Raw genomic sequence first — 120572 nt, 5'->3', positions numbered from 1 at the left:
ATGTTTAACGGAAGATAAAAAAATGCTAGCAATAACAATGGGCGCTTTCAAAATTATGCAAAGTTTATGTTCGTCGTGATAGTTAAGCTTGTGTCAAACCGTTCTGCAATATGATGACGTCATTAACAAGTAACATTTATCAGCCTACTCGTTTGGGTCAACGCGTGTCCACGCTTAAATCGGATGTAAATACAAAAAAAAATCGCACATAGTAAAACGGAATTCATTATTATTTGGGGGGGGGGGGGGAACCTAAAGCCACACCGTTGTAATGCAACATATAAACTACATAAAAAAGTTGGTTTGAAGGGCAGATTGGTGATATAGTACGTTTATCTTAATAAACTTGAAAAATTTCTTAACTTTTTGCCTACATGTATCTTGTTAAAAGTTCGAGAAGTGATGAATACTGTACAATGACCATATTGCAAAGGCGGTATAGATTCTACTTAATTGGGAAACAGGAAATAAAGTGCCCACTATGATACCCTTTTGCCTCAAACAACCACCGAAGCGTTCATGAAACTAAGAGTTCCTTTTCGACTGATATAACCTAATAATGAAATGTTTAATTGTTTAGTTTCCTATCCTCATAGTAGTTCTTTGGAACCGGAATACGTAAAAACAGTTTGTCAAACAATAGTGTCAAAACTAAATAATATTTTCCATATATACCTCGTGAAATAAACGAAAACAACTCTAACTCTACTCAAAAATGTGCGCACATTGTTAAAAGCATTTTCAAATGTGCGCATATTCTGAAAAAAGTGCGCACATTTTTAAAGGCATTGTAACACATTGTGCAAAACAACGCCACGATCCCTGTGTTGTGCGTGAGGTTCGCATGGCTGTGGTCGTTAGTTTGAACCTCACCGCAGGCTAGGCAACTTTTGATTGGCGTTAAGGTTGTACCTGTTAAATCAACCCAAAAGTGTTGTAATGACTTAAGTCAAAATCATGACTTGAGTCACAGTTTTTAATTGACTTGACTTAAGTCTTATGGGCAAAATTACTTGACTTATGGGTTGAAATGATGTGTTTTTAGTTATTTGTGAAATTGGGTTATTTATAATGACTTAACGTTAAGGACTTGACTTTAAATTGACGTGCTCTAATTATGACTTGGAGGCAAAACCATTGTTCGTTTCGATTTGAACTCATTGTAATATGAAAACAACAAGTGCACGTTCTGCATGTTCCCAACCAAAATACACTTCTGCTTGGTTCCTCGGACATCAGACATATAATGTCCCGACCAAGCCAGTCACAACAGAACTAATTTTTTTGTTTAAGGTTGATCAAAGACCATGTGAAGACCGATTTTATATCGATTGTTTCGTGTAAGGATCAAACTGTCTCGCATTAAACTTGCGAATATGACATCAATACAATCACCCAGCTTCTTGTAATGACGCTAACACAACTATGAAGTGTAGGTGAGGATTTTTTTTATTATTGCATTTTCCCAACGTAACGTTACGTACTCTTTTAATCCACGTCTTTTCGGAAAGTAAGATGCGGCGCAAAGAGAAAAAAGAACACCAATTGCACAATTGTTCTTCCGGCAAAATTTTATTGAAGGGCCAACGTTTCGTCCAGCTATCCGGCAAATCTTCTTCATATATATATATACATATATATTTTATTATTTGCCTGGTATATGTTTTCGCCTTTAGTTGCAATTATATTGACCTGAAGAAGATTTCCCGAATAGTTGGTCGAAACGTCGGCACTTTACTAAAATTTTGCCGGAAGAACAATTTTACAATTGAAACAATGCCTAGCAGATACCAGCAACAGCATATTCAAAGAACATTAAGGAATGAAAACCGTTTTTCACGCATACAGTGTTTTAACACGTTGGTAAAATAACTCGTTTTCTGTTAGTCGAATATGTTTACGTGCGTTTTCTGTTTTTCGCCGATTTTTCTCAAAGCTTTACTCCAAGAAAACTTCAAGAAATCTTACTTAAGAAGATATTAGGTAAAAAAACAACTACACAAAATAATAGACAACGAGTACGTCTGAGACGAGATATAATATTCAACAACTGAAATAGTTTCATATTTGTAGATGAGCAGTGCAACAAATAAGGACGCCTTTTTGTCCCTTTATTACAGTGATTCTCAACCTTAATGGCTAACGGCACCGCTCAAATATAATAAATAGATTTTCGGTACCCCAACTGGAATTTTCGTTGAGTATTTCACTGATATGCCGCTATAAATAGAGAAAATGGAGAAAAATTGAAAATGTCATTTGATATAATGATCTATAATCGTACACAAATCATTGTATTAAGAAGCTTACCAATTGAGCAAAAATGATTCTTAAAAATTTAAAAAAAAGTCTATCGGCAGCCTTGAGCATTAGAAACAGCACACCGGTTGAGAACCACTGCATTATAAGGTCGAAAGCAGAAAGATTAGACAAAAACAGTTGACGTCATATGACGTAGCGGAAACTAGTGATGAGGTCACCGATACGCGTTGAAGCTGGCACCGCGCATTCCAGCCGGGTTGGGTACGGTGGCCGGGCGAAATCGTATGTTAACCCCAGGGGCAGCTCGGGGGGTATGATTGGTTCGGGGGCCAGCCCCGGCCGTGAAGTATCGGGCGTACTGGGTTCCGTGGAATGACGTGGATGAGGTGGGGGGCTTGGTGGGGCGACTCGAGGCTCCATGGTGCATGGGGCGGAACGAGGGCCCGGAAGTGCTGGCGCCGTAGGCCGTGGTCGAGGGGACGGTGAAGGTGTAGGGGTTGTGGGGCCTGGGGGGCATTTGGACCCGCGGGGGAACTTGGTAGGCGCGCGGTAGGTTGTTGAACCTGGAATAAATAGATTTTACTTGTTGGTGAACTGAATATGTGAGAAGAGAAATCACCTTGACCCTTGTAAGATAAATGTCGACCTTACTTCCTGATCAGTAACAGTTCAAAACACTCTAGCAAAGCTCGCAATTTAGGTCAGACACAAGTAATAGACCTAAGTTTTTGTTTTATGTTTCTTTAAATGTATCTCTTATAATGTTGCATTTGTTTGTTTAGATATAGTGACGATGCTTTTGTTGACGAAATATATAAATATATATTTTAAGATCTGTCAATTGCGTCTGAACTGAATTGCTGGCTTTGCTAGAGTATTCTGCTTTCAATTTAGTCGGGTGAAGAATAAAATGCGTGAGAGTTAAAATCAATGCCGCGCTGAATAATTTAGCAAAGCTCAAATTAACAGCAAAGCACATTTGTTTCACTTTCAATATACACTTTCAACAACTTTGTGTCGTAATCCAAGTCAGTCAGTTTGTAGCATGCTAAGAGATAGAAAAGTTTGAGAACATTCGCTTTTAATTTGAAATAATTTGTTTGCAAGGGTAAGGATGTATCTTGTTTATAAATATTTAGTTGTCATTTGCCTTGTACAGCATGTTCGCCGCAGCAAAGGTCATGGATCTATCATAAAATGGTAAGGCGATAAAACAGCAGATTTCTTATAACTTTCTATCGTTTCAAAGTCAACCAAACTCACAGAATCTCTGCAATTTTATAACTCTAGTTTGAATAGACCTGTGACTTACCCTTGTGGGTTATAGCTTGTCGATGAAATAGGGACAGGCGGTGCCTTCTTGCTCAGACAGAAGTTCATTTCTTCCAACTTTTGAACGATAAACCTGAAACATAACGGGTTTAAAATAGAGTTAGCTCCACCAGGTAACATATCAATAGAAAGAAATCGCTCTTCTGGTGTAAACGAAGTATAAACCGACGTTTCGGCAGCAGATACCAGCTGACCTCATTTAATTATCAACCCTGATGAGGTCAGCTGGTATCTGCTGCCGAAACGTTGGTTTCGTTTACACCAGAAGAGCGATTTCTACATATTGATAACGCGTTTAAGTTGGTGGGCGTCAAAGTAAGCAACACATATTGTTGTGCGTCAATGATTGTCATATTTTATATAAGATTCGATTATATTGGTAATCTGCATGGAAGTTAGGTTAAAATAGATTAACAAAAACTCTTTGGTATAGCAGTTGATTTTCAAACATTTATAATGTTCTCAACTGGGAATGCCCAATACTTTTATTTTGATACCGGTACCCGATATGTTGGACAAAAAAACATTGGGATTAGATCCGATTCCAAATTACCTCAATCATCATAATTTGCTTAGACAAGTAAAATGGAGAAAATTTAAAGGTATTTTTTAAAGTTAATATGTAATAATTTTGTTTAGTGTTATTAGTTTAGTAACCTTAAGTTGCTAAACGATATTTTTTCTTTCATTTGTGTTTTCAAGATAAAAATCGTTAAAGACAACAAAACAAATTGAAGTGACGTCATGGACCAAACACGCGCAAAGTTTCCAAGTTGTTGTGGCATCTGTGTAAATCAATCGATGTTAAAAAAAACTTCCCCGTAACTAATGCAGTATTCCAAAAGGTATTTTACCAAGCAAATTAAGGCAGCAAATTTGGGACAAGATTATTTGAAATTTACTCTAGACTGTAGAGTATAAAGCAGTGATTTTTAAACTGTATAGTCTAAAGCAGTGTTTATCAAACCGAAACATGGTTAAGTGTGCTGCAAAAACTTTGGAAAATGAGGCATTCGTATTACAAATAGGCATACACAGCAGTATTTCATACTTCAATGCGCAACTATCCATTACAAAATATAAATTTTGTCGTTGTCGTGGTAAAGGGCGTATATAAAGTTACTATATTGCCGCTCTGTTATTTGTCTGCCACGAAATAAAAAAAGTTTTTTTTTGGTGTGCTGCAAGCTAGAAAAAGTTTGATAACCACTGCTCAAGAGGATTTAGGCAATCAGCCAAATGTGTTGATTGTCAGGCTAGCAGCACTACGACTAAGACCTGGACCTTTTGGCCCACCGTCGATGCCTAATTGCTATGTTGTACTAATGATTATCGTGTCGAGCGGTGGAATATTTAGAAGTGGCTATGCACGCATTTTAACGGTGAAGCTATTTTGGATAATTCGCATGTCCGGTCAGTACTTTTGACTTGTAAGGTGATGTTTTTTTGCATGCCGCGCAATCACATCAACTCCGCCTAGTTTCAGAGATCTTATTTCTAGTCGATTTCGCGTTAAACTGTTTGAGTGTTTGTGTTTTGCAACAACGAAAAATTAATTTTGTTTGGCTGTTTTTGAAAATGGTATTTATTTTTTTATTAATCGGAGGCTGCAATATCTAGCCTCTCTAGTCGCTACAGAACGTATTTGTACTAAACAGGGGCCAATTTCTTAGTAAATTAAAAGAACAGTAATTGCGTTTAAAAATATTCATTCTCGATAAAGCAAGTAACATGGCCATTTCGTGATAGGTTGAAGGGTTTGCAAACATTTGTTTCCACGATATATGTATTTATTTGCAATTTTTGTACAACAACGAATTAAATAATGTAAATAGAAAAATAAAGTTTGTCATTACCATTTTATAGATAAAATATACCACAGTCGAAACTAATATCTAAAGAGAAAATCTCTATTTGGAGGATTTGAGTATATCGTTATGTTAAGTATTTCGCGAAACAGCAGGTCTCTTGTTGTATGCTATATGACATACGACCTTATGATTTTAAGACTAAAATCCGGCCAAGGTTTTCAGACAGTTATTTTCTCCGCGCACACCTCTATTAAAAAGCGACGTCGTCAAGCGGGATACAAGCAACAATTTAAAGAACATTAAAGTCCAACCGTTCACTTACTTGCGTGTTGCTAAAAGCTGCTGCTTCAGTAGACAGCGCTGCATCTGCACTCGACTGGCGGCGTCGCATACGTCATCGTACGTCATCCTGACGTCACACGCTTTCAGCTTGAGCATTGTGAGGTGGAACGGTTCGTCCTGTTGAAAAGCAAAAAATTGAAGTCAATTTTTTCGTAGAGAAAAGGAAACCTGTGTGGTTGTTTGAACATGACTGATATTTTTTTTTAGTTGAATTGCTGCTCATAATCGAACTAGTGACCAATTTTAATCGTTTAACGTTTAACTTTTATGACAAGGACTTGAAATTGACTTGCTCTAAATATGACTTGACTGGGACTTGACATTTCATTTATTCAAAATGACTTGACTGAGACTCAAGTCATTTCAAAATGACTTGTCACAATACTGCTCAGTGCCATTTCACGTATCTTGTTTACCGTACTGTAGTTGGTAGCGAGTGTGGCTAAAGTTGTGAAAGTATGCTTTTTTGTGTTCGGCGATTTTCTTTTGTGTGCAAAACGAGTCTCGCTCGACCCATACAGACCAAGGTATTTGACCAGTTATTACTACTAATAAGTCTCTCTCGTGATGCTAAAAGGCTTTTCATTATCTTTTTACTTGGATATATTTCCTAAATATGATTGTCAAAGAAATCGCGGTGTTGCAAACTCACTGGTATCCACCCTAAAGAATAATACTTACGAACTGACAAACTTCACAGCAACTGCAAAGTTGCAACTGCAGAATTTATTATAGTTAACGGTCATACTGAAAAAGTTTTTAAACATTAGTCCTTAGCGAATGTTTTTAAACATTATCTGTCATCATTATTGGTCTTTATTTATGCTTTATTATTCGGTAATATAGCGTTTTGTGATGTCTCTTGTGAGACAAAGTACCTAATATGCAGTACTACCTGCTATCAGCAAATCGCTCGCATTAGTTAGAAAGTTTTTACATTAGAAAGAATCGTGACTGCGCTAATGTTCTACTAGAAACATGGGTCAACTGACCCTTAACTTTTTATAGGGCCGCGAAATATCAAAATAATTGCAAATGTTCTACCAGGCAAAATGTCTAGAATAGTTTGGGAACCGCTGTTCTAACAAGAACGACTTCTGAAGGACTAGATCACCGTTGTAAATTCAATAAGGTATAAACGTTTCAGAAATAATTATAAAGTTGTAATGTTTCAAACTAGCAGCATTTTTGTACAGCCAATTAAGTTTTAAAAGGCAAACTGGTACAATTAATAAAAATGATGTTGCTACCAGACATAGCATATACTGAAAAAATGGTTCTTCTGGTCTTTATTTATTTGTCTGTCCAACGTTTCGGCTTATTATTCAGAAAGCTTTTTTCTAAGAAAGCAAAAAAAGGCTTTCTGACTAAAGTTTGCCGAAACGTTGGACAAACAAATAACTACCAGAAGAACTTATTTCCATTATTCGATTAATGAAGAAAAGCGGATTATTTTCATGTGTTTTTTGGTGTTTTGCAATACTAGAACCCTACCAGCGTAGCAGCATTTAACCTTACCTTGCATTTGTCCATCATTTCTGTATTCTTTCGCAGTTCCTCCTCGGCCAGAGCTATGAGATTGCGAAGGTCGCCGTGACTGCACAAAAAACAAACATGATTGTAAAATGCGTAGCCGGAAACAGAAATGTTGAACAGGCCACGACATAAAAGCGTATGTCAAACACGAGGACGTACAAATATCGAACAGGTTTGTGCCCAACACCAACGCAATTCAATTGAAAAAACGTCGTAATAAAAAACAATTGGTAAAACGATGCGCGCTTCGTGTTAAAAGAGCTCATTAAAAAAAGGTGTTCTGCTGAGCCGATTTGGGCAGTTTTACGTTTAATAATTTAGGCATTTTGCCCACTGATTGGTGTACGGCTTTTGCGTAAAATTTCGGTCTCATGCGCACGTGGATTTAAAATTGGATTAAATTAGCGTAAAAAAGGTTTAAGTGAGTGTGCCACATCACCAATGCAGTTGGGACACAAATTAAATCTACGGCGCATTTTGTTTCATGCGTTCCCGACAATAAAATCTTATCTTAATCTGCATAAACAACAACAAAAAATCTGTCTCCGTTTGAAAACAACAAATAAAAACTTTATCGCGTGGTAAAAAGTCGACCTCGAGTGTATTTTTTAATGCATAGTTGCAAAACAGTTAAAGCACTAAAATATCACCTCAAAAAACTGAAAAATCACTGAAATAGAACCAGACATTTAGCGAAAATTAACCGACTATCAGTTGAGTTAAACGTCAAATGCCCAGTTTGAAAATTAATAATTAAAAACTAAACATCAGTCCATTAGCAACTGCTCCTGATTTTAGCATGGAAAAAACATATTTTTAGATCCACACAGTCCGTTTTGTTAACTAACTTACGTTGCTAGATTTCTATGGATAAAAAAAAACAGTTTCAAAAATAAAAATGTTAAAAAACTTATTTAAGTAAAAAAACTTATCATAACCAGAACCACCACAACTTAGCTCAACATGAAAAAGAAGAACCAACTAGAGAACACAGAAAAACTCATTTTCACCTGAATTTGAAGAAGTGGTTGTGGGCGGTGATCGCTAGGTGTCGCTCGCGGTCAAACTCGTCCCAGGCGAGTCGCTGTTCCGCTTCACTGAGTTCCTCTTCGACCACGTGATCGAGCAGCGAGTCATGCTCGTGATAGCTCACGATCGCTTCACAGGTGCGCGGTTGCTGTCACGAAATGAAAAATTAGACTTTTATGAAAGTTTAATTGTTGGCCGATGCGAGTTTCGGTAGTTTTAAAAAATCATTCTTAAGTCGTCTAGGTCAGCGGTTCTCAGCTCACTGGTGGGCCATAAGAACATTTAAGGTGGGCCACAGACCAATTTAAATTTGGAATAGAAAAGGAATGCAAATTTATTGTTAAGCCTAAAGTATCACAATAATGCACGGTTGAATAAATAATCTGTTTTGAAATATGTTCTGCTGTGTTTTGTTCTAAACCTATTTTACATTTTCTTCTTTCATAAAAATTTATTGGGCCACAGATTTTTTTTGCAACGTAAATGGGCCACGAAAGAAAAAAGGTTGAGAACCACTGGTTTAGGGTGCGCGGTTGATGCTACGTTGCAAAATCGCAATTTTATAAAAAAAATATTAGGATTAATTTTGGTCGGTTTAAGTAATTCGAGTCCTCCTTTAATTTATTATTCTAAGTTTAGAAAAATATTAAAAACGCCTAATTTGATCCATAAAGCAAACTTCCTACGTTTTATTTAAATCGTTTTATCTGCAACGAAACCATCATTAGAAGTGCGTTTCCCTATTTTCCAAACAAGGAAATAAGAACTAAAAGCTAAAAAATTGTCATTCGAAAATCTGCAACACATAATATCTTGTACCTTTGTGATTTTTCAATTAACAAAGACCTAAGAATGGTACAACATAGCAAGATGGGGCGTGCTTTATAAAAGTCCAGAAACACAAGCAGCTAACGATGGCGTATAAGACGAGATAACTTGGGTTAAAAGTATTAGTTTAGATTAGACCAGCGGTTCTCAACCAGTGGGCCGTGGCTCACTGGTGGGCCATAAGAACATTTGAAATGGGCCACAGACCAATTTAAAAAAGCTGGATTTAGTTCAATTTGTGTCACTATATGTAATTTTACAGGAATCATGGCTTGGGGAGAAATTAAAAAGTAATGTGAATTTATTGTTCAGTCGCAAGTATCTCACTTATTAATTCACGGTTGAATAAATAATCTGTTTTGAAATATGTTCTGCTGCTGTGTTTTGTTTTAAACCTATATATATTTTTTTTTCTTTATAAAACTATTGGGCCACAGATTTTTGTTTGCAACGTAAATGGGTCACAAAAGAAAAAAGGTTCGAGAACCACTGATCTTGACGAATAAAAAGATAGGACTCTTATAAGGCAAAAACTACGAAAGTGACCTAAAAATATCTTGAAAAGTACAGTAGTCCACCAAACAGCTGCATCGGTATACTTTTCAAATTTCGAGAAAAAAACCATAGGGGGGAATACAAGATATTGGCTAACGAGGGTCTACATAGCAGCCTTAACATCCAATATTTAAAAATTACCAAAATAAATTTTGGCCAACCTGCAAGATGTTGCCTAGTAAACTAAAAATCCTTTAAAAACTTAAAAAACACCAAAAATAAAAAATAAAAAAGGCCAAACTATATAATTATTCGACCTGCAAGATGTTATAAACCAAAAAAATCTATACGTTTCTACAATGAAAAAAATTAAAATACGCCAAACTACAAAAAAAAAACTAGGTAGTTCGTCCAGCTGCAAAATTTTGGCGAGTAAACCCAAAAATCTATACGCTACCATATAACAAAAACGAATAAAAAACGCCAAACTACAAAAAAAACAAAAAAAACGCAGAAACCATATAAAAAGCCGACCTGCAAGATTTTGGCGAGCAGGGCATCCTTGGGCGGCCGATTGGAGAGCAGCTTCTCGGCCGAGTGCTTGTCGAGTTTGTCGGGTTTGAACTCGTACAACTCACTGATGTCTTGTGCTGTGAAGTGGCGCTCGACCTGCTGCTCGTCGATCACCCGGAACGCCAGCGACTGCTTCACCACCTGCGTGACGTCATGGAGTGAGTGTGACGTCATTTGGCAAGTGACGTGGCACACACTGATAAGCTTTGCCCTCAGCAGTGTTGCCACAAAATTTTAATAGAACTTTTCGAAGAAATTCTGTGGTTTTTTGATAAAACCTATAATTTGATCGCACGACGTTTTTTTAGTAAAATAAAAAAAAAGTTTACATGCCACACATTTAAAACAAACAATAATTATTTCCTAATGGCACTTTTAAAACAAAGAACTTAAGCTGGACTTGATAAACATTAAAAGACTATTTCAAAGTCTTGAAAAAAACATAGGGTTTTTTAACGATTTTTTAATGTAACTCAAAGACTTTGCGGCAACCCTACTTCATACTTGCACATTGCAAATTAAAAAAATTCAGCCCATTGCATGTTATAAAACAGTAATTTGATCACATATAATGACCCGAGGACAAGGCACGTGAGTCTATTTGTATGAATAAAACAATCTTGAAAGTTTTAAAGTTTGGTATACAATTAGCTCAAAAAAAAAACGTAAAGCGACAAAAAAACGTAAAGCGACATACTGTATACCAGAACACGTGGTATTTCGCAAGGGTAACTAAATCGAACACTTGAACGCTAAATAATTCTAAGAAAAAACAACAAATAACAACGGCTGTTGTTAAAAAACTTGTAACGCGTTAACAACGCCAGTAGTTAATTTACAATAGGCCAAAGTTTATTTAAAATGCAACCTATATCTTGTTCAGCGAACTAACGTTCGTAATCTCTACTATCTAATACCAGAAAACAACAGATTCTTAGCAGTGTTGTACACTAGCCTTTTTTAAATTGGGTAAACAATTGAATTTAAGTATAATTGAATTACAATAAAGCACCTTAAAGTCATTTGCGTAACTGACTTAAGTCCAAGTCAAGTGAAGGACTATTGAAAACTCAGGCGCCCCTAGTACAACCAAAACAAAAAAACACATATTGGGGGTCCTAAAAAGAGAAGGAAAAAACACCAGTCGTCTACCTGTCGGTCGTATATCTTCTCTTCCATGGTTCCTTGCGCAATGAAGCGGTATACGAAGCAGGGCTTGTTCTGGCCGAAGCGGTAAATGCGGAAGATGGACTGCATGTCGTGGGTCGGGTTCCAGCAAGCGTCGAACACGATAGCCCTGGAAAACCGGTCGAAAAGAAAGTTTACGTATCTTGGTAATGTAATGAGATCAGATTTTGCGACATCTGATGTTTGCTGTAAAGCTGATCCTCATTTTTTGCGAAAACTTCATTTACACAATCTGTTATTTTATCACTAGGATAAATTTCCCCAAAGTTATATCCAAGTTACATGCGATGCCTAATTCATTAACTGTTCGGAAATATTCGTGTGTTTGTTTTCCGTCTGGTAATCCAAAATATATTTAATACCTATTGCAAGGAAGTTTGTCGGAATCTGCGTTGTTTATTTCCAGTAATAACTGTTTATTACTCTTATTTTAAGTAAAGGGGCGTTTCAATCACGGTTTTACGTATTAAGTTAACTTCAGTTGTGAAATTACTGTTTTCTGAAAAATAAACTTCAGTAGAAAACACTTCTTGGATTCGCTAAACATGAATGATAATTATGCTTTGTCAATTCGCTATCGCACGGCACAAGTATTACCCTTGAATCGTATTAGCACAGATTGTAGGTTGATATCAAGTATTGGCTTATTTTTATCACAAGAATATGGATTTGCTATAATTCTTTGTTAATTTAATTCGTTTCTTATCTATAGGTATCTGCGTCGGTTATGGTTTTGGGTGCTCAGCCAAATACCGCATTTCACATTTTAACCCGAAGTTTAATTCCATTCCACCTATTTGAGTAGTTGTGCAGTTTTCGCACAAAAAGCGAACAAAAACATGTAAAAATACCGCATTCCACATTTTAATCCGAAGTTTAATTCCATTCCACCTATTTGAGTAGTTGTGCAGTTTTCGCACAAAAAACCGAACAAAAACATGTAAAAATACCGCATTTCACATTTTAATCCAAAAACAGTAGCGATTATTATTTTTACCTGTTGGCTCCCACCAGGTTGACGCCGATGCCACCGGCCTTGGTCGAAACCAGGAAAAGGCGCCCTCTAGCGTCGCGCTTATTGTTGAAGGTGTCTATGAGTCGCTTCCGGTTGGTGGCGCTCGTGCTGCCGTCGATTCTGAAGTAATCGCTGTTTTTGTACCTAAACGTGATACTTGATATAAAACCGAATATTCTGGAAGAGCGTGTTAGGTCATTGGTCCTTAATTTTTTGATTGTCGTCATTCTTCCAACGACCCTTAAAAATTAAGCCTGTGGTTTTCAAACTTATTTTTCCTTACCACTTTGAAAAAATATGCTAGAACAGGGTGGTCCAACTTCTTTTCATCGAGGGCAAGAAACAAGGTTTTTTTATCTTGCGGGCCAATGTTTTTAAATTGCGATTCTTAGGCTTATTGCTGGCAACTTATACATAGTCTATGGCATATATACTAACTTTATGGAATGTATACCTTTGTTCATTTACGGTAGTTATGAAATAATTTCAACACCAAAAATTAAAAAAAAAAGCTAAAGTGATATTGCCAGATTGAACCAAAGCTGACTATCAGTTCGCGGGCCAAAAAAGCTAAACTCGCAGGCCATCTTTGGCCCGCGGGCCTGCAGTTGGACCACGCCGTGCTAGAATTTCAAAGCGCGCGATGTTAAAAATTTCATTAATTTTTCTTTCTCTATTGGTGTATTAAAATCGCTCTAATTCATTGAATTACAAAACGAGAGTTATCTAGTTGTCCAAGTCTGCCCTGACGAGCTTTGCCTTATCAGGATTGCCACAAAATTTTGCAATAGTTTTCCTACAGTAACCATTAAATATTTTTCCTACAGTAACCGTCAATATTTTTCCTACAGTAACCATCAATTTTTTTCCTACAGTAACCCTTAAATATTTTTCCTACAGTAACAATTAAATATGTTTCCTACAGCAAACCATGAAATCGCACAACAGAAGGCAATTTAATCCAGTAAAAACAAGGCAATCTATGTGCGTGCCAACAACGCGCAAGATGTATCGCTAATACTAAGACTTTAAAAATGTAACATTGTGTTTTACTTAATTTATATATCTGACTGCCCCAGCACCTCACTGTCTCGTCCAGAAGTAAACAGAATTGAAAATGTGATTGCTAAATCGTAGGTGATAATTGCAGATTCGTAAGAATGAGTTTAAATAAATGCACAATGTCGATAACTGGAAGCATTTGGTTACCGCAGTTAAGTTTGGATACATAGCAGAAGCATCGTGCGACGCCATTGGAAAATTGAAATAACACACCAGGGCGTCGCCACGCGTAGTTGTAAAACTTCTGAATTAACCCTTAAAATTATAACCCTTTTATAAATTACAATTTTATGTACTGCAATCAATTGAATACAACTCTAGAATGGCCCAAATATCTGTATTTAAATTAACTTTAAACAAAAAAGAAGATTTCCTTTGATTAAAACCATTAAAACAATTGATTTAAATTTAAAAATAATGCAAACCGCAATTGGTCGAAATTAAAAGGCCTAATTTTGTATGGGATGGTAATTTCAAGATTAGTAAATGACTGGGCTACGAGGCTACATGAAGGACTCAGTAGCTGACTTATGCACATAAAGCCATATTAGTGATACGTGCATACTTGTGTGTCACGGCGAAAATAACCTTATCGAATCAGTAGGATAACTCCAGTGTGTTCCTAGGGACACAAATCGCGTAGTAGTCTTATTTTTCGACATTTATCGAAGTCTCACCACCGCCAGTAGGCGCCCTCGAGTCGCGGCTCTTTGTTTGCCTCGCGCTGCTTTGTGACGTCATGGAGGACTTCCTCGATGAGATCGAGGGCCAGGATGGATTGGGAGAAGAGGACGACCTTGTCCTTGACCTGAGCGGCCTGGTTCAAGATCTCCATGAGGAGGACAATCTAAGAAAACGGGCAAGGATAAGTTTGTTGGACTTTTACCACATTTAATTGCTCGAAATCGGCATAGGGCCTTATTTTGCCTTGGCCTGCGTTTAAGCAAAACTTAACGGTTGGCCATGGTTTTTTCTTGACTAAATTAGCACAAGTGAATCAATTTATTATCCTCAAGAGACGCGTAAATTTTACTGATATGAAGTTAAGTTTGTCATAATCGTTGTTTGTCGCATTTAATAATAGCCTTCTTCATTTGCCGTTATCATTGGTCAATATGACGTTAGAAAGCTTATTTAAAAATGCAGACAAGTTGTAAATAGTGTAGCTTACTGATGAAGCCCTATTCCCAAAACTGGAGCCTACTTTAAAACTTAATTTACACAGAAAGACGATATAAGTACACCGTACATTAGCTCCATCAACCAATTTTTTTCGCTCATAAACAGTTAAAGGACAAAAAGCAGCAAATCCTTAAAACTTCTAGGTAAACCATTCTAGGTAAACCAAGGCCAATAAAAATTATGCAAATAAAAGCCTGGGGTCGCAACCCTCAAGGAAAACATGCAGTTTACACAAAGTATAACGTGTGTGTTTTTTTTTTTGATTTAATATATAATACAACAGCCAAATGAGTTCCAAATTACTTTAACAAAATGCGCGCAGAAACCACAGGAAATGTTTTGCTCATCACTGCCACACCTGTGATGTCACGGAAAAGGGTTGACAGACTAAGCAAGCCCTAACATCGAAAATAAACCAAAGGTTTAATGTTTTGGAACTTTGACAAACGTCTGCATGGGTAAAGTCCGCAGTATGCTCACCTTACTGCCGTGCTCAATGGCGTGAAAGAGTTTGTCTTGTGTCGGCATGACGCTCTCGAACCACGATTCAGGCGGAGATCCTTCGACGAAAAAGAAAAAGATGGGATAAAAAAGCTACAAACAATCGAGTGCGCGTTACAAGTACATCACAATACAATGCACGCGTCACCATACATTGCACTATAGCATGTGTGCAAGTCTGTAAAGTAGTGAGAGATGTTGTTCTCCTTTCACGGCCGCCAGCTCAGCTCGTAGGCGCGCTGTTGCAGAGATTATTAACTTGATCGCGACTTGCGCTCTCTGCTTGATCTTCGGGCTACGGTTTTCAGGTGCTCAGCCCACAAGCACCGCGCGTAGAGTGATCAGCCGGGAGTTGAGCCCCGGATCTGAGGATTGCTGGTCAGTGGCGCTAACCACTTCGCCAACGCACCCACCACAAACGACACAAGGGTATGTTTCGAACAGATACAGCCCATAAAATGTTAAGAGCAGTGGTCCGTAAAACTTGTCAGCTGGCAAAAATTCCCGGGGGCACTTTCGTCAATACAAAAATATCCAAAAGAATATTCAAATGCAATCCTACTTACACGGCAAGGTAATAGGTAAAATACCATGGAATTTCATTCTATATGTCAAAAAAAACACATTCTAGTCTCAAATGCTTTTGGTTTTTTAAAAAAAATACATCAATTTTTCTCTCAAACTTATAAAAGAGTCTCAAGTAGATTATATTACTTAATAACAACTAACTTATTATCTAAAGACTCTAAATAGCGCTTACCGTCTTTCGTAGCGGGTTTTAGCAGCGAAGTCGCCAATCGTATAAGGTCGGACTTCTCGCTAACTCCACGCAGATCGCCTCCTTTCTCAGTCACCACACGCTTCAGCTCCTTTACGAAAGTTTTTGAGTAAAGTTTTATTTAGGGATATACTTAAAGCTGTTACCAAACAGAGTCTGCCGACCCATTTTAACTCACTCATGCGACCTACGTCCGACCCTCGAGGGGCAATTTGAATTACGTTGGAACAAGACCCGCGCAATTGTTAGGGCTCGACAAAAATGAAAAAGGGACGATATACGACGTTACTCTCTATTAGACCTGGGCAAACTACGTCCCGTGGGCAAAATCCGGCCCAACAAGCAACTTAATCTGGCCCGCGGCCTACTTTCTTTTAAACGTTTAGTAAAAATATGCCTTTTCGTTTTTTTATTAATTTTAGACTATTTTATTTAGTAAATTACACTTTGTAAGACACCCTCATCTATTCCTATACTCTTACCAGCTTATGAAAACAGAAATATATACAGTTTCCTTTGCAAACAAAAACACACTTAATATTATTTGATCCGGCCCGCCAATACATTTTCTGATTCTCATGCAGCTCCCTGTCAAAAATAATTGCCCACCCTTGCTCTATATCCTGAGCATTAATCCACATCAGTGGTTCTTAACCTTCTTTCTTTCGTTGCCCATTTTCGTTGCACAAAAATCAGGACACACAAGAGTAAAAAGTAAAACCCGCCGGTCAGCAGTCTGTCTCCCTTTTAAATGAGAACTTCACGAACCTTGACCGACATCTTTGCCACAGTTTCTTCGGTGGTTTCTTTTTCCTCCTGCTCATCTTGCTCTTCCCCTTCCTCATCCTCCTCCTCCTCTTCGTCGTCTTCATGCTGATCGTCGATGAAGTTCCGGATGCTTTCCTTGTATTCCTGAAAGTTGGAACCGAAGCGCTGTTAACTACCACTTGAGGGCTTTTATTCACTGGTCATGCGTGTAAGCATTCTATGGGGCCTTGCAATAGCACAGGGGTGGACAACATACGGCCCGCGGGTTACAATTAACAGTCTTACATCTATGTGGCCCGCTGCCACAACCCCACATGACTTGCTTACTACGACAGATAATAGTGATTATTAGTTATTCTTTGTTCTTTGTTTTCTTTGTGTTTTTAGATTCTTTGTTTTGGGTTAAATTTAAGTTTTCGAATTTAAATATTTTTCCATGAATTTTGCCAAGAAACGTAAAGTTCACAAGGAGTATCGCGAATTAAAAAAGGATTGGGTGTCTAAGTTTTTTTTTCACTCAAGTCGGTAAGAAAGCAGTATGATTGGTATAAAATAAAGTGTTGCCGTATTTAAAGAGTACTACATTTGCCGCTATTAAGAGACAAAACATGCAAGATGGCAGTACAATTGATACATCGATCAGGAATCCGGCCCGTCTACTGGAGAAGTTGCCCGCCCCTGCATTAGAGGTTAGTTACTTTGCGTGCTGTGGTGCAAATATCATATTGGTCTTAAGCTGTATAGGGGCCAACATTTGATTAGTGTTAGATAGTGGTGTTACTTTTCATAAAGGCAGGTAGCGATATAAACGCTAGCATAAACTGTAGATCGCTCACGCTTAAGCCCAACTATAAAACATTTAGAATTTAAATTGACATTGTGCTATGTTTAAGCATAAAAGCTGGTGATTTAATGATCGACAAAAAAATAAGAAATAGGCTACGGAAAACCAAGGCAATACTTGGAAAATCAAGAAATACAAGGAAATAGAAATCCGCGCAGCAGATACAAAAAAAGTGGCCACTCTCTTCTCACAGCTTATACCTGAAATAAAAAGTTATTATTTCCAAGTTAACCTTGTTTATTTCACTTGATTAAAAAGTTTTTTGAAATTTCCTTGGAATTTTAGACGAACCCTATTTAACTTTTTCAAAGTAAGTTGATTTATGATAGTCTCACAAGTATATGTAACTATTTAAATATATTAACAAAGACAGGCGGCAAATTAGGTTATAATGCTTTGAAGTCAACCTTTTTGTCCCGGCGTTGTTTAGAGAGTTGTAGCACCCTTGGATGGCATACAACTGACAAGAGGTTGTTGAAGTTAAGGAAGAGACATTCCTGCTTGTTGGCCGTGCACTTTTCCAGGTAGGTCTCGTACAGGCGAACCTGGGAACATAATGTGGCGTTGCAAATCGATTTTCACCATATTTTTTTGTGCGTTCATATATTAACTTCGTTTTTCGTTTTCGATGCGTGAGTAAAAATTGAGTGGCGCGTGCCTTTATACATACAAACCGAAATCCTTTTTAGATGAAAATTAACGAAAACTTTTGACGAAATAGCAAACTGTTGTATTTATACTCACCCGAAAAATAGACCAAATTAAAAACAAAACTTGTCTGGGAACCCGACGAGATCCATAAAGAATTTCACAGTGACAAATGGAGGAAACAAGTAACGATAGATAGACCACCCAATCGAAACATGAAGTCAATTATGCCATACATTTTCAAGAAATAAATTCAAGGCATTCAAAGATTTTTCAAAAAAAATTAAAAATGTTAAAGAGGTAAAATTATTTACAATTTGAAACCAAAACAGTGTAAATGTCTAGCTCAACACAGTACTGAATAGTTTGAAAGTTTGATTTACTAACGGTCTTTTTAAACGCATACTTACATAAAATAAATCGAAAGATTGTTCAAATATTTTTTGAAAATCATAGGGTTTAAAAAAAAGGTTCTATACGCAAAAGAATTTAAAGTTAATCAAATACTTTGAAAGATTTTGAAAACATCGTGGTAACGAAAGACTTTTTTAATAAGCAATTGAATTTAAAGTCAATTACACACTTTTAAAGATTTAAACAGTTCGCGGTAACCAAAGACTTTTTTAAAAAGCAATTAAATTCAAAGTCAATCAAAGACTTCTAATAATTTAAAGAATTTAGGAAAACCAAGGACTTTTTTAAAAAGCAATTAAATTCAAAGTTTATTAAAGCCTTTTAAAGAATTCGTGGTAACCCAATACTTTTTTAATAAGCAATTAAATTTAAAATCAATCAAATAATTTTAAAGATTCAAAGAATTCGTGCTAACACAAGATTTTTTTACACGCAAACCAATCAAGGTAATCAAAGACTTGATTTAAAGACTTGGTTGTTGCTATGTTATAGTAGATAAGGCTAACAGATTTTCTTTCATTAAATTCGTATCTCCATGTAATATAGCAAAACACCGGCGGCGTTTACCTGCAGGTTAGAGACGGATCATAAAAAGAAATCAACAGCTTTCAAAGACTTTTCAAAAATAATTCATAATTTTCAGATACCTAAAATTAAATATAATTTGAAAATAAAACTGTGTAAATGCGAGAGTCAACATAAAACACTGAAAATGTTAAAAGGATGACTTACTAACGCAGTTCGTAAACACATAACTTGAGCTCCACATAAAACAAAACTGTTCAAACAGTTTTAGAAAAACATCGGGTTTTCAAACACTTTTTAATACGCAAATCAATCAACGATTTTTAAAGATTATAATACTTCGTGGTAACCCTGTTACTCGAGAAGGCCAAAATGAACATGATTATTTCATATTTTGTTGGCGGGATTTACCTGCAGGGGAGAGAGGCGAACCAGCAGTACGTACTCGTACTTAGGCTGGAGATGCTCGCGTAGACAGGAGATGTCCTTGCGCTGGACGCAGGCCTTCAGCAGCTTGTGAAGAATGTGGGAGCGCTTCTTCATTAACTGGACGTCGCCCTTGGTCGAGTCGACGTGCTGGCCGTTGCGGATCGGGTTGGCAAAGCGGTTGGCGAACTCCTGGTATGAAAAACAAGTCATGTCTATATGCATTAGGGTTGTTTAAAAAAACACTTTTTGTCTAATTTCAGCGGGGACCCCCTGGAATTATTAGGTTGCGTCTAAAAACCCCACAAACCAAATCTGAGCACGTTTGGTTCAGTATTGACCGTGCTACGTCAATTTGAAAATTAAGATTTGGGCTAAAATTTTGAAAAAAATAAATTGTCCTCCCCCTAAAAAAATTTTTTTCGGTCATGGTACAAATGTCACATTTCAACAACATTTGTTAGGCTGTTATGTATAAAAAATGGCTTAAAATTTTAAAATAAAGTAGATGCAGCAAACATGACATCAAATTAATATAATAGTGCATTTAGTCTTCACACAATTATATCAATTACTAATCTAAAGTTCAAAATGTGCTAAAAAGCCATTTTTCGTACAAAACAGCCTAACAAATGTTGTTGAAATGTGACATTTGTACCATGACTACTCACTTTTTTACTGCAAAACAGGTTTATTTATGGCTATTCAATTGCAAAGCAATGCAAAAAAAGAAAAAAAAATTTTTTTTTTTGAACAACCCTAATATGCATATATATAATACAGGGTGTTCCAAATGAAACAGTACAGTAAACTCTTACAGAATAAGTAGGCTAAAGAAAAAACTCTCGCCGAAACATAATCTTTGTTGCAAATCACAGACATGTCTTACTCTTATAAATTGTGTAATAATTAGGTTGAATATCATACACATGCATCAAGTCCTTATGTTACAATAACCGTGAAAAGTGTGTAGCGTTAACTTCCTGACAAAAATTTGAGCGTTTCTGCATATTGTCAAACACATGTTCAAGTTCATCAAGTTGAATTGTTTGGATGACCACAGGGGAATTAAAGGTAGTAGCTAGCACAACAAATTTACTACTACATAAATAGTGTGTTCAGCCGCATTCATAAACAGAACAATTTAGGAGAACAATTAAAAAAAAAGGACAATCTAAGCTATTTCAAACTGTGTGCCATGAAGATACAAAAGAGGCCGCCAAACTTTCTCAAATTGCATTTTTAATTTCGCTAGAAAGTATGTTTGCGTCAGTTCTAACTTACCACGGCACTACCAAGAAGGCGTTTCTTGATGAAGCTGACCATGCAGTGGTATTCCATCAGGTTGTTCTGGAGGGGAGTCCCCGTGAGCACGATGCGCCGTCTAGTGTTCACGGTGTCCACGAGCGACGAGAGGTTGGTTTTGGCGTTCTACGACGAAAAAACGAAAATTCACACACAGTTAGATATATTTTTGTTGAGAAAACACTACTATCTTTGACACTGAGGCTTACTAGGCGATAAAACAGAGAATTTTTTTTTTTTAAATGGGATATAGCTTAATTGAAACTTTATAGAGAATTCAAAAAGTACGAGGACAAAAATACTTTCAAGGTCACAGACACTGAGGCTTACAAGTCGATGAAAGAAACAGAGAAGTCGTTAGGGGGTAGGTTGGATAATTGATTATTACGCTCTACAGCAAGTGTACACAACCTTTTGAATTTTTTTTTTGTTTTATCAGCAAAAGTTTAAAAGTTTTAGGTTATTTTACGTGCGCCACCTAACGGCAACAAAATGATTAGTTTTTTGAAACTGTTTAAAATATATTTTTTTCAAACATATGAAGTAATAAAGTGCCATTGTGACGCTTTTAAACATGGTTATTTTACTTTTTTGAGACAGTTTACAGTTATTACAATATAACTGTAATTTCAAGATATAAATAAACTCGTTTAAAAACCAGAGTAAAGCACAACATCAGACTTTACGTATCAAATCGCAACATATAAAACAAACACGATAAAAACACTTCGATGGACAAAAAACATACCTTGATTATGTGGCCTTCGTCACACACGATGACGTCAGGCGACATGAGGGTCTCCTTGAAGCAAGCCTTGTGTCTGGTCTTGGCCTTTGGATCGCAAATGGTGCGGAAGAGGCCGTAGCTAATCACCAAAACGCCGCCCAAGCGTTTCCACCGCTGTACGGAAACAACAAACAAGTATAGTAAAAGTGGATTGCCGTTGACGACTGTTAGTAAGGATTTAGATCGTTGTTACATAGGGTAACCAGGTGTCACTATATAAGGCAAATTGTAATATATTCTCGAAATACTCTGTTCGTTATTTTTTTTTAATTTTTGCAACTGGTCACCCTGCTACGACTAAAAGTAATATTTACAACACTTCTTGTTAAAGGATGTCTTGTCGACAGGATTCGGAATGTCCTCGTCCAAATGGAAACCTGTGGCGTTCACTAAATAAATATGTCTCGTCTCAACAAAATTGGATTATTAAGGTCAAGTCATAATTAACAATCAGCAAGTCACTGCCAAGTCTCAGTCAAACACATTGCCCAAGCAAGTTAAATAAATGCCAAACTTAAATATATTCTGAGCGGTATTACACCATGCAAATACCAATAGTAAGTTAGCATTTATTAAACTTAATAAGAAAGGTCATTTGCCCTGAATGACTCATCCAGACAAGTCATTTTGACTGAAATGAGTCAAGCGACTCGGGGGACCTTTGTAAAGGGTTGCTCATCTAGAACTTTAAGTTTCGAATATAGATTACCAAATTCAGAATATCGAGTCCTAGTATACTTTTAGTCAATTATTTAACTTCTGTTTTGTTTAGGGCAGGGATGTCCAACCTGCGGCCCGCCTGATATTTACGTGCGGCCCACCACTTATTGTCACTTTTAGTAGCTATTAAAAACAATTGTTTCGACTATCATCAAAACGTGTAGAACGCGCAGTATTTGATGTAGGCCTAATCTTACGTTTTTTCTGAGACTATAATCAAGTCTAATGTCACATTTCAACATCCATCGAACACTTTGTGCACACACCATTGCTAAGCAAGATGTGTGTTTTTCTAAATGTGTATTTTCCGGACCGTTTTAAGGAAATGTATTAGCCCAAAGATGAAAAAACTCAAATTTTCGCGCTTCGTCATGATAAAAATAATAAATAAGGTCGAGATTACTTGCATATTTGCGCATAAAAGTTACTCTCCAAGAGGGGATGTTTATAAGTTAAGTTGTTTTATGGCGTCACGATATGACGTCACAATATGATGTCACGATATGACGTAACTTGACGTCACCCCTTTAATTTGAGAGGTTTGGCGGCCCATCGAAATTTTTAAAGTGGCAATGCGGCCTACTCTGCTAAAAGGTTGCACATCCCTGGTTTAGGGGAAGGGATTAATCTTAATATACCCTACAGAGCATACGTTTACAGCACTAAATCACAAAACAATTCACACGAGTTTATCGTTAACAAAACACGAGTTTATCGTTAAACCAGCGCTTCTCAGCCGGTGCGCCGCGGCGCACTGGTGCGCCATGGAAGGTTGCCAGGTGCGCCGCGAGCAAAAGGAAAAAAATTGATAAATAAAACATATATATATTTTTTTACTTTCCTATTAAGCTTAGCTCATTGATTTCACCGTACGTATAAAGTAGAAAACATAATAAGAATTACAAAGTAGCAATATCTAAATAAAATATAATCTATGATATCATAGTAATAAGACCACCGACATAAACGCCAAATTTGCAGTAATAACCACGACAGATCTAAAATAGTCTAAATAAGACCTAAACATGTCGAAATAAGTCCAAAATTAATATGAATAAGACTTAAATGAACAAAATAACGCCTAAGACTGTAGGGAAAGGGTATAGGATGATTGGGGGCCACCTGTCTGGCATTGGCCGTTCGCTGTCGACATTTGGGCGCCGATATTTTGGCTACGGATTTTTTGCACCTGTTTTGGCTTATGGGTGATGTTAGCAATTTGGTTAGAGTTGAAAATATTAGGAGAGTTGGTGATAGTTATGGGTTGGATTTGGGATTAGACAAAAGGTTGTATAGGCCTTATTTGGGCCATTTAGGTTTGATTCCGGTTTCGTCATTTTTATGACTATTAGGTATTAGTCCTATTTACGCCTTATTCCTAACTGTCTTTTATTCCGAAGTTGATGTTGTTCCAATTTTGGTCTCAAAGCTGGAGTCCCTTTAAAGATTTGCAACTAAAAAGCCTATATAATGAAAAATTACAAGCAATTTAAAACAAATACCGGTACACATCAAAACTTTCGCACTCACTTCGCTCGGAAGGTACGCCGCCACGTTTTCATATGTCTCTAGGTGCGCCCCCAAGTAAAAAAGGTTGAGAAACAGTGGTGTAAACTGTAATACATGTCCAGGTTGTTGCCCGAAAAAACGCTGACGCCGCACTACATAGCTACATTTAAAGCACATACTCTATGAATGTGTCGCTACAGCGACAAGTCTTAATCCCAACCTGCCACTCGCGTAGTTACAATTAGGCGCAACCATCTGAGATAAACGAAAAAAATTATATCGGTTCCAAATACCCGAAATAAACGATAGAATTGGATACGAGTCTGATTTGGATTCGGTGTTCTACTTCGAACATTCCTACCTTTGCATCGATCATTCGTTGGTAGCCTGATATGTTGGCCAGGTTAAAGACGCGCAGCGAACGATGGCTCTTGGTCCAGCAGGAGAACTCGCGCACCCAGTTGGACACGGTTCCAAGGGGACAGAGCACTAGGGCGTTGCGGATCTTGGGAAGGTGCGGCGTGTTGATCACAGTGTGCAGGAAGGTTACAATCTGTACGGAAATAAAACACACAATTCAACTTTCCAGACTGATTGTTTCTAAATCCGGCCAAAATGTACGTGTTTATGCCAAAGTGACTTAAACCTTTCCAATTGCTTCACCTTTCGGACCCGAAGATTTATTTTGAACAAAACTCACTAGAAAATATATTCTTGACTATATCTATCCCCAATAAACAATAATTCTTTTCTACGCCTTCAATCGAAACCTGTGTCCGGATAACTAATTTAAACGAAGCTCAGTTGTGTATCACGTGTTCGCCTTAAATTCATTGTACTGCATTTTTTCCAAAGTTGGTATGGCTAAGAGATTTTTGGCACATTGTTGCATTTCAGGTTCACCAGGCCCTCCCTCCCCCCAAACTATACTTCCAACCAAGTTTAAATATGTTTCCACAATTTTTGTTTAGTGCTTTCGCGTAAAAGTGGTGCGTTTTAATTAGAGCGATTCAACCTACATTTTATATGTTCACTATGGCATTAAACTCTAAAAAGTCCAATTTATGTTAAAACAAACTCAAATGTCGTTATTTCGAGCAATATTCGACTATATTTTATGTGCCTTACGCATAAGGTATCCTTAAAAACTCCTGGACTCGCCCCTATTGGCGTAGCCGTAGTGGTTCTACTTAGTGGGCTTTTAAACAGCTCCTACAAGAGTATTTTTGGGGCCGCGGAAAAAAGGCTTGCTGAACACTTAGTTGAACAACCTTCACCTGTAGGGTTTTGCCGAGGCCCATGCAGTGCGCCAATATACATCCGTCCCCCTTGCCCTTGTTGGCTCGAGCCACGCTCTCGATAACGTTCATCCAGATGAACTTGACGCCTTCTACCTGGTGAGGCTTCAGCACGCGCACAAGCAGATTGTCGACCTGAAAAGTGTGCGAGAAATGGACGTTTATCTGGTACATACCTTGACAACCAGATTTATTAAGCTTTTTAAAATTAGATAAGAATTTAAATTAGAAAATTTCATTTTTTTCAAATTGGAATTATAATTCGATCATTTTTGTCATCTCAAATAAGGTTAGAATTAAAATTACCGAATTCTTGAAAAACAATTTAATTACATTTAATTATTTACAATTCAAAACGCAATTTATTCTCGTAATAATGCGAATGGTAAATATTTGTGTCCTAAATTTTATATGTTTAAGCAAAGCCTATGTTTTTAGACTGTAAAAAGCAATAACAAGCCGTTCCCATCAAAAAGTACTAATTGAAATTCTTTGTTTCGAATTAGAGACTAAAAATGCTGCTGGACAAAGTAGCATTTTTTAGTAAAATCCAAACTAAATTAAAATTAAAGCACACACGCACTTCAGAAATTAAATTAGATTTAGCCGCATTTCGAATTTGTACTTGTACTGTAACGTATGCAAGCGAAAATGTGTCAATTTCGTTCTTGAAGATTTTTTAACCAGCCTAAAAAGCTTTGAAACTTTCTTGGGCAGGTGGAAACACGTTTGAAAAACATAAACTTAAGTAAATGCTTAAGGAGCGACAAAACATACTTCTACAAGTGGATCTTTGGACAGAATCAATCGGGTGGTGACCATCTTTTTAACCGGAGAAGATTCGTCTTCAATTATGACAACCTGAAAAATACATAAATATTTTAGTATAAGACGTAATAAAAATCTGAAAGCCTATACAGAAGTAGGTATTATTTTAAACGTTTTGAAAACGTTTAAATTTCTACCTACATCTCTATGGGCTTTGATATTTTTATTACGCCTTACTCCAACCTCCGACCATTACGCTCATTTTAGTAAAAGCTTTTCCTAAACGTAATTCAGGGTAAGTAATAGATGAAAAAATTTAAACGGCGGAATATATTTCTGCAAAATTTTTTTACAAATTGTGGCTCGTAAAGACCAGGTTTAGTAGTCCACAAGTAGTCCACAGTCCTATACAGTGAGAAACGTTATTGCTTTAAAAAAAGTTAATTTATTTTTTTAGATGTAAAACTGTCGTCGATATTTAAAAGGCTAGCATACAAGCGGCCTACAAGGGAGATTAGCAGTACTCTGTAAACCTTATCAATGCATTATAAAAGGACAATTAAACAGTGAGATAGACAACTTGTTTTGCGATAAAAAAACAAAAAAATTCGTCAAATATTAACATCGCCACTATCAATAAAAAATGTTACCCTTTGTGCATTGTCGGTATTAGGTGTACAACGTTATTTTCAGGTTTGATTTTTTTTAACCAATCTAACAAAACCGACATTGTGCAAATTCTTCTTTAATTAAAAAAAACATTACATATGGGAAAAAAAGTAAATTGAAGTTTACTTAACTAATTAAAGTCACAAAATAAATAGACTCTAAAGTCTAAACCATTACTTAAATGTTGAGTTCACTTGTCAATTTACGCAATTCAATTTTGATAGTTTAACCTCGAAAGTCGGCCGCGATTTCACGCCCACTTATATTTATCAATTAAAAACGTGACGTCACCTCCTCCTCGACGTCATCATCCTCCTCCATCCTCCTTCTCCTCTCGCTCTCGATCCGCTCTGCGTCCTGCGTCTCCTGGCTCACCAGGTTGTCGTCGAGGATCTTGCGGATGTTGCGACGACCCGCTTTCTTCCCGTCTTCTGAGGAGGAAGTAAAAAATGGGGTTGGGATTTGCACTAGCCCGCTCGCAAATGCGAGTCGAAAGAGGTAGTTAAATGTATTGAAAGGCCATTTGTTTGGACCTAAATTCGCAGCCCGCGTGTCAGCATTTTTGCGAGTGTTTTTTGCCTGGACGAGTGCTGATTGTGAAACACTTGGCCGGCTTGTAAGTGCAAGTTTTAATTATTACCAACCCTAAAAAATAAGGTTTATAAGGCTTGTCCCTTCAGAATGTACTTTTTGCGTTATATAAACGATTAGGGATGTCCAAAATTATCTCATCGGGAGCCGATAACCGACAGCATTAGTACTTGTCCGATACTTGGTTGGTATTAGTGCCGATTCGATATGGACATTTCAGCCTTGATTTTTACCTTAAAGGTATTTTTTTTGTAAAAAAGATTAGCTTAAGAACTATGAATATATAACCCCCGCGAAATCGAAAAGATAGGTTAAATTATTGCACGAGGTCTGCAAATTTACGCCCAAACAAATTGTTTTTCAATTCCTACCTCATGGCGAGAAAAAAAAAGAGAAATTTGACTTCAATACTAACAAAAAGTAAGGTTTTTTAGGTTTTTTTTCCTCAGCCGAGGTCCGATGTACTTTTTGCGTGATATATACGATTAGGGATGTCCGGTAGCATTTCATCGGGAGCCGATAACCAGCAGTTTTATACTCGCTTGATACTTTCGTGTTATCAGTGCCGATTCGAAATCGGCATTTCGGCCTTGATTTGCCTTCAGTGATTTTTACCGCGAAGGTATTTTTTGTAAAAAAAGGTTAGTTTAAAACACGTGATAACTTACTTCGGTAATACTTGAGCAAGTTTGGGCCAACTAACATGGAAAACAGGGTTGGGATTTTGCTCGTTCGCTCACTAATGCAAGTGATGATTGACAACTCACCCTAATGGCATGTGCCTATAAGAGCAGGGGTGGGAAAAATTGAACTTATCAAAATTTTGTTAGTTAACATAATATATTTACTGAATATTTTTATGAATATCTCACACACCTACTCCCAGCAACGCAAATCATTTGGCCCGCGACCTGTTTCACAAACTGGGCACGAGGCATTCCTCATATTTTTTGACTATTACGTAAATGCAAATTTTTTGGCGCTTTAACATTTGTTCCTGCGTCGACTGTAACATTTAGTTAAACTCCTTTTTAACTGCGAAACGCCTTAGTTTTATCCCTGATTAAATGTCGTTACGGTTTTTATAATAAGGTGCATAAGTCCTCACAGTTAAAGTTAATGACCTTATTTGGTATATGATCGGCATTCAATTAAGACTTGGGCAAAAAGATTAAGTCGGGACACAACTAAAAAAAACTTCAAACAAAACTTCAACAATCTAAATAGAGCACAAGAGACGCGCATTACGAAACACATTCGTACAAGAACTTGGAATCGTTAACGTCAAGAAAAGCACTCCTAGGCAGTCGAGACCACTGGAAAACGAGTACTTGGTGGCAGTTTGTGTTGTGTTTAATCGCCCATTTTTGTATTGTCGTTTTTTTGAATTTATTATCATTACCCATCTATTGTGTACGTTCGATATTGCTTGATTCAATTTAAACGAGAATTTGCAAACGAACGAAATTTCTATTATGGTATTTTACGTAAAAATCAACAATATTATTATTAGATTGGAACCAGTTTTTTTCCTGACATTTCTGAACTTAGCGCTTTTGTACATTTCACAAATTTGAGAAAGCACATGCTGGACTCAATGGCTTTAAGCCTTCAGTTTAATGAATGTTAAAACACAAAGACTCACGTAATTTCGATTCGTCGTCGCTGTCTGATTCGCTGAACATGATGCGACGTCGTTTCTTGCTTTTGCTCGGGGTGGCGTCCTTAAAGGAAACAACAAAGTAAAACAAGCCGCCGAAACCAGTGCTGCTTAAACCGGGGTACTTGAGGAAGTTCTAATGGGTCCGACCAACATATTGTAAGTTCATCAACTAGTAGATATGTTCAAAGTAATATCCTTTCCTTTCAGGTGTTCATTATCCGATACCGTATATGCCCTCCTGCTGTCGGAGTCCCGCCTTCTAACTTATTCAAACGACAATCCAATTTTGGGTTGTTAGTTGTACAGATAACAACCCTCGATTTCACAACTGTTTCGACTCGGCCATAAGATCAAAATAATAACTCAACATCGGAAAATAAACGCAGTTAGAAATAAGACCAAAATAGTACTAATAACTTATAGTCGGAATAACTTTTAAATCGGACCTTAATGGTCAGAATCAGACCTATACAAAACTTTAACTAACCCCAAACCTCGCCCCAAAGTAAATCACTAACTGTCTAAAAATTTCAACCTTATTGTGGACCTATCAATTACAACGCAGAATTTATGAAGAATTTCAAACCTAGCACTGGACTTGAAGCAAATCCGGCAAAATTAGAACAAGAATTAGAACTCGTTTCCGCTGCTCTTAAGTCTTATTGTGTGTTCCCAACTTTTTGTTGCAAGAAAATGTCGGTAAGGCTTCGATAACTGTTTATGGTGAGTTTATGTAGACCAATCTTTCACAACACAGAATATATAAGGAATTTCGAACCTATCATTTTTGGACTTTTTTGGGGACTTTATTTTTTAGGACTTTTTTTTAGGAATTTTTTTAGATTTTAATTATTCGAACTTTAATTTTTTTAGAGTTTAATTATTCGAACTTTAATTTTTTTAGATTTTAATTATTTGAACTTTAATTTTTTTAGAGTTTAATTATTTGAAATTTAATTTTTTTAGAGTTTAATTATTCGAACTTTAATTTTTTTAGAGTTTAATTATTCGAACTTTAATTTTTCGGACTTGAATTTTTTGGGACTCTGATTTTTTTTTTTGACTTTAGGCAAATCCGGGAAAACTAGAAGACGAAATCAAAAACGTACGGCGAACTCGTTTCCGCTGCTCACTTCCGTCTTCACTTCCACTGGTTCGCGTTTCTTCTTGCCCTTGGACCAAAGCTGGTTGTCAAAAAAGGACGGAAGTTCTTCTTCTTCTTCCTCTTCATCCGAGATCACCATCCTCCTGGGTCGATCCTGCTTCACGGGAGACGAGGAGGAATCGCTCTCCAGGAGCTTAAAGTCGGAGTCGCGAACATCTTCACTGTCCTCATCGTGATCTTCGCCGTAGCGAGATCCGAGGATGCTGCTGTCGTCTGATGCTGGTTCCTCCTGTTGATCTTTCTCTTGCTGGTCATCCGCATCTTTTGTCTTTTTTGGATCAGGAGGAATCAAGCTTTCCGAGTCGGTAGTGTCCGGCTCACCGTTGGATTCGACATTCGAAGCTTCCCGTTTTACCTGAAAGAGCAAAAAATTTATCAACATTTCAATTTTTTAGCATTAAAAGTAATCGCTCAACTGATAACATTGTTTGTCATATTTTCTTTTATCTTGCTTTACAGTTAGTTGATCGTAAAATTCTGATTGTTTTGGAATGTTACCTAACGATGAAAGCACGTGGTAGACTTGACCCCGAAAGGTTAAAACATGTTGTAAGAACGAGTGCGTTGGTCTTTACATAGTAACGGTCCACAAACTGATTGGGCATAATAAGGCATAAAACAATTCAAATATGCAAGTAAGGAAATCGGTTGTCCGAGGACTGGGTCTGAATTTTACTGACATTTTAGTTATTCCCGGCCTACTTTTTGGCCAATGTGAAGAATGCTGCCACTACACGTTCACCGCTTATTTACTTTTTACTTCCTTTTAGTTAGTAAAAATAAATAAATAAACAAGTGTACGCAGAATGCGTTTTGCCGACAAGACTTCAACAACAACTTTGTAGGCAAACTACAAGACAACATCAAGAGTTATTTTAAGTCTTTCTTAAATACGTTGACCTGATGAAGCACAGTTGTGCGAAAGCTTGTCGAAATTCAATACAAATTGCCTTTATATAGTACCACATATTTATCCTTATTTAGACAAATGCGGCCATTTACAAAGATTTTAGTAAATTGGTATCGTTCAACTTACCTGAGCGGGCTGCTCTTTCTGGGAAAGGTATTTTTTCAGGCTCTCGTCATTGTTAATGTCGCTAAGAACAACACGGAGTCCTTTCGTGCCCAGTGATTTACTCGTAAGTGCCTGGAAGTCGTCTTCTGAGAGATGGTTGGTCTTAAGCGCTTCGTCCAAGCAAAGCTTTCGGCGTTTTTTCTGTGAAAAAAAGAAAGTTTAATAAACCTTACAAAAAATTGCTCTGTTTTGATATTCCACTATAAAAGTTAAGGTGTATTTCTCAAACACATTAATATTATCTAGTTTCTTTAAGCAGTTTATTCTGATAAAATATAAACATAGCAGCGGTGTGAGCAACAGATTGCGCAAAATCTACAACCGAGTTTAAATTTATCGGCTGGTTTAATCACACAGCCAGGGATTTATGCTGCTGTTTTTTTCACCTGAGCACTTCCCCGCTGGAAGGTTTTGCGTTTTGTTCCGCTTCTTGTCGGAGTCCTTCCTTTTTCGTCATCCGACACCGAGATTGGCACCTGCGGATCAAAACGAAAAAGGCGTAAAATCTGAGAATAAAACTTTTAAGTTATCTAAATTGTTCTTAGGTGTTTTTTTCTTATTTCCTATCTCTCATGTTTTCCTATCTCTCATGCGGTTTATTTTATGTCTTGGGATTGTAGATTTTGATCTTGGCTTGTCCTTCACTTTGTGTTAAAGGAGCTCTAGCCTTTGTGCTATAGCTTGTTAGAGCTTGTTAGTCTTTTATTTGCAGTTGGCCTGCAGTGCCTGTACGTTTATTATTATAATTATTTTTATATAAACTTGTTTTTATTTATTAGGATTACGATGTAACTATAACAGATAACGGCTTTGGTTTGTTTATGATTAAACTGGATTAACAAAAACAAAAACAAACCAGTTGTCAAGCCTCTGAAATGGTTTTCTTGTGTTTCCAAGTTGTTGTTTTTTTAAATTGACCTTGAGGTAATGTTAGACTGAACTAAAACCTAACCAAGTTCAACCCTTCTAATAAATTTGAAGCAACTCATTATGCTGGAATGTATCCCTTTAAAATAGGCCAAGTAGTGAAACGTTTAGTTAAGTTTAGTAATTAATTGATTTTAATAGGGAATCTTTGGCAAAATTTATTGGCAAAAGACGTAAACAACAGCATTAGCTGAGTAGACAAGGCGGCAGTTCTCTTTAAGTTTTCGTGACTCGGTAACACTAATCCACGCTTGAAAACACACGTTTTAAGCTATCAACAATGCAAGCACGATACATTTGGCAGTACACATTCCACTACCCCGTCCATCATTAAACACAGGTGAAATGGATTGCTGCCGATTTAAATACGGTTAGTGTTAACCTTTTAGTGCTTTACTTTATTAAACACTGCTCCTAGTGGCGCGCTTTGCCTCGAGCAGAAACGTGTCTCCTTCGTCGTTCATTTCAGGCTTACTTTGATACTGTTAACAGCTACTTGTGTTGCTGTGTAAGTTTAAGTTTGATATTTATTGTGTGTTGATTTTTAGGGTTGGCAACCTTTGTCTATTTGTATTCTATTTGAGCAAGGAACTAAGTTGTTGTAACCACCATTGTGTTTATTGACTGTTAACCGACAAAGACTTCAGTCGACATCGACATTTAGTTATCTTACGTTTAACAACGGGTGAGTGACAACTTTGGCCTTCCGAGTATCACAGTCCGACTGTGAGTTGGCCACTCCGGTTGTGTTGTTCTCCGAAGAATCGCTTGTCGGCTCCGTTTTCTTGCGGACTGTCGGCGCTTTTGCTAAAAAGAGAAATATATTGAAATAACGCTGTGGCTCAATGGGGCTCAATATAGATAGCAAGTCAGTCCATTAGTCGTTTTTACATGGAGCTTGTCTCTGATATGCGAAGAATATTCAAGAAACCAAACTCACAGGAAGAAACGCGTGTAAAATAATGGCAATGATTTTTTTAAATGTAAAATAAATCAATTTAAACCAGAACTATATTAAAAAAAATTCGAATAAGATATGTACATCTGCTTTCCTTAAAACCACTTGGTGAACGAGGTCTGATGTGGGAAATATTTTTTGGAACCGCGCCAAAAGCACAATGTGAAATCTCTATGTCACAAAGCCACGAATGATGCCTGTGTTTGTCTAATTACGCCAACTAAAGCTCACTTTAGAACAGTGCCTTCCATCCTGGGGTCGCGGTGTAGTATTTGAAAAAGTGAAAAATTTACAAGAAAAACAATATAAACTAAAAGTTTAGCAGTACAAGGAGAAAGGCAGCCGCCAATCTACAAATTACGTTTATGTGAAATTAGCTTGATTGAACCAGTTTATATTTTCAATCAAGGAATCAAGCTTAACTTCAGTCAAAAAGGTTTGTCTAATAAACATTGTAATGCGAAGAACGGAAGCTCAAATCACAACTTCAGCAAGCTAAGCAGTTAGTTGGGCATACTTCTTACTTCTTGGGTAAATCCAGCCAAATTGGAGGTAATTCAAATTGGTAAATATGTCACACAAATTTAAGATTTGTTTTTCAAGACTGAAAAGGAAGTCGAGAGGGCAAAGGTTGGGAATCACTGTTATAAACTTTATCTCTATGGTACTTTATTCCGCTACAGGACAATTTTCTGCCTTGAGATGAATTCATTCGGAACCTTTATTTTCCTAAAATTGCTAATAATTTAAATGAACACACAGAACCTTATTTTCAAAAAATAATACTTTAAATCAATTGAGCTGCGATGGTTAATTTGTCCAAATACAAAACGATGCCTGAAAAGTTACCTGCCGATTGTTGCAACACTTCATTGACGTCATCATCGCTTACGTCACTGTCAGAGTCCTGAAGCATGCCCTTCATGAGACAATCGTAAGCGACGTCATTGTCGTTTAGCTGTTTGGAGCGAGAACTGGCTTTATTCAATGCGGTTCCTGGCTTTTCAGGCGAGGCAGTCAAACCGCCGATCTTAATATAACGTTACAGTTAAGGTGGCGGCGTAACTAAGATTGTACTACGCACGCGGATAGCGGTTAACCAATTGACCGAGGGTTTGTCCGGATATAATTTTACCGTTAACTTAAATAAAGCAAAACTGGGAAAATATAACTAAAATAGTGCAAAACTGGGAAAATTGAAATTTTATCATATCACCATACAAAGCCTAACCCAAATCAATATATAATCACCAATGGGTGTATGCAGTGGCGTATCCAGGGGGGGGGGGTGGTGGTTCGGACCCCCCCCCCCACCTTTTTGTAAGTGATATTATCGTTTTTTGTTCGTTTTTGTCACGGTTTAACTCCCCGTCCGAAGCTGCGTGTTTTTTTAATGTGATTGGGTCACGCGTCTTAAGCTGATGCGAAACCAAAATCAAACGCAAAACGCCGTTTTTCGTTTCTTGTTCAGTCGACTGTAAACGCAGGATGTTTTTTCTCTTTCGCATTTCGTTATTCGTTCGGGTTGGCTGATCAGCGTGTGTGTTCGACAATCAACAACAATAAATCAAGCGGTCTCCGCCTTTTTCTCGCTGAAAACGTCGAGTTAGGCGGTGCGGATGTTTCTCGCGGTTTGCTGACTGCTGTCCGCGTTATCATCAGATGTCGGTGTAAGACAGAGGTCGGCAACGGATCGGTCGCCGCCTCTTTGACAAAATATACACGAGCCCATTTCAAATACTTTTTGGCCATTTAACTACGTAAGTGCAAAAAATTTTTCGCGCTTGGCGCGAATCATCTTTCTACTACCGGTTTGTTTACGTTTTAATTCTTTTGAACTAGCTCAGCGCTTCTTTACCTTTGCGCCCTGGAAGGCTGCCAAATGCGTCACGGACAAACAGAAAATGTATTCAAAAATATTGGACATATATTGTTTACCATTTTTTTTATTTTCTATTTTCGGCATGTCAAAAAAACTTGCAAGAAATTTAAACGAAATGCTGTTATACCAAATAAAAATCGCGCGTTTTGTTTTGGCCCGCGACTAGAAACCTTGGTGTAACACGTGCTTGTATTTTAGCTGACTTGGCACACAGCTCGGCGCAGATGTCGCGCTAATCGAATAACACCCGGGAAAAACGATCTTCGGTTAGTATTGCAGGTGGCGAAAGACGTGCTTGTAATTTAGCGTAGTCCCGTACATGGTTCTACCAAAATCAATCACACATATTCCACGGTCTAGTTTTCGTTTTTCTTCTGAAATTAACGATTGCACACTAAGCGGTTTGGCAGCTGGCGCCTGGCAGGAGTGTGGACGACGCACAGGTTCGCTTTTACTGGACGTTAATTCGATGTTTCTGATGATTTTTTTTATTACTTATGACGTCATTACAATCGCTATTTTATGACGTCATTAACGTCAGACGGAAAAACGGGGAATTCTCGAAGTTAAAAATTCGGGACCCCCCCTTTTGGGATTTCTGGATACGCCCCTGGGTGTATGTGTGCCCTAAGCGAGTCTGGCAAATATTCAGTTTCATTAAAAAACTTGGCGCTGGTCGCGTTGTTTATCTTAAACTATATTACTGTTGGGGGGTGATTTTCCAATCGTCTATTTACGTAAACCCCGTTTATCATTAAATACGGACAAACTGGAACGCTGTCGATTTATTACGTTTATGTCACACTACTTTAAATGGCTTTATGTTACACTACGCCTTATAGCACACTTTTCTACATTATTTTGGCGTCAGTCACACACGTCTGTTGGGGGGTGATTTCCAATCGTCTATTTACGTAAATTGCTAACGATCGATAGTCTAAAAATGGATTTTTGTTAATCGGTTACCCGGTTAGATTGAAGTACAAATACCCGGAAAACAAACCAACCCTAGGCGTAACACGTAAGCATGTGGTCGCAAACTTGTGCACAAATTATCAAACACATCGGGTGTCCTCGCGTACGATCGCCGAAATCAGTTATCTTCTAAATGCGCAAAGCAAGGACTATAGTTCTGTGTGAGGTTTTACTTATCTACGAGAAGCTTGATCAGCAGTCAGCACGGCAGCAATATGACCAAAATTAAAATAAAAATCAAGCAGTCATGCACTAACACTACACTTCAAAACGCCCGTGCAAAATCAGTATGGTCCAAAGGTAAAAAAAAACAATATTTTGACAGTTTAAGTTTTATTAGACACTAAAGGTACTACTTCTAAATAGCTTGTACTTATTTGTTATTTCTACGTTTTTAAGTTTATTCTGACAGATTTAGGGAGTTATTAATACAGGATTTGGTTCTAAATAAATATAATATATACTATATGTGGGATTTGTGCATGTCCCATAGTTATCAAGCAACAACATAATTTAAAACAATACCAGAGGCTTTAAATAAAATCCTCTAAAAACCGTCATTATAAAATCAAAGCAAATAAATAAGGACTTCAGTTAAAAACTTGAAGTTAGACTTTTTGGTTACGTAAAAAAAGCATTACACTGAAGTAAAAATTAAACAAAATCCATAATTAGTTCAAACTCACGGCAGGTTCGCTTGGAAGACGCTGATCGTCGTCATTTAAATCCGATTCGCTGGAAATTTCAACCTCCGGATCAGAGTAGTCCAAAGGGTTGGGCCGCGAAATTCTCTTCCGCTTTTTCGCCACGCTCCGAGGAGATTTTTGCGCCTCTTTGGCAATGCTTTTGTTCGTGGGTGTTTCGCCGCCGCTGGAACCGGAGTCGGAGCCTTGGGTCTTGGAGGACTTTCTGATACGGATCGGTTTGAAGAGAGCTGCATCTTCATCAGTACCACTGTCGCCTGGGCTTTCAAGCGTGCCATGCACTTGTAGCTCGCTTTGCTTATTTGGCTTTTTAGCCGAAGCTTGGGGTACGAACAATGGCTCTTCGTCTTTTACAGGAGTCTTGCTCAGAGAGGCAATAACGGCAGAACTAAAAATGGCAGCAGGACTGACGGAAGACGGTATCACTTCGGGATCTGTGTCCGAAGACACAGCGTCAGGTGCAACGCGGTCCGCTGTATCCCGACTCGATTTGGTCGGTGATTGTTGCTTCGATTTTCGTTCGGTCGGAGTCGTATTTGGCTCCTCTATCTTGCTTTTGCGACGCGACTCCTGGGATACGCTCGCGGAGGAGATTGATGGAGTTGAAGAGGAGGAGGAGGAGGAGGATAAACAGTGCGAGCGCTCTTTCTCCTGAGCAGGCTGAGTGCTGTCGTCAATAGCAACCTCGTCGTCTTCCGCTTTAATTGCTTCGCGAAGCACGTCGGGGGCAGAATCAGGGGCGTTTGGTTTGGGCTCGCTGGGTTCCAGGTCACTGTCGGTCGTCGAGATCTCGGCAGCTTCGGTCTTTGAGTCGAAAATGTCGCTCATGCTTTCCTCGCCTGCGGCGCCATTGACCTGGATCGATAAAAAGTTTTAACTCTTCAAGCGAAATTTTTTTTACAAACTGCTGCATTGTTCGGGTTGTTTTTGTTGGGAACACACAATAAGACATAAAAAGAAACAACATCTAAAGCAGAAAAATCTATAAAACCATAGTATTAAAACCAACGACATAATAAAGCCAAATACACAGGAATATCTACGACAAAATAACATCTAAACCTGTCAGAATACGTCCAAACATCATTATAAGGCCTAAATTGCCAAAATAACGCTCGTAACTGTAAGTAGAGAGGGTATTGGTCGACTGGGGGCTGTCGGTCTGGCATAGGCCATTATGATGTCGACGTTCGGACGCCATAGTGTGTCTTTGGGTTCAGGGGGTGGGGATACGAAAATATGTTCAAAGATGTTCCTAATGATATTCCATAACGTATACATAGGTGATCAGGAAGGAGCACAAAAGACTATGCTGTTACATAAAGCAAGATTTACTAATAACATTTTACTATACAAATATGTTACAATATACCATTTTTGTTGCGCCTTTGTCCGTTTCGGGATGTGGTCTTGCATCGTCGGAAGACTGTTTATGTAAGAAAGTTGTCGTTTAGTTACTTATTAATACATAAAGTAGAACTACAAAAGGCAGAGGGCAGAAGACGACTAGTTTATTTAATGCTGCACATAAATGTTTACACATTAGCAGCAGATAACGTTTTGATAGGTTATTTCTGGCAACCAATTTTTTGCTGTTTTTTTTTTCAATTAGGAAGATGAATGAAATTGAGAAGTTGAAAATAGTTGTTAGTTAGTGGTTGGGTATTCTATGTTTCTCAACAACACAAAAACAGTTTGGCAAAAACGAATGAATTCCATTGGAGACGAAAGGTCATGTACTCTAATGCTGATTTTTGTTTAATTTAAACATAAAGCTTTAGAGTCTAATCTACAGGACTATTTAGCTGTCAAATAAACCGAAGAATTACCTTTTGCGCCACTTTCCAGGACTTTCCCGCTGCAGAATCGTCGACTGAAGCCGATTGACGAAGGAGCCTAGTAGAAAAAAAATAGTCAAAAAAATTCTGCTGTACTGTTTAAAACAGTTCGCGGTAAAAAAGGGGGCGGACTGGTTTTGTTCTGCTGCTGATGGTTTAGATTTTATCTGGATCCGTTTAAATCTCTGAAATCACTTTTCAAGAAAATAATTATTGGTTTAAACTTTAAAGTACCGTCATGAAACTAGTCAAAAAAAAGTCAAAAAATTAACGCCTGTGAAAGATTGCTGTGTAAGATTGTTTCGGCTGCTGTAAGTTATACATTGCCTCATTACATCTTTTTACAACAATAAAAAAATACAATAAAAATTACTTTATTCAGCGCTAATTAACCCAAGCCAATCTGAAAATGCCATGAGAGAGAAATAGACCAAGATGTCATTTAACCGAGAAAATACGCTGAAATTTTTCTTCTACCGATACAAATATCGGTATCAGTAAATTTTTGCTAATGATTTACTAACAAAGTATGATATAGTTGTTTAATTTTTTTCCTTTTTTTGTTTAGCATCATGCCAAGTTAACAGGCAAAGCACGAGTTTTGTAAATATAGGCAAATAAAGTTAATTGGATTTTGTTTTAGGTTTGTAGAATAAAAGCATTACAAATTAGGAAAAATACAGATTGCTAACTCGACTTATCGACATTTTGTAACAGCACTGGGTTTGGTTCGCATTTATTATTTGTTTCAAACTTTATATAAGCTTGCCTTGGTTTCAATTATAAAAATTGTGTGTTTTCCATTTTAAATACGCTTGTTGTCATCAAAAAATTACGTCAAGGGAACAAGTGAAGCAATTTTAAAACTTACTCTCTTTCCCTGCGTTTCCGCAGAAGCTTTTTTCTGGTTGGACTCGAAAGAACAGTTTCGTCCGACAAGCCATCGGAATCTTTGGGGGTCGTAGAACTGTCTCGATCTAGTAAAAGTAAAACGAAGATAAATAAATACAATTTTTAACATATATATGACACATGTGTTATAAATTTTAGGTGTTACACAATTGTGTAATCAAATACTTTTAGTTTCACTGGACATTCTTACATATACGTCATACGTGACAACAACTGTGATTTTGAACTTCAGAAGTTGCCCACATGATCAACAATAACCGCTTGTAAGGTTTCATAACACATCTGAGCCTTCAAAGAACTAACACTTGCCTGTGGTGCGGTTCAAACTCACGACATCCGGTCATACCGGGCCGTCGCTCTGCCCACTGAACTGCAAAAAGCTAAGTACCATGGAACTGTAGACCCCATTCAATGTGGAGTTGCATTGGGATCAAGGTTTTTTTCTTGACTCGCTCCTCTCTAAGCCTGTATAGCTCAGTTAGAGGGACGTTCCCGGTAAGGCCGTCAGTCGTGAGTTCGAACCTCGGCTAGGCTAGTTGTTTTTCTAGCCTTTTCTTGCTTACACTACAATTCTGATAAAACTGCCTGATTTCGGCAGGCCTCTCCGTATGGGCATCTTGTGCACTATATTTGGGTGCCGTTATCGTTTGCCAGCACGACTCGAGAAGAGATTGGTCACACAAATCACATTTTGTATATTCATGTTTCAGTTACTGAAATACGGGCTGTTGTTCCCGTGTCGTTTGATATTGTATGTGCGAACAGGATGCAGCATACAATGATGCTATGGTTGTTTCTCGACTCGCTTCTTTCTAAGCCTGCGTAGCTCAGTTGGTAGAGTGACGGTCCCCATATTATCGGAGGTCGTGAGTTCGAACCTCAACCAGGTCAGTTGTTATTCTAGCCTGCCTTGCTTACGATCGAGAGATTTGGCTATTCTGCAATGGTTTCCGGTGTAATGATACATAGGCCGTATTCGTCGGTCAAAAAGCGACTTCAGAAGGGCTGTATAGATCACAGTTGATAAACATGTATTTTTGGGCATATTTCATTAAAATATACAAACAATTATGTTGATGCAGAGTTTGTCGTCTTGTATAACAATGAACTGTGCAACTGTCATTTATGCAGCTGCAAGGCTTTGTTGTGACAAAATGTTCATTATGACTCAACAACTGTTTCAATACACAGTAGAGTCGATGACTAAAGTCACTGATCATTATATAGTCAATATGCAAATTTTAGGTAAACAAAATAGTTCTACCCTTACTTGTTGGGCAATATTTTTAGATTCGCCATTATGTTTGGGGATACAACAAAGTCGAAACAAGAAAAAACTCCAGGAAAAAATATTGTTCGGGCAAACATTTATAAATTCTCTCTATATATAATAATAATTAAATACTACATAATCTTTTACAAATAATATTCTTCCTATATAGTTTTATCAAGTCAATAAAGGTGTTCATTTAAGGTGTAATTAATAGTAACCTATCTGAAGTTTGACCTAATATAAAATTCACTAAATGTAAATAGAAATCAGCAAAGTCTAAAACGCAGCTAATTTCATATAATTTTTATTTTGTTTGCAATGAGAATTCTTTTGAGTAGAATTAAGTTTTCAAGCTGATTTTCTGAATTTTATTTAAGGTAATAAATCAAGCAAATAAGGCCACGTTTTTCATGTAGAAATGTCGAAACACGAACTTGTTTCATTGCATAGAGTCTCCTCCAGTCTCCGAATGAAGGAATCCATCTGGCTCGCCGCATCCACGAGACATTTACTCTTCTTTTTCATCTCTTGAACGGTTTTCATGGCTGCAAATTTCGACCACAGGGTCTGCCGATATACGCGGTTATTTTTACTGAGCACATTATAAGCTTATTTAGTAGTAAAAACATAAATCTTTATGACTTTACACAGTAAGAATATTAAAGCCCGTACAGAAGTAGATATAATTTTGAAAGTTTTGATGAAATACCTACTTCTACTACTTCGTACGCCTACTTTACCGTTTACCGTATTTTTTACAGATCAACAAATTGAGTCCTGTAGGTTTGATAACAACAACTAATTTTTGCTGGGTGTTAACTGTTAATCAGCACTCGTCTGAACGAACTGCACTCGCATTTAGCGAGCGGGCGAGTGCAAAATCTCAACCCTGTTACAGGAAAAATAATAATACAGTAATGTTCACAGCATATTTACTTATAAATGAATTTGTCGACAACGCTTTGGGTTATTTATTTACCCAAACAATTACATAGACTCCATCTTTATTTGTACATTTTTCACAATTATTATATATCCTTCGTAAGAGTGAACATCGTACGCCCGAGGGTCTTACATTGTTGTTATTAACGCTGAACTGCGATTCCATTTCTGTTCCAAATTCTTGCACAGTGGTAAGCATTCGATCGAGCCTGCTCTTCCAAGCATACACCGGGGCAACACTACGATCTCCTGAAAAGTTAAAAAAAATGCATTAAAACTCTGGATCAGCACAATACTTCATAAAGGGAAATCTGCAGCAAAGCTTGAGTTTTATCAAAGGCGCTGGTAATGCAATGGCAAGTAAAACTATTTAGAAGGTAAAAGTGGGACACCAGATTTCGATTTTATTGGTTAGTATTTTCGATTTTTATTGGTTATGACAGAAAGACAAAGTAATTTTTCTCAGCAAATTAAAATCCGGTATTAGGAAAGTGGTTCCTAAATAAAAGAAATTTACATATAGGACCAGAAACGCAAGCCCTTGCAATGAAATAACTTAAAAGGAAAAAACGACTAAATAAAAACCAAGGTCAAATATAAACATAACTCAAATAACTAAACTTTAATAGGTTTGTTGACTTGCTTTATACTTTTCATTTATCCATTATCGGTTAGATTATAATAAAAATTATATAATAGACAAAAAATGTTAGAGACAAAAATGGCGTCTTTACATAAAACTGCTTCACGTACCATAATTGGTCGACGGGCCTCATTTTGGGAAGCACTTTATTACACTGTAATACTGTATTAAAGAATTTAAAATTACCTGAAGGAGTTGTAGGTTCTGATCGCCCGTTTTGTTTGGGTATCTTGTTCTCCAGGGAAGACTGGGTGTTGATTCTTAACGAGGAAGCGTCGGGCGAATGAAGAGGGTTTTCTGTTGCTTTTCTGGCTCCCACGTGAATCGTTAGCTTAGGTACGCGCTTGGGCGATTCTGAATAAACAATGATGGAAATGCTTTACAGCCGAAGAGTTTTACAAAAGTATTTAATACATATATACCAGATTTAAACGAAACACCCAAAGTTGTCTGTATGTTAAATAAGGTTTTAACAGTTATAGTACTATGTTGCATTTAACTTGGTATGATAATAATTGCTTGGACTACTTGCTTTGTCCCGTCGAGGTAAAGTTATTTGCGAAATCTACTGGAATTTTGCGGGGGTAAAGAGAGTGCAAATTGTAACGAAAATGTGTTGAATAAACACTTTCCCACAATTTGAGTAATGCCTAAAAAGCTACACAACTAAAAAGCGTTTATAACAGGACGCAATGTGCAGGAATTTCTGTCATTAGAAAAATGTCTAAAGGGTCAGAAAAGCCAGTGACTCATTTGTAGTACGTAATATCGTTCACTAAAAAAGAGCTCAATGCATAGGACGCAATGTGCAGTGTGAGTTCAATGTGCAGTGTGAACCAAATTTGAATCAATGTTTAAGCTGTGGCCTCTTAAACATTATTACGTATCATGTTAAACCATATCCGGAAAATTTTGCTGAAGTCGGTCGTTATAAGCTATTGCTATTGAGCTTAAAAAATATTGTTTTTTTTTAATATAGCAATAGAGCAATGTTGTGTATTGTGTCTCAAGTATTGACTAAATACTCGACTTTAGCGCTTGGCTAATCTCGTTAAGTCGTCAAACATACTTCTGCCGTTTTTCTGAGATAAAACTCTGCTTTTTTAATTCTTTGAAGTAAGCGGGTTGTAGGCTCAAGTGTAAAATTTTGTGCACTTGTGCAAGTGTAAAGAAAATAGGACAACACTGTTATTGGATAACAATGTTTTTTGTTTAAAACAGTTTTAGAAAAGAAGATTTCTACCTTTCTGTGAAACTGCAGATGTAGGAGAAGTGTGTTTCTGTGAAAATCTTGCAGCTTGAGAGTGAATTTTGGCCTTTGTCTCATGTGAACTGTCTTTTTCATCAGATTCTTCGTCCGAAATAGAAATCTTGACAAAACATAAAACATTTTCATATAAAAAACTGCTGCTATGTTTAACTGGCCGCTTTCAATTTATTATTAGTTACAGGTCGGACCATTGGTAGCTTTTTTGGCCTAATGTACCCCTTCTGCAAAAGTTGAAATAACCCATTATGTAAATTTACGATAGGGCTTGTACACATTTCTTGCTTGTTTGTTTGTTTTCTTTTGTGTGTGAATGAACAGGCAAAATAAACCTACAGTAAAAATAAAGTTCTACATAAAAATAAAGGCTAAATTGGTCAGAATAAGACATTATAATGCAGTGGTCAGAAAAATTTTTGTCGCATCCTAAAATACCTTTTCGGACCCATTAAAGGCCCACTACATAAAAAACAGGGGGATGGATCTAAGGCATTTGTTTGGGTTGGGGGTGCAATCTTTTAGAATGACATCATAAAGTTACGTCAAAATACAATTAATCTCAAAACCTGTGTTGACTCAAGTGAACTTATGCGCAAATATGTAGCTAAAATGCAGTACAATCTTGTAGCATGAAAAAATACACTTTTTCGTTTCAATTGGTAAAACTTTAATTAAAAAGGATAATTACCGCATGAGGCACATAAAAGAGATTCTATTATTGCCCGAAAAAAAAACGCATTTATAGTCTAATTTAACAGAAATTGGACTGTAGTTTACCAAATTTAACTTCATGGTCATATTGAAGTTGCTGTTTTGTTCGTAACCACAATGCAAGAATCCTATGAAATTCATATTCTTTGGTGTTTTCGTTCTTTAGAAATTCGGCAGACCTTGCTGTCAATAACCCATTATCATATTTAGAAACAACTGAATTAGACCATAGCAATCCTAATTATGTTTTAGCCAACTTTAACCACATGAATGCAAATACCTTATTTCATGTGAATCAAATTTTTTGTGCTAAGTTTAAATATGATATTATTTTAAAAAACTAAACAAAACACCAAGAGTAGCAAGGTTCTATTATAGTTTCCAATAGACATATAAGCAATGTCATGTCCTTTCCTAAAAGATAATTCAAAAACATTTTCTACGGTTTTCATCTTACTTATTTTACAACAAAAACAGTAAAAAACTTCTGTTGGAATGAGTTTAAGGTTAAGGCCCTTTTTTTTCTGGCCTTTATATATGTTTTAAACATATTATACAAAATACAAGACATCTGTCAAAATTGACGTTAAACCCTACCGTTTTTCCTGCAGTCTTAGATTTCTTGATCAGCAGTTGAAATATTTCTTTGCATTGCCTCACTTTGGCCACAATTGGAATAGGGTTGCAAACGAAACAAATAAAACTACTTGCGTTAAAGATTTCCCTTGAAGTATCAGGCTCACAATTTTGAGAAATGCAGGTCCTACATTAATAACAAAAGTTATAAGAATATAAGCTTACAATTGTAATGGATTATTGTAAAAAATACACTCAAGGTTTTAGAGTTTTTTTCAACAGTGGGACCAGCATTGTTAAAAAAAGAAATTTCCTGATGATGACTGAATTCGAAAAAAGGCACAAAACTACCACTAAATATTTCAGAAGTCGTGAAAGGCATATTAAAGCAAAGATTGCAAAAAGTTGTTTATACTGTGTACAACAAAATTCATAAGTTTTGTCGTCATCATCCACAAATTAAATTCCATTATTTTTTTAGTTACAAAGGAGGTAAAAAAGTTATAGAATCAAACAAAATAATTTAAAACCTAAATAATGAACATGAAGAAACATAGTAAAAGGTGAAAACAATCAAATTAAATCACTTATTTTACAAATTTACTAAGGTCAGTAAACATACTTGCAAAAGACATTGGGGCAGATATCGCAAATGAATAATGTTTCGCCACCGTCAGCGCACCATCTGCAATGTTCATCGATGCCATTTTCATCTTTTAGAAACTCACCAGATTTGTAAAAACTGTTGCATTCCTGCGAACAAAAGCAAAACTCTAGCAATCCTAATTTATTTTACTGTTTGACATTTTTTTCCGAATATGTATGCCAAAAAATAAGAAAAAAACACGAACACAACTACAAATAAACTTTGTTCTCAAGATTTGTTATTTTTAGTAGTTTTAGTCAATAAAAAGACAAAAACAACAACATCAAATTGATATCCTTTATTAAGCAATTGATATCCTTATTTCACAGAAAGTCTTTATAGTTATTGCTGGGGCATTTATTTTGTGACTTACTTCATAGATAAAGTTTTTTTCGGTAAAAAAAATAAAGCCACTAGTTATAAGTTATTACAACAAAAGAACACAGTATACTCATAGACAAAACATTGCATAAATTATAGTTCAGTGTACACATTTGTAGCAAAATAATACAGGAAGATAGTCTGTCAAAACAAACCTTAATACTTAACGGTAATAATATCAATATGTAACAAATAAAGATTTTAACAAAAACAAGGTATAATTATGCAATTCAAACAAATAGATGCTTGATAAGTTTGGTCAAAAACTACAACAGCTTACCGAGCAAACTAGAACCTTTAATGCTGGATGAATTTTATGACGACGTAAATTTGGATAATCCTTTCGCAAGCAAACTGTGCAAGCAACTCTTTCTCTCAGTAAATTCTTTGGACCCCTACAAATAAAACATAGATTAGAATAAACCACAATAGCAAAATGCTTTCAATAAATACTAGTAAATGTCATAATAAAAATATCAAAGCCCATACAGAAGTAGGTATCATTTTAGGTATTACGTTTTGAAACGTTCAAAATGCTACCTACTTCTGTATGGGCTTTGATGTTCTTATTACATCGTACTACAACCTCCAACCATTATGCTCCACTAGTAAATGTAATTTTTCGGTTGTAATTTGTAAGTAAATAAAGCTTCACAGAGCAATCAAAACATGAATTTGGTAGTTTTTCTCCTGCCAATTAATTTATGTTCTATCTAACATAAACCACAATTTCAGCATTAGTGCTTACTGTCGTTGGATGGATGGAGCTTTCATGGAATATCGTCCAAACTCTGGACCCCTGAATTCATCTCTTGGCAAAGCTTCAGGCAGCACAGTGACGACATGTTTGGTTTCAGACATTTTTAATGCACAAAACCATGATTGTGTAAAATGCTGAACTAGCAGAAAATGTCTGGGTTAATAACAATACTGTAATTTTTAGATGTAACAAACTTCGCCTGTTTACAAACCAGATAAAAGCATGCATAGTTCAAAAATTCATGAGATGAGGTCAAACTTGGGGCTTGGGAACTTTGGAAAGCACGGCACATATCTGCAAGTTATTTTTAGCGGGCCCCAGATTGGAAACTTTGGATTTTGCGCAGGGGAGGCGATTTTGCAGCTTAAAATTTGCACGGCTGTAATAACATATCCGCCCAAATTTGCGCGGCAGTAATAACGTTATTTGTAAAATTTGCACGGCTAAAAAAGAAAAAAAAGAGTACTATAACTGAAAACCGTTTGCGCGTTTGACCGATTTTTTGCGGCGGACCACATTTTATGTTGGTTTTACATGAAATACGCGACTATGACCGCGGCTGAGCGGTAGACTGAGCCTTACTTTCCAAGCTGGAGCGGACCTATATACCAAGCTGGAGCGGACCTATACTATATTGCACTCAAAATGACGTCAACAGAAACGTGTGTGCGTCCCTTAAAAACAATTATTGCAAACCTCATAATTTGGTGCTGCACACCCACGATAACGGTGTGAAGTGCCAAAAATGCAGACTGGCCTTGGATTTAGGGCTTGCACATGTTGAACAGTTTACCATTTCTATTGCTAGAGGATATTCCATTCAGTATGTATTTCATTGCACTTTTCGCTGGATCTTAGCCGTGCAGCGCCAAATGTTAAGGTGTTCAATCATGCATTTTAGCACACTGGAGGTTCCAAATCAATCCACATGCATCAAACCTTAAATTCACGATTTACATGTGCAACATACTATTTAAGTTATGCACACAAAATCGCTTACAACGAGCTTGTGCGCCTGTCACAAAATCCAGATTAAATAGACTAAATCTAAAATTTTCAAACTAAACTTTAATTTGCGTTAGATATTTTGCTCACACACTTTTTGCGAAACAACACAGAAATAATATTCAGCAGTTTTACTTGTGTTGGGCTTGGCTGGCTTTACAGTTAGCAAAATTAAGCATGTTCCTAATCTCAAGCAGCAACTGTGAAAAGTATGGCAGGTGCACACGCGAGTATTTTTCAACCTTTCAAAAGTGCAGCACGATAAAATCTGAACTGCACCCCAAATATGTAAAACGCTTGTGGTCTCGTCGAGATCTGCCATACTTCCAGACTGGTCAAGTAGTATTTCAGGAATTAGGATATAATGAGTAAGAAAATGACACAAACGAACAACTTGTACTTTTCTGGGCGAAGTAATAATTAGGGCGTTCGTTTAGAATCCTATCGCAGCGTTAAAGCAATTATACAATGTTTTGGTTAGGGTGTTATTTAGTGTTTGCATGGGTGAGGGTGGGTCAAGTATTATTATTTAACAATATTGCTTAACTCATCCGAACGCTAACCCGCACTCTAAACCCAAATATTTTAGTTGTGGTAGGATTATAGACCATCGCCGTAAGTGACAATGATTTTTTAAAATATTAAGAACAAATCCGTTTACACTGGAGATACAAATAGCTGACGTTTTTAGTATCTTAGCAAATGTAAACAAGAGTTTTCTTAATTTGCGGGAAAATGTAATAACTCACAGATTACGTATGAGTTCATGGAATACTTATATAGATAGATGTTAACGTTAAAATAACGTGGTGTGGCATAAATTTATGTGAAACGTTGGAATTTTAACAATTAAAGATTTTTCTATCTTTATAAGAATCTTTATAGTAGCCTCTTTATATACTATTGCGTGGCTTCAATCCTTATTATAGGTGTGTCATTGTGTGGCAATAATTCAAAGTTGTGTGCTTAAACATTTGCGCGATTATAAAAAATGTAATAGTGCCCCAGATTCTATTGACGTCGCAAGATCTAAAGAATACAACAAATACATTTAGGCGCAAAATTACTATCAACTTTACGTAATTGAATATTCCGTAACTTTATAAGATAATGCCGCGTCACACTATAAAAGAAAGGCCGATCCCAGCACCGACACAAAACCTTCAAGGCATCTCAAGAAAGATGGGAAACTACAATAACAGAAGAATGTTTCAACTTGGCGGAAATGTTTTCAACTTTATGTCATGTTTTTAATGTTTTGAATTATCGCGGTGCCCTGACGTGTTTCCAACGGATCTTGCTTCTGGCTTCCACAGACTGTTGCATCTCAAAAGAACGGAGAAGGCAAAGCTGTAGCAGAAAGTCTTTGCCGGTTTCACAACGGAACTCTGGTTGATATTGAAAGTGAGGAAATGTACGAGACGCTGTATACGTATATTAAGCGTGCGTGGAACTTGTATATAGACTACCCAAATGAAAATTTCGTGAAGGTTTGGTTGGCTTTAAGATACGAGGTGAGTGCTGGCTTGTACTTTAGTATCGACCAGTGTTGAAAACAAGTCCTTTTGTAATGACTTTAAAGTCTCAGTCAAGTCATTTCAAAAATAACTTAAGTCCAAGTCAAGTCTTTATATATAAAAAAAATAGCAAGTAATTATTACAGCAAGTCATCTCCAAGTCAAACCACTAATATATTATTAAAACTATAAACCATTAAAATAGGTGGACTTGTCCGATTTATAAGCAAAACTTAAAATAAAATATAACAAAAAACACATGTAGCAATCTAATCGTTTAGGTGCAAAACTTGCGATAAAAGGTTGCGATAAATGGTAAATGAAAACACTTATTTCAACCCAAGTCATTTGACTCAATGACTTAACTCCAAGTCAAGTTATTTGTCTAAAAGACTTAAGTCAAGTAAAGTCATTTTACCCAAATTACTTAAGTCAAGTCATTTGAAAACAGTGACTTAAATTCACTTAAGTCAAGTAATTGACTAGCCATTGACTTGAGTCAGTACAACGCTGGTATCGGCAATATATAAAATTATAATTTAATTAGAAGTAAATACATATCCGCAATGCATTTGCTTTTTATTTTTTTTAAAGCAAACCATAGTTTTAAATACCCTAAAATAAACTGAAATTGCAAGACACCATAGCCATCCAAAAACGAAATTCTACATTTTTTCCGCACAGAGTGGGGAGTTGCAAAGTTCAACTGGTGGAAGTGTTTACGCACGTTGGTATCCGGGTAGTCCATCAGGTTCGGGTCAAGCAGTGACTTGGTTCATTGCAACAAATCCATCAAGGGGGTCTAGTATTGGCATGCATACTTCTGATCTCAACTTTAAATGGGCGGCCCACTTTGTCGTAACAAAACATCAAACTAACACCGACGATCAATAAACATTTTGCTTTGTGAGACATGACATCACAAAAAATGTGACATGTATTAGCCACTTGCTCATCGCATGAAGTGCTTTGATCATTTTAAGTGTATGCGTTTTATATGGATTATAACAATGTAAATAAACGAATAATGACTTCTGAATATTGAGGTTATAGTAATACTAAACTTCAATCCGCCTAAACATGCTCAGAGCAGTTTAGGTTTAGAAACCGTGCGCATCTTACTGAAATTTGAGCGATGTTGCATACTACACAATCGCCAAATTACAAAGCTGTTTCCGTTTGCCCAGAAAGGTTTTAACCAGATTAATTTGGCTGAAATTGCATCTTGAAAAGGGTCAAGGCATGAGCCTGAAGTCACAGTGAAAACCTGTTAAAAAATACTTTCCAGTAGTGCCACATATTTTATCGTTCATTTATTTTAAAGTGTCAAAAATAGTAATTTATATAGGGTTGTACTTTTTATGTTATGTTTATGACGGAAAACAAAACACAAATATAAGTTATAAGTTCGCAAAACAGACTTTTACAAAGTTCCGTATAGCCAGTAGGACGCACTGCGGCTTCTCTCAAACCAGTCTAACACATAAATTAAGTGTTCATTCCATCCCCGGATCCAAATTCGGTGAGCAATAGGAAACTGGTTTACTTAACCGTATAACTACAAAAATGTAATCATAACCAAATAATTGCAGTATATTGTCAAGATTCAATGTCCAAACACCGATATAAATTGCAAAAATAGAAGAACACAATACGATATGCAATATCATAATTTGAACTTGAGATTATGGTTAACCCTTATGCACGATCTGAGAATTCGATATACGTTTCAATGCAATGTTTCAATTTATAGTAGGTTAAAAACTGAGTTGAATCCAACTTTTTACCGCAAAGGCAAAATTCGGCCTAATAACCTGAAAAATATTACTTCTAAACGTTTAAACTTCATCTATTGTTCAAGTATAGAATTAATGACGTCATTTTGTATCAGATCGAATCTGGGCACTTTTTGCCAGAAAAACGGGCATCGGAATAAAACGTCGAGTAGCGGACATCACCACTGAATACCGTTTTTTTCAATTTTGAAGTGCAGCGCCCTCAAGGGGATCAGTTGCTGCATCCAATTTAGTCACTGGAGGGCGCTCGCTTGACCGCGCTGAACTTAATCGGAACCATTGCTTTCTTGGCAGGGCCTTTGCTTCTTGTACAGTTTGGGGCAATGGTGCAGCTTTGGTTTCCGGTAGGAACGCGGTGCCGAGCGCGGTTAACAAAACCAATGACGCCACGACCAACGATGACGTCATACTATCGCCTTTCTCGCCGACGTAGATCACGAACGGCGACAGGAATCCTCCAACTTTTGACGCTGCCGCAGCGAAAAATAGCACGGTCTGTCTTATCCTGGTCGGAAAAATCTCCAAAATGTGAACGTATGCTACGGCGAAGGAAACAGTAGCAGTAAGCTTTCCAAGAAGGTTTAGGGTTATGAGACTTGCGACTTGACTCTCTGGCAAGAAACAAGTCAAGATGATGGAAAGTCCGAGCAGCGTTGTTGAGGTAATGTAAGTGCTTACCCTGCCGAGGAAGCGATCGCAAAGTAAGAACAGCAGGCATCCAGCAAGATCAACTATACCTGACAAAAGTAGATTGACGAATCTGTTTCCGCTGAGTTTATTTGTTCCCAAGGCAAGAACGTAGTAAGTCATTCCGATAATGAACCAAAGATAGACGCAAATTGCCAGTCTCAGTAGTAAAACACTTTCCTTTGTCAATTCAATAATAGTTTGAAGGGCGGATAAACATTCTTGCTCTTCAGTTTCTTTAAGCACTTTTACTTTTTCGACGGAAGTGCCATTTAGTTTAGCGATTTTTTGCAAAACTCTACGAGCTTCATCCGACTTGTCCGAAGCGAACAACCAACGTGGCGTTTCGTCAATTAACCAGTAGTAGGGAATATAAAGGAGGCCAAGCAAACCAGTGACTCGTAGAAACCAACGCCAATCAGGAAACAAATATGTGAGTGGTGACATCAGTATGTATCCCACTGAAAATCCAGATACAAGAGCAAAGTAAGCGCTTAAACGGTACCTTTTAGGTAACATTTCAGAGCCAATGGCTGACGCTACCCCGTAGTTCACCAATCCACCAAGCCCAGTCATCGAAAGAAGGATTGCGTAGGACCACACTTCTGGTGCAAAGCTTAATGCAGCTGTAGCAAAAAAAGCCCACGCTGTGAAAGCGAGGAACACAGGACGCCTTCCGAATCTATCAGCAAGGTATCCACTTGAAAGTGCCCCGATTACCATTCCGGCAAACAGCAGTGACGACAGCACCGGCTTTATCCACGCCCTGTCGCACACAAAATGGAATTCCGTGACGGCTGAAATCTCCTCTCCTTCGTAGTGGATGGCTTGACAGGGTGTTTTTGTGCGGTTTACTTGTGAAGCGTTCAGACTCGGATCAAATTGAAAACACTTACTTCTTGACAGCTGCCCAGCACTGTTTTTCTCCCAAGGTATGGTCATGTTTAAAATTAATTCCCGAAGTTCAACTGAGCTGAAATTTGCGTCGTCTTGTTGCTGAATTGTTGCCTGGTCTTGTACCTCGACATTGCACCAATGCACGGGAGTAAAGTGCAGAATCAAAACTTGAAATGCGACGAACGCGTTCGGAATGGACGAAAGAAAGAGCAGCAGCAAAAGGCGCTTCTCGTAGTAGCCGAGCTGTTTCGCCTCAGCCATCTTCTGTTAAATTTACCACATCTACTGTTCTATAAATTAGAAAACAAATTATGAAAACACTGTGCTAGCTTTTCATTACATCATAGACATAGACTGAGTAATCAGGTGGCACTGTTTAAAGACAAATTGCATTAAATTCTCGACAAGTTTTCGCACAACCGCACCTCATCAGGTCAAAGTAGAAAGTACTAAAGCTTGGCGAGAATACAATACAATTTGTCTTTATACATAGTGCCACCTGATTACCTCATTTAGAATTATTAGACAAACGGCCATTTACAAAAGATTATTACATCATAGTATCTTAGAGAATGGAAGGCTAAATTGTTCCTAACTTTGATATGACTAGTTTCTTGCATATGGCTATACACTCTGCAGCCCAGACTGAGGAAGTTCATTGAATCAATATCTGAACAGCATCGTGGGATTTTGTTCATCGCACGGTATGCTTTACTTCTCACTTAAAGAATGATTTGCCAAACACAAAGAAGTGATCATATTATAACGCAAACATTAATATTTACAACACACCCGATAATGGCTTAAATGTAAGCATCACGCTGTATAAAGCAAAACATTTGGATATTGTACAAATAAACCATACAACGCATACATCATGTATTTTACAATGAACTAAATCAGTTAAACGACTATCAATAGTTGATATATTAACTGTTCTCGACAGTTGGTATTCTGCAATAACTAACATTTATTTTTAAAATAACGCGAAACGATTTAGCACGCCTCGTAAATACTTTTAGTAAATGATTAAAAAAGTTTGTAAAATTCAGCCAAAAATTATTAACACAGGAAGAAATAAATGCGCACGGCTCACACAATAGTAATTCTGTTATATGCTTGTCAAGTCATTTGACTTTGGCAAAGCTAAAATGAATTATAACTTGCGTTAAGTTGGGGTTATCACTGTGATAAATTAAGTTGTAGTGCTACGATATTCCATACAAAACTTCTAATCTTATATCACTACTTTACAACTGTGTTAGGCGTTTTTATCAACTACAAATGTCCTAGTATAGTAGACATATGTTTGTGGGCTTGTCAGGAAAGTGCGTGTTATGGAAAACATGGACTAATTAAACATGTATAGCTGGCGTATAGATCAATCCACTGGAATTAGTTAGAAAAAGGTGATAGTAGCGACACTGGTGAATGTAAGGAAACGGATCTTACGACCAAATTATTCAAAGATCAAAATAGCAGCTAGCAGTTTAAACTCTCAAACCATCATGTACTGTACAATGTACACTAGGGTTGTTCAGATTTAACTTTTTTTGAAAATTTATGCTTCCTGCTTGATTTCCCATTATGTGTCACATAAAAATGAGTTTCGTAAGTTTTCAAAACAATTGGACAACATTTAGGGGCTCCGCAGACACCCCAAAGTTATCACACTCAAATTGCTAAAATCTGGGACTTCCCTTAACACGATACTGTACGTTTTTTCTTAAAAAACACAGAAACCTTGTCATTTTTATATTAAACAATGGCAAGAAAGCATCACTAATTTATTTTCCGGTTTTACGTAGCTTAAAATGTATTCTTAAAGCCCCCAAATTCCCACTTTACCCCATTTTTGGAGCTGTTATTTCACAAATGATTTGACTGGTCCTTAAGCAAAATAACAACTTTGGAAAACGTACATATAAACTAGGTTTTAAACGTGTTTTTATGTGATATACGTTGGTAAACAACGAAAACTGATTAAAAAATGTTTCGCGTAAACTGGTAATGTAAGTTTATAAAGTCATACTGAATACCAGAAGCCTGGGTTTTACTAGCCTATGATTAATGTGGCAACACTTAGGTCTACAATAGCACAGTAGATCCTCCGTTTTGTTTGTTGTGGCCGACTCAAGATAAACCGAAGTGACGGTTTAAACGCATCTGTTGAGAAACCCTGCTTTATACAGACAATTTCCGCGTGTGCGGAAGTGAATGACGCTCCACGGCATGGGTTGGCAATTATTATTTTTGAGAGTGGGCCGCCTGAGAAACAGAAAATGTCTTGGAGGGCCGTGTCAAATAAAGCTGATCTCAAATACACATAAACAAAGTGTGATACCTCTTAAAAAAATCTTTCAATATTCTTGTTTTGACAAGCTGATAAGAGCAGGAATAGATGAGGATGCCTTACAAGAGTAATGTATTCAACAAAATATTTTAAAATCAAGAAACAAAATGTTAGGGCTTGTTTTTGCCTAAAACACTTTTATTGAAAATGAGCCGCGGGCCGGATACGTTCGTTTTACGATTACCACCATGTTGCAGGTTACCCACAACCAGACTTGGACAACTAGATAATTCTAGTTTTCTAACTCATTGAATTAGAGCAAAATGCGGCTAATTTTAATCTAATTTGTAAATTACTTGAGTGCTCTAATTCTAATCTTAAAAGGCTGAAATAAATCTAGTTGTCCAAGTCTGCCTACAACCACCATGTTAGACTTCCAAACGCGATTACTTTAAAACGGTCGGTCTTTGTTTGTTACGTAAAGCTCAGACTAAAACTACAGCGATTAATCCTTGCCAGCCTTCGCGTAGCATTTAGAGACATCGCTCTACAGATTTTATTGTCACAGTGGACGCCGACAACGACGAACGTGCAAGGAGGAAATAAAATAGTTCTACGAGAAAACATGACGTCACGAAAAATGCACCATAAAAATACTTAAATATATGAAACGAAACGAAGAGACAGTAAACGCAACATCTATAAGTCTTCTAGTTATTTATTTAAACACATTTTACATTTTGTTTTGTCGTACCTTATTAGCTACTAGTTTTTAGTTAACGAATGTTCACAATTTTTGCTAACCGTTTTTAAAAGAAAAACTCATTGTATTGAACTTCACTGTAGCATCAAAATCTGATCATGAATGGTGATACTTTCTGTCGTGTGAAACCAATCGAAACATCGCGTGACGACGTAACCGACTTCGAGCGCACTTTCACTTGACAATAACGCAAAAAGTCGAACGTCATCAGTTGCCCAGCAACACGGCGTCTATTTGGTCTTGCGAGCTCATCGGCTTTTTCCTAAAGCAAAATTCGCAGTTTGGCAAATATATATCTAAATTCCAAACTTTGATACTACAATATAATGTTTAATTGGAAATATTGAATATAAATCGCCCGCGATGCCGAGGTACATTTAAAGCAGTGTTTCCCAATCTTTTTTACACTAATGCCCCCTTGGGCTAAATCTTATTTCATATCGCCCCCCTCATCTTGCTTTACAGTAAAGTATCATATTAATCGTTGTCTAACATCATATTGTCTGCACTTTTGTTTCGATAAGCTGTCCGTAATATTTTAGGTTGTCTAACATACATTCACTATAGGAATTTATGGATACATTAATTCACCAGGTTATGTCATTACGAGGAAATATTCAACTTTCGGCATCAATACTATCAGGGGTCGGCAACCTTTTTTTGTCACGGGCACCAATCAAACTCAGGAAGGTCTCTGTGGGCCGCACAAAATGTTAACTAAGAATTGTGTTATTGGAATGTTAGAACAACTGTGAATCAGGCGGACCTCGGATTTTTTTCATCCATACTACAAATGAAAAGTGTAATAAAGCTAGTTTGAGGAAACGCGATAACCTTAGTGTTTATAGATAGTGTTATTCAGTGTTTGTTAAGCTCTTTAAGTCCTGGCGCACCTGGCGAGCGAAGCGAGCGCAATATTTTTGGGGTATACCAACATTTCTTTTAAATTTCGTGCTAGTATTTATTACATTGCCGAAAAAAATCAAAAAATGTTAAAAAATATATGTCTAATACTTTTGAATACGTTTTCCTTTTATCCGCAACCATAAAAAAGCGCTAATCTATTCCAAAGACAGCATTAAAACGTAAACAAACTGGACGTATAAAGATCATTGGCGCGAAGCGCGAAAATTTTTGCCCGTACTAAGTTAAAATCGTCAAAAAGTATTTAAAATGGACTCGTATCAAGTTGTCAAAGAGGTGGCGGGCCGTAAGTTGGCGACCCCTGCTTTAAATATACAAATATTTTGTCGCGTATAAAACTGTGAAACGCAACAACCAACAACTTTACATAAGAAAGTCAATTATTACGTAACAATGGTACTACAAGTTCGCAGTACAAAAGTTGCCATTTAAGGTTAAAAGTTACCTACAGTCTTGTTTGTTACTATTGTTATGTGAACTTTTTATAAAATTTAGCCGCCTATAAGTACTTTTATGTAACGCCCCCTTATGTGCATTCAGCGCCCCCCAGATTAGAAACAGACCCAAAACGCCCCCTTGTAACTCGCCAACGCCCACAAGGGGGCGGTACCGACCACGTTGGGAACCTCTGATTTAAAGGAGTATTTGTAATTTACCATTTAATGTTTTTACTGTGTTAATTGCACATACCTAAACATTTTTTAATGATTCTTTTTTTTGCAGATTTGGACAGCTAGATGATTCTAGTTTACTAATTTAATTAGAGCAAAGAGAGCTCATTCTTATTCTAGTCTGAATTGTAAATTGCTTGTGTGCTCTTATTCTGGTTATAATCTAATCTAACAAACCTTTATAGTTTAATGCATTCCTGACATGGCTTTACAAACAGGCAAAATCACTGATAGATTAGGCAATTAGTAAAAATCCCCGAAGCGGTGCAATGTTGATTGCAACACTCCCAAGCTTATGCTGAACGCATATGCCACAACTTTTGAACTTGTCTGAAAAAAAAATGTTAAACCTACTTCCCCTTAATTGCATTTTATTTGTTCTTTACTTTCATTTTATGTATGACTGTTCTTATGCATGAGTGCTTTGTGCGGGCCTGATTTTGTAGATGTGGCAGCATGCTTTCCATTTATGTAGTTCAATTGGTGTTTTTCATAAGTTACCAGGTGTTAGTCTTTGTTGTATGTGCCTACTTAATACTTTGCCAGTGCTTATTATTGACCACATGTTATTAATTCATTCGAATTAAGGATGCTTCATGTTAATAATAAGTTACTTGTTAGTAAGTAATATAAAATTAAACTCTGTGCAACAAGTTGATGCTTTACATTATTGATGGCTTTATTAAGATAAATTTTCATAAAACAAAACAGCCGCTTACTTTTTGCCAAACTTGAACTTGGCCGAAGAGCTGCCCTTGCCTGTTTTCGGTCTCGGGGCTTCCCCGCTGCGTGCGCCCACGTTTGAGTAGTGAAGGTACTTTCCCGAAAGGTCCACCTCACCCTTGGTCGGGAAAGGAGGATTGGGGTTAGGCAGTATTGTAAATAAGTTATTTCGAAAAGTCCATGTCAATTTACTAATAAACAAAACGATAAACCAAATGAGTAAATTCGTCCGATTTGGAACAATAAGTTAACTAAAAAATAAGAAAAAAAGTCCCAGTTCCAGTCATTTAAAAATTAACTCAAATCCAAGTAAAATATTTTGCACAAATAACAAGTCAAGTCATTATGAGAGCAAGTCAACGCCAAGTCAAGTCACTGACATAAAAGTAAACTTTAAACTTTTCCAATTGGTAAACTCGTTCAATTATTATGAGCAATAGCTCAACTAAAAACAAAGTATACAAAAAATATTGTTTTACGTACAAAAATTGAGACGAATAACCTAATTTTATCAAAAAAATTCAAACTCAAATCATTTGACATCATGATTTGAGCTCAAGTCAAGTCATTTGTCCAAAATACAGAAGTCAAGTCAAGTCATGTCATTTTGGTCAAAGGAGTTCACTAAAGTCATGCTATTTGAGAACAGCGATCTAACTTCATTTAAATAAAGTCGTTAACTTAATTCATTACAAGTAATCAGTATTTTCATTTTATTTATAAAGAGTTACAGTAGTTAAAAAAACGTTGGGGTGCCACCCAGAAGTGGATAGCCTAGTCCTAGTTGGGTTGCCAAACTGTGTAAGTTGACGGGGTTATATTTAGCGTCCAATGTGTTTGACTGTTCAACCTTGCGTTACAGTCCATAGCTAAAATGGTTTAGCTATGGACTGTAACGGCTTTCTAAAAATACCGAAAGGTTATCAATCATTTTTATAAAAGGATAAATGTAAAAAATAGTTCTTCGTTAGATGGCACTATTCTGTTTAAATCAGGGTTTAAAAATATGTATGTCATGAAAAAATGTTTTAGGGTTGACGAGTAGGCCTACATTCAATGCACTTCAACGAATGCGTGCAGAAAAGCAGACAACTAAAGGCATTTTGTTTATCGCTATCAAACCTAGGGTGGTGATCCTTTAAGGGAAATTAAGAGTTCGCAGACTATAAAAACTTCTAAAAACCGTGGTTGTTAAACCAATAAACCATGTCGAAAAGCTATCATAAGCACTTTTTGGCATTTTATTGAGATCCATGTTAGACCGAAAAGTAGTCTACCCATGTCCGAAGCATTTCAATAAAAGTTGGGCCATCGAGAACCTAAGCCTGACAATAAAGCAGCCTACCTTGTCACCAGCATTTTTTTCGTTAGGTGGCGTCTGTTTTCGCATGTTGTTTCCGGTGTAGGCCACGCATTTCTGCAAAACAAAACATCAATTGAACAAATCGGCCAGCTGTATACAATTTCGAAAATAACTTACATGCTGTGCGTCAAATCTGCTTGCTTGTTCAGTAATTATTACTATTGGTAGTCGTCCTATAGCAGGGGTTCTTAAACTTTTTTTTACCGCGGACCCCTAAATTCTCTTTTAGCCTCGCGTGGACAACGGTAGGCAAAAAAAAATCAAAATGACGTCATAAATTGACGTCTTAGTACAAATTGGCTTCTTAATCTGCTGATTTCGTTTCACAAATGTGAACGTGGAATAGAGTCTAAACAAAGTCAGTGCAAAACTGTTTTATTTTTAATCAAACTGTTTTCTTTAAAAAATTGATTACTTTCTAAATATATTTACACTAATATTTCAATTTGGCCTTCATGGACCCCCTAAAACTAGTTCACGGACCCCCAAGGGGACCATGGACCCCAGTTTAGGAACACCTGTCCTATAGCCTACTAATGCGGTATCGGTGCCGATCCGAAACCAAATTAACGATGCAATTTTAGTCGAATTTACGGTCCAATGCAGCGATTCAAACTTAAAAGTTAATTTTTTTAAAGATTATAGACTGGAGGTAACTAGACGTCTTAACCCTAAAGCAACTTTTGGCCTAATACACATTACACAGGAAAAAGGGTATGAATGTTTCAATTTCACTTATTTACTTGTTGGAGCACAGAAATGGCGTCAATTTGTATCGAAGAGCAAAAAAAATAAATAAATAAAAAAAAAAAATTGTAACGGTAGAACAAAAAATTGAAGGCAAAAATCGCTCCCTACCAGTTGCCACTCGCCGATATCCTCGTTCCAGTGGGTGTGCTCCTGGATCATGTCGTAGAACTCGGTGGGGATGAAGTGCTCAATGATTAGGGTGAGTCGTCGAACCTCCGAGGACATCTGCCGGACTCCCTCCAGAAGAGCTTCGATCTCCCGCTGCTGCTCCTCCTGCATGTCCTTCAATTCCGACTTGTGCTCCATGTAGATCGTCCACACCTGGGGAAGACGAGGAAGATGAGGAGGAGCTTTGAGATCGCCACCCGGGAACGAAACGTAGCGATAAGTTAATTGTTGCTACCAGGCAGTGTTGTAGTGACTTAAGTCAATGACTTGACTTAAGTCTTTTGGGCAAATGACTTGACTTTATTTTGAAAATCCTTGTTTACAACACTGCTACCAGGCATAGTAATATTATTCAATCTGGTAATTGTTAATTCTAACTAACGTTTGGGCAACCTATGTAAGTCGCCTTCGTCACCCTAGGTTGTCGAAACGTTGGTTAAGAATTACAAATCCTTGAGGAGCTGTTTCTGATTAATGAAACGTAACGATGTTGTGTGACTTCTTTTTTCGCCAAAAATAATCTTAGTATGTTGGAGCATAATGGTTGGAGGTTTTAGGTAGACGCAGTAATAATATCAAAGCCCATACAGAAGTAGGTGTCATTTTGAACGTTTCGAATGTTCATTTTCAGCATCAAAATGATACCTAGTCCGTCCACACCTGAGGAGAAAAATGAAGAAGTGGAGTTTTGAGATCGGCACTCGGGAACGAAACGTGGAAATATATAAACTGTTGCTACCAGGTAAAATAATAATAATCAAAACAACCATTTAAATCGCATTCGTCAGGGTTCACGAGCTGTTTTGATTAATGAAACATAGCGATGTTGTGTTACTTATTATTTCGCAAAAAAAAAATTAGCATGTAGGAGCATAATGGTACATCGCGATATAGTGTTGTAAAAAAGTCATTCATAATGACACATAGCGATATATAAACTGTTGCTACCAGGCATAGTAATAATAATCCCAAACTGCTTCTCTGGTAATTATAATTCTTTACCAACGTTTCGGAAACCTATGCAAGTCGCCTTCGCCAAACCTCCTTTATATAAACTGTTGCATGCATTGTAATAATATTCAATAAAAGCTCCTCTGGTAGATGTTATTCTTAACCAACGTTTCGTTGAAATCTGACGAAGGCGATTTGAATAGGTTGCCGAAACGTTGGTTAAGAGTAACAAATCCTAGAGGAGCTGTTATTGATTAATGAAACATAGCGATGTTGTGTGGCTTATTATTTCGCAAAAATAACCTTAGTATGTTGGGCGTACAATGGCTACATTATAAGCGCCAATACAAAGTGCCTTTTTTATCAAAAAAGACTGCAAAGAACGCTTTAACGCGGTTTACCAAAAATTGAGCAAGTAAAAACCTTTTTAAGTTTCCTCGTTTTGACTTGCGCTTCTTCCGTGAGATCAGTGTACTTCTCTTCGATGTCCAGCCGCTCCGCCTGAATTGAACAAACTTAAATTACGAACATTGCTAATGCTAACAATGCAAAGTTTTCTGGCTACGTTCAAATAAGGTTTTCGTTTTGATACAAAATGTTGGCGCTGGTCTAGAACCTTACCACAGCGCACATTATTCAAGTTAGGGTGCTGGTTAGCGTTTGGGTTTGGGTGGGTCAAGTCTATTATTATTATTAAATGATAAATATAATAATACTTGACCCACCCTCACCCAAACACTAACCCGCACCCTAACCCAAATATTTTGCGTTGATTTAATACTTGTTAGAACGCTGTGGTAGGATTCTAGACCAGCGCAAAAATGTTTTTTAAGTTAGTCTGTCGTCACAATAATTCTGCTTTTGTGTTTTTGTTTATTCTGGTCATATCTAAATATAATGTTTATGGTCAAGGTAAACGCTTTGTTTTGTTATGGCCGCAAAAACTAAACGAAAACAAAAGCTATGAATGACAATTTGAGAAATTAAAACGTATTAAGTAGCGATATGTTTAACAAAATATCATCTATCGGCACCAGATCTAAGTAAGTATCGATTTCGGTTCAGAAATAATACCCAAAATACTTTGCCTCCACAGCAGTGGTTCTCAAACTTCTTTTAACCGCGTAGCACCTCGAGGTTCTATGATCTTGTTGCGTGCCACCAATTATCGAAAAACTCAACTTTACTCGAAATGTATATAGGATTATTAACAGGGGCGGATTAGCTAAGTAGTTGAGCCGGAAATTTCGAAAAAAATGCGGCCCACTAATCTCAAAAAAGTTTCCCCTTTTTAACTTGCAAGATACCGGTTGTCAAGTTTTGTGATTCTTTGTTGTTTTGCTATGATGTCATAAAAGAAATTTGCATAGATGTTCCGGAAAGATAATAGTTCCTATCGTTAAAGAAGCATAAAATATTTAACTATACAATAACTACGATGAATGTATTTATTACAATACAAAAAAATGATTGACCTTTTGGTAAAACTGTAATTTTAATTAAAAACATACTGCGTTCAGCGTACCACACAAAATGGCTTCGCGAACCACTAGGGGTACGCGTACCACAGGTTGAGAACCACTGCTCTACAGGGTAAAAACTAAAAAACAAACAACCCATCTTTGAAACTTAGTTAAACAGATTTTCGCACACTCACGATAAAACATTTGTGACAGAATACCAACTGAAGGCATGCGATGGCAATATTAATAAAACAAAATTGTTTAGCGCCTAAAAGAAATGACTAATATGTCCAAAGCACAGGCAAAAAACATATTTTTTTTACAAAAACAGTGTTATAAAGACGGGGTTTCAAAACATTGCCATACAAGTCTTACTTTTGTTACAAATGACTCGTAAAAAAACGTTTTTTAGTCTCAAACATTGTAATAGATGCCTATTTTAGTTACTAAACACCATCATAAAAAAAAAAATTTTGGTCTAAATAACTACTATCAATCCCGACTCTGTGTTAACAACCTTCTGAAGCTGCTTTGTGACCAACGATTACGGCTTACGTATCAATAGTACACCGAAAGTCATCGCGGTTCAGTTTTAGAATATTAAATTTTTTGGCGTGGATATGCAAACTTTTACTTCCGCACCTCTTTCTCTTCGATCTGCTTCCGGAGTTCAGCCTCCTTGCTCTTCCGCTCCTGCATCTCGATGTTGGATTCCTCAAGGAGCTTCTCCTGCTCTTCCGCCTTCTGGAGGAGGTCCACTCCTCCGACAATCACCTTCCGCTCCACCGCCTTCAGCCGCTCCTGGAGCTGGTCGTGCTCCGCTCTAAAGATGAAGAAAGAAAATACGTTTCCGTCAGTTCGGACAATAACTTTGACAGAAATGTGGTGGTTCTCGTCGCAACAGCTACCTGAACAACAACCAGCAAGAAGCTGTCCACCTTCCACTAAGGAAGAGGGTTCGGTGGCAACTTCTCGGCTCTGGAGAAGGAAAAAGTAGGGAATACCTAAGACAGGAGTTCCTAAACTGTTTTGAGCGGACCACTAAAGAATGCGTTTGCTTCCCATGGACTACAGTGTCGGCAAACCAATTTTAGAGATGACATTATAAAAAAGACTTCAGAAATCTGCTGTTTCCGGTCCAAAAACTATGAAAGTGAAATGAAGTCTTAACTATATTCAGTGTATAAACGTTTTATTTTTAATAATATTCTTTTCTTCACTTTTAATAAAAAATTGATTCAGACGCAAAAATTTGAGTCAGACGCACCGCTGTTACTGATAAGAAATTAAGGTCCGCACTTATCTTGCAAGGTTCAAGGTGATTTCTGTTATCAAATATTCAGTGCAATAACCTATACATTGCTTTTACCTTTGGAGCATAATGGTTGGAGGTTGTAGTAAGACGTAATAAGAATATCAAAGCCCATACATAAGTAGGTATCATTTTGAACGTTTCGAATAACTCTTTATTTATTTTCAACATAGAGAGAAGTCACAGATGGTAAGTGTATATATAATGCTAAGGCAGACGTCAGAAAGAAGGAATCGTGGAGAGATACACTATCTAAACCGGGTGTGATTGCTTTTACCGCACACAGTAATGCACGAGAAAAATTCAACCACCAAGAGCTGTGAACCAATTAAGGCGAAGTCGAACTCAATGTCGTAAGCCATTTTGCCATATGTTCTACATATTTTTTTACCCAGAAAAGTCGAGTTACTTTAGAAAATACGGAACTATAAACCAGCGGTTTCCAAACGTGTTTTTAAGAATATCACATAGCGGGCCCTTTTGCAAGTAAAATAATTATTAAAACAACTTAAAAAAAAACATAAAATAAACTACTTAACAGACTCCACTTTTCGAACTACCATATACTAAAAGCTAAAGAACAAAAGTCGCGCTTCACTCACTGAGCTTTCTTCAGTTCATCCTCCTTCTTCTCCAAATCTTGCTTGACCCTGTTCTTCTCCTCCTGCGCCATCTCTCTTCCTTCTTCCAGCTGCTTGCGCTCCTCTTCTATCTTCTTCTGGAGCTCGGCCATGCGTGACGAAGAACCGCGTCTCGCGCGTTTGTGTTTTTCTGAAAAAAAAAAAAAATTGTGTTTGAATTTTTTTGGGGGGAAGGTTGTTTGAATTGAACAATATTTTTTGACAAATTTTAGAATAATGTTGCGCTGAAAAAAACTCGATAAACAAACAAATACCAGATTTCAGTGTAACTCTTTATACCGTATGATTCGTCTTCAGTACTACTATAACAATAACCGTAACGTTAACTTGGTGCGGAATACTGCGTTTTAGTCTCAGGTGTCATTAGTCGGTTAAAATGTTCGATTTCGCCGATTTTAGAGACTCCGACTCTACAGCCTGTATTTCACCCATTCACGTAATCAAAAAAAGGTTGATTTTTAGAAAAACCCTCATTAGAGTCTTAGAAAACTTACAGTACATTGTTAAAAAACATATACACCATTTGCTATTCCATTTTTACTTTTTTACATTTGGCGGCAATATTAGTTTCACAATTTGGTACTACGCATATGCACGTTGGACTCGATACTCGGGCCTTACGTAGTCTTACTAGAGTCTTAAGTCCGACTCTAGCAAAATAAAACGACTCCGTTGAGTCCTGAGTCCGACTCCGCAGCACTGACGTGAAGAGACTTACTTTTCCTCCTGGTGATGTTCCCGTCCTCTCCCATCACTTCCTCCTCGCTCCCGCTGCCCTCCTCCCCGCTCCCATCTTGCTCCGCGAGTTTGCGCCGGAGGTCCTCGATCTCCTTCTGGAACTGACGGAGCATGGCGTCCTGAATATAAACGGAGGTTGTGGTGTAAGCAAGAGGTCCTCAACTTATCAAAGTTTAACTAAGGCCGTTCACTTATGTTGTAAGTGTTGTAAACAAGTCATTCTAAAACAGCGGTTCGCAAACTGGGGTCCGCGGTCCTTTTGGGGCCCGCTAGACAAGTTTCTTGGGCCGCCAAGCACCTAACAAAAAATCAACACGACGCTCCTGAAGAATAAACTTTTTAGTGCAATAAAATTTTCAGCCAACTTTTCCAAACTAAGCTCAACACACACAATAACTGTAACTATGCCGTACTTAGACCTCAAAGAAGCTAGTGCCCCCGAACCATTGATAGCATTAAAAACAACGTGTTATTTTGTATTTATTTGTGTATATTTTTAAGAAGACGAAGACCGTGAGCGATTCAAAAAAATGCTAGGGGCCGTTGCGTAATATTTTAAAAAAAGTTTGAGAACCATTGTTCTAAAACGACTTAAGTCCCAGTCAAGACATTTGTAAAATAACGTAAGTCAAAGTCAAGTCTTTTACAAAAAATAACAAGTCGAGTACCAGTCCAAGTCATCAATTTTCCAAGTCAAGTCCCAGCCAAGGAAGTCAAAGTCAAGTCATAGACATAAAAATAAAGCCCATAACTATTAAAAAAAAGTTTCAGCACCTTTGGATCCTCGTTGATCACGGCCTTGTTTTTGATGTTCTTGGCTCGATTGGCGTAGCGCAGAGTCGAGATGGTTTCGTCGTAATTGTAGTCGGCCGGGCCAATGTTGGCACACTGTAAATAAAAGGACTGGTATCTCGCAGTAGGTAAATATCTGAAAAATAATCGGGCTGACGGTACAATTTTTTATGTATTGCTTTTTGGTTAAGGTTAGAGGACAGACAGCGAATGGAGCAGTTGTCTGTTAAGAGGGTGTGATTTGTGACAATGCAAAACCCCATTAGGCTTGCTATCTCAAAGCAGAGTTATAAAATAATTGAAGTCAAGGTGGTTTTATTTGATTTACATTTCTTTAACAAAACTATTAAATACCACAAAAATACCTCATCCAAGAAAATTTTGCAATAAAGAAATCTTAACTTTTACCATATTCTATTTATTTCAGTTCTTTTTAGTGAGTATCCGATGTTTTTTTTTAATTCTAAAAATATAAATTAGCAAAATGCCACCAGCCAACATTACAGCCTGTCAAAGTCAAAAGGAGAAAAGTTTTAACAGTTATCACAAAGAAATGAGAACAAAGGTATTGGACATTACTACATTAAAAAAGCAAGTCTTAGGTAAAACACAAAACACTATTTATTATTTTTAAAGTTGAGCCTGGCCTTAGGGCTGAAACACACAGAAAAACCCTAAGAACTAACAAAACAGCGACCATGATTTTGAACACAAGTCAGCGGATATTAGTACATTTAAAAAGCAAAAGTACACCGAACATGTCAAAAATTGTCGATTTTAAAAAATATGTAAAAACTGTGGGACGGGGGGACAACAAGATTATTTCAAACACAAAATAGTGAGCACTGGCCTGCAAAACGAACTGTTGGATGCCACAACATATTAACAGAAAAAACATAAACTTTTTTTGCTTTTTTCATAAGCGAAACAAACTGGCGCAAGTCTTTTTTTTATTCAGAAAACGGTTTCAACGGCCTTTCTTTTACTCAAAAAATATCGCTAACTTTAACAAACTGCGAAGTACCGGTAGTCACAACGTATAAAGACCGCTCGCCTGAGATACACAGAAAAAGGCCCTTGGAACTAACAAAAAATGTGTTTCAAATCAAATCAACGGATAAAAAAAGCAAGCCCTACCTTAACATGTCAGGACGGGGGACACCAAGATTATTTCAAAATTAAAATAGTGAGCACTGGACTGCAAAACGAACTGTTGAATACCCGGTGCCACATAATGACAGAAAAAGCATCAACGTTTTTCGAAAGAAAATTGGCGCCATTTTTTCGTAGCGGTTCCAACTGCCTTTTTCCAAACGAAAAAGTGCCAATCTGGATAAAATACGAAGCTCCGGTTGCCACAGCGTATGAAGAGCCGCTGGTCTGAGTTACACAAAAATCGCAAAAAAATAACAAAAGCAGTTGAAAAAATACCATGAGGGTCTTGGAGTTGCCGCCAAGCGAGTCTTGCAGCAGCCGAGTGAGCTTTGAGTTCCTGTAGGGAATGTGGGTGCTTCTACCGTCCACCAGGGCCGATATCACGTTGCCCAGGGTGGACAGCGACAGGTTAATCTTTGTGGCCTCCTTCAGCCGCTGACCGGTGGCGCCTGTCTTGACCTGCCGCTCGGAACCCTTGCAAAAAAATGTGTTTTGTAATTAAATCATTGCCTTTGGAGTGATTACCTTTTCCTTTAATCATTACCTTTATTTTTCTTTGAAGACGCTGACGCCTATTTTTGTTTGTTTAACACTATACCTGATAGCAACAGTTTGTATATTGGAATAACTATATGTCACTGGAACGAGATAGCCATAAGTATTCTAATTAAATTACTCACGTTTAGCGGCTAATTTGGTATTTCCTGTTCGATGTGCGATCGTTTATTTGACCGTTATTTTACTTTGTTATTATTAAATAATATAATTGATACTTAAATAACTATTTGTTGTTTGATATGATCTTATACCCTTTTTAGCTTATACAAGAACTATAAGCTTTATTTTTGAATAGGGTACTTTGCAGATTAATAGTATACCATCTGAAAATTTAAATGGGCTGCATTCATATTCGACAAAGGAATAATGCCATGGCATAGCATATAGCGAATTACTGTACTTAATAATCGATACTTACAGCTAAATCGACGAGATGAAGTTTACCGACGCGGACGTGTTGCTGCCCGTCCAGTCCTTTCTCGCTGCATTCGATTGTCACAGTGAAGATGGCGTGAGAACGTGACGAGCGGTCGTTCATGTCAGTCCTACCCACCGACCCTGAGCAAGTAGAAGCGGTGTTTGATTACACAACTTCGATAACCCGTTAAATTAGGGGTCGTGCCTTTTTGATTTACACTCTTTTAGTGTCATCAGAACGTTGACACCTGTCAATGATTTTGTGACATCCTGTCACCAATTCGGTGACAACCTGTCAAGAGTTTTGGTGACAACCTGTCAGCCAAATTTTGCGCTGAATATGACGTTGCTAAATGCCCGCTGAAAAGATGAGTTTATATGTGGAGTAGGATATATTTAACTTTTGGTAATAGTCGATTTGCATCCCCGTGACAAACAAAAGTAAAAACGCCAACAGGGCCCTTACAGGTCTTAATTTGTCACAAAACCGTAAATTTGCTATATATTTTCACAATTAACAGCGGGTTAACACACTAAGATAGGCGGAGGATGACAAACACAAGATACCTTCGGAGAGTCTATATATGGGTACCGTGATCGTTGGCCAGTACGACTCCAGAAGGGCTTGATTACAGAACACACTAATATGTATGCTTCAGTTACTGAAAATTGGGCTGTTGATCCCCTACGATTGATGTTGTGTTTACGAACAGAATAAAGAAAGCATTGGTGTTTGGTTGTTTCTCGACTCGCTCCCTTGTGAGCCTGTGTAGCTCAGTTGGTAGAGCGACGATCCCGGTTTGACCGGAGGTCGTGGGTTCGAACCTTACCCCATTATAGTTGTTTTTCTAGCTTGCCTTGTTTGCATCTTGATCAATTAATTGAGGCTTCCGGTGTACGCCCTACGAAAACTTTAAATTTTAAAGTCGCTGCTCGATATCCAGGCTTAGAACTTGTATCTCAAAAGCTCTTTTATAATTGTTTACAAAAGGTTTCACAAACGGTTCTTTTGAAGACGGTGAGAAAATAGTACACAATCCTGATCAGGCTGCTGACCGATTTCGGTAAGTATCTCCGAAGGCAACTTGTGTAAACACGACCCAGTTCCAGTTCCTATAGTTTAGCGAAAAGCGAAACGGCGCGAGCATCGTCGGCCAACTTACGGTGGTTGTTGCCCAGGGTCATGATGCGGTCCATATCGTCGGCGTTGTACACCACGAAGGTGGAAAGGTCTTTTACGTAAACGCCGACGTCAGGCCGCTCCTTAACGTCGAGTCGTGCTTGTTCGTCCTTGCCCAGCAGATCGCGCACCTCCTCGTTGTAGATCTCCAAGTAAGAGACTCGCACCTGGAGAAGATTAAGGAATGTTTCAGATGTCTGGTGGTGTTTTATTTCGATCGGTGGTTTTTAACCCGTGGTCTAATACAAAACTCGAGTAGTAGGCGAAAACAGCTTTTAGATCTTATCCCGAGCTTTGTAATATAACGAAGTGTACTGCTGCTGTCGTACATTACATTTTCTCTTTGCCACTTTTGCCACTTTAAACCGCATCGTTTTACAATTAGAATCTGAAATGAGCAGTTTGTGCTGGAATAATTTTTTTTCTTATTTTTGGCCCACTAAAATTAAGTAAAATGGTTTCCTTTAAAACCAGGCGGTAAGCTTGCAGTGATATGCGGTATTGGAAATTACCTTGACTCTTGCAAGATAAATGCCGACCTTAATTCCTGATAGTAATCAGTAACAGCGGAATACTGCTTTTGCTGGCGAAAAATATATATAGATATATATCTTTTAAGATATTTTATTCGTGTCTAACCTGAATTGCTAGCTTTGTTAGGAGTATTCTGCAGATGCTATGCTGAGGTAAATAATAATGAGCCACCATGTTATATGCCAATGAAAAAACGTTGTAAACCACTGATTTAGACACAGATACTAGTTGTTTTGAAAAAAGTTAGGTTCGTCCAATACATTGAATATTTTTTTGCTTACTAGGATCATAAAGGTTTATTTGGAAAAAATACCTAGTGGTTTAGAACAGTGGTTCTCAACCGCCGGTCCGCATCAACTTCCCGCCGGTCCGCCAAATATATTACAATTTTATATAAGATGTTAAAAGCTTGTCCATTAAATGTAGAACTTCGACAGTTCCGTAATTTACTGCTTTGTGGCGCAATATAACGTTAATAGTCTACTTGGGACTTTATTGTTCGTCACAATGGTGCAAGTGTTGTACGTAAAACGCCGATGATATCAAAAAGACCGAGGCAAATTGCTATTTTGACGTTTCCTTTATTTGCTTTTAAGTTGCATACTTATGTCGTAATTACATTTTGAGTTGATTTTGATTTTTGAAGGTCCACCGGTCCGCAAAACTTTTTTTGAAATTTTACCGGTCCGTAAGCTAAAAAAGGTTGAGAACCACTGGTTTAGAAAATGTACAATGCAAATAAGTGTAAATATAAACAATTAAGAGTTATAAAAATAAGTCAAGAAGAACTATTTGAATTAATTTTTCTAACAAAACTATTGAATATATCAAAAATACCTCATTAAAAAAAAAACACAAAATTATCAAAGCTTAACTTTACCAATATATATTATTTTTATTTCAGCTCTTTTATGATTGTTTTTTTCCCAAGATGTTTGTTTTTCCAAAAATATAAGTTACAAAAATGAGTAAATTTTACCAACTAGCCTATAAAATCGCAGTACATTACTTTGCCAACTTCTTAATGTTACTCGTATGAATAATGCAATGTCCTAATCACCAAAAATCTTGTGTCTCCTTCTGCTTTGGCCATGTGCCCAAAGATGTGGGCAAAAGAGTTTGGAATAATCCCCCTCAGTTCAGGCATGGTGCGCACCCCTTCCATCGTAAATGTTTTGCCCGTACCCGTTTGGCCATAAGCAAAGATTGTGCCTGAAAAACAGCAGAAATTTAAAAATGGCATACTAACTTTCACTGTATTCATGGCAAATTAAAAGCAGCACAAATGAAAAATAAATCTGTATAACATTTTATATATTATTACTTTTAGCATCATTACTATTTGTTTAAAATATCATGAGTTCTGACTTCTGATGTTATTGTTCTGCTCAGTTAAAGTTCTGTCTAATATTTAACATAATATTAAACTGCATTAATTTGTATATTTTACAGCCAACCAAACGACTAAGCGAAATAGACTTGCAGACAACATACATAGATTGAAAAAAGACTTCTATCGAAATTACATTTGCATAAAGCAACTACACTAAGACCAAGCTTTTGGGGAAATAATTAGGTTTGTATTTATAGATGTTGTTTGTATTAGAATTTAAGCACTACATTAATTGGAGTAAGATTAACCCTCACGAACAACTACTTCAGAGTCACAACGGTAACAAAATTTCAACTTTAATAAGTCAATACACTTTACTAAGTCAAAGAAAATCACGTAGTAGAACATCACAAAAGTCGATTTATTTATTCTTACAATAAGCTATGATGAATATGTTAAAATAAATACCATTGTATCCTTCTAAGACAGAGTCGACTATCGGCCGTGCTGTCAAATTGTACACATCTACTTGTTTGCTTTGTGGGCCAAATACTGTGTCAAAGGTGAAGGTCTTATCAGGTTCGCTTGAATTTCCTTTGTTGACCTCTACTTGTCCCCTCACTTCATTGACTGCAAGAACAGTTAAAATATATTTAAAGCCATGCTGTTTGTTTCCCAGGGAAGTTAAGGATGTATATACAGATTTCTGTGTTTGCTGTAATCTGTTACCATTTTGTTTGGTATTCACAGGCCAACAATATCTAGCTTTAATACTTTTAAAACAAAAGGTATTGAGCATGATTTTTATTGACTTTGTTGCAGGCAGGCAAAGATTTATATAAGGTAATGGTCATTGAAACCATAGTTTTTTTAACAAACTTGGTATGTTAAAAATATTACACATTAAAAAACATTACTTAGTATTATCTAGTAATGGCATTGTTTAAAAACTACATGCCAAGCAACAAAATGTGAGTTTTTCATGTGAAATGTTTATCATTACGTTGCATCAGCTAACTTATACAAAATCGATTTTATGGTAAAAGCATGTAAGCTCTTTACCTTGTATAAATGTCTTATTTCATATGTACTGTGCTACTCAAGCCAAACCTTTGGTGAGTATCCAGAGTGTTGCACATGTATTAAATATAGGGATGCTCAAAGTAGAATCCCAAGGTATTCTAGAATAATAGGTTTCGAATCTAGAATAACGAATCCAGAATATTGAATCCTAGTATATTTTTATTAAATTATTCAACCTCGATTTTGTTTGGGGTAGGAATTAATCTTAATCTACCCTACAGGACCACAATCACAGCAATAAATCGCCCAAACAATTTTCTAACATGTGTACATTATAATAAAAAAAATCTCCCATATGTTTAGCATTCTTAACAACAGTCATTTGAAGCAGTTGTGTAAACTGTAATATGTCCACTGTCCAGGTTGTTTCCTAAACTTATATTTTTGCCAATAGTGAGTACAATGCAACACTGCACACAGAAGTCTTAAGCAATTCGGTCCTGTTTTTTTAAGCATTGTTAGGTCTTGGGGCTTATTTTTTACTAACGTAATCTGTTATGCAGTCAAATAATGCACTGCAAAGAATACAAAGTTACTATTGACTTAACAAATTTTTGACAATTAAACTGCGCATAACTGCATAACCTCGCTGAATATTGGCCTAAAGTTGACCTTAAGTAACCCTATAGCGCATTTTGTGGATGGCCAGCACGTTTTACAACGTAATGTTACTTTTGCAACTTAACGCATTTAGGGAAAAGCAAGCACTATAAATTGGTCGCCGCAGCGACAGGCCAACTTACCACACGCGTTTGTACAATTAGGCGCAACAATCTCGGCGGTAAAAACATTAAATTATATCGGTTTCAATTACCCGAAATAAACGGCAGAATTGGATTCGAATCCAGATGGAATTCGGATTCGATATTCTACTTTGAACATCCCTAATTAAATAACAATGTTTTTGCTTCTGATAATAATAAAGTGTCTATAGTATTGTGCATTTTAGTTTGTGTGTAACTAAAAATCAATATTTCTGTTGAATGGCTTTAAACCAGTGGTTTTTAACCTTTCGTAAGGGAGACTACTTACATGAGCTCTCAACGATTTAAGCCCCACCTTGAAAGTCACAATGGAGCTTTCTAAAGTGTTCAAAAAAATTATAAACTTAAATTGAAATGACAAATACTTATGTTATTATTTCATTGTGGTATCAGGAAACACTGCAAGTGATCTATGCTTTGAAATTTATATTAACTCTTTTGTGATCAAACTACATAATATTAAATTGAAAAAAGCTTGATATAAAATATGCACTTAAATATAATATTCTTATATTGTTTTGCAAGATTTTAAACCTAAAATTATCAAATCAAGATAACAAACCATTAATATTTTAAGTTACTTTAATACCCCCTATTTTAGTATAAAGCAATAGTAGTTTAATCACAAGAGAGCCTTAAGTTTTATACCTTGAACAGCTTCTTTATGGCCCATTGACTTCTCTTTGTCATTAAGTGGTCGGCAGCGAACAACTACCTTCACATTGTCACCACTGTCTTGAGGCTGAAAGATGAAAAGAATATGGATATAATTTTTATGTCAAAAATTCTACAAATAATATATGTATAATATAAACATTAATGTGTTACATTATTTGGGTTAGGGTGCAGGTTAGCGTGGGTCAAGTATTATTATTACATAATAAATATACCAATACTTGACCCACCCCAGATTGGAAAGTTTGGATTTTGCGCGGGGGAGACGATTTTGCACCTTGAAATTGCGCGGCTGTAGTAACATTTCAGCCCAAATTTGCGCGGCTGTAATAACGTTATTTGTAAAATTTGGACGGCTGAAAATGGAGTATTATACTGAAAACCGTTAGCGCGACGAAAGTTTATCGCATTTCAGCGATTCTTCGCGGCTGACCGGATTTAACGTTGATTTTACATAAAATGCGAGGCTGTGACCGCGGCTAAGCGGGAAATTGCGCGGGGAATAAATCAGGCCTTACTTTCCAACCTGGGACCCACCCACACCCAAACGCTCACTCGCAAATAATATATATCAACAAAATGTATAGTTATAAAGTATCTGAAAAAGGCTAAAAATTACACATCAATTCCTTTAAACAAATTCTCGGTGTACATCTTCCAAAGAATACAGACTGGACATGGGCCAGATTGGAAACTTTCAATACTTTGCAAGGGATTTTTAACGAAATGCGAGTCTATGGCCGCGAATGAGAAAAAATTCCCAAAAGAAACAAACCTGAGGTTGGGAATTTAATACAACTCAAAATTGCTTATTCATGTGTGCACACAAATTGTTTTCAAAACATTTTAGGTGTGCACCTGACAAACAATGCAGACTAGGGCGTATTGATGTTGTAGAGTTTTGATAAGTGTTTTATGACTGCCATTTATCATTAATTTAGACTTTACATAGGTTGTATCATTCTGTTTTTCTTAACCACTTTTTTTCTTTTCGAAAAGGTACTCTGAATATTTTTTTTTGGATAGTTATGGTAGCGGAGTTATCGTTAAACTTACCGGCATTGTTTAACTGTTGTACTGCAAAATAATTTCCTATATTTTGTTTTGAATTAAATAAAGATCAAGTAATTTAATCACAGGCATTCGAAGAAGCAGCACAAATCGTAACTCATTCTTGTAAAATTGTACATAGAGCAGATTAAATTTGAAGACTAAACATTCTTTGTTTTCAGTGAAAACTGAGCGGCACAGTATCGTTAAACATACTTCTCTTTTTTATGTTGCTCAGTGAATTTCCATAAATAAATAAAAAAATGTTTTTGAATACTATTTCCGTCGAACATTGCTTAAATATCTCGTGTAATAATAATAAATCACAAGTTTATATTTGTTTTATAAGCAGTTTCTATAAAACCTTTAGGAAACGATCAACTTTTTCTGTTTGTAATGAGACTTTGGTGCACCGGATCTACACTACCTCTTTTACCAAAAACATTTACACTTGAAGGGGTTCGACATTCACAAAATTATTTAAGCCTAAACGAATTTAACGTTAATATAAGGAAACAGTTAATTCGCAGTGAGAACAAAGAGTTTTTCGTATATGAAATATGTATATTATTTGTGATTATTTCGCGTGGTTAATTAACGTCCAGTACAAGCGGCGAACAAAAAGCCGATTAAGTGGCCTACGCATACGCAACTCTTGGCCAAGCTTAAGTTAAACAATTAAAAATTCCTTTTTAAATGCAAAGCCTTTATTTTACATTGCAGTTGGATTTTTATGCTTAGGATAATATGCAACTTTATCACAAGAAGAAGATATATTTTAAACCTCATATAGCGCATGTGCACACTTGGACTAAAGACTAAAGGTTAAAATGGATTTAAGCAGCAAGCTAAAAAAGGGCGCTCTTTCACTATTGTACGTGAAAAGGTATGCAAAAAAAATAATACCGCATACCACAACGCATATTGTTTGGGTTAGGGTGCGGGTTAGCGTTTCGGTGAGGGTGGGTCAAGTAATTTTATGTTTATTGTCATTAATAACTTGACCCACCCTCAACCAAACGCTAACCCGCACCCTAACCCAAACAATATGTGTTGTGGTAAGCGGCTTTGAAGAATTTTATTTTATTTTTATTTTTTACGTACAATAGTGAAAGAGCGCCCTAAAAAGTTGTATTGCTTTCTCAAGCTTGCTAATTACATAACGATTTCACGTGCAAAACTGCAAGCGTTCGATAAAATGACAATTGAAATGACGCATAGAACTTTGAAATAGGGTCCTCTCCGGCTCTGATAAGGACTTTAAAAATTTTCGAAGTGGTGAGAAAACGTTGCCCCTTCGTATTTGTTGAGCTTTGCGCAAGCCTTGTCAACTCCTCTCGTCATGGGGGGTGGCCCGCAACTGAATACGCCAAAGTTTTTAACCTGCAAGTAGAAACTTTAGTTAAGTCATTTATTTGGTATTTGTGAAATGGTAACATATTGCCAGACATGTAACATATATATATGTTAAACAAAGAAAAATGAAAATGATTATTAGTTAACAAAACACTACTTGACGGATTCAACTGCCTCTTTCCTGCCTTATTAAATTTCATTAGTAATGTTACAAGTTAGAACCAATTGTTTTTGCAAGTCGTTTAAAATGTGGTACGAATGTTGAAATTTGCTATCGCAGACAAGCGGACACCTTTCAGAAGATTTTCTATATGAATTGCTAGGATTGTGTTTCGTGAGAGGCTTATAGTAAACTTTCCGTATAATTACTACACAACAATAATGTGTATAGCTATATCGGTACAATTATATTGTCATATATAACAAAATTACACAATGTCTGCTTGAAAATACTCAAATCCCAGTCAGGTCATCGGCGAAACAACTAATAGGACCAACTTTCAATCTAAATTTGCGCATAGCAAACATAAAAAACAAAAAAAAACAGGTTAACATTGATGCCTATTAGACATCAAAACCAAATGTTACTAATCAGATTTAATTAAAGCACTTAAATTTAAGCCATTTGCGTATATGACTTAAGTTTAAATTAGGTCATATTTTTCGAAAATACCTAAATCAAGTCAATGTATTTGAAAACGGAGACTTTCGCACTTCACTTAATGATGTCAAGACATCAGTATAAAACTGGTCTACAAATATAAGTATAACTAATGTTTATTTTGTTTCTGCGGGATAAATAATGATCCACCCAAATGGCAGTAAATCATCGCCTTGTTTCATGGCCCAAACCTGAGAGTGTTCTTGCGAAAGGGAAGTGAAGAAATCGTGAAAGTCTGGCCTCCCGAAGTGCGTTGTGGCGCGCAATCCTGTGAACAGGGACTTACCCGCGATCTTCTGAAAGTGCTTCTCGCAAATGTACTGAAACGTAAATTGGAAATTATAGTAAGTGCTGTGTATGTTTTTGTCATCAAAGCATGCTTAAGTTTTGACGAAACTTCACTGGTTTGATCGTTATCTCTAAATTATTAAGCTTGATTAATATTAGGAAGTACAATATAAATAGGCCTATAAAATATTTCCGATATTGAAATTAGATAACACCCCAATAGATATATTTTAGTTTGGACTGCGAAATTTTGTAATTTGTTTTTTTGTAAACGACATTTACGGACTTATTATCGGGTTGTTAAGTTACATAGTTTATATATCTTAAGAAATCTTGAGTGCCGGATTTTGTAAAAGCCAAGGCAGCCTTCCAAATCCTTATTATTTTTTAACATACCCTCAAAGTAACGGTTATTGCGTTAAATTTATCTGTAGGGCGAATATTTTTTGACTTGTCAAAAAAAGTCAAAATTTGTCAAAAATTTTTAAGTCAAAATCGAATAAAATTGCACATAAATCGCTTACAAAATTAAAAAAAACTTAAAGTCAGCTTTTTTGAAATTCGTTCGGTTATTTTGAAATTTATCTTTCATTTTATCAACCAAAAAAAATTTTTGATATAAGTTCAAAGTCATTTTAACCGTATTATATCTTTATTAGAGCAATATACAGTATAAAAAATGCGTGATTAACGACGCCTAGGTTATTTAAATCAATGTATTTCTAACAGTTCAAAATTTCCTATTTTTTTGTTTTTTGCGTACAAACAGTAAGTTGTTAAAAAAATTCAGCAGACATCGTGTAGCAGAGGTAAAAGTAGAGTGATGTCATTTTGTAGAAACGTCAGAGATGACGTCACAGTACAGACAATCTTAAATCACCTGCTATACTCGGTGTCACTTAAAATCGTGTTATTCGACGCAAATGCTTTTTTAATGAAAATAGCATTTAAAAATGGGTAACCGTATACGTAGAAGCAAAACGAGTTTTGCCTGAAAAAACTGACATCCTTATGTGAATATAGTTTTACAGGTACGCCATTCCGGCAATAAATATTTTACGGGCACGCAGTCCCGGACCGTTCCGGCTTATTTTTACCAATGTTGTTTGTCAGCAAGAATTGAATGTTGGTTCCAATCGATTTCTCTATAAAACCTACCAGCATTGTTGTGCGCAGGTCGAACTTGTGCGGTAGCTGTGTGATGAAGATGTGCGTGTTGAGCACCTGTTTCCTGTCCTTCTGTTCCACTTCGCGGATTATTTCGGCCAGCCACTCGTACTGCTTCTGGTCTCGCGTAACCCAAATGAAGTAGACCTTAAATGAAAAGCGTATAATGTATAAGTTTGCTAACTGCCTCGGGCTCTAAGCACGGCACTAAGCTAATCAACACACCGGCGGTCAGGGTTGTAATGACTTTGAGTCAGTGACTTGACTTAAGTGCAGTTAAGTCATTGTTTTGAAATGACTTGACTTGACCTAAGTCTTTTAGACAAATGACTTGGGTTAAAATGGAGTGTTTCCATTCAGCATTTTTTCGTAAAATTGGGTTATTCATCCTAATTTCTGCGCATAAAGCAATTTGCTTGCCCTTTATTGCCTTTTAGGTATTTTTTAGTTAAGGAATTGCTCGTAATCGGACGAGTTTACCTAATTTTAATAGCTTGACAAGGACTTACTTGGAATTGACTTGCTTTAATTATGACTTGACTGTGACTTGACTTGTTATTTATTTAAAAAGACTTGACTTGAACTTAAGTTATTTTACATATGACTTGGTTTAGACTTAAGTTATTTTACAATGATCTGATTGGGACTTAAGTAAGTTCCAACTGACCTGTTTACAGCACTGTCGGCGGCGTTTGATGATTCAATTATCGATTTTAGATTGAAAACTGAATAAAACATATGAGTGTCGCCTATGTCCTTTTCAAACAGCGACCCACAGTTATTTTAAAAAGCGATTTTCTTTCTTAGACGTGACATTAACAAAACTCTTAGCTCCGTCACTGACTTCGAAGCTGTCGATACTCACAGTCTTGCATCTGACTCCAACCCGGGTCGCAGTCGTGTTGACCAGGTCCTTCAGGATGGACGCAAAGGGGGTTACCCCGATTCCCCCGCCCACCAGAACGGCCACGTCATAGCGGTACCAGTCCTGATGTCCTTCGCCGAACGGCCCGTCCAAGAAAAGCTTAAAATATTATTTCAACTAAATCAGTGGTTCTTAACCGGGGTGCAGCGGTACCCTGGGGTGCCATTTCTAATGCTCAAGGGTGCTGACAGATATTTGAGAATCTTTAAGAATCTAATTTTTGCCCAACAACCTTTTGTGTAAGATCAGAGTTGAATAAATCCGATTATAACTTCCTACGTTGTGTAAAGTTGATGTGTGTTGTTCCAGTTCCGCTTATTGTGACATTCTAGTGAATTACCTATGGTAATATCTTGTAGGGCCGCCACAACCTATGTAATATTTCTGAGGGATACCGCAAGCAATAAAAGGCTGAGAACCCCTGAATGGATTGCTTGGGATACAGCAGGACAACTCAACCATTTTTAGCAACGGCCCAGTTACAAAAGATTACATTTTTCTTAGGTTCGTTATAACTCTCATGAAATAATCTACAGTCATACAAAATGTAATGCGGTAAAGTTTACGTATGTCCTTCGCTTGACCTGAGAATTACGTATAATGTTCGTTACTGGAAAGGGGTTTTCAGTGAACAGCAGCAATTGTTTGCCAAGAGAAACTCATCAAATCTCATTGCTATGTAAATACTAAGACAGATTATGTCCGGATTCAACACTGAAAAGGTCATTCGGACCGCCATCCTAGTGATTCTTATAGGCCGTTACTTCTTGGTGCTAATGGACCCCATAATTCAAATTACCATTAATTTTTCACGACAGAGTTAACGGTCAACTTAAGTGTTTAAAGACATAGTTTGGTGAGTAACGTTATGTTGGTTGTTTTTAAGTCCCAGTGCGCGGATAAGTTATATGCGAAAAAAATTAACCGAATTTTAAAACTATTCTGTCTTTCTCAGTAAAACATATTATGAGATTCGTTAGCATAACAACAGTGTTAAACATTGTAGGCAAGTCGCAGACTATTAGTTTTAAATGTGTTTTTATTTTTAACATTATATTCAAGTATCTCTTTTTGCGTTATAAAGTCCCAGTTGTTAAAGATATCACGAATCTTCACTATCGGTTAAAGCAGTGGTCGGCAAACTGTGGGCCGCGAGTTACTTTTGAATAGCTTGTTGTTATAATGTAGTTGTGGGTCGCGTGATAGTCGTAAATCATTGCACTTTATTTTAAAAGTTAGTGTGGCATATAATTTTTAATAGGCTCAGCTTTGAAAAGGCCCACGTGCCATATGTGGTCCTGAGAGCCTGTCGAACTATTTTTTTTGCCAACTTAAACTGTGTGTAATTGAAAAAATTATCGCGCTCGCGCGCATATTCTTCGCTTTATACTATGTTTTACATTATGATATGGCAGTATTTTGGGCACCAATAGGCGCCGTGTTATATTTCACCTTATAAAAACCAATTATCCTGAATCCGCCACTTTTTCGTAGTGGTTTTACTTGGCCTTCAACAGCTCTGAAAAGAGTACTTTGGGCCGCGACAAAAAAGTTTGCCGACTATCGGTTTAAAGTAGCGAGAGATGCCGTCAAATAAGCGACCTTTCTCAAATAGGCGACCTTCAGAAGGTTGTATATAGGTTTATATAACCTTGAGTTATTTCGAAAGAAACTTTAAGTTGGTCGGGCATATCCAAGCAACTCAGGATGAATATTAAGTTTGGGTCAAACGTCAATTTACATCACAACGCCCAGTGTGCAGCACGTACTTTGGGATAGGGAGATTCCATTAAGGTTTCGGGGTCGTAGATGGAACGCAGGTTGGTGGTCCAGGGACCCACCGCCCGAATGTGTAGACTCAGATTGTCTTCGTGTGGCGCAGATGACAGAGTGAAGGGGTGGTATTCCCACTTCGACTGAGCCAAGCACGCAATTCGAACCTGTACGATTTGAAATAGTGTATAGTGACTATGTGCACAGTGCAGGATTAACCAATAGGCTAGTAAGGCTATAGCATAAGGCCCTGGAAAAATTCGAATGTTAATTTTTTTAAGAGTTAAACATTTATAGTCAGGGCCGGATTGTAGGCCTAATGCTGTTTACTAGAGAAAGGCTGATAGTGATATAGTTCTGCGCTTTTATTGCTTTTTTAGCTTGGTTTGTACAGTTATGCCTTTCTCTAGTAAACGACATTAGGCCTACAATCCGGTCCTGACTATAAATGTCGTAATGTGGACATGCACATTGATAAGTTTTAAATAAACAGGTACGGTAGTCCCAAAGAAAAATCAATTCCTATTAAAGATTTCTAAAAACTTACACCAAAGGATACGCGATACAAGGTAAGTGTTAGTAAAAATATCAAAGCCCATACAGAAGTAGGTATTATTCTGATTAAACGTAGTGTTGAAAATAATAAAGAGTTTTTTCGAAACGTTCAAAATGATACCTACTGCTGTATGAGCTCTGATATTCTTACTACGTCTGACTACCTCCAACCATTATGCTCCAAAGGGAAGTGTAGGTATATACTGATGCGAAAACTTTCCGCATTTTCGATGTAAAATTTTATATGGGACTTTTATTGTTTGGTAACTCAAATTCCACTATTGGGTTGCCCTTACTTTATTGGATCACCGACTGACAAGGGCTCATGAGCAATTAAATTCGAAATTGATTTATGTTATTCTTTAGTTCTTTTTCAGTTTTAAGCTTACAAATATTCAGTGAAGAGAATTTGATCACTTGATCTATCTTTTATGCAATGATGAATTTGGCACCGATAGGACGGCCGTATTTTTACCCAGAGGAAAATCAAAGAATTCTCTAAATTTCATGTCGGCAAAGCGAGTAAAGCATAATGAATGATTAATTTTGATTTAACCTAGTCAACATGATTAAATATGAGTTAATCATTAATGGAATTTGTAACAAAATTTATTTACATGCAGGGCTTGTAGGCGTACGATATAGTAGAATAAGGTCGTTTCACAATCGTAGCAGTGGGCATTGACCGTACGTAACCAACATCGCTGTCAGATCAGTCGTGTTTTTCAAAATCGGAGGAAGCATGGGGATTCCCCGATCGTAGTCGTATCGTTAACCAGTGGGAATCCCGCTTTATATAATGGTAAATCTTTTCAATGTAACCTTGTATTGAGCAATATCTCAACTAAAATATAACAAAAACGCAAAAGTAAATGAGGCAAATTGTTTTACTTGTCAAAATCATTAAATTTTATGCCAACCACGGATGTAAAGCATTTCCGACTCACCCATTGGCCAGCCTTGTAATCGAAGTTCCTGGGACGCTTAAAAACCAGGTTGGTGACGTTTGAAGGCAGAAGCTCGGCCTTGACCACTGAGATCTCAGCCTTCTTTCGACTGATGCTGTACAGCCGGTCCAGGGTGTAGAGGGTTGCAAAGCCGAGGAAGTAGTAGCAGAATGACGGACTCTGAGAAATCGAAATTCGTTTCACATTAGGTGTGCACTATAGATATTTTATCCCATATATTTCAATAAATTATAATAAAAATTGTGATGTAGCTTATTTTTGACACAATAAATAAACAATCACACCAATGATTTTTGGCTCATCTGTTGGAAAAGATGAATGGTTTTCGTCTGGCTAATAATATAAGTTTTCTAGGAAATCAATTTTCTTATGTTCTCTGTCAAAATACTATATTTGATTTTTCAGATGCAAATTAAGTCCACGCTGGAAAGTACTGTCCACCAGCAGAAATCCAAGCAAGCTATATAAGTGACTGTATACATGCCTATATATCCTTGTGAATCCGTATCAGTGTTGTAAACAAGTCATTTTGAAATGACTTGAGTCCCAGTCAAGTCATTTGTAAAATAGCTAAAAGTCCAAATTAAGTCTTTCTGAATAAAAGTCATAATTAGAGCAAGTCGATTCCAATTCAAGTCCTTGTCATAAAAGTTACACCTTGCGCTATTTAAATTAGCTGAACTCGTCCGATTATGAGCAATACGTAAACTATAATTCCGAAAAACGCAATGTACAGCAAGCAAATTATGTACGTGAAAAATTAGGATAAATAACCCAATTTTACAAAAAAAATGCTCAAAGGAAACATAGTCTTCATTTCAACCGAAGTCAGTTGTTTAAAAGACTAAAGTCAAGTCAATTAATTTGCCAAAAGACTTGAGTCAACTTTGAGAAAACGACTTAAGTGCACTTAAGTCAAGTCATTGAAATAATGTATTAGAACACTGATTGGTACCAAAGTTTTTTTTTTTTTTTTTTTTTTATTGTGATTCTCGCTTTTTTTTTTATTGTGATTCTCGCTTACCGATATCAGCATTCCGCTGCCGTGCATCACAGAGAAGACGTAAATAAAAATGTAGCCGAACATGTGCGTCCATTGGAACCAGTTGAAGATCAGGCGCCTGGCGTATGGCGATGCGAAAATACACCTGAGGACATTACACATAAAAGAGCTAAAAAGTTAAGAATAATAAATATGCTGTTGCTACCAGGAAAAGTATATACTGAAAATAAGTAATTCTTGGTATTATTTGTTTGACGGATGTTTCGGCTACCTATCCAGATGTCTTTATCAGGTAATGTGACAACACCACGCCCAACAACGAGCAGAGTAAAAGACACAAAAAAAGTTTCGCGTCGAAACAAATAAATACGATAAGAGCTTATTTTCGGTATAGGAATATAAGAAAAAACGTTGATATCAGTTTCTTACCTATATGGATGAGTAGACCTACCGTCGCAGCCACTTGACAGTGGGTATCGGCTACGACCCCATATTATTAAACATTTTTAATACATTTTAATGATTGTGACGCTGACAGTGTTGTTGTTTTTCGTTTTTTCGGGAGCCAATTATCAAGGTTTTAAAGACATGGTCCATATTAGAAAGTATACGAAAGGTAACAGTCAAATCAATTGATTTATTTACTTTGTTCTTTATGATAGAAACTTTAGGTGGCTGATAAAATATCACAATATATAATATATACCAATAGACTTTTTTTTAGTAGGCCAGGTGTTACTAAGGACCCCCTGTGCATGGTTGCCTTAAAATAGTTATATACACTAATCAAGCGTAAGCGTATATAACCATTTTATATATTACTTTCCTTGTTACCGGAAACTAATACTTGTGGTTTGCGTCCACTACGTATAGCCTGCGTAGAATACGTCCACTACGTATTTAGCCTGCGTAGATTACGTCCACTACATATTTAGCCTGCGTAGAATACGTCCACTACGTATTTAGCCTGCCAATAAATTGCGTAACGGGCGCATGCGGAGCACAGTGAGTTGAAGATAAATCTTATTCTGTTGAATCCAACGTTACTTGGGACAACGGTTCGAAACCTTACCTGAGCAACAAGAATTATTCACTTACAGCCAGTCCCATATAGCAACACCTTTTTAATACCAAGAACTTCACCAATAGTGTTTCACGTTCACTTTTTTTTTGAATAATAAGTAAAGGGTAAATTATTGTGCAGTGGCTTATTCTTCCCATTGGTCAAAAAGTAGGCAAGTGTCAGTATATGTTCGGACCCAGTCCTCGGACAACCAGTCTTGTTTGAGGAACTGGTTCCGACACTTTGGATGGTGTAAGTAAAGTGACGCTTTAAATGTTTATATAATTTTAGTATTCACTGCCCGCAAAACCCATGTTACCCGTGAAAAAGACCAGGGCGAACTTGGCGCGCCGAGATTGTTTTCAGGCAATCTCCGATAGTTATGCCGCTAGTATGCTGAATTTTGTTACAGTCCTGATTTAGCAATCCATAAATTTAGCTTATTAGCGGCACAACTTTCGGAGATCAATTAATATTAAAAAATATATAAATGGAAGGTATAAGCAATATTACAGCTCACATGTTCTTGATTTTAGTATGACATCTTTCGCAAGCATGACGTCAGCAGTGACGTCACGACGGCCATTTGTGGGGCGAGCGGGAAGTGGGATCACTTGGCATTGCAAAGGTAGAAGAATAAGTGTTTACTTAAAAGTTCTTAAACAGTTTCAATTCTTTGACGAAAACCACTTTAATTACATAAAAATAATGTGAGCGTGTTGATTTATAAAATGCATTTGGCGCACCATCCACACTACAAGTATTGCCGTTGATGTTTACAAACAAACTGAATAATATAACACGATCACTCACATGACGATTATGATGAGGGTGAGGATCAGGCCCGTGATTCCCGTGATGGTCTGGAAGGCCCAGAAGTGGAAGCTCGGCTGGAAGTCGCTGGGAAACCACATGTCGCGGAACAGACACAAGAGGTCGCTCGTCGACTGCGTCGAGATCGAGTAGAAGTTGATCCAGTGCGCCATCACGTGGAGGCCTTGGATTGCGCAAAAATGGTATAAAAAAATGACGGTTCAGAATCTGCTAAGACCAAAAAATAAGCGCGCTACTGATAACTCAGGGCTGATTCCTAAAAACACGTCAAATGAAACTTAATCGCGGAAAACGCAAGAAAAAAATGCGTTTATTGGGTTGAATTGGCAAATTTTTTTGTTTGTAAATGATGATAAGATGAGAACAATAACCATAAAGACCAAGCGGGACATTGGCAACGACAGTCCATCTTTATGCTAGCAAACTTGCTTTATACTATATACTTAAAAAAGTTGATTTGGTCCCAAATTACCTTGACTGGGACTTGACTTGGCCATCTGATCACCTAGATTAAGACGTGACTTTATTTTTAGCAAAATACTTGTTGACTCGGGCAAATGTTAATTTACAAATGACTTGACTTGTTACTTTAGCCAAATGCGTGACTTAGACGTAAATGATTTTACAAATGACTTGTCTGTTACTTAAGTCATTTAAAAATGACTTGTTACAACACTGCTGTATACTTACAAGTAACAAACCATAGGCAAGCTCTTTCCACCGTGCGAGCTACTAACATTAATAGAGACAACGCCAAGAAATTAGTCAAAAAACGCTTACATTGCTGCGCACCAGAGTTGGATCAATTGTAATTTGTTATTGTAATTAATGTAGTCAATTACAGGTTTTAATGCTGTAATTGTTAATGTAATTGAGGTATTTTCATTCTGTGTAATTCTAATTGTAATTGTAATTTGCTAAAATTTTGACTCAATACATTGATATTGAGAAAATAAAGTTTTAATGCCGACAACTGTAGTTGATGTAGTTAATTACAGTTTTAAAATAATTCTAATTTTAACATAATTAAAACATTTAAGGGAGTAATTATAATTGTAATTGTAATTGAATTGAATTGAATTAATGTAATTGATCCAACTCTGCTGCGCACAAGGTTAACAAGAGCAAACAAACAGCAAAACCTACCGGTAAAAAAGCAGGCGGTCCAAGCGATAATCCTGTGCATCGTGATGGCAGAGTCAAAGGGGATGTATAGGTGAAGAAAGGTTTCGCGCAGGAAGGTGATCGTGTTGCGGCACATGGTCAGCAATATCGTGGAGAAGTTGAAAGCTAGAGCGGACGCCGAGGCCCGGGCCGTGGCCATCCAAAGGCCACCAATCCGGTGCAAGCCTGACGAGTCGTTTGAAGCCATGGCGTCTACATGTTAAAGGCTTTTCTAACTAGAATTTTTTCGGAAATCAGTTTAAAAAAATATTTTTGCGAAGACAACGCTTGATCACTTTTTCTTTTGGAAAATCTTTGTATATATACTTCATGAGGAGTAGAAATCGATTTAAATGCAGGAAGTAAAAGCGCAAGTCGTTCCAGGCCACAGCGTATGCATGTTAATCTCTTTAATACTGATGAATGACTTAACCTGGACTTTAATTAAAAATCAACTTGTTTTTAGCATTGCTACTTGTTTACTGCCCATAACGAAGGATCAACGTAGAGTAGCTTACGCATTGCTAAGCTATATACCAATTTAGTCACAAACCTACAAGAAAACAGGTTTATTTAATTAGATATATATATATATGTATTTTATTTGTATATTAAATATTTTCTTCATTTTTGATGGAATTAAAGCTTAATGATAAGTTTATTTTTAACTAGATAATTTTTCGTAAATAAGTCAAAATAATAAATCTTGCAAAGTCAACGGATGATCGCTTTTTTGAGAAATCTTTGTACATATAACTGAAACATTATTCAGGGGATCGAGCTTCCTTCTATCCATCGTATTGAATGGCAGAGTTATTAAAACGACTTTTCGTCAATTTTCCCAAAATAGAGTAATCAGGTGTCACTTTATAAAGACGTTGTACTGAAATCAGATGAGCTTTCGCACAACCGTGCTTCATCAGGTCAAAGTAGAAAATAAAGCAATAAAAATGCACGAAGTAGAAGCGCAAGCAAAAAGCGATAAAAATAATTAGGCCTAAAATATCCACAGGCACATGCTCGGCCGTTTTAGTCTAATTCTAAATAGGGTAATTAGGTGGATACGCCTTTATTCTTATCGCTTCTTAATCGCGCTTGTGCGTTCACCTCGTGCAAATGTAGGTAATACTAAATTGCTCGGAATTGTTTAAAAGGATTTTTTCAGAACAGCAGTAACCCTTGGCATAAAACGAACTTTTCATTTTTAGGAGATATAAGAAAAAACCGTTTAAAGCATTCCTAGTTTAACCCTTTTTAACTACTCCGATGTGTTTGAGTTTTCACTTACAGAAGGCGTTGGCGAAGACGCCGGCAGTCAGTATCATGTAGATGCTGACGCAGAAGATGTGGTTCCTGTAGTAGCTGGCGAACCTCATAAACGCCGTAAGCCACTTTCCGAACTTTCCTGGGCGCTTACGCGTCGGCTGAGCTTTAACCTCTGTGACTCGACGCTGCAACGGTTTCTCCATTATTCTGCAAGTCGATAAGTAGCGAGATAAGTTTATGGCGAGTAGCAAATTAAGGTGTAGTGAGTAGCGGGTTAAGGTTTAGGGTGAGTAGCGAGTTAAGGTCTAGGGTGAGTAGCGAGTTTAGGTTTAGGGTGAGTAGCGAGTAAAGGTTGGGTGAGTAGCGAGTAAAGGTTAGGGTGAGTAGCGAGTTGAGGTTAGGGTGAGTAACGAGTAAAGGTTAGGGTGAGTAGCGAGTTGAGGTTTAGGGCGAGTAGCGAGTTTAGGTTTAGGGCGAGTAGAGAGTTAAGGTTTACGGCGAGTAGAAAGTTAAGGTTAGGGCGAGTAGCGAGTTAAGGTTGAGGGTGAGCAGAGAGTTAAAGTTTAGGGTGAGTAGAGAGTTAAGGTTTAGTGTGAGTAGTGAGTTAAGGTTAGGGTGAGTAGAGAGTTAATGTTTAAGGCGAGTAGTGAGTTAAGGTTAGGGTGAGTAGCGAGTTAAGGTTTAGGGTGAGTAGAGAGTTAAAGTTTAGGGTGAGTAGAGATTTAAGGTTTAGGGTGAGTAGCGAATTAAGGTTTAGGGTGAGTAGCGAGTTAAGGTTTAGGGTGAGAAGAGAGTTAAGGTTTAGGGCGAGTAGAGAGTTAAGGTTTAGGGTGAGTAGAGAGTTAAGGTTTAGGGTGAGTAGCGAATTAAGGTTTAGGGTGAATAGCGAGTTAAGGTTTAGGGTGAGTAAAGAGTTAAGGTTTAGGGCGAGTAGAGAGTGAAGGTTTAGGGTGTGTAGTGAGTTAAGGTTAGGGTGAGTAGCGAGTTAAGGTTTAGGGTGATTAGCGAGTTAAGGTTAGGGTGAATAGCGAGTTAAGATTGAGGGTGAGTAGCGAGTTAAGGTTTAGGGTGAGTAGCGAATTGAGGTTTAGGGTGAGTAGTGAGTTAAGGTTAGGGTGAGTAGCAATTTAAGGTTTAGGGTGAGTAGTGAGTTAAGGTTTGGGGTGAGTAGCGAGTTAAGGTTTATGGCGAGTAGACAGTTAGGGTTTAGGGCGATTAGACAGTTAAGGTTTAGGGCGAGTAGAGAGTTAAAGTTTAGGGCGAGTAGAGAGTCAAGGCTTAGGGTGAGTAGCGAGTTAAGGTTTATGGCGAGTAGACAGTTAGGGTTTAGGGCGATTAGACAGTTAAGGTTTAGGGCGAGTAGAGAGTTAATATTTAAGGCGAGTAGAGAGTTGAGGTTTTGAGAGTTAAGGTTTAGGGTGAGTAGCGAGTTTAGGTTTAGGACGAGCAGAGAGTTAAGGTTTAGGACGAGCAGAGAGTTATGGTTTAGGACGAGTAGAGAGTTAAGGTTTTGGGTGAGTAGCGAGTTTAGGTTTAGGACAAGTAGAGAGTTAAGGTTTTGGGTGAGTATAGAGAGTTAAGGTTTAGAGCGAGTTGCCACACACGGGATTCGTACAACGACGGCAAAGGCACGTACAGATTTGTTTAGGTCGTCAGTTGTTGATGATGAATTGCAAAGGCGAAAAGGTCGAGTAGATCGACATCATCTTGGTTAGGACGTTTCGAAACGCTTGGCTTTGGAAATTATTATCAGCTTCATTTCAGATCCGTTCATGTGTACCCGTACTACCCAAGTTCTGGTTTTTATTTGAATATCATGTATGGATAATAACGTGGAAAATCACAATAAAAGGTGATTAAGTTCAGATATGGAAGTTCACATTAAAAGTCAAATTTTAGCGAAAAGTATTTAATTAAAAAACTTTAAAATGCGGCACTTTAAGCAGCGAAATATTTTATCATATTAACATCCAAAAAAATGATTTTCGGTTTACTAAGTTCTGTACTTAGTTTAATCTTTGCCAAGTCAAGTCATTTAAAAAAATTGACATAAGCAGACTCAAGTCAAATATTTATTAATAGACTTAAGTTATAACAACATTGGCAAAATGTTTAAAATACGACCACTATAGGGTTAAGAGCTTGTCGAGTAACAAATAATATAAGAAACGGTGAAATAGACAAATATTGCTATGAAAAGTGCACATGAGTTGTAATGAGTAGCTATATAGATAAGTGACATGTATTGTTCTCTTTTAAAGAATATTTTAAGTGTGTGCAATAAGTGTTTACAGGAAAATGATTTGACTGCTTTACAATGAGACATTCCAATTATTTTAGTAAAGTTTATGGTTGAGTTTATATTAAAAGCACAAGCCTCGTTTGAAGAGAAGCTAATGTATGCTGCATTGCTGCACAGTAAGATGCCGGATGCTTTCCCATAAAAGTAACTCCAGGTTTATAAAATGTAATTGGAACGAAAACAACAAACTAAAGCCGATAGAAAAAAAGTGGCGTAGTGGCAGAATTCTACTCACGGAGATCCGTAAATCTTTGCCGACGCTCCCCTGGCGCGCCTTAACTTGGTCGTACCCTTTCGTCGGGCGTAACGTTGTCTTGAGTTCGGGCTCATTGGCGTGTTCGGCTTCTCAGGTGAAGCTTCTGTGAAAACAAGGTTTTACAAAAATTATGACTAACGCAAACTGTACAGTTCCGCAACGCATCGATGTGTATCGTTGCTACCATGCAAGACAAGGAGGCCGAATAAGTATAAGTGTGTATATTCGAGTGAAAGATTCAGTGCACAAAAAGCTTTCGTGTTCCATTTCTCTCTTAAGGTTTTACCTGACATCTAATTGTAAGAAAAGCCTCGATAGTAGCCGTATACAACCTGACAAAACGAAAAACCAAAACATAATTACTTTTAGTTCATTGATTGCAAATTCATTAACATTTTTGATACAATACATACAAAATATCCGGAATATTTTGCATCCTGCTTTAATGCACAGCATGTACTTAAAAAGAAACGAATATGATCTTTAACTAAACCACACACTCTTCACACCTAATCTAGCACCAGGCTTTCCCAACATTTTTCAGCTTGTCTAATAACACAAAATATCGTTTTTCAACGTTTGCATGAATCAACGGCACCTTGCACACGTTGTACACCAACCAATGGGATAAGGTATACACTGAACTCATTTTTAATAATACTGAATGCAATCACTGTTTGCAAATGACTTGACTCGACTTAGGTCTTTCGACTAAAATGACCTAACTTGACATTAAGTCTTTTAGACAAATGACTTGACTTGGACTTGGGCATTGTGTCAAAGAACATGGAAGTTTTTTTCATTAAATATTTTTTTTATGAAATATATGTTCATAAAATAAGGGTATAAACCTCAAATTTTGCACACAAAACAATTTGCCTGCTGTGTATTGTGTTTTTGACGAGTTTACCAAGTTTAATAGTTTTGCGTTTTTTTAAATCAATACCTTCACTGGGACTTGATTGGTTATTCTTTGCAAAATACTTGCCTTGGGATTAGGTTATTTTACAAATAACTTGCCTTGGACTTCAGTCATTTTGAAATGACTTACAACACTGTTATACACCTATACAAGTAACCAGGCAAGCTGTTTCTAACATGTGAGCACTAACATTAACTAATGGCAAGGGAAAGTAGAATGCCAGATTACGGTATTTTGCGAATGACTTGCCTTGGACTTAACTTATTTTGAAATGACTTGTTTACAACACTGCAAAAACCGCTGCCATCCATACTTTGAGGTGGACTGGGCGTCGGTGTTGGGGAGAGTCGTGGTATCTTTTCTCCTCCAGGAAAGGCAAGGGATGCTTCACTGAGCTCTCCCTGGTAATCGGACATTATGTGGAGAAAGTCTTCCAGGTTGAGGAACTTTTTGTTGCCGTAACGCGACATCATTTCGTTCACAAGGTCATTAATCTGATCAAGGTCAACCTTCGCGTTGCTGATTTCCATCATCGATCTGAATGGGAGGTAAAGGATTAAATAATATAATTGCAAATGTGCCCGAAATAGCTCTTGCAACGAGTCACAGTCAAATGAGTGTTCCCACTAACTGTGTTGGTTAACTTAATTTAATTCAAAGATATTAATGAATATGCTGTTGCTTCCAGGCATTGTGTTTTTGTGAAATTGTTGTTCCGGCAAGTTTTATTTTTTTACTTAAGTACCAACGTTTCGACCACCTATTCAGGCAATCTTTTTCAAAGCAATATAATTGCAACTATGGGAGGAAAAATTGTTTGTCTGGTAGGAAATATATTTCGTGCATAGGTGCAATTATATTGCCCTGAAGTAGATTGCATGAATAGGTGATCGAAATGTTGGTACTTAAATAAACAAAAATTGCCCACAGAACAATTTTACAATAAACAGATAATAAATTACTAACTTAAACTAAACCAAAATTACTACAAATTTTTTTATAAAATAGATACTAAAGGTGTTTTTGTGCGATTATTCATGTTAAGATTGACAGTGTAAATCTTTTAGTTATCGGTACTAACTTTAAAAAAATCTTGTTGATACAAAGATTCAACGAAACAAATTGATTGTACAATAGTATACTGACCTTAGCATGACCTTGAAGTTGTCAACAGACATGGTTCCCTGTTTTTCCAAGTCATACATATCGAACAAAAGTTTGGCTTTATCTTTTGGCGAACCTGTATTAATTATATTTTGACATTGGAGTGACTTTCAGTGGAAAATCAAAGGCAATTTAGTAAAACTAACAATAAAATTCGTTTCTGTAATGCGTGTGATCTAGAAAAGCCACTGATTGTTAAATTGTCCGAAACTCTACCATCCATCAATCGACGGTCATTGTTTTTTATCACGAAATGTCGTTGTTCGTCCATTGTTAGTATTTCTTGTAAGACGGTGAATTTTGTTAGTTGTAGAAAAACAATTACAGGGAAAGTCTCGTATTGTATTACTTAAGCCAAACACTGTACTTTAGGCCTCGCTGTTTTTAAATGACTTAATGTCACTCTTTTTAAATGACTTAACTTTACTGAAGTATTTTCGAGGCAAAATGTCCAGAACTAGTGCTGATATTTGCATAAGGCCAATTAAAATAGCCATACGTCACAATACAATAAATGCTGATGAACTAAAATGGGGTCTAAATACCTTAAGTGGTAAAACGTCTTTTTTTTAATTAAACCTTATTCTTTAAAAAATTGATTACTTTTAAATATACACTAATATTTTAATTGGGCTTTCATGGACCCCCTAAAATTTTTTCACGGACCTTCAAGGGGTCCATGGACCCCAGTTTAAGAACCCCTGATATAAATCATATAACAATATAAACAGTAATTAGTATGGTGAACGTTGCACTGAATATGTGATAATAGAAATTACCTTGACCCTTGAAAGATAAAAGTCGACCTTAATACCTGATCAGTAACAGCAGAATACTCTACCAAAGCTAGCGATTTAAGGTCAGACATAATTGACAGATCCTAAAATATATATATATATATATATATATATTTCGCCAATAAAGGCATCGTCAGTTTATCTTACTTTTGACTGTATCATTTATGTCAAATGTGTCTGACCTGAATTTTGCTAGAGTAGTTTGCTGTTAGTCTGGCGAACGGTTGGAATTCTCGGCCAACACATGCGGACGCACCTTTGTAGAAGAGCACCATGATGTTGAGAAATTCGCGGAAGGAGACTCCGCCGTCATCATCACTATCTGCCACCGAGAACATCTGTTCGACGAAGAGGCTGTCGGGTTTAAGCTGAAGGTACTCCGCGAACTCTTGCTTTGTGAGTGTGACATTCACCAGCTTGGACGCATCGGCCTTTGTCGTCGGCGTCGACTCTTCTTCCAAGTCTAAGTTCATGCTCATGGCCTGGGGTAAGGTTCGTTTAGACCACGGCTCGCGGCTGCTTTTGTATAACTTTGGACAGGCTTGGATAGGAACTTTACATTAATTTTGCCGTTGACTGTAATGTCTATACAAAATCAAGCGTGTGAGTGTTGACTTAAACAAACCATTCATATGTTCACGATGTAAAGACCTGGCTTTTAGGAAGGCAAATAACACCTGGTAAATATTTTTGGCGGAAAAGTCTTCTATCTATACAACTGCCGCCCTTGGCGAATATTGGAACGGATATCCTTACTTCATTATAACAAGTACTGATGCGATTTACAGCATTAAAACACATTTAAGAGTTATGGTTATTTGGGCAAATAAGTAACGCCAGTATCGACACCTTATCTTAATTCAGCTGCAGACAACTTAAAATTCGAATTAATTTGGTATGATATATCACTTTGTAAGAATCTAAATGGGGGTATCTAGATTGAGCTCGGTAAAAAACTAATCATTTCAGATTCCATTGAGTCTCGCAATAGTGTACAGGAAAGCCACTGTACAGTCATACAAGAGAGAAGCGATTGTTTTTAATCTCCTACCTGAGCAAGAGCTGTTTTGAAGAAGGATTGTAGAATGGCGTCTCTCGCCTCCTTGGTGCTTGCTTCCGCTAGGAGGTGCCCTTCGCTGGTGTAGGTTGGTTTCCAAGGCAACCCGCTGGCCTCGATAAGAGTCGAGAGGTGGGCGAGAAAGTCCTGGCGTTCCTCCTCGTCGATAAACTGGAGAACCTGCCGATCCGGGAAAGAACGTTTTAATGACGAATCGTTTTTTGTTTTTTTTAATTAAATTATCTTTACACCAGAGTTGGATCAATTACATTAATTCAGCTCAATTACAATTACAATAACTCCCTTAAACGTTTCAATTGCATTACAATTACAACTATATTAAAACCTGTAATTAATTACATCAATTACAATTACAAATTACAATTGATCCAACTCGGTTTTACACTTTATTTTAAAAAGGTCTTGATTTAAAAGGTATAAAAAAAGTTGGAAAAGCGTTTGTGGTTTTGATAGCTGAGTGGTAACCTCAATGTTTACTGTTTAATGTTGACACTTTTATTTGTTTCGCTTGCCTTGTGGAATACTCAAGTGCAATCTATTAAATAAATTTGCCTACACCTAAGAATTACTTTTAAATTGGAAAAATATTCACTTTAGTTGGACAAGCGTTTGTGTTTCTATAGCTGAGTAGTAATCTTAATGTTTACTGTTTGGTGTTGACACTTTTATTTGTTTCGCTTGCCTTGTGGAATACTCAAGTGCAATCTATTAAATAAATTTGCCTACACCTTAGAATTACTTTTAAATTGGAAAAATATTCGCATTACTTGAAAAAGCGTTTGTGTTTTTTTAGCTGAGTAGTAATCTTAATGTTTACTGTTTGGTGTTGACACTTTTATTTGTTTCGCTTGCTTCGTGGTATAATCGAGTGACTAATTTATTAAATAAATTTACCTACGCCTTATTTAGACTCATCCCAGTTTTCATGCCATAGCATTAGAACATTTACCCTGTTTTTAGTTTTTATAGGAATAAATGACTATTGCAGCTAATGGACTTACCCAAATATGTTTCATGATTGTAAAGTATTTATACTTTTAAACGAGGCAAGTAACGAATACCAACGATATTGTGAAGCATGTCCTAATACTGCCGAAATGTAATCACATTTACAAAACACAATCCTTCGGACAGTAATCTTTTACAGTTAATTTTGACAATATAGCAATCACTTACAAAACCTGTGCCGTCTGTAGAACTTTTTTTGCGAAGCAAACGTGGATTGATAAATAAATTCACAATATTATTTGTCGAGATCTCGAATGTCGAATTTAGAGACCTTTTCAGCAAAACATATAAAGAAATGTTGGAAATGAATAAAGAGTTATTCGAAACGTTCAAAATGATAGCTACTTCTGTATGGTCTTTGATATTCTTATTACGTATATACAGTAGTGTTGTACGCGTTTGACAGACCAAAGTTTGGCAAAAGTTTGATTATATCAAGGAATAGACAATGTTTGATTATATCAAGGAATACTGCGATTTTAGCCTGTACTTTTCAAACAGCCGTTATCCCAACTTACCAGATCATACGCGTTTTTCTTCGCACGCACGTAGACGTAGGAATTGCCTCCGTTGTTGCTCAGCACTAACTTCATGTCGTCGGCGAGATAGAACTTCCGACGGTCCTTTCCCCCGACTGCCGACTTACGGGTAATAACGGGACCCGGTCCGAAGCTGAGCTGCATCGCGGGAAATAATGTTTCTTATCAAGTTTGTAGAGCTCTGTAATTTTTATTCCGACGTTTCGACGTCCTATGCAGGTCGTCTTCATCAGGGTAAATAACACTGAATGCGACTAGGTGCGCGATAAACAAAGGAAAAAAGGAAAAGAATGGAACGCAAGCACGTCACAACGCAACGAAAACAACACGCGATAACGAATGATTGGGCCTCTCATCTTTAAGCAGGTGCCTGTAGCACGCTAAAAGCATCACGTCTGTTTTGATGTTCATTGTGTTGCCCCGTTGGTGAATATTCCGTGACTCAAGAAATAGTCTTTTCCTGTAGTCAGATTCCCGGGCCACAACAGACGCCGCATTGAAATCAATAGTTGTGGCCCGGAAATCTGACTACAGGAAAAGTTATCGAATATTCACCAACGGGGCAACACAATTAACATCAAAACAGACGTGATTCAGTTTTTTTACATTATAGATTAGAATTAGAATTACAGAATTCTTAAAACAACGAATTTTAACCGAAATTTCAACTTCAATTACATTACAATTTATATACGTTTTAGCATAGCCTGCTTTTCAGACTGTACAAAACATCAACAAGTATTTCAATTCTCTATTTTGTCTGAGAGGCTATAAATGCCGTCTGACAAATTATCATTTGTTGTGAAATCCGAATTACGTTAGAACTAGAATTAGAGCACACAAGCAATTCACAAATTAGATTAGAATTACAACTACCCGTATTTTGCACTAATTCATTGAATTAGAAAAAGATAATTATCCAGTTGTCAAGTCTGTCCACATCTACTTACCTGGACTTGCTGTACATTATTTTCGCCCAGCACCTCGCTGACAAGTGCCGTGTTGTCTACGCGCTCCTGACGCACACTCTCCCGCTTGGTGGCGATACGCTTCTTCTGGCGCTCGAAGTTGCGCCGCTTCATCGCCCCCAAGCGGTTAAGGGCGACCAACGCAACTGCACAAAAGTAAAGACAGTCAAAAAATCGAAAAAACAAAGGCGGGGGTGAAAGACTTTTCAGAGGCGTAGCTAAGGGGGGCTGTGGGGTACATATGTCCCCTGGCGCAAAGGTACAGGGGCGCCAAAATGAGGCGGATTTTTTAGTTTGCCACCGGGGGAAAAATACCCTTGGCTATGCTTGGTTAAAGTAGAATTTTTGTTTTACCGAAAATCATTAACATATTTAGAGATGACGTCACACAGTTACGTCATAATACAGGCAACTCAAAGAAACTTGTTGTTTTCGTACGAGCCCTTGAGCAAATATGCAACTGAAATCTAAGGCTAAAAACATTAAAATAGACAAATTGAATGTGTAAAATGTGAAGATCTCCTCCGCCTTACACGTATATGACAACAGTAAATATTCTTTAGACCTTGAATCATTTATATTGAATTAAGAGACTGATGATGCCTTATATTTTGGCGAAATTTTTTTTGATTTTAAAATAGACCTTATTATTGACTGACTTTGACTAAGACAGGAAAGTCCAAGGAATATTTACATTCAAGGAGATACGACAAAGCTTTGCGCGAAGCAAACACTCGTTTCTTGCATATTTACTTAGCCAAGGGAAATCAGTCTGTCACTGGACCTTTGAAGTGTTACGTAGAACAATTTTTTTTTCAGGGGTCTCTGTTAATAACACATTCCATTTCAGGGGTCTATGTTAATAACACACAATGCCTAAGAAATGTAATGTCTATGGTTGTCGAGGCAATTACAGGGAGGAACCCTACTCCATAGTGGTATCATTTCCAACTGATAAAGTACAACGAAACCGCTTGATTGATGCCATGCCAAATGAAAGTTCTAGTTTGCTACAGCTTAAGCAGATCTATGCTGGTGCTAATCATTTTGACTGTGAATGGATTTTAGTTTAAGGTGGAAAAAGACCAAGCCAACCACCGTCCATTTTCCCTGGAGTTTTAAAGTCATGCTTAAAGCAGGTCTCCTCAGCACCCAGAACTACAACTGCTTCAGCAGAGGTTTTACCTAAAAATGTTAAATATATATTGCAGAAAAATTAAAAAAATTAACTTTCAATTATCTTATTTCAAAAATAACTAAATTGTTCGTCTTAGACATGTTTCTGTTGAACTATCCAGGCTAAACTGTCCATGTATAAATTTTAATTTAGTCACAGGGGAACATACTGTGTGTTTCACTTGTTTAAGTGAGAAAATATGCACTATTTTAAGTGATTTAGCGCTATTTTTTATGTGATTTGACATTTAAATGATCTTTAGATGACCTGGTAGAAGGTTAAAAGCATGAAAAAGTAATTCCTCACCCTTTAAAACCCCCAAGAGACACCGGAACGAAGGTTCTACCATGTATTTGACACAAATTATGGTGGGACCCAAGTTCCAGATACCGAGCATAGAAGATACCAGTCCTTCTATTTAAGGTGTCTATGATACGTTCTGACAATTTTGTACAAGACAATTAATATTGTAGCTTTGTAGCTATTTCTGTTTTAAATAATTGCACAAATTATAAATGCCGACTTACGGATGATAAATACTCCAATCAAAGCGAAGGTGAGTACATAGGATTCCCGGCAGACATTAAAGTTGTCGTAGGTCTTCAGTTCGGTACACGGCTCCATTTCCGACCCTGTCAATTGCTTTGGTTGTGGGCAGAAGAGCTTAGAGTCTCCTGTAAATGTTTGTTAAATTGTTGTTTTCGATATTGAGCCAATAAGTAAAATATGCGACACTTGACCTTACAAATCACATCGAAAAAATTTTAATTTCAAAATCACCTTTAAAACTTTATAAATCCAAAATGGCAAAAAATGGTTGTTGACGAATCAAATGGATTTCTCGCACAAGGTCGACCGCTCTTTTATTTGAAAACGTCGATATAATTCCTTTTGAAAATACTAAGCTCTACAAATTCTAATAATATTTTGGACATATGTTTGGTGATATTGTTTTTCTGTCTTAAGTTGCCGGCAGGATTGGGACAATAAAGGGATTTCGTATGCCTTATTTATAATTAGGCAACATTTTGTTTAAATAAACACTTTTGTAAACCTGGTGAGCTCTGATTTTATTTCTAATTTATTTTCGCCAATGTTCTAAATTTCTTGTCGCATTTTTATCCTGTTAGAGTGTAGGGGTTCTTGAACGGGGGTCCATGGACCCTTTTGGTGCCCGTGAGCTAGTTTTAGGGAGTTCATGAAGGCATATTGAAATATTAGTGTATATTTAACAAGTAATCAATTGTTCAAAGAAAAGAGTTTAATTAAAAAAAATATTGCACTACACGTAAGACTTCATTTCACATTTACATTTTTGAAGCGAAATTAGCAGATTTATGAAGTCTATTTGCATTGTGACGTCAGTTTACTGCGTCACTTTTAAAATTGTTTTTAGAGGTCCGCGGTAAAAACAGTTTAAGAAACCCTGGGCTAGACGGCGGCCCTGTCCCACGTCATTACAAACTAGCACTAATGGACGGGGCGTTTGTTACGAAACAATCGCGCGCGCAACGACAACAAATCCGAACCTGGCGCGTTCCACATGAACGGTTCCTCTTGAATGTCAGTGCTCGAGTTCAAGTGCGGGTTCGTCCGCAGAATGACGTCACGAATCGTCGTGACGTTTATCGCGCTGACGTCAGCAACTGGGCTGCAAAAAAAGTCAATTGCTGGTAAATATGTTCAGTTTAAAACAAGGGAACAAGCGGCGGTCCGCTATGCGACTTTAGATTTTAACCAAAACTTAGCCTGTAAGAGACTTACTTCGCTCTATCCAACTATGTCACTCAAATACTATACTCTTCATCGACGTTATACTCTTCATCGACCAAGAAAACAATAAGAATAAGGGGTTATTAAAATGGGGTTCATGGACCCCTTTGGCGTCCGTGAACTAATTTTGGGGGTCCATGAAGAACAAATTGAAAAATTAGTGCATATTGATGAAGTAATAATTTTTTTTTAAAAAGCGTTTAATAAAAATAAAATGTTTTACAGGTACCATTGAATTTATTTGGATTCTATTTTAGCACATTTCCGAAAGTCTATGTATTGTGACACAAATTTATGAAATATCAGCATATTTCTGAAGTCTATTTGATTGTGACGTCTATTTATGCAGAATTATAAAAACAAAATTGCCTACCGGGGTCCACGCGAAGCAAAATAAATCGATAAAAACTTTTAGAACCCCTGGTTTAAACAAGGTGGGGAGAGGGCAAGCTGCTGCCGGTAGTGTGACCTCAGCTGTTAAACAGAACTTAACTTGTAGGAGATTGTGTTCGCTCTGTCCTACTATGTCGCTCAAATAATAGCGATACACCTCATAAGCGCAAAGATGCAAACACAGGAACATAATTGCCATAGGTATTAGATATGTATAAAAATGCTGGAAAGACATAAATCACAAGAAAGTAGATTTAACAAAGGGTCGTCTCGCAATGTAGGTGTTCGAATTATCAATACAAAACACGCTTATTCAGAATTCACTCATTTCGTGCTGTATAAAATGTACAGTTTCGGCGTTTAAGGTGATTACGCCGAATCTTCATCGAGATATTTTAGTATCGTCCGTTCTTCTGTAATTAGGTTTCAATTGTTTTAAAAGCCGTATAAATTTAAAAAAATTTAAAATGTACCAGCGTGTTTTAGAATAACCATTTTATTACCAAATAGGCTTCGGTAAAAGTTAAAAAAAAAACAGAATAAATAAAACAATTATATTTACAGTTGTCTGATTTTCAAAAAGTTTTTAAACCCCTTTTCCTTTTTTGGCAACAAACCACATACTTTTGGTCCGTATTTTCGAACCAGAACCGATCGCCGTCTCTGAGTTGAACGAACTGGTCCCTGAAGGCTTTGCAGAACATCTCCCCCGGTTTACCGTCGCCCTTAGCTTCCAACAAACCGCCGGTGAAGATATCCAAGCGCCAGAGCTGGTCGGCATGAAGGTCTCTGAGCTTTGTTAAAAGCTGAAACGAATAGGAACTGTGGTTTTATCTGTAAATCTCAACCTCTGAAATCCCTCTGAAATAATAAAATTACAGTTCGGCACACCGACTGAAATTTTCGTTGAGTATTTTACTGAAATGTCACCATAAATTGAACTGGAACAAGACAATCAACTTAAAACACGTTGGAAAATGTCATTTTATATAATGATCTCTTATCTAACAACACAAATAGTTGTGTCAAGAAGATTATCATTTGAAAAAAAAATGATTTAAAAAAATTCTGAAAGACCTATGGGCGCCCTTGGGCATTAGAAATGGAACACCAGGGCGCCGCGACACCCCGGTTGAGAACCACTGGGTTGTATGCACGACAAACTTAATGTAGTTGTCCGTTCATGTACAGCGGCTTAAATGTCGCATTTCACAGGTTTTTATTTTTATTCACGTTAATGGTTAGAGCTGAAAGAAAGTATTGTCTGCTAAAAGAATCGAGAAAAAAAGTAAAAATAACACAAAAAAGTCAATTCCTTTATGGGAATTAACACATTAAAACTATTTCGTCTTAATACTATAGTATTTTTCTGCTTTAGGTATTGTTTATTTGTAGGACATATTGTGTGTTTCCCGACCCAGCACTACTTGGTTCATCAGTTCAAGTTTAAATAGCTCCAAAAGCGCTACACTTTGTACTTTTGTAGCATGGCTCGATTCGTCTGTGATACCGGTTGGCGGCACACGTTAGAGAGAAGGAAGAAAAGCACTGGATATTATAGCTTAAGTGAGGAAGGGAAAAAGGCAAAACGGCGAGTTCACGATCCAGCGATAATATTACAGCTTTAATTAGATAACGTCACTACACGAGTATCTAAAACAGAGGTTCCCAACGTGGGCGGTACCGCCCCCCTGTGGGCGTTGGCTCAGCGCTTCTTTACCGTTGGGACGTGGAAGGCTGCCAAGTGTGTCGCGGACAAACGGAAAACGTATTCAAAAATATTAGACATATTTTTTAACATTTTTTATTTTGTCGCCAATGTAATAAAAACTAGCAGGAAATTTAAAAGAAATGCCGTTATACCCCCAAAAAATCGCGCTCGCTTCGTTCGCCAGGTACGCCCGGACTTAAAAACATTAACAAACACTATTACACTTTTCATTATTAGTATGGATAAAAAAAATCCGAGGCCCGCCTGATTCACAGTTGTTCTAACATTTTTCTTAGTTAACATTTTGCGCGGCCCACAGAGACATTTATGAGTTTGGTTGCGGCCCGCGACTGGAAATGGATTTAAAGTCTTGGTGCAGAAAGATACAAATTTTTCCTGGTAATGACATAACCTGGTGAAATAATGTATGTATAAATTCCAATAGTGAATGTATGTTAGGCAACCTAAAATATCACTGACAGCTTATCGAAACGAAAGTGAAGACAATATGATGTTAGACAACGATTAATATAATACTTTACTGTAAAGCAAGATGAGGAGGGCGATATGAAATAATACTAAGCCCAAGGGGGCACTAGTGTAAAAAAGGTTGGGAAACACTGATCTAAAACCTTGTTTTACTCACCGCTGAGTCACCGGCAAACAAGGCGGGATTTATGTTGTTGAATGACGTCACTGCTGGGAATCCCATTTGAGCGCGGGCGTTGTTGTAGTCAGGCAAACCAAGGTCACGACCGTGCTACGCAACAAAAGCAGAAGTTAGAATAAAATCAAGAGGTTTAGGTTGAACACATTACATTGAAAATACTCACACTCCAGTTATTTTACAAACCTGGGTGGCTGTAAATTGGTGTTCTCAAGAGATATATTAAAAGTAACATTTTGTCAAGAATATATCATGCCGTGCTAGAATAATTGAATACAAAAACTAATGCCAGGCTATTTTTAAATAAAATTGAACATCCCATTTCTGGGTTGTAAATTCATAATTGTGTTGTTTGGAAGTGTGGTTTGTTAAATTTCGGCCATTAAATCTGATGCTGGGTTGGCATCCTGGGTTGGCATCCTTCGGTAAAGTGCGGATAGCTGGGTTGGCATCCTTCGGTAAAGTGCGAATAGAAATAACATAACTTATAAGAAACAAAGAATAGGCTATACAGTTATACAGCGTTAAAAACTTATCAAAACTTGCGGCGACAAAATAAATTCTACTAATGTGGTGTGATCGGAAACAATGACGCGAACAAAGTATAAATAGTAAAAGTCAAAAAAGTCAAAGGCTCTCAGCACCTAACCAATGGTCAAATTCTGTTTAAATATTTTTACTCTGGCAAGTATTTCAGGACAGTTTAAATTGAGAGTATTTTCCAAGTAAACTTAAAGAAACTGGTCAAAATGGTGAAAATCTACCGAAAATTATGGAGTCGTGAAAGGACAGCAAGATCCATCTTCACACTGTTTGTATTAATTGAAAAAGTCCTTAGATTTTGCAAATATGTACACAGTAATTGAAATACCGGACGTGAATCCGTAATATGCGGCGAAGATAGGGTCTTTGTAAAAGGATCACCACCAAAATAACGATTAAGAAAACCCTAGTATACAAACCCCACGCGAAATCACCTGGATTGTTCTTGCCGCCAAATCTTGGCGCGAAAACTGCAGCGATCCGTAGAAAGAGTTCAACAGGTCAGAGTTGATCACGTGGTCTTCTTTTTCGGCCACCTGGCTCGCCATGCCCAGCAAAATCTCGTCGATGTCAGTCTCCTCCAGCGCTTCCTATAGTGCGACGGAAGAGTTAAATAGTGCGACAGAAGAGAAAATAATTGACGTAGGCGGGATTTAACCATTTAATAAAATATATAACTTATGACACAAAAGGATTAACACTTACTTGAACTGTTAAGTAGCAAATCGTATTTAAACGTATGACTACCTAATAAATATTTTTTTCTATAGTTTATAGTTTTAATTCAAATTCGAGTTCTGGACGAATATGGCGAGTCGGCGGTCGTGAACCAAACAATACGAGTACAAAGTTCTGCTCTCAATTTTTTTAGGATTAAATGGCTAATAGTGATACAGATCCAGCACAATACAGTACAGTTTTTGCTTAAAAATGACTGAGTCGAGTCAATATGTGTTTGTGTTTGCAAAATTTGGCCGTTCTCTAGTGAACAGCCTTAGCCCTACAGTACCCTTAATACCGCCTTGCTCCCTTGAGAGACCAATGTGGCCGTATACCTACAGGAAATACAGGAAAAAAACAAAAAAAAAACAGTAGAATAAAGTTTAGGTCTGGCCAATACCTAATAGTCGCAATTACGTCTAAATCGGATTGGTCTCACACGAGTCGGAATAAGAATTAAATGATAAAAAGACCTGACCTGTACAACATTTACCTAAACCTACTCCACCCCTAAGTACATCACTAACTTTCAAAATAATTTTAACCTTAACCCATTTGCTAACCCCTACCATTAACCCCCACTGAAGTGAGTGTACGTACGCAGTTTTTTAGTTAGGCATCAGTGATCGCTGAGAAAATCAAGAGGCTTGAGTTTTTGTGATACGTACATATTTGTGCATATTTGCCTATAATATAATAGTTGTGAAAATTAACTGACAGTTACATTGCGTACTCATTTTGATACGTGCATCTTTGTGCGCACATTTGCCTATTATAGTTGTGAAAATTTACAGACAGTCGTATTGTGTGAGCAGTAGTGCAGATATACGCGTGCCCCCATAAAGTGAACCATAAAGGCGTAATTTTAGCATATAAAACGAAACAGAATGCATTCCATTACCGGCAAATGTATTCCTTAACAGTTTCACGTTAATGATAAGCAGTTTTGTAAACAAGTCGTTTTGAAATGACTTAAGTCCCAGTCAAGTCTTGTACAAAAATAAAAAGTTAATTCCCAGTTCAGCAAGTCATCAGTTGCCAAGTCAAGTCCCAGACAAGTCATTATTAGAGCAAGTCTACTTCAAATCAAGTTATGACATAAAAACAAAACGTTAATGTTTTGACTGGAATGTTAATTAATGAAGTGCTTGACGAAAATAGACATCAGTGATATGTTTAATTAAATCTATTTCGTGTCGCATCGTCGTTAGCAGGAAGTTTACCGTTTTAAGATCATTTAAAGTTAAAACATTGGTTTTGATTCTACTCCGCCACTCACGTTTGAATTCCAGTATGTGTTGCAAGTTCTCAAACCCGGCTTTCCTGTATCCTGTTCATATTGTGACGTAACAATGCTGGTTTTCCGGAACTCGCAGCCGGAGAATGAACTGCGGTTTTAAAGGTAAATAAAATAAATCTATTGCAAACATTCCCCTAAATAGCAACGTTAGGAAGTTACGAACAGACTCGGACAATGAGATAATTCTAGTTGTTTAATTCAAAGAATTAGAGGAATTTCGAATAATTCTCATTCTTGTGGTATGACAGGGGTGCACAACTTTTTGGCAAATGACCGCCGCATTAAAAGTCGTTACTTTTCTCACCGCCAGTCGAATTTTTTTTAGATTTGACGTCAGAAAGTTACGTCATAACGTGACCTCATAAAACGAATAATCTTAAAAACACATGTTGTTCTGTTACGAACTTGTGCGCAAATAGGTAACTTGCATCCAGTCCATCCGTCGTTTGATAAAATATCGTTTATTTGATTTAAATGGCCAAAACTTTTAAGAAATAGACATTACGCACATCTCAAAAATCACATATTGTAAAAATACCAGAATTTATATTTTTAACAAAACTTTTTAGATTTTGTTAGTCATGCAGTTTATATAGGCTATTTGTTAGTCGTGCGGATTAACATGCTTATACGCATAGCGCTTGTGATATGAACGAATTTACTTGAAACGGGCTAAAGGCTAAAACATATTAAACAGATTTCACGCGAAGCGCGTAAAGTTGTATTTACAAAGAAAAAACAAAGATTAGGCATGGCTCGAATGTGCATCTGGGTTTATATTCATAACTGTTTATATTAAACTATACTTTTTTATTACAGAGGGCTATTGTTGAAAACCACACAGCAGACCTGTTGTAGTTGCCACGTCTGTATACTCCGGCCGGCAAAAGTGTGTCGATGTAATGTTTGGCGGCCCCCTGAAATATGTCGGTGAGTCCAACAGGAGTTGAAGACACGTAACCTGAAACCGCGATATGCAAAACACATTCGCAACTCTCACAAAATGCTGTTCCATGCAAGGACAAGTGTAAGTTATTGACTTAGAAAAGTTCACTTGTTTTCAAAATACTCATGAACCTAAGACCCTAAATTAGATTAATTTTGCAATTAAAAAAAGTAAAATTCACCCAATTATTTGGGGAGGAAATCTTACAAAAGAAAGACTATTAATACCTCTATACAATACAATGTACGAATCCTAATCTTACCTGAATAATTGGGAATATCTTGTGACAAGCCAGTGAAAATTGTTGAACAGTTAGCCAGCAATTTTGGAAGCCATTCGTACAAAACGATGTTCTGTTGGAAAAATAACTTCAAAGCTTCAATCATGATCAGTGCATGCAAATTAGAACAAAGCTTGTTTTACAAGCAATGTGGCAATTGTGGACTACATCCGACAAAGAAAAATACTGTATTTCCGTCAACTCAAGACTTTTCAAATGGAGGTTTACAGAAACAGAAAACTTTAAAACTCTAAAAGGCGTATTTTGATTATTTGCCTAAACTTTGACGAACGTTAGATTGTATACAATGAGGAAAGTCACCAAAATAATTAAATGAGGAAGGTCACTAAACGACAATAAACAAAGCAGGACCTGGAAAGTGGCGATGTTTTGAATCCTCGCTTCGTTAAAAACGTGATCGTCCGACCAACTGATCTGAAGTTCTCGAACTCTCGTGGCAAGCCAGTTATGGTGTCGGAACCACATCACGTTAAGTGCCAGGAGAAAGGGATTTTCGTTTCCGAAACGACCGCCTATCTCTGTGAATTACAAAATACAATCCTGCCTAATTGATGTTATTATTTTAGAACGGATAACAGTATTGTTTATCGTTCGAATGGAACTTTCCATATTTGCATAGGTTGGCGACTTGCATAGGTTACCGAAATATTGGTAAAGAAAAACAATTACCAGAGGAGCTGTTTTTTTGAATAACATTACTATGCCTGGCAGCAACAGTTTATATAATGAAATTATTCGTTCTGAGTGTCTTTGCGTTTCAAAAACGTTTCGTTTAAAGATATTTTCACACCGATTTATTGCAGAGATTAGCTAAGTCTAGAGGTGTTGGTTAAATAGAGGCCGGTACCCGACGTAAAGTAGTGGCATCAGAAAACCATACTAATACGTATGTTTTTGGAGCATAATGGTTGGAGGTTGTAGTAAGACGTAATAAGAATATCAAAGCCCATACAGAAGTAGGTATCATTTTGGACGTTTCGAATAACTCTAAAACTCTTTATTCGAAACGTCCAAAAATGATACCTACTTCTGTATGGGCTTTGATGTTCCTATTAATACGTATGTTGGAATCTGTTTGCGACAATTATCTATTTGTGCATATCACCGTGGTTTGCGGTGCAAAGATGCGTTTTCTATATGGTACGGTAATTCACTAAACAGTCATTTTCCAATCGAAGATTACTAAAATCTTCGAGTCTGAGCAAAATTTTGACTTACAAACCTTAAAAACATTATTTTTACACGTTTTAAAATGATAAATTTAATAACTTATCGATTATTACCTAACGTCATTTGTTTTGGATCTTACTGGAGAATTTCTACCCTTTTTCTAAGTATTATGTATCTGTATGAAAATGAAATAAGAACGATGGAACACCCTATCTCAGAATATACGCAACTGGACAGCGGTATATAAATAACCTGTACCAGTTAAACGAGAATTTTCAAACAGTGGTTTACTTGTCAAGCATAAAGCTTGAAGGTTCTAGTAAGACGTAAGAAATGCCAATTAAAGCCCATACAAACGTGCATAGCATTTTGAATGTTTTGAGTATCCCTTTATTCATTTTCAACGTAGTGAGCGGGCACTGATTTTAAGTATATATAAACTGCTGAGGTATAGGCAACAAAAAAGAAGGAAATAAGGAAACCTTGTTCTACTTTTGTATGGGTTTTGATATTCATAAAATGGTTTACTATAATGTCCTTGAAGACAAATATAAAACAACAAAAAACACGTAATACCATGTATAACGTCACACAAACTTTCTTGCTAGCTCTATGCTTACGATAGAATCTCTCGGCAGACTTCACTTGGTGGTCGCGAGGTGTGGTTGGGTTAAAAAGGGGAAGTCCCTGGGTGTTTCGGGAAGGGTATTTCCCGCCATCGTTAAGGGACCTCAGCTCACCCCTGCAGTCGGTGACGTTCTGCGAAAAGCAGAATGAGCTTACATGGATCAAAAATTACCAATGCTCGTTTGTCGATTTACATACGTTTCCATCTGTTTACGGTAATGTTCGGGCATCCTATTACGTTTTTACTAATACATACGTGTAACTGAGCAATCTTTAGGTTTTTCGGCATCCTTTCTCAACTAAGCAATCTTTAGGTAGTTTTGCATCCTTTTGTAATTAAATTAAATTGCGATTAAGTTTGTTTTCTGAAAACTTGTTTTGGTTATATTCATATAATCAGACTGAATGTTTTATTTTGTGTGAGTTACCAATTCTGCAACAAAGGCTTTTTTTCAATCCAATTGCAATTTGTATAATTTTTTATGGTATTTATAAGTTCTGATTGTTAGATAATTTTCGACCAATTTTATATTCTATTCATTACACACTTTTCGGCCCACTATAAATTTTAACCCCAAAACTATTTTGACAGACTTTAATGTCTGACCCATAGATACTTTTTGATCCTTTAATTCTTACACTTATTATAGACTCTTTTTGATCCTTCAATCGCAAATATTATAAACTGTTTTCTATTAACTTTTTCTAGGCCCTTTTCGATCCAGATACTTTGCGATCCACTATGAATTTTTACCCAAAATCAATTTTTGATTCACTTTAAATTCTAACCCATAGACATTTTTCGCCTACTTTAAATTCTAAACTGTTTACGCAGCTTTCGTTCAACTTAACATTTTTGCCCAATGCGCACATTTCGGTCAAACTGATTTCTATCCCGGAGACACGTTCAGGCATTATTGATCCTTATTCTGACTCATCCGACCAGCAAACTATCCATTTTTTTAGGAACTTTTCAATCCACTTTCAATTCTGACCTAAAATCAATTTTTGATTTCCTTAAATTTTGACCCGTAGATACGTTTCTCTCCAGTATAAATTGTGGACCATTCTAGTAGTTTTGGTTTAAATTTTTAGCCAATACGCACATTTCGATCGAATTTATTGCAGCCTGAAACACTTTTAGGCAACATCTATCCTTTATCCGACTCACCTGGCCAGCAAACGGATTAGATCCAGCGGTCCGGTCGGGACAGGTGGACCGCCTCAGACGCAGGACGTCGGCCCAGGCCTTGCTGTTGCCATAGACACTGCCCAGGTCCAGGAATGACGTCACCTCATTGATTTGGTTGCGCGGGCGGTTCGGGGAATACCCGGTATTCTGCGCGTCGTAGCGTGACCGCTGGTAGGGAATTTCCCGGGAGCTGCTGTTAAGGGGGTCGAAAGAGGGGTCGCCGGGGGGTACCGCGATGTTAAAGTACTCTGGAGGGCATCCGGGCCGTTCCAGGTCGCTTATTTCGTGCATGACGAAGCTTCCTGGAGAAATGTGGGTGCAATAAATATAAGAAATCAGTGCAAAGCACAAAAAATAAATAACAGCTCCTCGTTGGTTAACAATTACAATAACCAGGGTAACTGTTTTTGGTTTTTATGCCGTTGAACAAAGTAGCATTTTTAGTAAACTTTTTAGAAAAAATTAGAACTAGAATTAGGCGAATTGGTATATTCATTGAATTAGCAAACAAGAATTATCTATTTGGTCAAGTCTGGCAGCAGTAAACATATTAAACGTTATATAAACAAACATCTTAACGTCAACATAGGTCTACAGATCCACTAGTGCGATGTGGAAAAGTTATAGTCACCGAAAAAGGCAAACAGCACGGTTTTTTGATCGACCGAAGGCAGGCCGTCCGCTCCACTGAAAATCCCGGTGCTCAGCTGCCGTGGGTCGGGCCTGTCCCTGCCCGAAGGGGCGTACACCCCGTCTTCGTACTGGGTCCGGAGGGTGCGAGCCAGTGGCGTATCTGCACACAAACATTCAAAATAAACAAGACTCAGCAGGTGCTGGCGCTCGGCCAACAAAGGTTCTTTAATAAGTGGCGTTTGGATTCTCTTTTGGAATGTCCTGTGGGTTCGCGGGCTGTACTGGGATGCGGCAAAAATTCCCAAAAGCACACTTTACACATGTTGCTTGGTAATCAATGATTTGCAAACAAAGTCCAAAAGGTCGAGTAGATTGACATCATCTTGATTACTATACGTTCCAATATGATCTTGTATCATTTGCTGGTAATGTTAACAATAGATGTGAAGATGATAGAAGATACAAGTTCGCATCGAAACGTCTTAATCAAGCTGATGTCGAGCTTCTCAACCTTTTTTGCTTTGCAATTCATTATCAAGCTGCAAAGGATATCCACGCGTAGTTTACCCAAGTATACCTATAAACCTATATCCTTTTCCCGTATAAGGAGCAAGGTGATATACAATGTTTTCTGCGCGACCTTACAAAATGCAAATTTATTTCAATAACTAGACACAAAGTTTAATGGCAGTTTAAATTTGTCAACGAAAATAAGTAAGTCGGCTTAAAGCGCGCTGTGTGTTTAAGACTTCGCTAAATATAAAAATAACAATTATTTTAGGGTTTCGGACAAAGCCGTGAAGTATTTTAGGTGCCCATAAAACGGACTGTGGTTTCGCTGTACAAGTTTTCGAACGCCAGTCGTGTAAATTGTTGCCGGAAGTCGTAATTTAACACCGTTTGCCAGGAGGTCCTCGCCAAGCGTTACAACATTCAAAATCAATAAAGATAGATCGTAGGCTCACTTAGGAGCCCCTCTCTTTCTAAAAGTATGATAAAGACAAAAGAGCATCAGTATCTAAAAACATAACACAATATAAGTCAAGAAGTACGCTAATAAATGTATTTAGATACTGATGTACTTTTAGTAGCGAAACATATTTATCATATTATAACATCCAAACAAACTGATTTTAGGTTTACTAAGTTCTGTACTTAGTTTAGTCTTTATCATTGATGTGCAACCAGAATCGTTTGTTTTCAACATTCGAATTCAGGCAGATTCTGTTATTCGAAAGAAAATTCTGATTGTATGGTAAAGACATTAGCAAATCTACTACAAAACAAGCAGGTATAGTTCGTGTTTGTGTACTCTTTAGTTAAATCAGTGGTTCTCAAACTTTAGTTAAAAAAATACGCAACGGTCCCCCAGCAATTTTTTAATTGCTCACGGTCCTTACAAATATACACAAATAAACTCCAAATAACACGTTGTTTTTAATTGTATCAATGGGACGGGTGCACTTGCTTCTTTGCTATCAGTTGTTTTAACCTCTAATTAACGAATCACTTTATTTGAGTCTAGCAATCACGAACAGTTTTAAAACCGTGACCGTACAGCCCACAGTGTCAGCCAGACTTGGACAACTTTTATTTTAGATTTTTGAAATTAGATTAGAATTAAAATTAGAGCATTTCAGTTTTTCCAAATTAGATTAAAATTAGAATTAGATCGTTTTGAGTTTTTTTCAAATTAGATTAGAATTAGAATTACTAAATTCCTAAAAAAACAAATATAAACTAGAATTTAAACTAGAATCACATTTAGCTTTTATAACCAATTTAATTTAATCACAATTTATTCCTATAAGAACGTAAATGGTAAATATGTATGTGCTAATTTGTATGCATTTAAAAAAAAAAATTACTGTAAAAATTACATACAAGTCGTTCCAACCAGAAAATTTTAATTGAAATTCTGTGTTTAAACTGAGAGACTAAAAATGCCGTTGGACAAAGTAGTATTTTTGGTAAAATCCAAATTAGATTAGACCTAGAATTAGCCGCATTTTGCTCTAATTCAATGAATTAGAAAACTAGAATTATCTAGTTGTCCAAGTCTGGTGTCAGCGCAGCAAGCTGTAAAAACGTAATTCTCCCCAGTGTGAAAACCACGAAGTTAAATCAAAGTGCGAAGACCGCCCAAAACAGAGCACGACACGCACCTGCTTTTAATTGGACGATTGTGGTTTGGCGCTTCACGCTACTTTGCGGCAACACTATCGACCTACACCTGTTCCTCGAGATGTTAAGTTGACCTGTCTATTTAGCTCGTTTGGTCACGCGAGGTCGCATCCAACCGGATTGGGAACGCACGCGGCTCAGTGTTGCACATTGACGCACAAAATCGTTACCCTTTCGGCCCCGGCGCTATTGTTACCTTTAGGCATTATTGATCTGCATTTTTCACACTTTATAAAGCTCAATGTCAGTTAAGCCCGTGCGGTTTCGCTGGAAGCAGAATTTCACCGGAGACGCGCTGTTCGCAACATCGCAGAATTTCCCGGAAAAGAACACAGCCTTAATGCCGCCGGTTCTTATTTGCTCGCAACCCCATGTTCACCCGATGTAAAGTCTATTTTTTTCACCCGATGGTCTAACCACCGGTTGACCAGTGTGTGTTGCAAACAAGTCATTGGGAAACGACTTAAAATTCCAGTTAAGTTGTTTGAAATATAACCTACCGTTCAAGTGTCCCATTTAAGTATTTTGCAAAAACAACAAGTCAAGTCCCAGTTCAAGTCATTATTAGAGCAAACTCCGAGTCAAGACTTAAGAATAAAAATAAAACGTTAAACTTTTAAAATTGGCAAACTGGTCCGATTTTGAGCAATATTTCAACTAAAAATAACAAAACAAAAAACGCATATACATCATAAAAATTGTTTTACGTGCGGAAATTGGGACAAATAACCGAATTTTATTCAAAAAGTTTCAAAGAAAACCTTTAATTTTAAGCTAAGGTATTATTAAAAATGACTTAAGTCAAAGTCAAATCACTCGTCCAAAAGACTTAAGTCAAGTCAAGTGATTTTATCCAAAGGACTTAAGTCAAGTTAACTCAATTGAAAACAATTGACCTAAGTCAGTTATTCTCAACCCATGGGTCGCGACCCAAAATTGGGTCGCTGTTTGATTTGGCTGGTCGCTGACCACAGTAGTCGCATGTTTATACTAATTGAGATTGTCCTTGAGTAAGATTTCTCAATTAAGAAAATTAAGGAAGCAATACAAATAATGTATATAGTTATTAAATTTTGAAATTCTTCATGCTAATGCCTAGTTTTTTCGCTTACATGAAGCTACTTTTTAGTTCGCTTACAAGAAAAAAAAATTGGGTCGTCAACGCTTAGTCGTCGTACTTACCCTTAATATTTGGGTCGCCGCCAAAAAAGGTTGAGAAACACTGACCTAAGTCATTACAACACTGGTATCTACACTCGCAAAATTCTGACTGTGAAACAATGTTATGCCACAAACCGATGACTCTCAAAATGTGCGCTGCGTTCAACCGGTGCCTCAAGAGATTGTTAAATGTACCGCTGAACTTGAGAAAAATCGGTGTTACAAACAAACTTACAGACAAGCACAAAACTCTTGAATGCATAAGCCTACCACCCGTTAAAAAACTTGTGATGTTATAGGTATTCATCCATTTTATGGCACGTATTAGGACGATTCCCGGATGTGGAATGTGCAGCAAATAATGTTTTAGTGTGTCGCAAGCCGAAAACGTTTAAAACCACTGTTATGACCTAACAAACGGCCTATTTGATGTTCTGAATAACACACTCGCGCAAAATGGGTTTCATGGCTTCTGTAATAGTTTATATAGCTTTGGCGCCAACAATATTATGACGTTGACATTTGTCCAACGAATATCAGGTTTTAAAATAGCATAATACATCATACGCTTTAAAAACTAGTCTATTAGTCTTCGAGGTGGGTGCTAAACACACAAAAAAAGTAACACGCGCCAAACACATATTTAGACAAGCGTACGTTGTTTGTATACAGGTATACAACTTTTGCTTACCAACTGCACCGGCCGTAGGGTTACACGGGTTGTTGTACACGCCATTAAAGGGTGGATACTCCTTGGCCAAAATACCTGGAAAGCATAAAAAGTCAAACGATGTCAGTTTGATTTTTCATATGAACTCGTATAATTTTATCATTTCGAACTACATGGTATAACTATAAAGGGGGCTTGTTATAGTGGGTCTCGACGTATAGCATATTTTTAAGCTTTGTAGTGGAGTACGAGCTTGTAGTGCCATATAGTTAATGTTTCAAAAAAAATTGTAAAATTTGTTTCGCGCACTCGCGCAAAGCGGCGTTTTTCAGATTTTGCAGCGACGGCTTCGCCCGCCGCCTCTTTGAAAAATGAGACACGAGTCCATTTCAAATACTTTTTAGCTATTTTAAGTGTGCAAATGCAAAAAATTTTCGCGCTTCGCGCGAATGATCTTTCTGGTTGCAGTGTGTTTATGTTTTGATGCTTTTTTTCAACTAGATCAGCGCTTCTTTACTGTTGCGCCGTGGAAAGCTGTGCGGTCGCAGACAAACGGAAAACGTATTCAAAAATAATAGTTTACCGTTTTTTTGAAAATGTAACAAAATCTTGCAGGAAATTTAAAAGAAATACCGGTTGTGCCACGAATGGTTAACAAACACTGAAATAGATTAACTATTAAACTTATCGCGTTTCATTAAAATACTTTTATTACACTTTTTTAATAGTGTTATGGATGACGACGTCTGGACTCGAATTTTAAACCGAGTAAGCGCTTTGCACTAAGACTTAACTGCCTCCTTAAAAGCAATTATAAACACGTTTTTAAGTGCAAAAAAATCCGAGGCCAACCTGATTAACAGTTGTTCTTAAGTTGCAATAACACAAAATCTGATTTAACATATGTTGTGCGGTCCGCAGAGACCTTTCTGAGTTTGGTTTTGGCCCGGGACTACACAAAGGTTGCCGACCTCTGCGTAAGGATTTGAATAACCTATCCAATGTTAGGATTAACGCTGCATAGAGTTTTGCTCATTTCAGCAATCTTATTTGGCATAAACCAATTGCAGTAACCTAAAAATTGAGAGAAGTGTTATAAAAGAACCACAGCCGACCGCAGCAGACAACGCTATGGTTTCATTGCGACATGGCCCCGGCGCTTTTTCGGGGAGCATGTGAAGTTGCTCTCGCTTTTTCGGGAAAAAGCAAGATATCTAGTTAGAATAATTGTTTTATGGAGGTTTACAGTCCCCCTTATAAAACAGGCGCGGATCTAGAATTTCAGTTTGGGGAGGGCCATGAACGTTTTTTCAGATATGACGTCACAAAAGTATATCATTGCGAATCAGAATAGTTCTTTGTTTTCACAGGTAAAATACACTGCACTCTTACGTACATGCATCCTACGCTATCAGTTAGATATTGATCCTATCGGCCAGACATCTATCAGTATAGATTTCTTTATTAGCAAAACAAAAAACTTATACCTGTAATCCATAGAACACAGAGCAGAATCTTCATGTCGTTAAACCCGTTCCCTGCTGTGCAAAGTGATCACAGTTCTATAGTTAAAAAATTAGGCTGATGAAAAATATGGTACAATGTTACAAGCTCAATAAAATGCTGGTAAAAAAACGTATGTCTTCTTCGCTAATGCTTTGCTCGATTGTACCATGTTTTACAGCAAAATAAACAATAAGGGAACGATGGATATTAGGCCGGTGTGAACCTGAAATCAATAAACAGGTCATTTTTAATCGTTTTATCTTGAGGTCGAGCCTTTTCACGAGCCGAAAGAAAAAAAAATGTCGAAGGCACCTTTTCGACGAGCGTATCGTAAACTGAATAGACTGTTGGCGAAATATCGTGCGCGCGACAGCTGTATAGTATGGAAGTTGCAATTGGAGAAAAAAGCGCTATTTTCTTATAGTTCAAGACATTGTTGGCCTGCGCAAAACGCATGAACGAACATTTTATTGCTTTAGTTAGATTAACAAAACAGGCCAAACTGTTCCAGTCAGAAATCATTGGATCATGTTTTTGAGCCACAGTTGTTGCTTTAATTAAATGAAGGATTAAGCTGTAAACTAGTTTTCTGCGAAACGAACTCCCAGTTAAGAATGCCCGATAATATCGGATCGATGTTGATGCCCGATACTGAGTGGTAGTATATTAAATTCATATAAGAATTTAACCATGGTTCCTTCAAAGGTAAATTTATGAAAAATACCGAGATAACAACTGCAGGTGATTTAACTTCTTAACACTACTTTAATTTCTTAACCCTATATCTATTTTTTAACACGTTTTGGCCTAATAACTTAAAACAAATGATTTGAACGTTATCGTTTTTTTATTTCGAATTTTTAAGCAGAGCAATGACGTCATTAAGTATCGAATCGGATCGCGATACTTTTTATCAAAACTATCGGATATCTGTATGCCAGTGTTTTTCAAGGTGTTTTGGGGGACCGAAACGGTCCCCCAAATTTCTCCAGCGGGTTCCCAAAATTTGGACTTGCAACTACAGTAGAAAATTAATGGTTGTTTCTCGCTATTTCTTGTCGATAATACGATTATAGCCTACGATCAATAGTTCACGTCCGGAAAAAAGTGGAGGTACAGCTAACAGCTGATTCAAAGAGTTATTCTCAAAAGAAGTGCACCTTCGATACTCGTCAATGTTTATTTCTGATTTATGGCGCATAATGATCAGTTTTTACGTGTGGAAACATAACAAGCAGAAGCCAACAAGCACACTTTGTTTGATTGTGCAGTAGACTTGTTTGGCGGCCGTGTAATTCATTTTATGTTGCGCTGATTGTATGCAGTTTGAATGCCTAGGTTTGTACCGCATCTTTAGAGATTAATGTTTGTCCTAAAGTAACCTTTGAAATCAGAAATAACGTAATAATTGCTTTTCTTGCGAAACCTAGATTCGAGTTAATTCTATTCCTTCTGGACTCTTCTCTGACTTAAACTAATATTATGAAGCTTATGATGTCATAAACGTATTTACTCAACCTGACGTTTAGTTTTAACAAATGTTTGTGACGTAACTTAAAATAGGTCGCTGCTAACTACAGTCTTGATGTGGGTAAACATGTTGCTATTGCATGCGATGGAGCTGCTGCAATGATAGGCTGCCGAAATTCCCTCTCACAGCAATTGACTGCACAAAATCCGATTACCTACACCAGTGGTTCTCAAACTTTTTTAAACAATTACGCAACGGTCCCCCAGTAATTTTTTTAGCTGCTCACGGTCCCTTAAAAATGCACACAAAATAATAATGGTATCAAGAGACGGCTCTACTTGCTTTTTTTCTATCAGCTCGGCTGTGTTAACCTCTAACCAGTCTAACGAATCACTTTATTTGAGTGAAGCAATCACGAACAGTTTTAAAACCATGACCGTGGCGTCCACATTGCCAGCGCAGCAAGCTGTAAAAACGTAATTTTCATTAGCGCAACGCAACACTATGACGTCACAATGGACGATTCAACTTGAAGCTTACAATAACGTGAATAAACAATTAATAATAATCAACATGGTTTGGTGAAGTAAGTTGCCTGAAATTTTATTGCACAAAAAAATTCTTCATTAGGAGCGACGTGTTTTGACACAATACTATAGGAACTCCCAATTTTACTTCTACAAAATTAGCTTATGCGTGGTTGCGTCGCTCTTAGCGCTTAACCAACACAGGGTTTAAACTTAAAAAACGCAAAGCCGGCATTTTTGAGCCCTGCGGAATCGTTTCGAAGCGTTCAGAAACGTAATCAGAGAGACGGTGGCCGAACTGCAAGGCTCAGATCTGAGATTTTTTTAGTTCTTTTATTTCGACAGCTGAAGGAGCTCTGTCTGTCACACAGTACAGTACACCTTCCGGTTTTCTGTTGAATGAATGGCCAGCGAACCTCGCTGACGCTTCCGCATTTAGACGCCCGTCAATCGCTGTAAATTGTTTTCAGACTCTGAAATACTTTCTGCGAAAGTTTTTTGGCGTGATATTTGGAACGCTTTTGTTAATGAGAAAAGAAGAAAATGGGAGATTTACACTTTAAGCTACGCAATAATTAACTTTGAAAGCAAATCGATATAAAGTTTTTTCAGGCAGTTTGTCATAAATTCCTAATCCTTCCTTGCCACAAGGGTATACAGACGTACTTTTACAAGTTATAGAAAGCAATGCTTTTTCAGATATCCTAAGCCAATTTTTTCCGGGTTATGAGTGTGATATATAGTGTGTATTACTCTTTGCCGGTTGTTGATTAGTTTTGCACAAAGCAAAACGTTGATCAGTGTTGTGTTCTCAGATTAACTGAGTGCGTTTACTTTCGAGTACAAGCGTAACAAGTAGCAAGTTGAAGCGAGCACGTTTTGATAGCGCCACGAGTGCAAAACAAGAATCAATGGCGCGATAACACGTAATCACTGAAGCGTAAAAGTACGTGGTAAACAACGATAAATAATAATACATAGCACCTCACCATTTACTCTTTGAAAAGAGTAAAACATATTATTGACACTCGGGAGTCTCTTTGGGTTGCGAAGGTAATACCCCTTTGGAGCACGTATGGGCTCCAACGCACCTCGAAGAATTTCATCAGTATCCGATGAAAACCTTGGCTGAAGTTGATCCAAATGCCGTCTCCATGTAGGATCGCTGGGGATGACCATGACATTGAAACTTCTTTCGCCGAAAACCTTAACAACAACAGCAGGTACCCATTTAGGTTCCTGTGTATGCCGAGGCCCAACGCAAAGTGCGTAACACTGAGTTCCAACTTTAAACGTATTAAAGCCGGGACGTCGGTCTCTGTTGTTGCTCTTGGTTTGCCTTCGCTGAGCCACATGTGCTGGAGAAGATAGAAGAAAATCAATCCTGGTACGGATAAGACATCCTGTCAGCAATTCGCTGCTGGGTGAATAACCACTTGCCAGTGGCGTTCGCCTCTATTGCATTAAGAACTCTTGCAGTGCCGCTCGTGGTGGAAGGCCGGATTTCTTTAATGCCTGCTTGAAACTTTGTACAAGCCGTTTTGCTGCTCCGTTTGTTGCTGGGTGGTAGGGAGCTTCTGTGAGGTGAATGATCCCTCTCTCTCTACACCAAATTTGAAAAGTGGTGTTGTCAGACACGATGGTACGACGATAACCAAAGTGCGCGAAATCTTGTTCTAAAAGCTCTGTAGTACTGAGCTTGTTAGATGAATACATGGATATTTAGAATAAGCATCCACTACCACTAACCAATTACTATCCAAAAAATTAATAGCATGATCTATATGGACTCTGCTCCAGGGTTTTTCTGGAAGCGTCCAAGGGTGATTGGTCATTTTATGTGGTTTATTTTGAAACACACGACAAAAAAAGTATGACAATTATGACATGTTTTCCACGTAATCAATTCTGGGCCAATATACAACTGTGCGAGCCAACTGTTTCATTCTTTGAATCCCAAAGTGACCCAAATGTAACAACTTTGAACAGGCTTTTGTATACTGTGCGGGATTACCAATCTAGCTCCGTAGAGTAGACACCCATTACATGTTGAAAGCGAAGATAATATATTTCTAAAGCTTTCCACAGTATAACTACTATTTTTACCTGGTCCTGGAACTACCTTCTCAGACCATCCTTCTCTTGTATATCTCATCACTGTGGATATAACAGGATCTTTTGATGATTCCTTCACCAAAACGCCGGGATCTTTTGGGTTCAGGTGCATGCTGACCACTTTAATTGCATTTACCACATGGGTATTCTCCTCCTCTTCTTCTTTGTCAAAGTCCAGATCCGGTCCAACAGGCATCCTACTGAGTGCATCAGCGTTTCCATGATTACCTGTTTTACGATATTCAATAGAATAATTATATTGACCAAGTAATAGTGCCCACCTGGCCAAACGATTGGCTGCTAATGCTGGAGTAGCTTTAGTCGGTTCAAAAATAGCTAAGAGAAGTTTGTGATCAGTTACCAATATAAATTTACTTCCATAGAGGAATTGGTGAAACTTGTGTAGGCCAAAAACGGCGTCTTAGATGCGGTAACGATGGGACGTTCGATGCCACCTGGGAATCTGTGGAACAAAACTGCACCAATCCCTACGTTATATGCATCACAAAAAACCCCTACTTTTAATGAAGGGTCAAAATGTGCCAGAACAGTATCTGTACATAACATTTCTTTCAAATTGTTGAAAGCAGCCTCTTGGCTTTTACCCCATTCCCACTTAGTTCCTTTACGGGTAAGCCAGTAAAGAGGTTCAGACACAGTAGCTAAGTTTGGCAAAAACTTGTTATAAAACTGAACACAACCAAGATAAGAACGTAGAGTAGCTCTTTTTGGTGCAGGCATTTTAATACTGCACTCACCTTTTGTCCTTTTCTAATTCCTACTTGCGACAATGTATGTTCAAGATATTCAACACTGGGTTGTGCAAACACACACTTTTGTTGTTTGCATTTTAATCCTCTGTCTTGAAGTCGCTGCAAAAGCGCGCGGAGGTTTTGCAGGTGTTCTTCAGCAGTTGACCCACTTACCAAAATATCATCTAAATAAACAGCTACACCTGTTAAGTAAGAGGTCCCATATTTCTTGAAAATATCCAGGCTCTGAACTTATTCCAAAAGGAAGT

General features: G+C 37.2%; 4 protein-coding genes across 4 annotated transcripts; all 4 read right to left on the bottom strand.

The window, feature by feature from the left end:
- Positions 1 to 2298: 2298 nt before the first annotated feature.
- On the bottom strand, positions 2299 to 46639 carry LOC146135508 (uncharacterized). The gene is made up of 38 exons (XM_083395772.1): positions 46493 to 46639; positions 46025 to 46139; positions 45340 to 45470; positions 44739 to 44904; positions 43407 to 43533; positions 42350 to 42517; positions 41654 to 41769; positions 41013 to 41145; positions 39265 to 39370; positions 38385 to 38451; positions 37928 to 37981; positions 36538 to 37410; positions 33844 to 34024; positions 32710 to 32843; positions 31496 to 31585; positions 31071 to 31250; positions 29979 to 30389; positions 28852 to 29002; positions 26907 to 27043; positions 25956 to 26039; positions 25158 to 25313; positions 24242 to 24433; positions 21613 to 21765; positions 20844 to 20990; positions 19545 to 19751; positions 17954 to 18091; positions 16703 to 16846; positions 15917 to 16025; positions 15136 to 15215; positions 14151 to 14320; positions 12394 to 12555; positions 11361 to 11505; positions 10170 to 10349; positions 8294 to 8460; positions 7266 to 7344; positions 5728 to 5864; positions 3575 to 3667; positions 2299 to 2825 (listed from the first exon to the last, which is right to left on the bottom strand). Exons 1-38 carry the CDS (start codon positions 46603 to 46605, stop codon positions 2477 to 2479), a joined length of 6345 nt encoding a protein of 2114 aa, XP_083251898.1. The 5' UTR covers positions 46606 to 46639; the 3' UTR covers positions 2299 to 2476.
- A 4363-nt stretch (positions 46640 to 51002) lies between these two features.
- LOC146135507 (organic cation transporter protein-like) lies at positions 51003 to 52667 on the bottom strand. The gene has a single exon (XM_083395771.1). The coding sequence runs from the start codon at positions 52665 to 52667 to the stop codon at positions 51003 to 51005; it is 1665 nt and encodes a 554-aa protein (XP_083251897.1).
- A 2593-nt stretch (positions 52668 to 55260) lies between these two features.
- On the bottom strand, positions 55261 to 74845 carry LOC146135506 (kinesin-like protein KIF3A). The gene is made up of 16 exons (XM_083396030.1): positions 74714 to 74845; positions 73631 to 73724; positions 71604 to 71765; positions 70863 to 71014; positions 69252 to 69435; positions 68090 to 68229; positions 67390 to 67587; positions 65941 to 66054; positions 65147 to 65285; positions 64390 to 64558; positions 63118 to 63298; positions 61436 to 61513; positions 60002 to 60214; positions 59126 to 59197; positions 57777 to 57898; positions 55261 to 55724 (listed from the first exon to the last, which is right to left on the bottom strand). The coding sequence occupies exons 1-16, from the start codon at positions 74717 to 74719 to the stop codon at positions 55670 to 55672; spliced, it is 2079 nt and encodes a 692-aa protein (XP_083252156.1). The 5' UTR covers positions 74720 to 74845; the 3' UTR covers positions 55261 to 55669.
- Positions 74846 to 75967: 1122 nt separating this feature from the next.
- Positions 75968 to 118615, bottom strand: LOC146135505 (dual oxidase 1-like). The gene is made up of 32 exons (XM_083395769.1): positions 118528 to 118615; positions 113954 to 114028; positions 109916 to 110077; positions 109264 to 109586; positions 108683 to 108685; positions 108086 to 108224; positions 106647 to 106813; positions 106257 to 106347; positions 105898 to 106009; positions 105028 to 105136; positions 103463 to 103618; positions 102465 to 102578; positions 100732 to 100913; positions 99471 to 99592; positions 98469 to 98615; positions 96747 to 96910; positions 95776 to 95934; positions 94223 to 94408; positions 93428 to 93653; positions 92357 to 92450; positions 91524 to 91747; positions 90268 to 90391; positions 87753 to 87937; positions 86447 to 86677; positions 85280 to 85463; positions 83425 to 83548; positions 82380 to 82559; positions 80874 to 81044; positions 79045 to 79203; positions 78171 to 78326; positions 76916 to 77044; positions 75968 to 76090 (listed from the first exon to the last, which is right to left on the bottom strand). Exons 1-32 carry the CDS (start codon positions 118613 to 118615, stop codon positions 75968 to 75970), a joined length of 4809 nt encoding a protein of 1602 aa, XP_083251895.1.
- Positions 118616 to 120572: the final 1957 nt, after the last annotated feature.

This window comes from Ascidiella aspersa, chromosome 8, assembly GCF_963924565.1.
Source record: "Ascidiella aspersa chromosome 8, kaAscAspe10.2, whole genome shotgun sequence".
Lineage (NCBI taxonomy): Eukaryota > Metazoa > Chordata > Ascidiacea > Phlebobranchia > Ascidiidae > Ascidiella > Ascidiella aspersa.
This window is presented reverse-complemented; position numbering and strand designations above follow the sequence as displayed.

What these genes read in the sequence shown, in the direction of transcription:
- LOC146135508 (XM_083395772.1), bottom strand. Translation starts at nt 46,605, where the DNA reads ATGTCTGAAACCAAACATGTCGTCACTGTGCTGCCTGAAGCTTTGCCA. An exon ending in ACAAAGGCGCAACAAAAATG is followed by an intron (nt 37,411 to 37,927) that starts GTATATTGTAAC and finishes TTATCGATCCAG; the next exon opens with GTCAATGGCGCCGCAGGCGA. An exon ending in AGAAAGAGCAGCCCGCTCAG is followed by an intron (nt 30,390 to 31,070) that starts GTAAGTTGAACG and finishes TTGCTCTTTCAG; the next exon opens with GTAAAACGGGAAGCTTCGAA.
- LOC146135507 (XM_083395771.1), bottom strand. Translation starts at nt 52,667, where the DNA reads ATGGCTGAGGCGAAACAGCTCGGCTACTACGAGAAGCGCCTTTTGCTG.
- LOC146135506 (XM_083396030.1), bottom strand. An exon ending in AGCAGATCGAAGAGAAAGAG is followed by an intron (nt 61,514 to 63,117) that starts GTGCGGAAGTAA and finishes TGTTCAATTCAG; the next exon opens with GCGGAGCGGCTGGACATCGA. An exon ending in AAGTTCAAGTTTGGCAAAAA is followed by an intron (nt 55,725 to 57,776) that starts GTAAGCGGCTGT and finishes ATTTTGCTTTAG; the next exon opens with GAAAAAGCCGATGAGCTCGC.
- LOC146135505 (XM_083395769.1), bottom strand. Translation starts at nt 118,615, where the DNA reads ATGGTCATCCCCAGCGATCCTACATGGAGACGGCATTTGGATCAACTT. An exon ending in TGGCGGCAAGAACAATCCAG is followed by an intron (nt 102,579 to 103,462) that starts GTGATTTCGCGT and finishes TTTGTTGCGTAG; the next exon opens with CACGGTCGTGACCTTGGTTT. An exon ending in TTCGAAAATACGGACCAAAA is followed by an intron (nt 99,593 to 100,731) that starts GTATGTGGTTTG and finishes CTTTTTTTGCAG; the next exon opens with CCCAGTTGCTGACGTCAGCG.